Source organism: Calliopsis andreniformis, chromosome 9 (genome assembly GCF_051401765.1).
Source record: "Calliopsis andreniformis isolate RMS-2024a chromosome 9, iyCalAndr_principal, whole genome shotgun sequence".
NCBI classification, from domain to species: domain Eukaryota; kingdom Metazoa; phylum Arthropoda; class Insecta; order Hymenoptera; family Andrenidae; genus Calliopsis; species Calliopsis andreniformis.
This window is the reverse complement of record NC_135070.1, coordinates 17,581,432-17,701,669: the sequence shown is the minus strand read 5'-3', so window position 1 is coordinate 17,701,669 and position 120,238 is coordinate 17,581,432. Positions and strand designations below refer to the sequence as shown.

The 120,238-nt window shown below is 45.0% G+C and overlaps 2 protein-coding genes across 10 annotated transcripts; one reads left to right on the top strand and one right to left on the bottom strand.

Moving 5' to 3' along the window:
* The first annotated feature begins 13,816 nt into the window (after nucleotides 1-13,816).
* On the top strand, nucleotides 13,817-42,414 carry Rau (RA domain-containing protein rau). Its single transcript, XM_076385622.1, has 6 exons — nucleotides 13,817-14,237; nucleotides 15,766-15,983; nucleotides 39,156-39,412; nucleotides 40,242-40,305; nucleotides 40,550-40,798; nucleotides 41,106-42,414. The coding sequence occupies exons 2-6, from the start codon at nucleotides 15,780-15,782 to the stop codon at nucleotides 41,454-41,456; spliced, it is 1,125 nt and encodes a 374-aa protein (XP_076241737.1). The 5' UTR covers nucleotides 13,817-14,237; nucleotides 15,766-15,779; the 3' UTR covers nucleotides 41,457-42,414.
* Nucleotides 42,415-48,228: 5,814 nt separating this feature from the next.
* Ca-beta (Calcium channel protein beta subunit) lies at nucleotides 48,229-116,590 on the bottom strand. 9 transcript variants are annotated; one of them, XM_076385614.1, is made up of 12 exons: nucleotides 116,107-116,590; nucleotides 90,590-90,679; nucleotides 58,956-59,072; nucleotides 57,832-57,951; nucleotides 56,735-56,945; nucleotides 55,730-55,827; nucleotides 54,582-54,718; nucleotides 54,347-54,512; nucleotides 53,908-54,277; nucleotides 49,825-50,099; nucleotides 48,736-49,069; nucleotides 48,229-48,574 (listed from the first exon to the last, which is right to left on the bottom strand). In XM_076385614.1, the coding sequence occupies exons 1-10, from the start codon at nucleotides 116,473-116,475 to the stop codon at nucleotides 49,903-49,905; spliced, it is 1,875 nt and encodes a 624-aa protein (XP_076241729.1). In that variant the 5' UTR covers nucleotides 116,476-116,590; the 3' UTR covers nucleotides 48,229-48,574; nucleotides 48,736-49,069; nucleotides 49,825-49,902. The 9 variants fall into 9 exon arrangements, with proteins under 9 accessions (XP_076241729.1, XP_076241728.1, XP_076241730.1 ...); XM_076385613.1 differs by having other exon boundaries at nucleotides 48,229-49,069; XM_076385615.1 differs by having other exon boundaries at nucleotides 48,229-49,069; nucleotides 56,771-56,945.
* Between the last annotated feature and the right edge of the window lie 3,648 nt (nucleotides 116,591-120,238).

The window sequence follows — 120,238 nt, the reverse complement described above, 5'->3', positions numbered from 1 at the left end:
CCCACGATTTTGGGATACGCCCCACGATTACTGCGCCTCGATCACGCGTCTCCTCTTTTTCGATAACCGTCGAGTCAATCGGTGAATCACAGACTCTCTTTCCGCACCAAAAATCACCACCTGCGAAAATTCACACGATACGCACACACATGCACCCCGCACGCATCGTGGTTCGTCAAACCAGATACCTGCGAGACATTTTCCCCTGCTACGAGTCACACAACGAATTCGTTTGTGTTTTTGAACCTCGTCACAGTGTGGCGCTGCATTCGTAACTCCGAACTGCTACTCCTACTTCAGACAAGTAAGGTTCCTAGTTTCATATCCTATCCAACCTTATCGATTCAGCCTAGGATACGATGTGCTTCTCAAGCTACTGTTCGTAAATACAGGGGGCGTAAGAGAACCAATTACGCTTCGTGGAGACATTAAGCATACTATGTAACACAAGAAAAGAAGAGATGAAGAGATGAAGAGATGAAGAGATGAAGAGATGAAGAGATGAAGAGATGAAGAGATGAAGAGATGAAGATATGAAGATATGAAGAGATGAAGAGATGAAGATATGAAGAGATGAAGAGATGAAGAAAAGAAGAGACGAAGAAAAGAAGAGATGAAGAAAAGAAGAGACGAAGAAAAGAAGAGACGAAGAAAAGAAGAGACGAAGAAAAGAAGAGATGAAGAAAAGAAGAGACGAAGAAAAGAAGAGATGAAGAAAAGAAGAGACGAAGAAAAGAAGAAATATATATGGATTAAAAAATGAAGAAATGAATAATTAGAAATTACTTGAACCTCTGTAACTTGAAGGTAAAGAGTTTCACAAATGTAAAAAAATGTAATTTCCATTGTGGAAATATTTTTTAAGATCCTCTACGTGTTTAAGATCCATCAACTCCTTCTGGTTTTCCTGAAGTAAATCCATGGGGCGAATATACGTGCATCTAAATTAAGACATCGTCAAAAACAGGTGGCCACTTCGCTCAGAATCGTTCCCCTCTTTTATTAGTAGTACGTAGAGAGGAAAGTGCATTCGATTGTGCCCAAAACAGGTTTTTTCAGGACCTCCCTAGGAAGAGAATGAACGGGTCGACAGGTAGAGATGCAGGACCTTGTCCCGCGCGCCATCATGCAGCCACGAGCCCCGTGTTCGGCATAATAATGCAGTGTAAATTCAATGCATCGTTCGTAGTTTACACTTACACGGTTAACACGGAGAAATTATCTATCAGGAACATCACTGAAGTAGCTGGTTTTCAAGGAACGCATTTAGCGAGCAAAAGATTCTAAACGCATCTATCTGGAATGACTCCCCTGTTCTTCCTTGAAAATTAAAGCGATGACATTGCTTGTTAGCTGGTTGACTCCAGATTCGGTATAGAAGATGCCTTGTTTGCGATCGTATTACCAGTATCAGGGGATCGATGGATTCTCAGAATGAAAGGAGCAATTAAATTAATCAAGCGTACACAGTGTATCGCATTTCATCTCCGTCCTCCAATTAAGAATCAGTTCTTAACAATTTCAGATTGTTACTATGTAGATCCCCCCAATTAAGAGGATCCTTCGATTCGCTTAGCTCATCATGAATTTATCAACGGTTCTGCCTCATTCTATTAAAAGCAATTTTTCTCGTGATCCTCGGTTCGATCACGCACGTGTTGCCGTAATCATGTCTCGCGGTCGTCCTACGCGGGAAAGGAACCAACTTTTCCATCGACTGTGTCTCGCAGCTGTTCGCTCGTGATAACGTGGGCGACACGACCCCGCTCAACGAAAACTTTATATTTTCGAAAGGTGAGCAAAAATCCCTGAGTTTCTTGCCTTCGAGCCACCCACGAGGCGGTGGCACCCACGGCTTTCCAGGCACCTGCGCGCCATTCTGCCATAGTGTTGGTCAATACTGGTTAATCGAACGCTGGATACCAGCCTGTGACGTAACATTTGGCGCTTATCTTTTCATTACCTATCGTTTCTACCCCGGCGCTTGATATTCAATCCCGCGTTTATAAATATGTAAACTGTCTCGAGGTAAAGGCGTCAGCGTTGGTCAGATACTGCGTCTTATCTAAGTCTCTAATCAAGAATGGTCTGCAGTTAAAAAGGGCTGAGTTTGGGTATCATTCTAGTGCTCACAAAATGGTAATACATCTTGTCTGACCAAAACTTGCTATTTCCCCTTGATCAGAACTTTTTTAAAACATATTTTAAAAGAACCGTTTTCTTTCTTTAGATTGATTTCTCTACTATACTCAGACATGGTGCAAACTGCAATTTACCAAATAAAAAATACAGCCAATACATCTAGCTAAAATATTCCGCGAAGCAAAAGTTCAGGTAGCCGGACGCAACGCACCGCGAGCGGAAGTGCAGTGACCACCACAGTTGGCACAGTTCGTGCCTGTCGAAGTCGCGGTGCAATATGACATGGAGGTCTCATGTACTCGTCACGTTGGTACGACAATAAACATAAGGTTTACGGCCGCAAGATCGCACATGTGTTCCACGTACACACAGGCACTGTACGCAAAGAGTTGGCTGTCGTGAACACACAGGAAACGGAGGCCTGCGCTACCCGCATGGCTCGGAATGCACGAGAATAGAATCGCGTTAGGCTGTGTTGGTCTCCGTGACACAATAGAATGACATCCACACTTAAGTGACGTCTTATATACATGCACGAATAGAGCATACGTGTTTCGTTGTGTAGGGGTATGGACGAATGGACGCGCGTGCATTATCGTGCGCTTAACAACATCCTCCTAAGGTACGATTGAGTCGTGTGCGTATGGAAATTGTAATAGTGCACCTGTGTGCACACGGGCGTGGATGCACAATGCCTGTGCATACGATACGAGCGCAGGTTGCTTCCTCGACCCCCGTCGTCGGCTAGGAAAGACGATTTCTTCGCGGAAAAGATGCGCGACTGATATTCTGCCGTCAGGGATCGCCTAATTAGCCAGCTGTATAATTAGATGCCTCACGTCTATCGATTTATATTGCTCAAGATCTTATTGTTGATTCACCATTCAACGGGGGAGTCTCTCAGCTTTCTAAAGGGAAATTTAGGAATGACCGTGCGATAATGAAGAATCACCGTGTCATCCAATTAACAGCGCGGTTTTCGCCGGAAATTAAGAAAGTTCCCGAATAAGGTGAACCAAATTTAACTGACGTCAGCTTTTCCTTTTTCCCTTACTGAACTGTCCCCTGGTTTGTGCTGGCGTTGCATTCCTTTGACGCTACTTTTTGTGCCACCGAATCGAATTCCTATAGCTTCTGACCCCGAACGAGACGCCCCAAGCAACGGAAGTCTTGCCGGTTCTCCTGTCCTATTCTGTGTGTATAGGTGCGTATACTGCACGTGTTTCTCTCGTGCGTGTCCACCGTCGCATATGAGACTGTATGGTTGACAGTGCCGCTTCTTGGTCGTCACCTTGTCAGGAATTCAGACGGAAGCCCGGGCGATGTCCCCGCGACGCCCCTCGACTCGAATCCGCTACGATCTTATCGGACCTCTGCTGATGGTTATCGATTTTTGCACCCTAGGACTTCTTCAAATTAGAAAAGTTTGATTAGGTAGTAATGAGGTGTAATATTTCGGTCCTACACGTGTCATACTTTACGCACTTTTTAGTCTATAGCTAGCTAATCGAGGTCAGAAAGTGGGACAAGTCTTCATCAGCTTCATTTGCAATGTAAATGACCATTAGAATGAAGCTCACTCATCCTCCCTTATCATTCTGATCTAGAATTCGTTCACCTGTTCCAGTGGCTCACGAAAACTCATCAAAGACAAGTAGACGCGAGTGAATTAAGCAAATAGCCATTGATCGTCGTCTTACCCACGTTCCACTCGCGCTCCTAGGTAGAGATCTAAATCATGGAAGCGACTCCGTGTCAGGTGGTTCCTTTCTATCGCGCAAATGCATCTTCATTGTCGAACGCGGCGCGTTTGGCGAAGAAATAATCCCGGGACAACCAGCAGTCGCGGTTCCCATCCATCCCAGAGAAACAATGGCCCTTCTGACAAAGAGAGAAGGCCGCCGCTTTCCTTTCTCAAGAGCCCGGCTAAGGAACGACGACCGCTGGAGGCAGGCTTCCGAGAGTCGCGATTCTGAAAGCAAGAGGAAGGCGGGACGGAGCTCAGAGCTCTAGACTAATTAATAACGCTAATTATTTTGCAAATAATAGGCTTGGACGCAGTAGATCCTGTCATCAATCGTGTCTGATCAGGAAGGAAGTCGTTGAATGAGACTTTGAGGGAAATGAACAGTGAAAGTGAGTACTATTTTTTCTGGCTTTAGACTTAGACTTAGTTTATATTTAGAAATATGTTTCAACTTATGATGTGTAGTTGCTCACTTTTTATTTTATGAAAATACTTGAGGAAACGTCTGGACATTTTTTAAGCACAGCGGTAGCACTGAATATATAGGTGTTGAGTTTCTAGGTTGCGTGATCTCCAGAGTAAGAAGAGATAAATAAACAAGAAACTGGAAATGTAAAGATGAAGAAAACAAGGTAGATCCGTGCTCACGGTGCGATGGTACAAGCTCGCCACGGTGAATATGTGTAATGAAGAGTTAATTTGACTCTCTCACGCGATTCAGGAAGGCCGTTATACGCGAAGGACGCTTCCCACGTTATTCCGCGTCAGATGTGCGCCACTGGCCGTTCACTTCGTTCGGGGGAACGTTCCCCAAATATTTTTCAGACACCGTGAAAACGGGTAATCTAGACCCTCTCTTGATCGAGCCAGCAGTTTAACCTAATTTTTAAATAGAGATGCAGGGATATTCGTGGAATTTCTTTATTGTAAATTAGGTACTTGAAAGGGGCTAGAACACGATCTTATCAAAACTAGACTCTATAATGTGTTATACTGAAAAAGAAAGATTGCTTCCTCCCTTCTACTCTTTCTCTTACAGAGAAAAGAGGGGAGAGTGGGCAGAAAGATGAGTCAAGGATTAGAAAACAATCTTCATGTGGTGCAACGGGTCAGGAGAACTGAAAGGTCTCCTGCCCCTTATGTGAGTAAGCTAGAAGTAAATTAATAGTTTCTAGCATTGCTAATAGACAGTGGTCACAAAATTGGTTCACTACATATGGACCTGACATTAAAAGTATTCGGAACTGGTATTCGATGAGCTCGTTTCGGTTCAACGAGGTCACACGAGATGGTTACGCACTGCTAGCTCTTGGATATGAGTGTTGTAAGTCTCATGGTGTTTCAGAAGTTCGGGTTTCTTGATTCCCCGTCACATTGTAGATCGCTGACATCTTGGTTTCAGTTTATCAGTTTTGCAAGAGTGCTCCAAATCATATTTTTATACTCAATTTAATTATGTTTCTAATACAGATGAAAATTGTTACATCATCAAACTCATAATTTGTAAAGAACGAAACATTTCTAAATTTTTCGATGCTGTAATTTAGATCCAGAGATAATTCTATCGAATTCGCAGGAAAGAGTCAAGAATCAGTGCCGGAAGCGTGAAATTCTTGAGCAACAAGAGGATTGGGCGTTCACTACGGTCGCATACTGCGCGCCGGAAATGCGTAACGCGGTATGGTGAAAACTCGATCGCACCTTCATCATATCCTGAAATTAGTAAGTACGATTACGGTTCCCAGAACGGCGAGAACAGGTTTCACCGCGATTAGAATTCAGATGAAAGTGTGTTCATACTGTATATCACTCATTCCTTAAGTGAGAATTTTACGGATCGACAGATTCGGTTTTTCATATTTTCCCACGTTAACTACCTATCAGACACCTCTACATAACTTGACCATCGATCATTATATAAAACAAATTTCTTAATCTCTTGATAAAAAAGACGAATTAGTATCAAATACTGCACAGTAATCACACAATTTAAATAATTGTGTGAAAATTCTTCTATTAAATATCCTAAAAGCCTTTGCAATCAAAGAACCACTCGATTAACTGGTTAACGATCGTGTTCTAGCTAGCGGATCGAATTAAATTAAAAAGAATGGCGATGCTAAGACCCGTTGTCTCACGTGACTGCGAAAATGGTGATCGAGGTACACGCGATCTCCTTAATCGGAGCTCACCGGAAGAGTGTGCTTCTCTTTTGGTCTGTTTCTAAGACTGCGATCTCGGAAATGCTTGATTTTCACAGAAAAATTATTCAGTGAATCGTGTGACACAGTATATAGCCTTATCACTTGATCAAGTAATACCTTAATTTCATACAATCTTTTACGCGAATCTGGACCATGTACACCATGAAGGCTTAATAGTCAGTAGAAGGTGTTGCTACGGAGTAATATACAGACATAGAGAATGATTTACGTGGCAATTATTCCGATTTTACTGTTTTCAGAAGACTGGCTGTCAGACGACAAGCGTAGTAAATCGTCACTCGTTACGATTATGTTCCGTATTTATCGTCACTTATCGTTCACAGTTATCGTTGTTTGTAACGAGCCACGTTCCGATCAAAGACCAACAAATGAACTATGATTTATTTGCTGTTGCATTGCCTACTATTTCTGCGTATCGTCGAATGCTGTGGTGACAAACAGCTGTCAGAAACGTGACAAAACGCGCGACCCAGTATTCAGCTACGTGTGCAATGTCACACTGACAATTGTCGACATACCTTGCAATATCAAACACTGATAGTCCAGATACACAAATTGGTGTTATAAGACTGTCTGTACGAAATATTATCCACAGAAGACAATTGCGTGCACTCTAAAACAGGAGCAAGGTTTCCGCTGACGGAAAGACCATTTTGAGTAATTGACATTGCTCTCCGCGAGGATTCTTGGATTTTGTGTTCAAGAATAACGGAAGAAAATTGGTGTGGGTTATAGCGGTACACGAATCTAGCGTGTGATAGGAAATTGCTGAAAATGTAGTATTGTATGTCGTAAAAATGTGGGTGGTTCAACTCAGTACCATGAACAGTTAGGTACTAATTAAAACTACTACTTAACAAATTTGTAGCTAAAATAATTATTTTAGATACTATTTGAAATTTCTATTATCCATAATCTATTACATCCGCGCATGATCTGCAGAAACGGTAGATCTAAGTATGGCTGATGGGAACGATCCCTATGCATTCATTCTACGCAAAAACGTAACATAATAAACATAACGATGCATTCCCTAGGAAATGCAATTTTGGTTTCGTTTGTTACGGTTAGGCAGGTGGGGTTCCGGCGGAAGTGGAAGCGATTTAAGTATTGCATCGTCCTGCCGGAAACACAACAGGGAGACCCCGTGAAACAGATCGAACAGGCATTGTTCGTAGCGAAATCGCGCTTACGCGTACCCGGAAGTGGTGTTTACCGGAAGAAGGTGAAAATGTCTAGAAAGATCACGAATCTAACAAGCAGAAAGTGATGATACATTCGAGCATCGAAACCATGTTCTCTCGTAAGAAAGTACTTCACCTGTGAACTATTCAAATAATAATTCATTCTCCAATTGATCTTCCTCCATTTAGTCACAGTATGATTGATAACCGTATTGTGATCGAAATCGAAAGCGAGAGAGAAATGAGGAAACCTCTTTAACGCATTGTCGTTCATGTCGTTTCTCTTATTACAATCTGTCACGAAGATATATGAACTCTTCCACGAAACACGTCTATTACTCCCCTGCCGTCGCTTCCTTTCCGTCAAAATGCTTTTACTCGTAATCATGCTAAAGTGCTTTATTACATGAAACGCGAAATAATGTTTGCGTGCCGTGTTCGAAAGGGTAGAAGGTGCAACGATCGGCCGCGCCCTTAGAAGGGTGCGTCTTTTCAGGGTGTGGTGTTTGCTGCACGACACTGCCACGCGTAGGCTCCCTTCATCCCTATTTCGTAGACACGCGTTCACATCCTGTGTTAATTAGACAACAGGCGACTTTATAGATCAGAAATATTTTGAATTTCCCTTACGGAATAAAAAACACCTAGTTACCATTTTTCAAATTTTCTATTTTTTTGTATTCTTATCTCTTTCAAAGTCTTTTTTATTCCTCGCAATTTCTAGTCGATATATGATATCAAATCTATCCTATGTCTTTCTGTGTGAGTACCTTCAGTCTCACTCAGCATATCTCACTACTCATTCGTTGAATCAGAATATTGCCTACATTTATGTACTATCGCGTTCATATCCATCAATGAAAGTTGCAATGTTTGTAAAGCACGCCTCTAACAAACGATTATATTCTTTGGTTACGACGGATCCGACTGGGAAGAGGATTTATGCTGTGTAGCGTCTATTGTCAGGGAATGTTTGCCAGTGGGCGATCAGAATTGTTTACCCTATGACTTGCTCGTCGATGTCTTAGTCATAACTTATTCGTCACACGATATTCAGCTACGTGAACCGGCGCAAAAGCGTTCTCGAGATAAAAAGTGTTAACAATAGAACACAATGGGTGGCTGAGCCTCGAGTTATCAATGGTATTTGACCAAAACGAGAGGAGTTTCATATTTCCTCCGAAAAATTTCTTTGAGTGATGCAATGAACTTTCTGTTTTATAACCCAGTTACCGAGGAAACAGAAGAAGAAAATCATCTCGCTTTGAATATTTTTTATAAGTCAACAATGTTTTCCTGTCTGACTAGGGTCCTGTCTGCTCGTTACCCCTAGTTGCCCCTTGCTAACTGCCAAGAAATCGGGAAGCTCACGAAGCGTGTAATGCGAGGCAATGTGGAGTGCATGAGGTGACCCAAATGTGCACAGCCACTCCCGAATCGACGATCCTATACCCACGGGATCAATTAATTTATTGTGTAACTTGAGCACGAGAAGGAGTAATTACTCTCCTCTTTCATTAAGCGTGTGTGGCATAATATTTGAATTTTTTCTCTTGGGTGCAAATATTTGCTCGTGTTTCGGTTGAGCAACGTATTGACTCGTTTATGACAGCTTATTTTAATTTAAGTCGATTTCAAAATCGCAAAGTTAGGAATGACGGTACGTTGTATGGAGCCTGTAACTATTTTTCCCAGACGAGATGCATGAAGGCGCAGCCTCGAAGAAACGGAAATCGGTTATTAATTGCAATCTGCATTTCACATCGGCCCAGGGAGACTGGTTCTGCTTGCTCCAACGCTGAATTAGTCAAAGATTAAATATTGATGAAGTAATTAAGAATCCTTCATCGGTATTGAACGTGTCCAAAATACTACACTTAATGATAAGACTAAATCTTTCCAATCTCTTCCTCTTTTTCATTCTTCATTTAGAGAAGAGCAAAGCCCATTCATTGCTAGTGTTCTTCTCATCCACTTAGCAAACTCGGTCAGAAAACAGCGGCGACGTCGTCGCGGCCGCTGCGTTCCTGCAGCAATGAAAGCAACACTCATGGGAATGAAGAAGTAACTCATCGAGGAACTATCTCGTGGACTAGATGCCGTCAGCGAATCTTGTTACACCAAGTGCCGCGGGGTATGCAATCGAGATGCATCGCGTCGGAGATACTCTCGATCCACTTTAAACTTTTTGGGACTCGTTGCTATGGCTTTCTTGCGCTACTTGCTGCATCAAGGGCATCCTCCCATATAGAGCGAGTGTAGTTAGATTACTCATAGGAATCTAATATGCTCATAGGACTGAATTGAAAAGAAGCAAAAATACTATCATACATAGAAGATCAAAACCTAGGGAAATAACTTCATAAATAAAGAATGAACATTTAGAGAAATGATTTAGTGTGTAGGGTTACGCTTAGCTGACATGAGCAGCAGTATTTGGTTACGTTGTTTTCCTTCCCAATTACTTCGGAGAACATGTTAGACAAATCTCTTAACAAATATGGCGCGGCGTTATCGGATTAGTGTACTGTTACAGACGAAAACAACACCCATGGGAAACGAGTGGAACACGTCAATGACCATGGGGAAAGAGACCACTCGATGCTGGGGTCCCTTTGAATGCATGCAGCACGGAACGGTCCCGGAAATGGGTCCCGTCACGCAGGCCGGAAGCTGAGTCTCGCCACGGCCGAGAATTGACATTAAATCCCATCGATCGCCCTCTGTCGAATGTCCATTGATCTTCTGGGGGATACGATCACCTCTAGGATCACTTCCACCTGAACTTTTAATCAAAATAAAACAGGTCATTCTCGTGAAACCAATATTTTTTCCTAAGCAGGTACTAAATTGATCAGAAAAGAATATCACGTCTAAATCAGCAAGACTCATATTCCATGATCTACATTAAATAGAATCGAAGAATCCACGAGATACAACGAGAGAGATTCATATACATGAAAATATGAATTTCAGACTTTCTTCAGAAAAAGCAGATCCAACCCCACCTTCACACCCTATAATTCCATTTGCACCTCGCCTGACTCGGCTCAACTGCGCGGCAGATCGCATTGTAGAGCAGCTTCCGTCATCTCCGTAGCCTGACATTTAAAGATCCTCGGGGATAACATTATTTTCAGGTCGTAACACTCGGTTACGGCGATATTCAGTTTCGGTACCAGCGAACAGGTTCGCCTTGCAAGGTGAGATGCGTGCCTCTCCCTCTTTCTTTTCATTCTCCCTCTTCCCCGTCCGCCACCCCGTTTTCGTTCCGACGCCGCGCTGGCCTGCGTGTGCATGTGCAGGTGCACACGGTGGGCGTACAGCCCTGGAAAAGAATTGCACACGAAGGAAGAGGCTCGCCTGTGGGAAAGTAACGCAACACCATGAGACCCGTCCTCGGGCTGGACCGCCGCTGCCAAACTCCCATAGCGGCGTACGCATGCTATAGCCTTCGCTCGTGGTGCTCCACGCTGGTCGCTGCGTGCACGAGGATAAAGTGGCTGACCACCGTGCTTCCGATTTGCTCTCTGCCTTCGTTCTAGCCGAGTTCACTTGCCGACACATGCGATTCCTGACGCACAGTTCAGTGGAAACGCTCGGGAATGAATCCTTGATCAAAATTCTGGAAAGTCTGACCACTGGCTTCTCTGTATTGGACTTGGTAGGGTATACATGGTGAGGATAAACTTGGAGTAATGGTCTCACAGGTTTACTGAATCTTCTTTGTGAAATGGAATACTTGTATCAGATGGAATAGCTGCTTTTATCCCATACCAAGAACTCATAAACCACGTTGAAATTAATATTGGAGAAGAATGATATCAAATTTGGTCCAGATCCAAAAGAACCACAGTTCCAATATTGCCAATTTCAAATATCACCTGCATATGTTTTTAGCCTAGCTCTCCACAAAGAGGAAGATTGTCTTATAGAGCAACTAATATTTTCTCCCAGTCCTCTGCACTCCCGACAAGCTATAAATTGCCTTGTAGAATCCCTTCTGTATTGTCAGTTGTCTGGTGCACACTCTCAAGGCTTATCAGCCGATTGCAGCTGCAAAGCCAGCGATCTATTCGCCGCGGCTAATTGAATTTTCTCCTCGAGATCGCCGTGAACGAAACCAGACCGTGATCGAGAAACGGTCCACAGGAGGGTCGTTGTTCGTGAAAAGGCACGTGTGTTGCCCGAACGTATCGTGATATCACGCGTGGTTGAGACCCCACGCTTCCACATTGCGACTTATTTGCTTGAGATTGCTCTACTCAGAGGGTTGAGATGGCAACATGGTGCTTTGATCGCGCCGACTTTCAAAGGATCGCATTTTTCCTGAGCCTTGGGTCCTCGACCTCTTGCTAAGGAATGCTACTAAAGTAGGAAGAGAATGTTGCCAATTAATAGTAATTTATTTGGATTTTATTTAACAATGAAAAAGGAGTAGCACACTCGATTAAAAATCCAGGAACGAATGTAATTTGTGCAGCAGCGAAGTAGATATTTTTTTCTGATTACGAAGACTCGGCTCGTGAAAGGTATCACTTTCAAAGATCTTGCTCGATACATTTCTAATGGCGGCACCTGCTAGAGCCTCGAATTACTCGGCTACCCCATGGCGCATGGTGTCCCTCTCCTACGTGGATCTCATCCAGGTATAATGATACGCTTTCCATCCGTTTTACCCATCGACGCTGGCCACCTACCTGAGCATCCATCAGCAAGTGTTCATCCGTCCCGATCGTTTCGTTGTATCTTCCTGATCTTGACAATTCTACTTTTTGCTAGACATCGCTTGAACTAAATCTCGTCTAATATATACAGTTTCTTCACTCGATGAACGCTTCAGAGAAGAAATCAACAGTTAGGCAGGAAAGAATTCAGAGAGAAATCAGTAAAAAGATTATCACCGGTAAGAAGGAAATTACTCCTGGTGCTTCCGCGATGAAAGCAAACGCGTAACTTTCGTTTATCTTCTCCTCGCCGAATCGCATAGGTACGCGCGGCTGAGATTCAATCTAGATCGTATCTCGATCGCTGGAAAACGGAACATCTTCAACCATCCAATCGCTGAATCTCAGGGAAAGACATTTCCTTTTGCGCGCTTATGAATATTTCACGATATTTACCGACGCGTTAAATAAATTAGAGATAAGTCTCACTCCCACGTGGATCTCTGGCAGCGAGTTTCTTCCTTATGGAACCATCGACGCCCATGCGTCGCGAGCGATCACGTAGGACGGGGCCCCTTCGTCTCTGTTCCTTGTTTCGTCGACAGGTACAGGCGCATAAATAAAATATCGTCTCCATGAGGACGAAGACGAAACGTCTCTGGCCGAGATAACTGGCTTTCGTGGAAGCTTCGACGCGTGCGTCCCGATTATCGCGTAGGAGTTTATCGGTCGTCGAATGCTCGAATGTCCTTTACTCTTTTGATTAAATCATTGAATAAATAATTTTTGATAGATTAGATTGTACTTTGATAAGGGTTTTGTATTCATTTGGCCATTTGAGATCGTCGAGTTAGGTATTCATTATAAGAGTATGGTGCATTTTTTAAGAATCTTGAAAGTCACGCGTAACGGTCATCAGTAGGTGGAACTCGTTTGTTCGACACATTGTAATTTACTCGCTTAGGATGCTACTAGCTGCGTTTCCTGAATTTCAATTATTATTTAAAGCGTCCTGTCATGGCTGAATTATTTCTCTCCTTGAAGATCGTCTCGAGATTAAACCTAAAACATCATTCCATTTTTTTTATTAAGATGACTCATATTATTTATAGAGACTCTAATTTTAATCTGTGATATACAATATATTATAGAAATATTCGTAGAATTTATTTAATTCTACATCAACGTAATAAAATTAGCCATATTTACATATTTTATGACACAATACCGCACAAATATATTTCTTCTGTGTCCATATCCCGTCATACATTTCTCTACACCTCATTAACTTAGTTTCATAAAACCCACCAGCACTCGACCATGAACATTTAACACAAAAGCCCCTCACAACAGAGCAATTATAGAACCCACGAACACGTAACTAAAAATCATTCATACCCACAAAAAAAAAGTTAAATAAAACAAACACATAGCAATCTACTTCTCAAAATGATTCTATACAAAACCTCGAACAGAAAACAAGCCCATCAGACGTTCCATCCGCTGCACTCTTGCATAATCAAAATCCCAGAGCGTGCACTTTATAATGTATGCACCCCAGGGAAAAGGAAGGGTAGGCAGACGAAAATCGAAACGAAACGAAGCCATCCTTCGAGCCCACGCGTTGCTGAAAAGTGGCATACGAGGACCTTCCGTGGACATACGACCCGAGAGATCCAAGGATCGCACCGACGCCCCCGCACCCACACCAAGCTCGTTGAACGCTCGCCGAGCGATCGACGCGTCTCGTGCACTCCACAGGAAGGTCGTTTTCTTTCCTCCACGCCGCTGGCTTACTACGCCAACTTTACTCGACGGCTCACGCGTCTGCTTCAGTCGTAGCGCAGCGCTCGTAGCGTGTAGCACGAGGTGGAGTCGCGTGACGGGTGATTTTAACGCTGGTTGAGGCGCGCTGTTCGGTCGTACGGAATCTTCGTCCACATTTGGCTGAGATTCATTCAAAGACTTCGTCAAGAATTAACATTGAAAGGAAAATCAAAGTCCTAGTTTGTGAACGTCACGTGGATTGTGAAGAACTGGGTTAACGTTGATAGGTGCACAGTGATTCACCGTGCGCGAGGACTTAGTTGGAGGAATCGCAATCGGTGACTGTTTGACAGTGTCGTGTTCTAGGAATTTAATCGCCATTGTTGAACAGTGCAATTGGACGCGTACGATGCCGCTTGTTCACCAAGTGTAAACATGATTCCCGCGCATTGACGTCTGCACCGAACCGCGAGTGCGGCCTGCACTCAGCTGAGAATTTGTTGAAGTGAGTATGGACGCATCTAGGTGATAACGCTATCGGTGCATCCGTCTGGCTGCGTGCGATGGGACGATTCTAAGTCCCGTCAAATATCCTTCATAGGCATTTCTACTGTAGTTTTTCACTTGAAGAATGGTTCGTTCTTGTGATTCTTTCTCAAGATACATTTATGGAAGTTCATCTTTTCTTTTATTAATATGATTTCAATTTACTCTGAGCAAAATTTAATGCTCATATTTTATTATTGAACACTCTCTAAAAAGTTTCCAGAATTTTTTGTCTCTACCACACTGCACTACCGCGTGCTAGTGAGTTCTTTGGTTCATAAATTCTTAATATGCACTTACTACATCTATGTAAAATACAAAAGAAATTCGACATTTTCCAAACTATACGTACATACCAGCTAATTAAAAGAGAAAAAGAGGTAATAAGAATACAATCGATCTTATTAAATTCATAATGCTCCTTTCCTCGCGCCTGTAACGCCACCAACCACGAGGATCCTATAACAGCTAATTACTATTAATAAGAGGGGTACAGTTAACGCTGTGGGAATAGTTACCATTTTCCAACGCTTCTTTATTATGGAAATAATCAGCAATCAGGGCAGATAAGTCTCTTGGATGGCTCGTACCCCGACATCTTTGCCAATGTTCAAGCTTCTGGCATGCAACTGCGCTGCATTTAGGTGTTTACGCGTCACTCGAGGGCCCCACTCGCTTTCTCGCGTCGACATCGTCGCGTGGCCATTCTGGTTTCACCTCCGCACGAAATTACACCAGTGCACTCGATGCAACCCGTCTGGTTTTTCTACTACCGCTCGACTTTCCAAGTTTACTCATCGGGCAATCACGCCGCTCCCCGATAATTATCGAACGGCCTTCACTACTATTTCATTTTGTAACCTTGTGGAGAGAAAACGGAAGACGTCGCCTTAATCAGCCATGGTTTTGTTTTAAGGAAGACTTACGCTTCTCTTACCTCCGTCTAAGATTTACATTTCCTTAAAATTCAGTTAGATTAGTATGCAAGTGATAAAGGGAAATCGGAGCAATCTCACCCACGATCGGTTTTAACCTGCTTCAAGGTTTTTGCTAATTCTTAGTACGCTCGAAGTGGAGCAGATTCTTCTTTCACTGCTGGATCGAGTTGTCAAATACGATACGATATGCTGGACGTGCTTTCGAAGAAAATGTATGACACCTATTTCCGATTCAGAGGAGTATCCTATTTGAAGACTACTCTAGAAAAGAAATCTAAAACACCTAGTATTTGACCTAAGTTCCAGTTTTCCCCTCACTTTCTCCAAGTTTAGCCTCTAAAAACTTCACCATACTTCTTGAAATAAGGTAAAATCACTCTTGGAGTTCAAATACACATTTTCAAAAGTTGAAATTCAGAAAATTTTGGGAAAATAATACCTATTAAGGTTCTTGAGTGACCTTACCTTGGTATGCCAATGGTCAAAATTTTATTTCCAAATGTTTCTTCATGCATAAATCTGACGAAAACTGTGAAATCCTAATTTCAGATAAAAAAAGAGGGATGCTGAAGCACGTGTCAGTCTCGCCATGGAGAGGGCGAGCAGACAGCGTGAGCCTCGCGTCCAGCGGGGGTGCGAGTAGCTGCGGAAGCGGAAGTCCTACTCCTGGTCACACGCCCCCGCCATCGAGGGCGTCCTCCTGCGCTTCTCTCGCGCCCTTAACCGGCCTTTCGAGTTTCTCCCCCGCGGACACCAACTCGCAACAAGTAAGTCTCTAGAAATCATCTCTGCAACAGCAATTAACTTCGTTAAACCAGATTCAACCTCCTCCTAGAATAAAACTTGCTTATTAAAAAAAAACTCGCGGATCCAGTTCAGAGAAAACAAGAAAGGGGCATGTAAAAAGCAATGACGCGGCCAATAAAGCCAAACGCAAAGGAAACCGTGGAACTGTTTCGTGAAAACGAGAACAAAACGATTCCCTGCACTTATTAACAGCTGGACCACGTGTGTCCTTGCCCGAGCTAATGGGCTCCACCGACTGGACGTGTGTTTAATCCACGATTATTTCTGACGCGCTCTATCGCTCGATTACTCTTGCTCCGAAAATAGCCAGGCTTTCAGTTACGCAAACAAAAGGCGTGACAGAGGGAATAAAACGGCCGAACAATTATTCCAAATTAAGTCACCTTCCTCAATCATCTCGACATTGTCGGCATCCGAAGCCTTCTCATTTTTGTGGGAAGAAAGTCAGGTTTCGAAAGAGGGTGCGATTCTCACGGTCCGTCTGCTCGAGCCCGCTGCGGTTTCGCATCCCTTTTTGCGCACAGAGAAACATGACTCTGTCGAGGGCCTTCGTCCCAGCAAGATGTTTAGGGAGGCCTTTTCCCGACATCTGCGAGGAAACAGTAGGCCTGCTGACGTCGACCAACTTGGAGACGTCGAAATTCGTTGCGATATGGGGAATCCTCTCTCCACAGAATTTCAACGACTCCGCAAGTCTAATGAAAATTGAGGTCAATTAATCGCTGCGTGTCTGGCGATTGTCGATAGGAGCCGAGAAAAATGAAGGTTGTTGCATTTAAGAAGCTCGCGTCGCGTTGCTGTATCCCAGTTCCTGGGACTCTAGATATTAAATGCTCCTCTGCTGAATACATGCATCGATATGCTGCGATTTTCATTGTATTTGCAATCGCCTGGCCCATTTCACACGCTACCGAACAAAAGGTTGAGCGGCTGAGCTCTTCCGTTAGCTTCTGTTAAGGAATCGTTTGGGTTCATGACGTTTAGCGACGACTGTGGAATATGATTTGGACAGCTTCTTCGAAACTGTGAATGATATGCTTGGAGTCTTAAAAACACTGTCGCTGATAGTTTCTTGAGACTCTCGGTGTCTTTCGATAGCCGAGTTTATGCTCGCCCGTACGTCCCGCAGTTTTTGTCGGTGGAATCGAGGATTCTCTGTGAGAACCCCGCATGCCGAGGCGTCGCACATTGCGGCAGACTCGCAGCATGGGTGAAAAAGTACACGAAGACGCCGTGGATCCACTTAATCGAGCTTGGCGCTCGGTTTACTGAGCCTTCTTTTTTACATAGAAACCTAAAGCAAACGATTCTCTAACAAAAGTGAATTTTGGTTGAGCTGAGATAGCTTTTATACAGGGTGTCTTATTTATACAGGCTGGACGATTAATTTTGAGATACTCGATATAAAGATTTTTTCGAATAATGCATCCAAAATTCATTAGAATACACTGCAGGCGATAAGCTATTGGGTGTTCTTCTGATTATGGATGCAATGTGGCCACAGAAGCCTTATCACGTCTCGATAAGATAAAGAACCCGCGGAAGAGTCACAATCTTTCGTTTCCCTGCTCCTTGGGGACGCTGGGAACCGGTACACAATAAAATAATGTATTCTGGTCAGGTTTTTTCAATCGTACCAACCTCGTAAGAAGAGCGCGAAGACGCGTGTGCTGTTGCGGCTTCCACGTTACCGCACTGCTTTACGTAAGCGGTGGCTAGGCTGAAAAATCGTCGCTCGCGTCCATTGCTCTTGCTGACAGTGTCAGTATCTTCAAACAAGACGATTATGATCGATAAACATAGGATATATGTAGTACCTTTCAGTAGAGTTTTATTGCACTAGGTACAGAATGATGAGAACATGACAGCCTAAAGTTAAACTGTACTTCATATTTCGTAGATTTATTAACTCCATAAAATTTTCTCATTACTCTACCACTCGAATTTCCCTCAAATAATCAGTAAAACAAACTATTGAAGTATCTCTAATATATTAGGGTATTTCAAATTTAAAGCAGAAACCTTGCAAACTCAACTACATCTTCATTTCTTCTTTCTGCGGTTTATTTAAAGCTCCAAATTTAAATCCCACATAATATCCCTCTACACAGAATTCTTTCGCATTCTCTGCTCCAAGTTTACCCCACACAGTGCATTTCTCGCGTGTTCCACGTATAGTGGCAGAAAACCGCAAGATTCGCTTTAAAGAAATTCGATCCACCGTGGGGCGAAACAATTTCTACGACGATCTATGCCCCAGATCGATCGAACCCACCTTCAGGACACGTATGAAATCGCGTTCCATCGTTTCGTTCCGCTTCTGGACCTGTCTCGCGTTCTCGAGGTTCGCAACATCCGGCGCGGCGGTCCGTAGTTCCGGTTTTCTTCTGTACGCGGCCCTTTTATGCGAACCGGTCTTAATAAAACTCACCATCCCATTGAAATCTCTAACTTATCCATCGATCCACCTTCACCATCGTAACAGGTGATTCTGACTCATTCTCCTCGCCGTTTCGCGAAGCTTATCATATTTGCAGCGAAATGAAAAAATTGTAATTGAAAATCAACATTACGAAAAGTCGTTTCGAAAGGATTGCTTTGTCCCATTATTCACGTGGCATGGAAGATTTCCTTGTGTCTTCGGCTTGGGAAGGTCGGACTCAACGAGAGGGAAGATCCCTAGCAAGTGTTTCTTGGTTTGAATACAAGGCCGAGAGAATATGGTGATGATATCGCAGGTATCCTTAACCCCTCTTGTTATTTCGACGTTCCACTCTTGTACTCCGTGGTACCTGTTAGTAATCGTGCGATTTCTTGTAGATGAAGAGGAAAATTCAATTTATGAAGGTTTAAAAGAAAATTCCTCTACATCTTCCTGAATGGGCAATACTATCTAATATTAATATTAAACAAAATTCTTATCATACATTTTATTTTCCTCCTTCTACTTCCAATAACATCTCTTTATCTTGCATCTATTATTTTCAGATTTATCTACAGCACTTATTCTTTCCCTTATCACATTCCAGCGTTCATGTAGGCTTCCATCTAGATGTTTAATTCATAAATGCCTACGTGTGCGCGAAATACATGTAAGGAGGGCGTATTATCAAATAATCCAGGCGCAATTCAATTTCCTAGTTGTGTATAATTAAGGCAGTCCCCTGAACAAGTCAAGGAAAGTGTACGAATAGAGCAATGTCTTCCCTCTTCCTGCTCCAATTCCTTCATCGTCCGACCAGGAAGCGAGGGGGCGTAATAGATTGTGCGTCGCATTAATTATTACGTGCCGGCGCACCCGCATGACTGCAACATGGCAGAGACCTGGTAGAAAGGGAAGCTTGAGGCTGCCTGGTCGCATCTTCGTCAGGTTTTTTCACCGTAGTCTCGATCGAATCACAATGGCCTGTAATCAGGATACGAGTCATTCAGGTCCTTGCCCAGACACAAGGATGCCTCCCCTATGGAATCCTCCGTATAATCCTCCTTTGAAACCACCTTTTTTATGTATCCGCTTCAGGGGAATCGAGGGGAGGTTTATTCGACTTTACCGAATTGAAACTTCAAAATCGAAATTGCTTGGACGTTCCTCAGATTATTGTAACGGGACTGTGGAACGCCGGATGATGCAATGTTAAGTGGCGTTTTTCTAGGAGAAGAATCTGTTGAAGTTATACCACGGCAGGATGGAAGATTTAATGGAAGATTTTTTCTCAAAGTAAATATTTTCCGTCAGATTTAAAGCTTTTCTTACGCCATTGGAGCTCCACGTTGTCTAAACAGCGAGGCTGAGTCATATTGCTGAAAGAAAGTTTTGTAAATCTTTTTGCAGTGGTTTATTATTACTAGTTTTGCTGAAAGAAGAGATATAATTTTAAAGTTCTTCCCAGATATTTCAAGTTTATTCCAATGTAGCCTGGATAAACTCAAACCACAGTTTATAATCCACTTCTAACATTTATCAGGTGCGAAATTTTCAGCGAAAGAAAAATAGCTCCAAGTGTGTTGACTTTTATGAAGTGATTGATAGTTACCACTTCAGTAACTAAATCGAAGTACAACGAACAAAAACGGAACCTAGTATCAATCAACCCTTCACTTTAATCCCATCACCTCCCCTATTTAAAGAACCCGAAACAGGCTCCCCTTATTCACAGATAATTATAGGCTATTATCCGCTTCTGTCCTCTCCCAAGAAGCAGCTTACGAGATGAACTCCTTTAGAGCAGCGAATCGGAGACATGTGATTTTTAACCGAGTGCTCGACTGTTAAGTAAACATGGCTGAAACTTAGAAAAACAGCGTTGTCGTGACAGAAAAAGTATTGAGTCCTAAGGGTGCCCTTCCACCGTTTCACGAGCAGATTAGAAGTCGCTCTACTCTTCCCTTCAACCTCCTACGCGTCAGATATCAGCTCAACTGTTCGCTTATTTTCACAAGAGGTCAGCTCCAAACGAATGGATCAACACTTTCAGCAAAATCGACGATCGTGCGTTAAGTTGGGCAAACAAATCCATAGATAAGCGTGAATGGCGGGCGGAAGAAGCGATTGGCCCTAGAAGTGTTGAGTAACCAAGGCTTGCCCCTTCTTTTGCTGGACTTTTCCCGAGATAATGTCGAATTCATTCACAGTGGCTCAACACATTTCCGTCATCACCAATTAGTACCAAGAATCCGTGATTCGGCTTCCGTTCATGATAAAACGCCTATCGATCGTCTAGCGTAAATAAGACTGTCTTCTTTCCATGTATCTGCTCTCGACGGTGTACCCTTTTCTACACTTATCGGTGTCGTTCACCCGTTTTTCCTCGAACTGACTGCCTATCGGGGTGGAGAAAAAGTATCTTAAGATTGGCGCCAATTGGAAGAAGGATGCTGCGGGGCTGGGATAAGTGACTACTGGGAAATCTCTATTTTTCAGTACTTATTTTGATTTAGTAAAAGGAAAAAATGGGCTTGCAGTTTTTCAGTTAGTATCTTCATCTTGGAGCACGCTCTTTTCAGAGATACCTAAGATTATTAATATCTTACTTTATCTTTAAAGGCAAGTCCAAAAATTATCTTCACTGTTTGATATTTCTGCATTTCTATTGTATACCACTATCGTTTAGAGTGCAATCTATTGTAGAGGTCTATTGAAGATCTTAGACCCATTTTATTCTTATCAAGGGAATGGCCTGAAGCGATTCCTAGAATATTCTGAAAGTGTTTAAAATTAATGAGCCTACTATAAATACTAAGCACCACTAAAAAGGAGTACTCACATGAAGCTCTATCGCAACGATACAGAAACTCCAATAAACGAACTCCTCCCATCCCATCGTGGGCAGTGATCAAGAATTCAAATCGCAAGATCATCGCGCCATTAGCACAAGCCGAACCGGTAGTTACGCAGTTCCGCGAGATTAGCAACGTCTGCTCGATTCTTCGTCTCTGCTTCTTCCAATGCCACCGAGCGTGAATTCGAAATTGAAACGTGGCCCTTATTACGCTGCACGGAGCAGCGCAGCCACATCCGCGATTTAGCGCTCGAGAGCCGGAATTCGTTGCTTAACGTGAATAACAATCGTCGATTGCGCAACACGTGACGTATGTGCATACGTTCACCTTTCAAGTACGTTCTTGACGATCATTGCAAGGGATCCCACTTGGCCAGTTCCCCGATCACGATCCAGCGTGATCGTTACCAGGAAAAGAAACGCAACTATTAGCGAGCAGAGGTCGGCGGATCGGAGCGAGGTTTGGGCCTCATTCATGAAGATCGTCACGGGAATTCTTTCAGCGTGAATGTCGCTTGGGGATTGGCCACGAGCTATCGGTGAAAGCTCTCCGCAGCTGGCTATTCACACGTGGCCGAACGAGTACGCGAAACTACTCACGAGCAGTCGTCACGCTGTACCAAGAATCGTTGTACGACCTGTTCGTGACGCATAGCAGCCAATTGGAGTATCATTTTACATATTTATTGCATTGTGCCGACATTAATCAGTACATTATTCCGTCTGGGTAATGTATTCGCTTTGATCAAGTGGATTACTGCCTTCATTGCGATCATTTGCCTTCACGGGATGGAAATATGATCCCATTGAGTTGGCTGAAGAAGAAAATATTAGTCTGTCTTTTCGTTAAGTCCAGTTCTGCTTTTTTATTGAGTCAGATTTTCTGCTAATCTGTACCAGCAATATTAAAAAGAGTATTCATGTCCGTTAATATTCCTGAAAATGTTAAACAAATCGTTTCATAAAGGTTGCATCACATATTCTTAGACTCCTTGCATATTATGACTCCTTTATGCACAGAGACTGCATAACTCATTGCTCAGATGATTTCAATATGCCCCCCCTGCTACTGTACTCGCAAGATTGCATACAATTACACGGTGTTCACAGCATAAGCACGTGTTAACGCCTCTACCGGCACAGCATTACTTGTGGGCGCCGAAAGGTCTTGTGTCACTAGGAATTCGCAGTATCGGAGGCAATCGTGCCACCGTGTGGGCCGTGATATTGCATTCTGGGAATTCGGCTCACACGACAGCCTTGATTGGTGACGGAAAGTATCGAACCAGATAAGTGAATTGCTTATTGGCTGTCTTGAAACTCTTTCTACGAACATTATGCAAACGTCCTCGTTTTGGCTTCAATCAGGAATTTCCCGTTCGTGTCACCTTTCCTTGAGAGCGAATCGAAAGCTTCGACACCTTATGCAAGATCCATATTCTTAGTTTTATACGGGAGTATTTGGAAAAGTCAGAAATTCTGTTCTACAGAGGTTTCAATTTTTAATTAGGTCAATTCTTACCTTCTTGGCACCTTGATTAATTTTTTTCGATATCAATCTACAAATATTCTTAGCACATTTCCTGCTGCTTCAAATGAATGCTACACAGTACACAGTCCCTAATTATTCGACCCTTTCTTCACGTCTCTACGTCTCATATTCCCGGTCTCGAATTCGATCAAAAATTCTTTCTTTGTGCTGTCATCGATCCACATCTGTCCGAATAAGAAGCAACAATTGTGGTTCGAGCGTCCAATGCAGATGGTCGCAGTTCGCGTTCGCACAGCGCCGAACAATCGCAATTGCAACACTTAACATTCTTCCCGTACAGCTTTGCTATCCGCCACGTCCCTTTATACGGGGCTCGAATAATGATACCCTCGGCTCCCCGTGCAATTCTGAAAGAGAAGGAAGGAGGTGGGACCACGTAGAGCCCCATGTGGTCACGCACACACGTGTACCGAAACGACAGTGAGAGAAGGACTCGTTTGCGTGCTGGTTTTTCAGCCCCTTTTTGCCAGCCTGTCGCCGGGGATGTTTCAGGAAATGCGCTGCACTGTTAAATCGAAAGGCACAGTGGATTACTTTCTTCCAAGGCGCGAAGATACGAAACGATTCGATCAGCGGTGGAATTGATGAAAGCACTCGTTCATAAACATTGCCCTTTATATTGACACACAATTTGGCACTCACAGTGGACAATGACTGCTTTCAATAGGGCCAGGGTTTTCTGAGGGTCCTTTTTGAAAATTTGGTGAAGGATATTACAATTTTTTGGATACTTTCATCAGCTGATTCGAGAGATAAAGGTTTAGTACCATGAGGTGGGTTTTCTGTCTAATTAAAGTGGAGGTGTAACTTAGTAATTTTCAAAAATTTGGCTCTCCTAATAAAGAAGCTATTTATGCTCCATCCTACTGGAATCCAGAAAAAATTGCAAATGCCCCAATAATCTTCCTCCCTTTCCCTTCATTCGAAAATTCGTCCCCTCTCAGAAGAGGCAACCATTTCAATGGAATCACGCTTGAACATAATGATCGATCGCGCCCAATGGCCTGTTGAACAATAACTTCCGTATATGAATCCCAAGATCTTCACGCAAAAGAAGGGACGAGTGAAACCTGTTCGCGGGTTATTACGCTTTGGGAGCCGGTCAGGGGATAAAAAGCTGGATCCGTGGTTGGGCTCGCGAGCACTCTCGTGTTACTCGAGCTTGACCGCAAGAATTAATCGTCTCGTCTTCCCTTGCGACGAGCAATTCCCCTTTTCGTCGCTGCTACCTGGTACACACGCTCGTTATCCTCTTCCTGGTATCGCGACTGCACTCGAATCCTCGACGAAAGGTGGCCTGTGATGCATGCAACGGTAGAACCGCGTGAAAATTACCGCAGACACTTGTTTCCATGGATCTAGCTTCACCTGATGCATCGATACGTCAGGGTCACTATTCCAGTAGCTATTTGCAGAGAAGTTTTCCTGGATACTTCACAGGCTGAGTCACACAGCTGGGACAAGTGTTCCTTGTTTGGTTACAATTAGAAAAAATGGTAGAAGGGAGGGGGTAAGTTTTTTGAAGTTTTGTCATCTAGAAATTTTTTTATATTAAATTCATGGTCTAAACCATCGGAGTTATTTTATAAGTGAGAGTATTTAGAAGTTCTGCAAACTTTTTAAAGACACTTTAACTCCTCCGCGCAATTAGTTTTCTATTTATAACTCTAAATTCGTATTTTTCGATTACAGTGGAATATCGCAGCGAAAGGTTAAGGTGAAGAGTTATACAGTTTGAAAACAACTCGTAACTCCGTACTCTTATCAGACTTGAAATTCTGCAAGCATCGAAGCCCGCCCATTAAAAGCTTTCTATTTACAGAGACTGTGTCCATTCAAGCTCCCCTTCGACTATTCTTATTAATTGCCAATATCAACTCTTCTTCCCATTCCCGAGCAATAAATGATCGTTGATTATCAGAGGTCACGGCGTAGCCTTATCAATCGGCGGGATTCCGCGTAGTGCAGCCGCCGACACAGATCTTCCTCCGTCATTGGGAAATAGCGACGCGAACAGGGCCGAAGATCGCGACGGCTAGCCATCTGGCACACAGTGCTCCCATTCACTCTTTCTTTCGTTCAGCCCCGCCAGTTGTCGCGTAGTAGGTTCCTTCATCCTTCTTATCCCCTTTTACCGCCTTTGTGCTCTGTTCATCGCGGTCCCTGGATTTTATATCTTCCTGTGATATCAACCAACAGCTCTAACGTTTGTCAGATAATAGCGTTTGCTTAGCCTCGCTCTGAACCCTCAGCGAATCAAGACCTCACCGAGGGAAGAACAAAACTGATGCAAGAATTCTGAAGCAAGGACACTTCTTGGACTAGTCTTTTCCTGGAAGCATCAGTTATGAAAAAACTCTGTTGCTAATGGATGACTAGGCCAGACGACGTTTTCACTAATGACTCAGCTCTCGGTGCATATTGATCGCTTGGTTACGAAACTTGGTGGATGAGAGATACAGAAACGTGAGCAGAACGACGGGAACCGCATCAATGAATCAGATAGGATGCGAACCATTGGTCCGGGGAATACAGGCTGAAAAGCTGACCGGATGGGAATTGTGGAAGGGTTCCTGACAGCCGGAAGCATTCAACACCGTGATGCCACTCTCGCTGATCACAACCACCGAACGGAAGAGAAATTCCCTGCCTTTTGAAGAATCGAAAATTCGCCCACCCGGGAGACTGAGACGTGTAATTAGATCGGCGTCTGGACAGTCGCAACAACTGGCAACTAACAATTTCAACCTTCAACTTTCAAGCAACACTACATCATACGACAAATTATTTGGGAATCTTAATTTTGGGATCGCAGACATTTTTTCCACATAATAAAAAGTAATTGTAAGTATATTAACTCTCTCAGGTGTCAGCCTTAGGTTCTCATCAATCAGAGATCTCGGTAGAAGCATCCACAAAACACAATTAGAAGTCGTGACAAACGCGAGTATCTGCCACGCCGGGTCGTTAAGCTTGACGTTGATTGTAGTCGCGTAATTAACAGTTTTATCTAATTTTCCTCGGTTTACACTGCTCTTGGGGAACGTCGAGTCCACGGAGAGACAGAGGCGCCGACACACAGTGGCTACATTCATTCCTTTGACGATGAGAGAGACCGAGCCATCCACACATGGTACCACGACCACCGATCGCAGGATCGTCGATCCACTGTGCGCGCGCGTGCTCGTCGAAACGCGTAAACGGTTGTAATACACGCTGCAGTAGCGTACGTGTTACGATGTATTATGAGTTAAACAACGTAATGATAGGCACGGCGCCAGTACAGCGGCGTATCTCTTTAGAGCTATGCAACGGGTGTCTCGGGAGAAGATAAGTGTTCGTGTTAAGCCCAGTTGGAAATATCGCTGTGTCTGATTGCTCCTATATTTACAAACACCACGCGCTATTTTTCTGCGAGGCTTTTTGCGTCAAGGGTAGATGAATAGCGCGTGAAAGCTTTCCACTGACCTTTGAACCCAATTTATGGCGATTATTTAGAGTTATAGGATAGAGAGTGATAGTACTTTTGTGGAGATTCTGGAATTCTGAGTAGAGATGACAGTTAATTTCTTTTTCTTTATAGAATTCTAGCTTGAGGTTGCATAAAAAATATTGGCACGATTTTTTAAAATAACACAGCAGTTTTTATTAGAAAATTTCTTTCGTCAAGTGTTTGAGTTTCTCATGTCCAGGTGTTTTACGAGGTCATAAAAAATTCTAAAAGGACTACTACCAACAATATGTGGGTAGTGTTTCGTGTCAACGAATAAAGGCCTCCCGAGGCCACTATCAGTCACAGTTAACAATGATAGACGATAGCAGTCGTTCGAACGTGGCCGATTTCCCGCGTCAGACGGTGAGAGTTTCTTATCGTCGAGTTACCCTGATTTCAAGCTTCCCCACGGCTCTGACGAAAGAGTTAAAGCCACGAACACGAAACTTCCGGTGCAATGAACCCATGGAAGTAGCTCCCGTAGCTTATTACGACACACCGATATTAGTTTTACGAGGCTGCCTTTCTGGAAATAGATCAGTGAAAATGCACGTCGTCGAAGTCGTTCGATGCTGCCTATGTATAGATTGACAGAACGAGCCAATGATGGAGTGGATCATGTGGCAGGTGCACGGTGCACCTGCAACCCCTAGCGAAGATAAAATAGTTCTTCAGGGGATATGGTTCTGATTGTTCGCCATAAATACCCATTTCTTTCTTTGAATACAAAATTGAACTACATTGAACTAATTGTTCTTCGTCTAGACATTTCTGATGATCGCAGAGCTATCTTTGGTTCTATTAATTGTTATTGGATTCAGGCCAGAGACGTACTTGGTGCACAGGGAAACTCCACTGCGGTCGAAGGTTAGGCTTCTCAGCTGGTTTTCGGTCCTGACATAGCGTACGACTTATTGACACTTGGTCAAGTGAAGTCAAGAGGATGGGTTAAACGAAGCAGCGCGTCACCGCTTGCTACCCGTTTATTTTCGACCTATAAGCAATAATCTTGCTAATGAGCCTCGCGAAAGCGAAGATTCTTTAAGGAAAACGCAATCACCCTGTCTGGATTAACACTAGAACTGTCGAAGTAGTCAATGGGACTACTATAATTTATATTTTCACAGTAATGTAATTAATGAACGAGCTTCTTAGTTGGAAATTAGGTGCAAGATATTTCATTTGATAAATAATAGCACTAACGGGAGTGATATTAGGAAATCCTAAGCGTCTCTCTTGAAATCATCGTGCATACATTTCGCGGCGACTGCGTCGCTACAAGTTTTGCATTATTCATGAAAGGAACCACCTCCGTCCGAGATAACCCACCCTTGTCGACTTTATCGCCTGGGTTACGGCAATCGCAGTCAGGTGTGCATCGCGACGAGGTCTTTAGTGCACCGACCGAACAGAAGGGCGGCAATACGGACCAGCTTGTAGAAGTATAGGGTTGTAGAAAGTTATATGATCCCATGAAAAGATAATGCAACGGCCATGTTGCACTTGTACCCTTTCGTGACTCTCTACTTTGTATAAAAAACTAATATATTCAAGGTAGAGGGAGGAAATTATACGTCAAATGGAAATATCGCCAGGAAGTTGTATAATACTTATATATCTTTATACGATTCTTGAAAACCACAAAATAAAAAAAATATTCTCCACACTTTCCCACATAGATTTAGATGCAACACTTCGACTGTGTCTGACCTCTTAAGCGTTAACTACTCCCTATTCAATTATCTATCTCTACATTAAATTGAATATTATATTACGCCCTCGAGTGGTCAGTTTTGATGTACCCTAATCTGGTCTGATCTAATATGTCGTAGATTTAATAATTCCAATTTCCCCTCTGGAACGCTCAATATAAATTTATGATCGGTAAAAAAGAAAACAGAGCCATCTAATTTGGAAGCAACTTACGTGACTGAAAGTGAACGATGCTGCATGATCCTCTCTATGAGATTAGAATTGTACTCGTACCTCGAGTTAACGTGGAATCGTGTTGTCACCCTTCCTCGGCCCACGAACCGGATGTAAGCGTTCCGTGCATGGTGGCTGCGGCCGCTAATAATCGCGCGCGTGTTGGTGGTAACGGGGGACTTAAAGTTGGTCGAGTTGTTCTCGTTTAAAACAATCAGCAGCAGAGGAAGGACCAATTATACGGACCTGCGACCGTCTGTCACCGACCTCCTCTTCTCTTAATACCGTAGATCGGTGTGCAGTCGTAAATATAAACAGGAAACAGAGAAACGATACGACCAATCACTGACACTGTCACAGACTTTCTGAACTTTCATCTAAACGTGATACTTATCACTTCTTAATCCTAGGAATACTAGGGGTTGGGTTCTTACCTACAATTCTGAAAATGTTAGATTTCAGCTGCTCTTTTCTGTTAAAAAATTCTCAAAAAAGTGTTTGAAAAAAGTAATTCAATTTCCTTCACAAGAAGTATCAATATCTATACATAGTTTCCTCTCGAGTAACGAAGTATCTGCCAAAGATAGCAGCTAGTAGTTGATCAAAATCTATCATTAACGTGGAAGTAAAAGTTATTGCAAAACCTAAACACGTGTATAAGTAACCACCTTGAAGAGATAACCATAAGTTTCCAAGTTAGCTTGCACCCAGCTATTTTATGTCCAACTCGTTAAGTGTACACTCTTAAGAAAATTACCTCGGCTTTGATCAGAGGATCAAGTGAAACGCCATCATTGTGCAAAGATTCCTGCAATCTGGAAAACCGCACAGTAGCAGTAGAACTGTATCTAAACTGGATTCACGCTATAATTTATCCGGCCATTAAATCTGACCCACAAAGCTGTCGATGTCCGGCGAAGACGCGAGACTTAATCCAAGTTTAAGTGGAAACGGACGAGCATTAAAATGACAAGTGAAAACTTCCGTGGGTCAATTTTCACCTGGTGGATGCGCGAGAGTATCTGATACGACGAAGACGGTTTCATTTTTAATTGCGATCTCTCGGCGATCTTGCTTTTCTTTCCTTACGACGGTTTCGTTTCTCTCTGCTCTTTAATTGGAAGCCTCGAGTGGCTTATTTCCTGAAGAGAGCAGGCGTAGCTCCTTCGATCAAGGGGGCTTCGTCCGTCACGTAAAGTGGAAGCACGCGACTAGGTTGTTGTAAACAGGAGGCAAGTACTTTCGGCCCACTCGGAAGATTCAGAAAAAATGTACTACTGGGTGAGTCAGAGCCGCTGGTCCATCAGTAGAAAGCAGTAGTGTAGAGTAGACAGAGCTCCTTCAAATTTTAAGGGAGATATAATTCCAGTCTTGCTTGAGTTTTTAATTAGATGGCTTCAGAGGTGTAAGTTTTGGGTTTCTGTCAATGAGCAATTTGCTATAGACAGTTAGTAAATAGACTAGGTTCTGAGTTAGCCTGTAGAAAGGGAGAGATCAAACAGAGGCCTGGCACTTCTCCACTTTGAGAGTTTAAGGAACACTCTGTGTAAACAGCTGCAGCGATTTCCTGACCAGTGGCCATTAGAATATCGAACTCAATGGCTCTAGAGCAGCCTGCTACTGTCGAGAATCTTCTATCAGAATGTTTGAAATAATTTGATAGACTTTCTAATATACCTTTCCTTTGTTCAGTTAAACTAATGATTTACTGTAAAATGCATTTAATATGACAGAGAATTGTGCTCATAAACATGTCAATTTGTAATGTCTTTTCCCGGGACATTATCACATACTTATCTTAGTACTTAACTAATCAAACCACGTTTCCGCGCAATTTGTTACATAACGCATTTATTCGATTCAGCTAGTTCCAGCATGCGTCATTATCCTCGTGCGTGGCTACTGGACCAAAAAATTGCAACGACGGGACTGGAAGAAAACACCTCCATGTCGCAATGGATTCTTCCATCGTCCTTAATACCTAATTTGTACATAAGTTAACCTTCTGTGCTAAGATTTTTTCCTCATATCCACCTTTCCCTATATCCCGCATAATAAGCACATTACATAAACAATAATTAACTTAAGCAACCACACGTCTGAAATATCACAATCACCAACCATCAACTACAATCTCAAACAGCAATACTCAAACAACATAGATCAAATTACCGTATCGGTAATTAAGATCTAGAACCACTCAAAATGAAATACACCTAATCACGATATACCGTTGAATCAAATCCCAAAGCGAAACGGAAGCAAGCTAAATGCGATATTTATTCAGAACTCATGTGGAACAGTTTCGTCCATCAGTTCGCTGGCATTTGAAAAAGGAAAAGCAGCTGGATACATTAAGCCGTCCAGCGATCTAGACACGGCGTAGACATCTCTGGACGCCCATCAGCGAATCATTATCGTCGGACATGCACACGAGTGCGCTCGTCCATGCGCCGTTGCATCCCGTCCAGTTTTGCTTTCATCTCGTGCCAAGAAGCCCTCGCAGAAGACGGTGGCCGCCATATGGCAGCGAAGGATAGAGGACTGTCAGGAAGGAAGCTTTCCAGCATGACCGTATTATGTTCCATGGTACCGAGAACATATTGCGAGGAAGACGCTGGACGGGGGCGTTGCGTGCACGCACGAGAAAGCGGGCACGCGATGCGACCATGAGGGCACGTGCCCCATATTCTCTCGAGGAGCCTCCTCCGCGCCGCTCCTTTGTGGAAGGACCGGAAACGGGTGTCAATTGTCAGCCACTTGGACGTCGACATACCAGGCCGGACACGGTGTTCTCCAGGGAGCTCGAGATCGCCTCGCTTCTGTGTGGTCCTTTGCAAATAATAGACTAGTCTTCGTCTAGGGGTGAAACACCTTCTCGTGGTCCAGAGACTCTTGGGTTCTAGAGTCTTCGGTAGAGTTGATTAGATTCAAATGGTTTGGATAAGGGATCAAGGGAAGTGGAAAGCTTGAAGATTTTTTGGGAGTATGGTAGCACAGAGGATTGTATAGTCAATGACTCTCTGTTCTGTTTAATTATTCAAACATGTGGAAATTTCGGTGAGCAGGTCTGGGTTCGTTGAGGATCCTAGAGCTAGGAATTCTGCCTCATTTGTTGCGTTGAACATCTGCTGAACAGAACTGAGCTTTCTTCTTATGTCAATTCGTGGAGCAATTTCTAAGATATGGAGAAATCACTGATGCATTGCAGCGTTAATTATGAGTACAGACAGAGGTCTGTTTTTCTGATTGAGTCAAGACTATAACTTTCGTCTTTGGTCAAGGAATCTTGGATTTCATTTCACTTATAGACTTCGCTTTCCACTTTGATCTAAGTCTACATTATTAATTACTCTTTTAGTTTCGCCGCATATGGAGAAACTTCCTCATGACGAATCGCCTAATATTTCACAACAGATTGAGTTAAAATTCCAGTTTCGTCAGAACGATTCAAAGATCGCTGCAGCGATTTCACTCATCCCCTTCAATCTAACACCTCCCAATGAAACAGTCGCTGCGATGCCTGATAAGAACACTTAGCGTGCCACGGATGCCCAGCGAACGGCCCATCAGCATCTCGACCAGCCCACTTTCCACGGTTGCGTTTTTGCAAAACGAGCCTCGCTCACAATCAACTGGTTTAATGAAACCCACGATTACACCGTTATCCTTAATAGTCGTCCGTAACACGTCATTAATTATCGTCTTGAATCCTCGAGGATCAAGAGGCGCAATTAACGTGGTGGACAGGGATGTGTGCAGCAACCTGGAAAATACATAAGCCTCTGTGGTCTCGCAAGAAGAACGGAGCGTTGATCGACACGGGCCGATTACGATCACTCCTCTGGACGCTCTGCAAAGTTGATTTTTATTATTTACTCGACGCTCGTTTGCGTTCCTTCATAAGTGGATTCGTGTTTGCATTTTCTACAACTGCTTTATTGTTGTCTATTACAGACGACATTTGTATGTAAAATAATGTCACTGTCTCCTGTATGGCAAAATTACAGCCACAGAGAAGTCAGTCGCGTGACCAAGGGACGAGGTCAGGCGAAACTGCTCGTTCGTTAAAGGCGTCGGTGAAAAAGTCGCGAAACTCAGGGCGAGGCGTAATCGCGGTCAGGCAATTGTACGAAATGCTTGTCTCGGCCGATGCAAGTGACAGTGATTGACCCTCGCGTGGTATTCTTGACCCTAGCGACGCGAGTTCAGACGCTCACGGTTGACCCCGACACGCTTGATTGAAGGCTGAGGCTTTTCAGCAAGAACCCTCGTGAAAACTGGCGTTCTAGAGTATCGCCAGATAAAACGGCGCCGTTTGAACAAATATCTTTACCAGACGGAAAAAAAATAGTAGGATTCCTTATCTTGGTGTATTCATATTTTTCTTCGAGTTGCGACACTGGCGTCATGTAATGTTCCTTGATATGGCACGGATCATTTATTAGGACGATATCTCTTGCTTTATCTGCTGACTTTAGTTGAATGGGATTTTTTTTCTTTTAAAGTAGATGAAGGGATCTACCTTAATGCAGCAATTCTGTCTACTGCTCAAGGATTAAAGACAGCGTCGACAGGATTCCAGTGGCAATCGGAAACAGAGGGACCACAGAGTTACTCAATTCGCGACACTTATTCCTGTTACATATCGCCTGAAGTTATGTAAACCGGGTCGTGCGACACTTCGCTACTACCAGCACAAAGAGAGCGTCTCCCACTCGACGAGGCCCGCTGGCACGAGTTTCCATCGAGCGTGCGAAGTGTGCTTCACTCGACAACAATTAGGCTTCCCAGGCTTTCGTGCATTGTCTCGCTGCGGGAAAGTGGCGGCGCGAAAGTAAGAATCCGCAGGAAACTGGGAGCTGGCGATTTCTCATCGAAGCAAGCGACACGTCCGTGATCCAGAATGATCCCGAAAGGAGCAGTGCGTGAGACCTAGATACTCGGAGAGAGTGCTCGATTGTGCTCCTTGGAACGAGCACCGAGGTACTTCTGCGCCGATGTCACGTGCCTAGATTAGACCCAAGGATCATTCGATCTTCTGTTGAACACTTGGCATTATCGTACCTTACAGGCTTCACTTTGTCGACGATTGATACAATGATGAAGGAATACGATATCTAAGACACTCAGCACTAGCTGACGGTGCTTGCCAAGCAACCGATGACACTGGTAGAAAGGTGCCTGTCCTATGAGCGCATCGGTGCTCGTGTGACAGCTCCAATTATACCCACTCAGCGAACCTTTTGTGCAGTGCGCTCTGGGACATTCGAAACGCTGCGAAACTGGACTACTGTAGTTTTACACTTCTGGTATCTGTGGAGTAATAAGCGAAGCTTAAGTTCTATTGAATCTTAGGGGTAGAGGTAATAGAAAAAATCTCCATCTGCTCCAAATCACACCTTTATACCAAAACTCCCTCGTTCGACACCTGTCACGCGACCAGATTGGGAAAAGACAAAGCCTGGTAGGCTCGATTTACGCGCAGCTCAGAGCAGCGGTGCAGAACAATGGTTTCATAGGCTTCGAGGAACGAGGGAAGGAGAGGAACACGAATTCTTACTCGTTCGGAAGCCGAGGTTTTGTTCTAAGCGTCTCCAGGTCCTTTTTTCCCCAGCCGGAAATCAGAGAGGACACGTGCTCGAACGGCACCTGAAGAGACCCCAAGCGGGGGAAAATATGGCAGCTGAGTCGAAAAGCACGTGCCATTGGGGAAAGGGGCGATAGAGGACTGTCGTTCGGGATTCAATGGAGTTCTCTCTGGATACGAGGAATTTATTATACGTCCTACCTGGGACTGGCTGATATTGCCACCATTCAAACCGAGGTCGTGCACCGTCTACGTGGGCTCGCATGAAAATTAATGAAGAGTTCCACTGCCACCTCGAGTCTCATACAAATTTATCAGGAGGTGAACGTTATTTCCACAATGTTTTAATTCCATTTCAGAAATGGATAATACTTGCGTAATTCAGTGCTTCGGAAGCCTCGAAATCTTAGCAACAATCGATGTATTTGATTGTAACTTCGTAATAGTACAGGATTTTATACTTTCATACTTCCTAGAGGCATTTCATTAGCGTTACGTGAAGGAAAGTGCTTATTACGAGTTTGTAACACCTTGCAGTTTTATTTGAGGCTCGCTATCTTCAAGGGGTGAGAAAGTTCTCTGATCCACAGAAACATGCGAACGCGAAATTTATTACTAGCAATGGGGGCACAAGGCCGTGGTATTTAACAGCGCAACAAAAACATAGAACATACATATTATTATGCGTTGAGTGGCTACATTGGCGTGAGACAGCGCGCTAGAAGAAATTCTAGACGATCTTGAAATACGCCGCACGATTTTGTGCGCGCTCTAATTATAAAGTGCGCTGGTTCTCATAATCCCTTGCCGTTTCCGGATTCCGAAAGATCGGTCAACTCTTGTAGGTCTGAATGGAGCTGTTGCGAAACAGAGAATTTTCGTGTGAGAAAAACGTGATTGCGTATTTATAGCCAGTCCACTGTGTTTCAGTGAACCTTGCGCTGGTCAAAGTTACGCAGCTTAATTATACAAACATGCAAATCTGTGCGTTGATTGGAAAAACGTACAAGGTCGTTTGATAACGTTTCCGTTGAAAGGTGTCGCTTACTGGACCTCGAAATGGGTATATGAGATATATACCGGGTGTCGTTCGAGCGAGGCTGTGATTACTGTTCTACTCGAGCTACTGATAACGATAAGTTGCGATAGGATAGGCTATTCTTAGCCTGTCAATGAATCACCACAGTCAAATGCGTAGATTCGCCAGGAACTTCGTGGAACTTCAGCTACCGATGAGGTGCTTTATGAAAGATTAGTCCTGGTTACCAAGTTTTCTGAGGTTTTAGGGATTAACTAATGTAAACTGCAGATAAGTTTCAAATTTTCAAATATTCAAATATTCAAATATTCAAATATTCAAATATTTACATATTACCTTTTGACTGGCGCCAAATCAAAACTCGTCTATTCCCAACTACATGAACTTATGTGACTCTATTTTAGAGAAAAGACAATGAAAACCTTGACTGATTTAGGCAGTCGAAGGCCTAAAAGTGTCCTCAAACCCACATTCTTCGAAGCACCAAAGTTTTATGGGGCTTTATGAATTCCTGCTAAGAAGAGACCCTTCATTACAAGACAGTCCGCCAGCATATGGTGACTTCCACCCTGCAGCCTCGACTGCTTCCCCTTGATTTTTTACATTTTACACTCGATACGCCAGATTACCCACTGGATTTCTGTGCTCGTGCCCGAGGAGGGTAGACTTCCTTTTCCCTGAATTCCTGGCTATTAACTTCCCCATTAGGAAGTTCGTTTACTGACGAATTTCGGTGGCTTCTGATAGGGGAACTGTTAATCTTTCCTGCCTTATTATTTCCCTACGATCAGCTCGACTGTTCCTCAAATATCCTTAAAGAAATTCCATTGACGTGAGAAAAACATGTCACCTTCCAAACAGGAAGTATTAAATTGATCAATAATTTTAAAGCGATCAATTAGCATACCTAATGAAGCTATTTAAAACATCAATGTTGCCGTCACCTGTATGTTTGAGATAACTACGCGACAATTTAAATGAGAAGAAATTCCTGGTGAAGAAATATAGTCATAAAATTCCCTGATATAAATTGTTGTCAATCTTTATTACAACATATTGGACACGGTACAACGCAGAAACTTGACTGTCTACCAGTTTCCCTATTCTGATACTCAACTAAAAATTCTCACTAATTTAATTCCCAGTCACACAAATTAAAATCATTCACAGTTCCTCGTATATGGGTTAACGATGTTATTAAACACAAATAATATACAAGAGTTCACACGTCGCGGACCCAATTGCATAAACTCAATGGTTGAAACTACCTGAGTGTTCGACTTCTCAAAGCTTTTCAAGTACTCCTATTCAAACATCTTCGACCATAGCCACAGTGGCCCAAACGAAAGCGATACTTTTAACCCTAACGAACACCTTCGTTCAAACAGAAATATCTCCGAGGCGTATTTCAGCCGCCTAGCCGGCTGTAAGATATTGATGTCTCCTAACAGGGTGGCATCTTTCTATTATAGAAAAGCCCCTGACGAGCTACAGACCTCTCTTTGACACTCGTACGCTCTCGTCTACACACTTTTTCTACCTTCCTTATTATTTTCTCTTTCATTAGCCGCCGCCCCAGGGAAAACACGCTGTCGATTGACCGTAGCATCGAAGAAGCGGTTCTCTGGACGAGTCTAGAGTCGTTGGCCCATGTTCGCCAGGAATGCACGACTTTTTCTGGTACCGTTACACAAATCACAGGGACCTGTCCGACATTTTTCTGAGATTCGCGACAAGTTCTCACATTCATTAGGGGTGACCCAGACGTCAGAGGCATGTAATTACAAGATTCGAGGAGATCCTTATTGATAAGGATAATATAAATGTCCGCAGTTTTAAACTCCTTCCTTTATAAATTACAACACTCAGGACGACTGTGACATAACTTAAGCTCCAAATAATGGATCTTCAAAAGGTTAATGTTCCTATTTATCTTGTAATAATTACTTACCTACGAGTTAATTAATTTTTACGTTCCTTTGTGCTATTTAAATTAACTCCGTTACAATTGAAGAAAACCCGCAAGGAGAGGGATTATTAATTCGGGACAGAAAGTAAACAAATGAAGATTCGAAAGACTGCAATTTAATTTCAGCAACAGACGATGACGCTTGCACTTGCGTCCACAGTTTCAAGGAAAGAAGCCGAACAAAGATCAAGTCCTGCAGTGCTCGAGCACCTGAGAATTCCACGTAAACCGCACGTTAATGTCCGAGCGTAAGCGTATCGGAATTCCTTCGATGAATCAGAAATCGCGCAGCGCCTACGCGCCGATCTTTTCCTTGGAAAATGTACGAGCGAGGGCCACACGAAAAAACACGCCAGTCGAGGTGTATTTTAACGGCGCGTGTTTACGCCAACAGTGTGTATACGTTCCATTCCAGTGGGGCAGCGTTAGAAGGGAACAGTGGGCTTCTATCGATTCTCAGTCGTCGTAAAACGCCACCGAGAATTCCATCGCGGAGGCGTGTAAGAACCCCGCTGTTTGTTTAGTCGGAGAGCAAACACGAGGTTGGACCTGGCGTTCCTGCCGCCCAAATCAATCGAGGTGCTCCGATATCGAGAAGGAATTCAATTTTCGTGTGGCTCTATCAATATACAGGGAAAATGGGCAGGTGTATTGTGTGCAGGGAAACAAAAAATGTTTAAGGATTTAGGTGATATAGTAATTAGTAGAGGAAGATAAATATTTAGGATAGTTTATAGGGAACCAATTATCTACGTTTTTTTGTGTAGTATTTAATAGAAATTGAAGGTAAAACACAATAGGTCTCACAAAAGGTCGCCAATTAATTCCCTTTTTCAGGAAATAGGTATACCTCATAGCAAATACAAAAAAAAAGTGTATACACAGATACTTGCAATATCTTTAAATAGTTATCAATTACCTATTTCTGTCACACAACTCAAAAAAGAGTGTAACTTACTCACAAGGTCACAAATTGGCGCATTCATCAGGGTCTCTGTATCCTCTCTAATCCCCATTGAAAACATCAAATTTGCCCCACGACCTAGGTGTAATCACACAAAAGGTACATATTGACACTATAAATGGAACAGGAAGGATAATCCATATATTCTCGTAGGGGCGTGCTTGTCCAGCTTGGCTGGAGCTTAGCGAAAATCCAAACGAGCAACGTTCATGAACGCAGTACCATCGAAGAGTTTCACCCAACACTCTGACAATCACTGTTCAGACACGCAGGAAACTCGTAGCTAGTTCTACGATCCGAAGTTCGCCGCATTTGGCGCAGGTCATTACTGGAGGAAATAAAGCACGGTCATAAAGTCTACCTACACGTGTTTCCAAGAGACGAAGTGGTACTCGCGAACGTGTAGGCCTAGTTTAAATTCTCGACTCGCAACATCTGGTGTATCGACGGGTCGAAATGCTCACAATTAGTCGGCTATTTCAGTTTTACGATCGATCGAAAGATTTGGTACTTGATTTATGAGTCAACAATGGAATAGAAATAGTCTACGCACAGTTCCAGGTGCATGACTGCTGTAAATGGTCAAATATAGTTCCCTGAAGGGACTGTGCAGTGTATTTTAACTGCACCCTACCAAATGGGGGTTAAAATGAGTTTTTATGCGATATCCCTGTATTTAATTTTGTTAGCCTCTGCTCTGTAAACGTAGCTTCAATCTCCACACATGAATACACAGTCCTGAATACTCATATGCACGTCTGCGAACGGGGTGATCTGGTGTCTGGTTTATTTTCAGCGCGCATCCCCTCATAGTCGGCGTATCTGAAGGGTTGATAGCGTTTTATGCCGCGCGCGTGGCCAACGTCTGTCTCCGAGTTAATTATGGACCAATTGTCAGCCCTCTTGTCGCGACCCTTTACCATTTTTTCGTACTATGACAGGACGTCCTCTTCCTTCCTCTTTTTTTTATCGTATGAAGGCATTTTGAATCCTTTCTTAGAACCCATTACCGTCTTGGAATTGAATGAGTGTGTCTCTAGGACAAGGAACCACCAAAAGTGTTTTCTTAAATACACAAGCTTTATTTTATAGACTTCAATTGAAGAACAAACTGAAATTTCCTAGAGATATGATTCTATTTTAGTCTTATAGTCACAGATATATAAAAAATACTGTACCTTGGAAGTCACTCCACGCAGACAAACGATTTAGGCTACAAGATCTCGTAGACAATCCCCAGAGTTGATGACTCAATCCGATCATCCAGCTTGATAGTTTCAGTGAACGTATCCTCCCTAATGACAGCCTTCCTTGTTGCAGACAACCATCAAGGTGTACGCGAACTGCCTTCGGCCAGACATCGAGTACAAGACGCTGAGCATCACCTACGAGACGACATGTCGCGAGGTGGTTCAGAACCTATTGAACAAGTATCGCATGAGGCACCGCGACCCCAGACTCTTCTATCTCACCATGGAGGTCACTGTAAGGAGACCCAATGTGAGGACCATTCTGCCACTCGACGAGGACGCGAGGCCTGCCGTCCTGCAATCGTGTCATCCTCGGGGCGATTCCAGGTAAGATACTCGACTCCTCCCGCGCAATATCCTTCACGTTCCCTTTCGGTTTCGGTTGGTTTCGTGACGTAATTTCAGGGCTCGCGACCGACCGTAAAGGCGACTTCTTGTGGGTCGGTGAGCACGAGCCAACGACGAGCAACGTCCTCTCGACAGAGGATTCCCTTTGTTCTTGGGTCTGAGTCGTCGTCGACCACGCGAGACAGGCCATTATTTATGCTAATATTCGATGGGGTACTCATAACCCCCCATATCCCTTCAAGTCTCTTTTTTTCTTAAAAGGGAGCATTTTTTTAAAAGAGATATCTCTTTTCTTGAGAAATATCTTCATTCCCCGCCACTGGTTTAAAACGGTTATCGTGGTCTAGGAATTACGAATTTATAGGTAATTAGCAGAGGTCCCTAGGAGCAATCTCTCGATGAGATTTCCTAGAATAGTGATAGAGCTTGATACATCGGAGCTACTGCTGCTCTATGAAATTCATCGAAGACTTGATATTGCTCCTTGGAACTTCTCCTCGTTAATCAAAGAGAAATATTGATCTTCCTAAGGAAAATATTCCAGTTGAAATGGTAGAATATGTACGATCGAAATGTTTGGTTTCGAAGTGTCGAGCATCCTCTGTCGCGCGACACGCGAAAGGCCTGGAAGTTGTCGATGTTTTCTTGGCAGCTCGAAACTTCCGGTGAAGGTATACGTTACGTGAACAGCCTCTGTTTTACTAGAAGCTCGAGTCTGTGTTTTTACGTGGAAGTGTTCACCCGATCCCTTTTGAACTCACCGACTCCTATGGTGTATCCAGGATTCACGGATGTTTTCTTGTTGCAGATTCTCGCTGCAGACACGCCGTGGTGGACTTGTCAAAATATACGACAGCGCACTCATGTCCGGAGTAAGTCGCACGCTAAGTTCCTTTCAAACTGTTTCTTCCGTCTCTTCGCGAATCGCTTTGCCAATTTACTTTTAGTTACTGTGATCTACATCAACTTCTTCTGTTTATTGTATTGCATTTCCGTTCTTGCATTTTAGTGCAGTATACTCCACTCTTAATTAAAGATAATATATTTTCTTGTTCAATACTCGCCACTGCTTAAAAGATCAAGACGAGATTATAATTATCATCTTATGATCCACAGTCGAAGTACAAGAGCCTCTTGGTCTCGGAGCAGACCACCGTAGACGAGTTGATCCAGATGCTGCTCAGTTGCTATAGCTCGAAAGAGCGCGTCGAGCAGTTCTCTCTCTACGAGGTCTGCGAAGGCGAGGAGTACCAGAGGAAATTGCATCCTGACGACTCACCCCTGAAGGTCACGCAACGATGGGCAAGCGCCGACCGCCATCTTCGCATAAGGCGCAATCCTGACTACAATCCTCACAGAAGAAAAGTAAGTCCTGCTAGAAGTTGAGAAAACTTAGAATTCTATTTTCAAATCCTATTCTGGCTATTCGTAAAAATAGCTCGATCCAGGCGTAAACAAATTATCAATACAAACATTGATAGTTAAACGAGTTAAACGATTCTTGAACACGTTCTCACGCCTCGGACAAAGGCATTCTTCGGCTTGGATGCGCTCCAAGATGGTCGAGCGTAATTACGTGGCGCATCTCGTGGCAGTGCGTCAACCACCATCAGCATTATTCATAAGAATATAATAGAAAGTCAAATTCGTTACACAATCCTCATGTTTGCAGAGCATGTGGGCGTCAGACTCGAGCATCAGCATGGCGATGGCAAGACTGAACCTCCACAGCAGCCATCAGATCCACTACAGCCCCACGATCGACAATAATAATCATCTGGCTTTGTACAAGGACTCCGCCTCGATCAACAACAACAATATTCACAAGGTTGATCAGCACCACCTATCTTTGGGCTCTTTGACTCAGCAGCCGAGGATCGTGGTGCCTCATACAACGCAACTGCCGCAATTACAAGTTCCACGAGTGCAACAGCTGCCTCAGAGCGTACCGTCGACGCCTATCACGTCGAAACACGTCACTTCATCCTCCTATGCGGACTATGAGAACTACTTGTTCATCTAAAGGTCGAGCAGACGTCGCTGCTTTGGGGAAACATGAGTGAAGCGAGTAGAAGTTGAGGAAACAGTCTATGGGGTGAAGATAAGGTAGTGTTATGCCTTGCTTTGAACAGGTTGAATAATATTTGGTGGTCGAATGGTAACGACTTCAATGCTAAGTCGTTTATCGAAGGATCTTGCGAAGTTCGAGGTCTTCAATTAAGGTTTTGGATTATTTATTGTAATAGTGATTGGAACCTGAAGGACACTAAGAAAGTTGGTCATGTAATACATAACACTGTGCTTTTTAAAGATGCGCAGAGAAGAAACCTTTGCTGTGTTCTGCGCAGTTGTGGGAACGCGGCTTAAGAGCACCGAAAAATGGGTTCGTATCCTAGCTAACCCGCGTCGATAAGACAGAACAAAGAGAATTTACGAACATAGTCAATAGCGAGAAAAATTGTACCAAAGGTAGACGTACGAAATTTTAGCTATAGAGTGTATTGAACCTTATAAATGTATAAATGTTCTGCATTAGAGAGATATTTTAAGAGTCGAGGCATAGTCAGAGGTCGATTTATTTTAATAATGTTAGTTCTAGGAGACTTGCTTGAACACCATTGCAGGAATATTTATATGAATTTTATATGCAATGAAGATACGTGTCGATAAATTGGCAATACTTTTTTTTAAGACTTTTATATATTTATAGTACACTGTAAGTGTGATTCAAAGTAATCTTCTAGAATTAGCAATGTGTATTTATACGCAGCAAGTTGCATTTACTCGAAATGTCGCGGCACGCGGCCTCTATTATTTATTTATAACAATTGTAAAGCGTTTAAGAGAGAGCCTAGAAGCTTAAGTTATTACCGAGATCTTGTATGTAAATTTCGTCGTGCAATCCGATTAAAGCGGGATTCGTGTGTATTGCTGTAAATACGATCCAACGAGTGACGTGTATTCGAGTAACTTTGGCAATTACCGAGTAGTCAATTGCGAATTTTAATCGCGAATGACTCTGTACTTTACGTATATTCACATGGTTCCTTTGAAGCACTCAAAATTGTCGATTTTTCCTATTTTTTGTTGACATTTGAAGTATACTGTATTTTTATACACTTCTCTGTAAATAGACACTCGGATGTACTTTACGTCGCCTCTTCAAATTTTGCTACGGATGAAAGTTGGATCCATTGCCAAAGAGACGGTACGATACATATGAAAGCTCTAGATTTAATGAATTCAGCAGCCAGGAGCGTGTTTATACCAATTATTTTCAACTTGTATACTGCAGTGCAAGCTTAATCATCATGTGTCGCTTCGCAACCGTACAAGAACACTGTCACTGTCAGTGACTTATCCAGCAACTGTAACGAGTACAATGAACATTGTTCTAATACAACACAGCCACGGTAGAGTGTAAATATTCTTTTGTATCGTCGTTTATAATTCACGAAAGAAAATATCGTTTCACGTGTCTGAATTTAGTGTAACTTCTTTCATTCCTCAGTTTTCACTTCTTCAAGTGGCAAATAGTCTCTTCCAAGCTCCTTCTATTATCCACTCGTTAATTAGTAATATAAAAATATGGGGACTCAAGAGAAAGATTTGTCTTCTTGTTTTTATATAAAGGGTGGTAAATACTAAAAGATGTAGAAGAAAAGTTACTCACCCGATACTGAATGAAAGCAACAACGCGGATGTCGTGTGATGATAAAAATTTTATTTACAAATGCGACAAATGTAGGAATTTCGGGTACCAGTGACGTATCGGAGAGAAACGAGCGTTACGATTGGTCGATTATCGTTCTGCTTTCTCCGTGCCCATCAACAACCACGTGTCCCTTCTTCCGTTCCAGCCTGAAGATCTCGACGACACGTCGTTCTCTCTCCGTGAGATCACTGATAGAGGAGAGAATCACTGAGATGTAACAATAATAAACTTTACATTAAATACGATTAGAATCTAGCTATTTTTGTAAGGGCTATGCGGAGTGTTACAGTAATAGAAATATTCATTTTCCAAGGAGAAAGGGTTCGTCTTGCGGGATACTTTTCTGGGAATGGGGATGGGTGGTGTCGAGGGAAATGGGAAAAGGGGATAGGGAGATATACTTTTTCTCATTTTAAGTTTCAAGGGATAACATCACAGCATTGACATATCAACATCGAAACGATCATAGCATCGCGCCCTTCGAGAGTCGTCGAACGACCAAACAAAACTGATCCAATAAAATCCTTGTGCCTCCTCGATACATCTCTGGATCTATAATCGATCGTCAAAAGACCGACAATGTCGTCGGGGAACTCTCAGGGGGCGCGCTGCCACGGTCGTAGCACTTTTCATTTTTGCTATAGAACAATTTACAACATCTCGTTAATTAATCGCCTCAATTCCATCTCCGAATAACCGCAGCTCGCACACACTGAACCGCAAATTCGCATTAAATCGCATCCTCTTGCTCTCCTTTACTTCCTTTCCTCTCTCACTCTCTCGTTCTCACAGTTTCGTTCATTCACACTGGTTTCTTCTTCCCCTCTCACCCGTTGCACTCGTTACAATTAGATAAATCGTTAATTCGAGTAATAGCGATGCGATACAGCTTTTCCCTTGTTCTCTTCACTGGTACTCTCTTCATCTTTCTCTCGCTCGTTCATTCGATTCGCACAGACTCTGTTTGTCCTCCTCAGTGCAACAACAATGAAATAAAATTCGCTTGAGAAAAACGAATAGATCGTTCACCCCTCGATCGCGGCTGAGCCTCGATCCTCGACGTGTCTCGTCTTCTAGCCTCCCCAATTTCTATCCATCTGTCTTCGTCGAAGGAGGCCAATCGCGCGAGGGAATACTATAGGCAATGTACACAGGGAAAAACCTTTGATCCAACGAACCAGCCGCAAAAGAAAATCGCCGAGAACGCGGCGCGTGCTCGCGTTTTCCAAACTTCCACGCGGGTTAAAACACGCGTGACACTCGAAGCACGTAAATCGAACACGATTACTTCTTCTGGCAGGTGATGGAACTCGATTTGAATCGACGATCGTATCTTTGGGACGGCGTGTCGCACGACTTGCTAATCGCTACAGCTAAAGGAAATTTTCCCTATTTTTCTCTAGAATTATTTTAGCCATAGTATTCTGAATATTCATACGTAGCTTCTTGACAGAAAATTTAGGGACTGATTAATCTTATAATTAGTTACATATTCGCTACTACTGTGCATATTAAAATTCACTTGACACTATTTAAACTACACTGTGAATTGCTCTTACCGTTAATTAGATGCAAAAGAAGAAATAAAAAGATTTTGTCATCAGATTTTTAAATCAATGCACTCTGTACCCAGTGCAGAGATACCATGCAATTAGAAAACGCGAGAAACCAATGTGATCTGTCGATTATCGAAGAGGAACACTCACGATCGTCGAGTCAAATCGAAAGTGGCGCCCCATCGTCGCTTCTCGTCCTCGCTATACACAGATATACTTTCGAAACCACATTATACCGCGGCCAACAATATTATTGCGAAAGTCTTAAGGCTCGATACAAGGACAGGCATTTCGCGATATTTCTAAGCATACCGAGATCGTCTGCATCGACGAGGGACATTCTTCGAGCGACCAATGGACTTTTGGAACAGTCCCCTTCGGGTAAACGATCCTCCCTCCTCGATGCCCCGTTCTCGTTTTGGACCTTCCAACCATAATTAGGGTTGCGCACAAAGGGGGTGTGAGGAGCGCCAATCGATCGCACGAAATCGTTTGCCGCGACGCCTTAAGCAGCTAATCAACAACGTTCCACGTGCACACGGTGCATGCCAACGGATCAACCTTTCCCACATAATTAATTAAGAACCAACTCGCGCCCTATACAACTGATAAACCTTCAAAGGTTCGCTTCTCGTTTCCCTCTCGCCTCCCTTCCTCTTCTGCTTCTTCTTCTTCTTCTAGCTTAACGTCAGTACACGTAGTATTCGCGTTTTAGTCTTCAGAAAATTCGTTTGTGTTCCCGATTGGACTTTCAGCGTTACACCTCGCCCTTAGCGAACGCATTCCCGTGTCATTGCGTATCCACTGACACCATGTTCAATTCTTATTTTTTTTTTTTGTCGTTTTAATTATTTTCGACTCTTCGATTCTCGAGTGATTTAAAATTCTATAAGTTTTATTTTTTTCTTTTTAGCTTTACGAAGACACTACGGAGATTTACGTAATCCGAATCGATATCGATTTAAGCTACGACTTTCTCTGTCTCTCTTTTTTATTTTAAGAATGTTATTTTTTTTAAACTGAGCGCGCTATTGGACGTTTACAGATTCGAAACAGCTATTCGATAATACCGAAAGAAAGAACGGACCGGAAGCCGCTAAGGTCTAAAATCAAAGTGTCGTGCATGCCGACGTAGTTCCATTTATCAGATTCGAGTAGCTACGAGATCGTTCTCTACGTTATATCGAAGTTGCGCAAATTCGTGTGGGAATTCGTGTGTTCTGTATCTGTGTCGGTGTAACACACCCTCTGTATACTCCTGTTCCAGGTCTGCGTGACGTAGGTGTCTCTATCGTTTACAAAATATCGTAAAAAATTTCCCCGTACCTTCCACAACTAAGATCTCCTCTATCGATCGTTTTAGTTACGTCAGATCTGTCTAGAAAAAGTGTAACAGCTATAAGATTAAAACCGTTTGGCTTAAGCCTTCTCACAGCATTCCTCGAGAAGAAACCTTAAAATAATCGTGCAACTTCCTTTTCATATCGTTTCCTTTACAGGAATATCTTCATTCCGACAAGAAGAATCAAAGTTCGAAAGAAATCGGACCGGTCCAAACGCATTCGTTTTCAATCAGACTCGAGAATACCCGTGAGCGCGATAAATGAACGCGAAACTTTCATTGTCCGATAATCTGGTAGAAGATTAAACTTGTTTCATGAATCCACGGACGTGATAATTTACTGTACAATAAGTAATGGTAAATAATTTTATTTAGATATCAATTTTTTGATCATTTCTATGCCATATTGGGGAAGCAATATTTTTGTTCATAAATTCTTTTTAATAGGAGTCTCTCGATGAACAAAAATTATACGCAAATTGATATAACTTTCCCCATAATTTATTGTACCATAAATATCTTCGTCTGTGTCCATTTTATACAGAAGTGGAAGCGTGAGTATCTCCAAGACTTAGACTTCGTGTTTGAGAATATATTTCACCTAGTATTTACAAACGTTGGCTGCGAAAGGATTTTACAGTCAGCTGTCTCCGAGCACTCCTGTGCCCAGAAACAATCACTTCTCGCGAAACTCGATCGTCTGAAAAATCACGATCGAAGATCGTGTTACGATCGCTCCTCCATCTACATCTTTACCCCTTTATACAAAAGTCTCCTAAAGATACAAGTGCGACGTTCGACAAGCGAAATAAGAGGTGGCACGCCGCGCCAATAAAAATTCATTTAAAACAGAATCGTGCCAAGTGTCGAGGTGCATCCAGGGCCCATCGTCGCACGAACGCCTAGCTAATCTTCAAAGCGTCAAATAATTTCATTCTAAAACGTTTTATAGAGATTTAAGACACTTTAATTGGCTGACTAAACTTTGAAGCGCTAATAGAATTGATTTAAGAGCGTTTGCACGAAGAGTCAAAACGAGTCTACCTAATTAGCAACTGGCAAACAAATAACACGAGTTTAAAGTGAATCCAATCACCCTCAAATGTGGATCACTGGCTAGAACGCGCTCCCTTCTAAGAATCGCGAAAACATAAATAATAAATGGGACAGCGTTAAAGGGAGGAAGCGATAAAAGTAATCTAGTAGGATCCACGCCAGAAATTCGAGGAAAAATTGAAAATTCTCGTACTAAAATCAATCGACAAATATCGTCGACGATACGAGGATAAACGACTTCGAAAGTGCTAAGAAATTTCGTCTAATATTTTATAGCAACATCACTGTTCGATAAGAAAGCATATCGCTGGAACGTAATCGCGAAAAAAGAAAAGTTTCAGTCGTATTATTATACATATATATCTAACCACGCATAAACCCCTAAATCTTCACCAAGATCCACTTTCTACGCCTTCTTCCTTTCATCATTAACCAATGCTGCTTTGTGCAGTAAGATACAATTGGAAGCAGACGAGTTTTCAATTTTTCTACAATACAATAATTAATTTCTCTGCTCGAAACTAGTTAATGGATTACCCAAAAAATGATACCATTCCTTAGATTACGTATTCTGACCTGAAAAAGTAGGTCCAAACTCAACTGCTCCCAATGGTAATCCATTTGGTGAAGAACGGCGTGCCGGAGGATAATTCATTGATTCGTTCTACTTAAGAAACAACCTCGATGCGTGCGTTCCTAAAAATCAATGTACACGAGCGATCAAAATTCAACAATTCTCTGTGTATTGTGTGTACTATCTGCTTGTGTATATGTGTGTATATATCTGATTATTTGTTCGACAAATATTTGTTTCATTAGTCACAGCAGACTGGTGGCGCAACGCGGTGCATCCACGTTAATCCACGCAATGTGTCGAATAAAGTAAAAGGATGTCTGTCAAAGATTTAGTCGAATCAAAGTGTGATCCTCGGCGCAGCTGAGCTGCATCCACGACAATCGAAACGGAAAGTAGTCGTTTCAAAGACTTCTTACAATATTTACACGGTACTTATTGATTCATCGTCTATGGTAGTATCTTTTTTGTTCGTTTTTCCATTTTGTCGTCGTTACCTTGTTCTGGAATTATTTCTGTCGAGTGATAGAGGTGGAAGTGTCACTGCGTACGTACGTATACAATATATATTATATTATATTATATCATATCATGTATGTATACTATATACACAAAGTGTTTTAGATGTGTCTCTCTCTGTGTGTTTGCGTGTTCATGTGTCCGTATAAGTGTATCAGTTTCCTCAAATAGACTCTAATAAAATGTATAAACATATCAGCCTAGCGCGGCGATCGACAACGCGCTTCGATAATAATCGATAAAGTTTCAAGTGTTTGTCTGATCCCAACCCATTGCCACGCACGTTTTCTTCTTTTCTTTTTTTTACGATCGTTTAGAGTGAATAAAAGTCATGATGCTTCTCCCTTTTGGAGTGCCGTGACTTCTCTACGAAATTTCCCTAGAAAATCATGCGATCGGTTACTAAAGTATCGACTAGAGTGACTCTAGATCGAAGCAAACTAATCGCTGGTTCTCTCGGCCGAATTGAAACAATTCTACGCGAGTTTTAGTCGAAGTAATTTTTAAACTCTCTCGATTCTTCATTTGATGATCGTCTACCTAATAAATCCGAGAAAAAATCTTGGCTCTCGTAGACAGATGCCGATTCTCTCGTTGTACGCATCTCGTGGGGGTGGGTATTGGGGCCCGGGAGGATTCAGCGCAAAAATTAAGGCCCCAGGGCTCTTTTTCTTTCTCAATCTCTCTCTCTTTCTCTCACTTTCTCTCTTTCTCCATATCTCTCACGAAAGTGTGTTTCTTTTGTTTCGTTCACGTGATCTACTCGTGTTCTACTCGTCTCGTTCAGCTGGTTCCGCGAATGGGGGTTTATCCTGTGCGTACCGCATTCACATAGGACATTCAACGATCAACCCTCCAATCATATGCGGAATTCCTGTTGGAGAAAAATTCTCATGAATTTGGTGAGCGTCCACTCCGTTCGATTACAACAAACTCCACACAACTATACTCTGTAAATGAATCGTACGGAAAAGCCATATGTACAGAACAACAAGACGATGACACTACATGACTATCGTGTACTCAAAACTGATCGAAACCATACGAAATAAAATGGAATCTACGAATCTCTCTGTACGACAGATCTCATTACGTTGGAAAAAATGACGCTAGTCGTGAAATGAAACAACTATCTAGCTAGTCTTACTCGTTCCCCAAGCTCGTATACGTAAACGAAATACATCCATGAAAAAACATTTCAATTGTATCGCAGATAGCGTGCACGCCAACAAATATAAAAAACAAGCTACCGATTTGCCAATCCAGCAGCGACAAGACTCTGTTCCCCTTTCCCACAGACATCTCAAGTTCCCAAACTGTTCCCAAAAATATCCTAAAAATCCCAAAAGATAGCGTGCACGCTTCGACGACGAAAAATCGCTGGCTGAAAATGCAGCACGGTCCGTTGGAACGGTTGTCCAACGGTGAAAGAAATAAAATAGCGTGAAACTGTTTGGTAGCATACACGCTAGCACGGTGTCTAGCGTGACAACTCGCTGAGGGGGGTAGCGTGATCTGCAATTGAACCATCTTACGCGGCTAGCGACAGGAAAGAAACCCCACTAACAGACCAGAGCGACAACTCGCTAAAGGTAGCGTAAGCACGTTCTCGTACGTTCAGTAGCGTACCAGGAGGCGACCCCACTAAAGAGCAGTGGTGCGAAGGTGGGGACAGCGCTGTAGCGACAGGCCCCGGGGCCCCAGCTCCTAAATGGCGTCCAATGCGCGCGGGTCTTGCTGCTGGCGACGCCTCGATGCGCTGCCGTAATCGACGCCACCAACGTACGATTCCTTCTCGGTGCCGTAGTCGTGTTCACCCCGATCGCCCCGGTCACGATCCATCCTCTCCAGCGTCGATCTTCTCGTTCCTTCGCTCACGTGTCCGCCGCTATACGAGCCCGTTCCTGGATATTAGCAATACGTGCTTAGGGTACCAAAAAACAGAGCTGAGATTCATCAGCCTGAACTTCTGTAACGCTGCCATGAGTAGGTACTCTTAGTGGCATGGCTTGGGTTACGGAAATTAGGCTTGGACTGAGTTTTGTAAAATTCGAAAAGATAGATGGATACTTTGGAGATGGTTTTAGAGATGTTAAAAGGGGATAGATAGTGATGTCCCTTAGATATAGTTATCTTAGGAGAAAAAAATCTCTTCTAAACTTAGATTATAGTCTCTTAACACCAATCTCTTAGTTACCAATTGTGGGAAATAAAAGTAAAATGGAACAGAATTGAATATTAACTTCAACTTTATATTTGAGTTCTAGAACCTCCTTTCGAATTTTACTCTCTCAAGCTCGACGAGAGGTCTTCCAATCCACTCTTCTTGTATCTCACATAGTACTCACAAGCTCAAAATAAAATTCCGCTTCGTCGAGCTTGCGACTCATGACATATTTAACGGCATCACTCACAGAAAAAGTGTATTACAAGAGAGACTGTTACTCAGATTACAGTTAATTGTCACTGGCTAGACAGTAAAGGATCAAATTAACCCACCTACGGTGTCACATCTAGGAAACACTGGAAAGCACCTCACACTAGTCACAGTGCATGCAAGCTAGCTACGCAAAAAGAAAAAAAGAAAAGAAAGAGAAAAGTTCGCAGAGACTCCAACATTGGAGAGCCACCCTTGCTCAGGGGCGTAAAAATCGAGAAGTAGAAGAGTTCAGACTCGACGCGAGCCCTCCTCCGTGGAATTCTTCACGAAGCCGAAAAAAATGTCGCGGAGTGAGGTAATGGGGCACAAAAGCAGACCATGATTCCCCATAAAAAGGAAGATCCATAAAGAAGATCCTGTTCAAACGATAGGATCCATAGAACTCGATCCAAAACTTCTGTCCTCTCGACTCACGCGGCCACGATTCGTTAATCTCTAACACGTTAAAGCTACTCTATCAACCTATTCTATGTGAGAGGGCTGGTGAAGGGCTAGCGAGACAGTGAAGAAAAAAAAGTAGGTGAACCGAAGAGATTAGGGCTAATGAGAAATGAGATTTGACAAACAGAAAATCCTTGGATGATTGATGTCGAATGAAGAAATAAAAAAATCGTAAAGAAAGGTGAGGAGGTTTTAGGTGTCGATGGGCGAGAAAGGGGTAGTCAGAAACATAAATCCCTCTGGCTGGGCAAGAGAAACAGGTAGGTCCCGTTCACCGGGCCCATGCACCAAACCCGTCTGTACTTACTACGCGGCCCCTTTAAGTAGGTTTCCCTATTTACAGTCTCTAATTCTCTGAAATCGTATCCCCGTGAACGATAGGTTCCGGGGAGGACGAGCCCACAATTCGTCTACCGCCGGTCTACGCCGTAAAATCTCTCATCCAGGATGAGGAGGAAGTGGAGGAAGGGGTCGGTCGCTGTTAGGGCCGACGCGCCATCGTCGTGCGCGAGTATTGCTTAACTCGACTCTTTGGGCATGCCCTCGTCACCCCGGCCAAAGGTGAATTGGCCTTGTTTTCGGATCACTCCCGTGGCAGCCACCGCCTCCACGGCTTTTGAACACGTGAACAAAGAGAACATCGGAGTCAGAGCTGATTACCAATCGTACTTGGACCTGGCAGGTGTCAGTTTGTTTCCCCGGTTCGTCCCATTCCGTGGGACTCTTCGATACTCGCGTGGATGGGCAGGATACGAGCGAGAAGAGAGACAGAAAAGAGGAATAGGTTCTCAAAAGGGAATCTCAATGCATTCCATGGATGGGTGTCTTGTGTCTTTCACGTGCGCAGTAGCTGTGGAGTTAGTCTGGCGTAGCACGGGTACACGGGTGGATTTTGCGAGCTTCATTCTCAACTGGTGGCTTCTCCAGATTTTTCTATTTTCGGTTCGATCAAAATTCTACAAAAAAATACTTCACCCATCCAGTTGAGAATTAAAGCATTTAGAATGAACGATCCTCTTTCACACATTATTAGATTCCACCAAGAAACTGCCCTCTACAATGGTGATGAAAGATCGAATGCATGCTCTGTGTATTGACTCTCAGTGAATAAATCCTGTCAGTGGTCAGACAAATCCACTCGTGTAGCAGACAGCGTACGTGCACGAGGTAAGTTGCAGATGATACGTAACAGACGATCATAGAGAGATAGGGTGAACATGGGGCGAAAGTGTGTAGAGACAGAGAGGTAGTTTCTTTCTGGAGAGAAAAAAAATGAACAAAGAAAACAAGATGAAAGATGATTGAAACTAACGAGAAGGAGCGCGCCATTGTCTCGCTGTGGTTGATACACGTTTCCCGATCCGTACATCGTTGCTGAAAAGAAAGTCAATGTAAAGCTGTCGTGCTTTTTTGCCAATTTTCGTCAAGTACTTGGCCTTTATGATTTTTTTCTCGATGATGCGTCGAAGACTGCTAGTTTCGATTAGCTCAAGCAAAGACTTAAGAAATGGAAAATCAGAAGGATTGGTCATTGAACGAAGACAAAATTTCATTTTATATAACTTACATGTGGATATTCGTGTTTTTCCTGGTCACCATTGTCATCGACTAATTTTCCATTAATAATAGTGTTAGTAATCCAAAAATAAAGATTCCTATTCATAGATTAGACAATTTATGTGGACAGAAATGAATCATGAGATGTTAAATAGTTACAGTAATCAAAACAACCTAAAAAGCTTCTTGGCATCACAGTGAGACATCTGTTGAAATGTTAAAGCAAGTGTGTTGGACAACTTGCAACTTAATTAAATTAACACTTCCTCAGTTAATTCAGGAAATCATGTCTTCGTTCATCCAATTACCCTCGTACATTCTCCAGATACTTCAAAGTCACAGTAATGTGAAAAAACGTGTAAAATCGTGTCCCAATAATTGACAGGCTAATTGCACAGTCACTAGCAGTCTTTCAGACAAGAGTACTTCTACCGTCTACCACGAATCCATGCAACGACTACGTGCAACTAATGATACAAGGTATTACAGACGTGTTTCATTACTAGCTTCGAATGTCGCCAGTGTAAGCTCGGTAAATGTCTGAATGGTAGCTCAGCGTGTATGTGTTTCGTTCGAAAGGCTATCTTTCGCGCGGTTTGGCTTTCTTTCGCGTGCTTCATCGAGCGAGTAACGGAAACACAGGCTGCGCGACTGGTGAGCTCAGAAAGGAGGCGTGTGTTGTAGAATGTTTCGCTCGAGGAAAAAGGTTGGGTTACCTCTTGGCTCGTGGCCGTAGTAACTCTCGTGATGGGCACCTGAGGGGGCAAGAAGAAAGTGTCGAGTGTTAGTTGACGGAATTGGGGCTCGTTAGAATTTCAAGTGGGCTAGAAACCTCGACCTCAGCCGACTGGAAGAGGATAATATCAGGTCTTCGAGGAAGGACTGATAATTATGGATAGGAATAATATCGCGTCGCGGTATGCGCGTCGGTGATTACCAAAGTTTAAGCACTGCCGAATGTCGTGTTGGTTCCCTGTCGTCTGACTCATCAGTATCTAATGTCTACTCTACGTGTCCAATTACTAACCAGTTATGCTTAATCTCGGACTCTACAGTCTTTCCAAATACAAATACTCTACCACCCATGAAAAGGAAAATTTCAGAACCTGACCACGGTGGGAGTTTGGTGAACAGTGTACTTGTTCCATCAGCGACTCCATTCTCCACGTTAATGAAAGCCACGTAGAATATTTGTACTTCGAAACATTCAGCTACGAAAAAATGTATTGATCGGTACGAAAATGTCCATGACCATGTCAAAGTTGATGGAATACCTGATGTGACGCGCGGCGTCAGCGCGTCCACGGGCGCATCAGACGCAGGAAGTGGTCGAGGCACGGACGGGATCACTGGAGGATGCGTGGCCTTCCAGTAAGCTTCCAGGTACTCGGCTACGTGCTCGCAAGCCTCCTCCAGCTGGTTCTCGTCCAGGATCACGTCGAACATCTCGGACGGACACTGCGCCAGCTTCTCCGCGGCCACCATTTGTACGTTCAGGTGTCTGATCTGAGACTTCCCCCGCGACTTGATCAACCTTTGGAGCACTTTCGGTGACGAGATCTTTAGGTAGACGATCGTAGGCGCTAGGCTGGTCTTCGCCAGTTGCGATGGATGATTTATGGTGTCACAGTCCAGGACCACCAACTGAGAAAATTTATATGAACTGATGTGTGTGCTTGTTAGTGTTTTAGGTATTGGTGGTTAGCTGGGTACCTGAAGGGTCCTGGCAAGCTCAAAAATCCTCTCGATCTCCGCCTGAACCTCCGCCAAACAAGTGCTCCTGCTAGTCGATCGTTCCATGATAGCCCTTTTCGTTGGATTGTTCAACAATGATCTTTTCGCTAGTGAAATGTCTGCTGTTACCCTTGTGATAATTATTCTGAAAGCCCAGAGAATTGATCAAAATTGCTGCCTGTATAAAAAACCTTCAGAGTTAAGTTGCACTAACCTGCCCGCGAAACGATGCTTTAAGAAATTGAACAACGCCTTCTGCATCATATCCGTGACCTGGTAACCCTTCAGCGATGGACCCACTAGGACGACAGGCCTCATGGAAGGTACAACGTCATACGGCGTGGTTGTTTCCTGAAAACAAGAGAGGAATCAGTGCGACTAATCAAGAGGATGCTTGCATGCCAGGATCAGCCCCAGGATAGTCTCACTTACGTAGGACTTCGTGAGCACGGAATGCAACATTGAAAACATTGAAAACAGTTAATGGCCACGTTGACTCGAGACATGCGACCTACCCTCCTGCACGGCCAAAGGACCTTCGCGAACGTATATTCTCTCTTCGGCATCCAAAGAGGCACTTTGGCCAAGCAGTGTGTTCGTTAACTACGATCGACCTATGCTATCAACGACCTCCTACGGACTAATCTGTTCGGCTAGAAGCTATGCTCTACGATTGGTGAACTATCTTCGCGACCACATCCCCGGAAGACATACTCGTTCGCGAGTATCGTATCGCGAGAGCCACGAGAATGGTCCACCAGAAAACACACAGTCTCCGTCTAGTTATCGATCGATGCTAGAATTCGCTACTCACATCGACACATCGATACAGAGCGGAGAAAAATGTTGTTTAGTTTGCAGGTTCATTGAGCAGTCGGTTCACTCCGGTAGAAGAGGCAGTCCTCTCCTCGCCTCGACAATCGTTGAAACATCCATGAAATTATTACGTAAACTCTCCGCGGAGAGTTACAAGGTCCGAGTGCCCGATGTACTTTTTCAACAAATACACGATGCACAGAGGTGTTACAGTTGGTCACACATACAGCCACATACTCACAGAAATAAATCTGCTAGTCCTCGCGTGGCCCACCGATATTTTCTAGCACCGACGGATAAATTTAGACTATGAAGCCTCGTCCACGTCACAGACTTTATCGTGCTCGCGGAATCTTTGCCAGAACCGTGAAAAATGTACAATCTCCTCTCAGAATCGTAGGAAGATCTCACGTGGTCCAAACGACCCGAGGAACGCGGACGAGGCTTCGTACTTTCCAGCGCTACGATAGATCCAAGTGGAGCCAGGCACGTCAGACACAGACGGGCGAATAGTCACAGACACTGCGATTCGTCGAGATCGTTTACCGGCTTCTTGAAGAAGTTCTTCCGTTTCTCCTTGGCTGGCGGTGTGGTCAGTGTCGCCTTGCCGCCGCGCACGTTCCCGACGCTGTCGCTGTCGTCACCTGTCGAGGAAACCCATTTTCCAATTATTTAGAGGCTCTGTTTTGGCTGGCCATCGACGGGTGTCCCTCTTTCTCTCAAGGAAACTAGTGAGAAGCTTGAAACGCTTGATGCAAGTTATAAGAACCTAGGGCACTAGTTCGATGATGCAAATGGTCCCGAGATCACAGAAGCAACTACCAATCGTTCATTCACAGCGGTACTAAGTGTCGCGTACATGTGTACATGTGTGTGTGGGTGTCGACTAGCGTGGTAACTAGCGATGGGTGTGATCGATCGGTCGCAAATCGAGTCTGGATCCAAACTGTAAGCGAACGGGAATTGCCACTAATGTGAAGCGGGTTGTACTCGCGGCGTGGGTCATTAGGGCACTCTTGACACTAATTTCTGAATGGAAGGCTAGCGTTAGAAACGAGGCTCGACGTTTGACAGATAAGTTTTGCTGGTTACGACAGAATCACGTTTACCTGATGCCATCCAACATACCGTTTGTTTACGCGAAACAGATGACATAATAGCCTTGCTATTTGGCACCTCCAATGACTCACGCAGCGACAATCAGAGACTCCCTGTACACTAACCCACTATGCCGACCATCGCTAGCGACTTACCTAGCGAACTAAAACAGTGGGGGGCGAAGGAGGTGATGGGAAAGAAGAAGCTCGCGTGTGAAAGAAACGGAAGCTAGTGTTTTAACAGTCGGAATACTTAGGGCCAGAAGCGCGAGTGTCGCGTTTCGTTTTCTCCCGCTCTTTTCTTTTATATTTTTGCGCCGTAGAAATAATCCCCTCCAAGTCTGTCTTTCTCTGTCGGACATCGATCGGTCAAGATGAGAGTATTCCCGAACAGGTGGATATAACACCGTCGGTTTTCGGGGAGGCGGAAAGAAAGAAGGACGTGCTAGGATACCTGGTGTAGGTGGTGTGGAACCACGTGAGGGCATACCACTCTCGCCAAGGTTCCCTGAAGACCCTCCACGCGCCGAATAGAGACCCTTTGTGCCACGCGCAGCGCTCGTCTGCTGCCTCAGGGCCTCCAACTTCACCGGGGATGGGATGAAGCCAACGTCCGCGTTCTCTTTCACGAGCCTACCTATCCACCAGTTGTTGTCGTACTTCTCCTAAGGGGCCCATGTAATGATTACTTCAGATTTCCTCGGACCTCTTAGCTTGGGAGTTCTACTTGCGCGCTAGAAGCTTCGAGCTTTTGCAGAGGCTTTACCACCAGACACTGGGACAAGTTCTAACCCTTTGTAGTTGTGTATTGTGGTACTAGGTAATTTTGTGAAGGTTGGGATAAAGGTCCTAATGACTACTTTTATTGGGAATTAATTGTATTTCCTAGAGGGGATGTAGCAGGGTTGTTAAATTGATGGGGGTGCTAGAATGAACATGGTACTAATGATAAGGTACACTGTGATTGAGAAAAATAGTTCGTAATTTAAGAGCTAATTAGAAGTGATATGTTGACTACAATGAGCTATTAACTAATGTCACTTTTGTACGAAATTCTATACTAAATGCTGTATGAAGCCCTGAGACTCCCTTTGTCAATCGGTCCTAGTATTCAATGGCTTAAAGTACGATCACCCTATGTCCCTTCTAGGAAATATACACGTGACTACAAAGGGATAACCCCGTGTCATCGACATCCGCCTGAGGTACACAGCAATTAGATCCTCCCACTTATACAGAGCGATTCAGAATTCTAGGTCAATCGACCACAAAGTGGCAACACTTAATATTCTTAAAATCTCATAAGTGACAAATAAAAGGGAACGAAAAATGTCTAATAAATAACGAAATTCTTGTCCACCCCCTAACGTCTCCTATCTGATTGACCTATAATCCTGAATCGTGATTCATAAACCACAAGTAATTACCATAAATACTGCATAGTTTTATGTTCAATTAAATAATCTAATTATGTGAAGCAGTATAAGTGGTTGCCACTGCATCTAAAGTAATTAACATGGCCTAAAACGTGTCAATGTCTCGTCGATTTACCTTGATGTGCAGAAAGTCGCGGACCTCGAAGCTGACTGCCGAGCCATGAACCGGCGAATCGTCGTCGACGGAGCCGTCATAGCTCACATTGGTCCGCACTGCAAACGCTACCGGTTTCGTCTGGATAATTTGCAAAAGCACTCCATTAGCATCGTATGCACGGTAAAAAGATCGTTTATCGACTTTTCCCTATTGGGTCATCGAGTAATCCCTTAAAACGCAATCTGCGCAGCTATATCTTAGGCGTAAGGGGAGAACCGATGAGATTACGGATGATCGGTGCATCGTGAACGATGTCCGCGTGACAGGTTGCCGCGTCGATAAAGAATAAAAGCGTGGTGCATCGATAAAATGCTCCTCCTATTTATTACGATGCCCCACGCCCCGAAGGTCGCTCGTTAATCAATATTCATTTATTGTTCAGCGTATACTGCCTTCGATGCCGATTTTTCATTATTCAGACGCAATCTTGTGGTATCGTTTAATGGCACATACGTGTAAACGCAAACCTTTCCTCTTTTATCGTCGAACGATTTTTCTAATAAAATTTGTTTGTTGAAATAAAGTTATAGTAGCGTGGCTGGAAGCAACTACTAATAATTTATGAACAGTAGTATTTAAGGTGCCCCAATTTTCAAAATTTATGTGTATCGATCTTAAGTAAACCCGCCCTTCAAACCAGAATACCTCTAAAAGAAAAGCCCTGGCGAATACGCAGTAATGGAAGCGAATAGAAAGATGGCAGCGTCGAAATCGTTCGTCGACAATTACGCGTTGAATGACTCGAACGTATTATAGCGACGTTAGGGCGCTGGTATAATCAAGGGCAATAATATCACGCTCGTGAGGCGTACAATACGTCCCCGTCTATCGTTGAAACAAAGCGTGGCGAGATGTCTAATTGGTTTCGCCAGTCTCCTTGTGTGCGCGAAATCTCATTAGTCTAGCGCGCGTATTCATTGACATGCTTTTCATCGGTGGCTCGCAAAGACTCGCGCTTGTAATGACGCTGTTCAGAAGTTTTCGGATCGATAGGAACGATTTACGAAAGACTGGCGGAAAAACAGCGCACGACGGCAGTGGAGGAGAGGAAAAGTGGAACATGCGAAAGATCAATGACTTACCCTGGCTTTTTCAAGTTGATCGAGGGCCTGCCTCTCCTTCTCACGACGCAAGCTCTCTTTCTCCTCGTCCAGCGAGAAATCCGAGCTTGGCTGCGAGAAGTTCGAGTCCGCCGAGCCCTGGAACATAAAACAATGAAGCTTGAATCGCACCCTGGTAGACGTTTTTTTTAGTGTTCGACGATGTGGATGTCTTCATTAACCAGTATTCAGAGAATTCAAGGAAGATAAAATACGCTGCGAATTTCATTGTATACTCCGATATGAAAGATTTTATTATCATTTTTACTGTTTATATAACTCACCCTTCAGATTTAGGCAAAGAATATGTAAAATTCAGAATAAAACATACAGTCTTAAACAATAAATTGCTTAGGTACATTTTAAGAGAAAAAGAAATAGGTCATTCAGAAATCATTTTTTATCTTGATCTACTACTTCAGATAAGACAGACGACAATTCTAAGGTCAAAATTTATGTTCTGACCTTATGAAATACCATCTTACAAGACGTACATCAATATCTGAGAAGGACAAGTTGAATGTCTCCCTCGAGAGTCATAATCAGTAGAATGAGACCGTTCCTGGTCAGACATACTCTATTCTATCATTACTTGCTTTCAACGCCTAGGAATAAACGGAAGCGATCTCTCCCAGGTGGCATAATTAATCTGACATTAGCACAATTTTTCAACACCTCCTAATATTGCAACACCAATTAAGTGGTTGAAGTATAACGAGTAATATAATAGGTCACTAACTAACATTAATCTCTTCTAGAATAGTATGCTTAAAATAACATGTATATGCCACACAATTTCTTTCTCTATAATTCCAAGAGAAATAATCGAACGATTGAACAAACTGTATTGTCAATTGGACACTGCTTGTGTCGAGAATTATCCGCGACAATGTGAAGATTCTATATGTACAGTTGTACGACGCAGTTTACTGCGTCACACTAAGATGTTTGGCCAAATATTTCAGAAACCCCCTATGTCGGATCATATTGGCAACAATGTAACTACGAAACCGTTCCTGGCTCTCAATTAATTCTCCCTTCGAATTAATCAAGTCTACCATGACCATCGAAGACACCTTATCGACGCTGGGCGTAAACAAGAAACGAACGGAGGGTAAAACGTAATTCGTAGACAGTCCCATCGATCCTGCCCGACGACATCGACGTATTGATCCATCCTTCGACGCTCCTGCCTCACGGTAATTAGATACTTAATTAAATTCGAGGGATGGACGGCGCGTATAGAGCCACTTAGGCGGTCGGTCGATTTGCATTCTGGCGTGCACAGCGTCTGACACGGTGTTCCACGATTTTGAATCTCAATTGGAGAGCCTGAAGGGTCAACAAGTCGCGCTGTGCTGCGAAAAGATTCTCCGCTGTCTCGGCACACACCCCCTCGTACAAAGGGATTTTTCCCCCTGGGAGAATGAATTCATTCAGTTGGAGGTCGTAGCCATGCCAACGGCCTTTGCTTAATCGTCTCTTTCTGCCCGTTTCTCGTGCGTGATCGTGTAAATTTGTCTATGCGTGTTGTCGCGACCTTGCCCGCCTCTCTCAAGACCCTAAGGGCGGGGACGGACTCTGAACACTCAAATGCAATTTTTTTTTAATTTTCTAATACACGCAGAAGGTTACGTATGCTTTATAAATTCTCGCAATATTTTGCAAAATACAAAGTATCTGTATTGTCAATTTTTGTGAACGCAATTTAAAAATCTGAATGTGTAGTTGTTCCAAGCAAGGGGTGACTGTAATACATAGAAAAAAAATGTCACATGGCAGACATAGCAAGCTAGGGGAATAATACAAACGCAGTATAATAAAGGCTTGATATATATAAAAAAAAATCTGCAACGAGGACGATAATAGCGGGTGCAGGCTCAATGGAGCGTATCCGGAACGCTCGATTTCACGCTCAAAACGTAAACTAGATCGATTTAGATTGCAACGCAAAGGGTTCGCGTTTCTGCAGCGATCGTACGCCTCGGTGCTTTTGTTTTACGCCAGGCTGATTATTCCTGAAACTTCTATGACGCGTTGCAACTCCGTGGGAACCCTTTTATAAATCAGAGAAAAGAAGAAGACGCCTCGTAGGCGAACTTCCCTCGCTCCTAATTCACGTGATTGCCCTTTGGAAAAAATAACCATCCTACGAGCGTCATTCCCTAGGGACGCAATCTTCAGAGACGTTACGTTTAAAAAAAAACATGTAAAGTGATGAAACGATTTCTCTTAAAGCCTTGTACAATCAGAGGTTCTAGGAATCTATTGAATGCCAACTTACTCGTTTTTTACTAGATTCAATTACAAACAGTTTATCTAGAATATACTACAATAATATTTACTTAGGGTTCCGGATTTGTAGGAAAAAACCACTATTCCCTGTGGTTGGGGAAGACAGAAACTTGAATTGCGAATTGACCCAGTTAACCGAGTAGGTTGACTAAACTAGAGATCGGCTGACCCTTCTCATTTTTTGTGCTTATGTACACTGAAGCATTCCCCGTTGATGGAACTATGTTTCCACGCCTCTATCGTTACCTTGAATCGGCCTATGGGTCGTCTTTCGTCAGTATTGACCGAAAAACTAACAAAGGGGAGCGAAAGGGTTGTGAATGTGGTTAAATTGATGTGTGACCCCTATACCGTCATATATAAATATAGCTGGTTAATTATTACATAAAAATAACAAACATAACCCGCAGAGGATAAATCTTCCCCTCATGTACCTATTAACATACGCTCTCATTCTAATAAAAGAAGGTGCAATTTCTCATGTCCATAAGTAGATACCATATGATAGCCAATAGTTTCATCAATTTTCAAATTTTCAAATTTTCAAATATTCAAATTTTCAAATATTCAAAGTTTCAAATATTCAAATATTCAAAGTTTCAAATTTTCAAGACTTCAAATTTCACTCTAAATAGTTCTCTTTGTTAGACTAGATCGGGACATGGAAAAGTGGAACCTCTGCCAATACGTGAAAGAGGACTCCGCGAAGATCGTCAGCGTGTACCTGAGTGAATAGCTTGTTGTAGCCAGAATTGTGTTGATTATATCCGATCATCGCCGGAAGCCACCAGCAGGGCCGTCCTCCGAGTGGCTTTTACCCACTTTCACGGGGCCCTGGCTCCGTATGGCCCAGTTTCGATCGTTCGAACCGGCTCGACGTTGATCCTGCTAAGCGCTCGCTTAGCACACGCTACCGCATTGCGTCTCCCAAGCTTTTCTCCCTTCCTGCCGCTTTCGAGTCGTGTTTCTTCGCTCGAGCTCTCCTCCTTTCTCGTCGAAACACAATTTCGTGCGCCGCTACGCCATGTTGGCTGGCGCGAGGCCGTAGGGCACCCACCGCTTCCCCTCAGGCGCTCTCCTTACACTTTTTGCGCTTCCGTTTGCAAGCCATCCAAAACACCGGTCTGGATCTACTCCCGGCTTTCGAGCATCGTCGCGTCTAGGCGGCCTGGTGCTTCGACTTTCGCGACCATCGTTGGCTCCTTCGCGAGAAGAGTGCGCTTTTGATCGACGTCCTCTCTTTGCTGACCCTCGAGGACGCTGCGAGGCAAAGTCGACGCTCAGAATCTTGGGGCAGGGCTTAATGAGTCGATGAACGCAGGCTGGATTTAAAGTAACCAGAATTTTGGAAGAAGCGTAAAGTGTTTTGGAGATAGAGGATGGAGGACTCAGTTTTTTGAGGACACTATCCTTGGTCTAACTTAGAGAAGTTCTTAGGATCTTGAGAAGTTCACTAGCAACAGTCTTGATGTGGAAATCTGAAGAATGTAAGGGAAAGTTTGATGAATTTTAGGACAGAAGAAAGGACTCCAAATGGAAGATGAAGTACTCTTAAAGAATACTCTAACCACAACTTCCCTGTTCACATACTTGCTTCTGTTGAAACTCAAACTAGTACAGTCTTTACGATAGACCTGCAGAGCGCTATCATCAATAATGCCATTACTGTCAAGACCAAAGGGAAGGTATGGAAAATTCCAAACTCCTCCTACTCTTCAATTCTACCACGATAAAAGCCCCTCTCTATAAACCCGAAGGGAGAGTATAGATATTCGTAATCAATCCAACCCTCTCATGTCGATCTCTTCGCAAGGAATCGACCCGTGCAGCTTGGCAGTCTTCTATCGGTGCCAAAACCGGCGCCCATTCCACCCTTCCGCGAAATATGTTGATATAATTGCTTTTCGAGCTGAGATCTTAACGAGGAGGTCCAGTTGACGCCACTGCATCCGTTTCGTCCGCCTAACGACTGCTCGAGCGTTAATTACACCGTAGCAATTAAAGCGACGACGGTCCCATTGTCCCTGGAGCTACAAAGCTTTAGCATCTCGCAGGTGCTGATCGGTCGTAAAATCTGGTCACGTAACGTTGAAGGCAACACGAATGTTATGGTGCCTAGATTCACCTTGTCAAATCAGACTCGAAGAAAACTTTATACGCTGTTTTCTTAAGGTTCCCTAGGTCGAATAATACCTAGAAATGCCTTAGACAATATTGCTTATGTAAATCCACGTTGTGCATCCCTTGATTTCATGCCTCGTTACGCATTTAACAACCTAGAAACGGAAAATCGATGCAGAGTTTCGATTACGCGTCGGTGAAAACAGGCATTATCGAGAGATTTTAATCCACGTTGTTCCTCTCCGCTGGATCGCGCGTGGAAATCCAATTTTCACGGTGCTGAAAGCTCGAGCAGCAAATGGAACGTGAGGAATAAGAATTAGATTACGTTAGCGAAAGAGCTGGCCAGCGTCACGCGATTCCCCGATCGTTTCACAGAGCTGAACAATTAATTAGCCGACCGGCTAATTAATCTACCGGGTGAGACACTCGCGGAAGTTCGAGAAACCGAAAGCTGGCTGATAATCAGCCTCACCGAGGGAGGCGCAATCGATTCCGTTGACCTCTTTGTAACGCTGAACCTTCGAACCGGCTATTCTTTTGTAAACAGACGGGGAATAATCCAATCGCCAGAGACAGCTATCGATTCCACCTAAAAATTCAAGGCACGTCAGACCAATGAAACACAGAGAGAAAAGGCAACCCTGATATCGTTTAAAGAATATCCTCTTCGTGACCAAAGAAGCTTCCTTTTCCAGTCCTCGAACGCGACGTAATCAACTCGCGAAGCGCCTTTGAAAAGTACACAAGGGGTGGAGAGGAGAGGCAGATTCATTAGGTCGATGCAAATGCCACTCGTCGCGAGGAGGAATCCTCTGGAACGGGTTCACGGAAAGCTCGACGGGGCCACGAGAGCCGAGGACGATGGTAAGCGGGTCAACGACATCGCGGAGTCCACGTTCGCTGCTGTCGATCGACTCAGCCCGCTGCGAGGCGTTATCAAACACTTATCAAATGCCTGCCTGCGTCCATCCACTCCGGGATCGTGTGTGTACCTGCGTTCGATCTTCTCGCACGGAAGCAGATAAGGAAAACAAATATCAACAGCTTGGAACGTCGAGGCTGGCCACTGTCGCGTGTTGGCTGCCCGACTGACCCGCGGCACGCGTGTTTCCGCCACTTCACTGCCACGGATTGACAATTCCTCGGGTCGTGTTGCGGTCACGGGGCAACTTGGACGACACGCACCGAACTGTGATGGAACGACGTTTCTCCGCGTACTGACACTACGCTGCTGGTGTTCACGTTCCTGGCCGGGTTAGTTGATACATCGGCCTAAGGGTTTTCCGACTCACCCGCTCTGTGGCGCCACCGAGGAAGCCGGACGACACCCCCGTAACTATATCGATCCACCGACCACCCCCTCCCGTCCCGATCTTCGCCACCCGCTGCGACCCACACGACAACGCCAGGCCACTGCACCCTGAAGGCAACGTGTCCTATCGAGACCCACGCGCGCACGTTCCCCCGAGGCATTCTGTGTGTGGCCTATTCGTGTGGCTTCTTGGAAACGTGTGTGCGAGACGATCGTCGATCCACGGGACCACGAGGCGTCTTCTCCGCGGTCGCTGCGGTCAAAGGTTCCTCCGACAGAACTGTGTCATTCGGGTGAATCGAATGTTTGGCACGACGTGTCGCGGAGCACTGAGGGCATTCTTGGGTTCAGGGGACCCCACGGTGAATTTGGGGGTTCGTGAGTGGGGAGCAGGTAGCATACGTGTTTTCTTTTGCGGTTTAATTGAGAGGGTATCGGGAGAGTGAAGCTGGCTTTTAGTGGATTTGGGGTAAATTGAGTAGCAAGTTGATTCGAAAATTTGATTCGAAAATCATAATTTAACTTCTTGCTCATTCTACCAGTCATCCAAGAGACCACTAAGCCAGTTCATTTTAATTAAATAGGTGACACAAGAGGCAATCACGAATAAAGTTCTCGCATTGTAATCATATTGCTTGTCGGTGAAGCTCGACGTTAATGATTGATTACGGGCTCGCTCTGCCATGTAACATATTGGATATGATAAGGCTTTTCAAGTAGACTCCATGTATATTAATTCTACGAACTCTCCGAGAATGCCAGGAATCCAATTTAGCCACGAAGAATGCTCATCTCCAGCAGATTCTTCCATTAAATATAGGTCAGTTCAAGCAGCGAAACTCTAAGTACACTTTTATTTATATATGCCCTCTTTCCCTCAAATGTTTACCCTCGTTCTGTGTCTTTATTAAAAACAAATAGATGTCTTTATGCGAAATATTACACACAGGGTATCCCACGAATATAGATCACTATTCTGAATACCTATTCTTGACTTTCTTTTAGTATCCATTAAGCCAAATATATAAATGTCCCTTTTAGGCTGACCCCTTGCACTGTTGACCTTTCTCCAAGAACCAGCTTGTATAACCCGAAAGAAATAAATATTTGATCCTATGGAACAGCGATCTCGGCTTCTTTGCCACAATCAGACGAGTGCAACTCGAAGGTAAGTTTGGAGTGCATCATAGTATTGCAGTGAGACGCGCATGTGCGCTCGTATAGTGAATCGTAGCCGCAAACCGATCGAATCAAACATCCTTTCGCACACTTGTCCACTCACGTGTAAGCATCGATACATAATGTATATAAATACCTATAAAGTTTCACATTACCAACGAAGAAAACTATGTACAGTTTACAAAGTACGAGTCACAGGTTGATTTGGCAAAAGTTGGCGGCCAAGAGGACTCTCGAGCATTGAAGGACGTCTCAGCTATTTCAGTATAAATGCGATATTAGAACATCCTGTCATTTAGAGTCAATTACAAAAATAGATTGGCTGCAGCAAGCATCCGTATGAAATTGTCATTATGTTTCAATCGATTGTTTGATGATTTTGTGATAAATGAGAAACGTGGAATTAAATATATCAACTAATAGATTCTTAAAAGAATTGCTTTGTGGGGACAGAAACTGCAAATGAGAAATAATGTCCCTTATGGTCAATTTCCACAAGTTTCGAGAACATTGTAGCGCTCGCCCTGTTTCGCTATGAAATTAAATTGAATTTCCTGTTAATTACTTTTGAGTATAAGTGCCTACGTTACAAAGTTAAACTGCCAGGCATCGCATGCTATTTGTTTAAATTTATGATTTTGAATTTAGAATCTACACACGAAGAATAGTTAGTAAAAGCAATTTTTAATAAGGTCTATTGAAATGGAAAAAGTGTTATTTCACTTTCAAACAATTGACCACAAAATAAAATTAGTAAATCGACAATCGTCAACCATCCTTATGAATCACTACCAAAGACTACGTTTTCACTATATTCTCTTCCATCTCGATGGAAATTGAACTTCAACCCCGTCACCCTCATTTACCTTCCTCCTGCCAAAAGCCTTGTAGTGCGTTCGACTGATGGGCCGTCGAATGTGCGCCATTTTCTAGACACGTGTTCACAATCAGCCTCACGAAACCAACAAAACTCCGTGTCAGCCTTTCGCGAGTCAACCAACCCTTCAGGGTCCAACAATCGGTCAAATGCTCTCCGTTTGCTCAGCGTTCGTCAGCTTCGCGAGTCCATCGACTTCCGGCACGAAGCGCGTCGAGTCCTGCCTCTAAACCGCATTTATCACAGGCCAACTGTCAATTTGTCCTCACTTCGCGCACCTTGGCTTCGTTTTCGATCGCGGGGGATGCATCGAAAAAGCTGGCTCCTCCTCGGGGAAGTCTTGGTTTAAACGAACGACTGCGGGAAAGAAAAGCGACGGTTCTCAGGTGTTCGCGAGGCCAGTGATTAATGCGCTTCTTTGCGCGACGATCCTTGGATCCATGCCGAAGAGCAGCGCGATATCTTGAGCCGCTTTCGGGGATTATATCGAACGCGCAAATCTTCAGCCTTAACCTTGACTCTTGAGTCGAGCTTTATGGCTCAAAAATGGAGCAGAATTTAGACCCTTCTGGAGTTGTGGACTGGCGCCACATTGTGGGAGCAGGCTTGACAAGAGAACCGTCGCTCATGAAAGAACTGACTCAACACAGTATACTCTAAACTCATCTACAAGATTTAAAAAATGTTAATCCTCGCATCTACGACTCAGGAACATCATCAGCTCTTTCCATGCATCCCATACTCGACTCTCCAAATCACCAACCGATCGCCCTACCATATAACAATTCCAAACCCGATCCACAAACTAATTTCCCCTCAACTCGAGTCCCATCCACTTCCCATCACAGTGTGCCACGTACAGCAAGCGTGTCACATGCACGAGGCTCCGAAGAGGCTCGAACTTATTCGAAACCTGCTTCGGTCAGCGATCCGCCTCGATCGGCGATCGTTTCGAGTATCTGGCGACCGCCAGCCGCGCTCGATCCGCGTCTACGCGAACAGATCGTTGGAAACTGGTGCGAGACGAGGCTGGTACGCTCGTACGTGTGGTACTGGTGCGACGAGGAGCTTTTGGAACGCATCACGACCTCCTCCGCTATAAATAAAACGGTGGCCGCCACACCGAAAACTCTGCCAGCCAGCCGAGAGCGTCGACGGGCCTCGGATCCGTTGTAATTTTCCTCGTTCGGCGGAGAAACGAGGGAGGAAGAATGCGAGCGGACAGAGGCCGATCCGCGTGGCCCGCGGATCTGAATCATCGCCGTGGACTCGTGTCGCGATTGTCCCGAGAGGCTCGCGCGAAGGAAATGACGGAGGCGTCGGCGTCGAAGCGCAGAGATAAATCACCTTTTGTACTGTGTCGCTTGGGAGACTCATTTGACGCTCGAGTGAAATATGGTCGAGGAGGCTAGCGGCGAATCGTGAAGGTAATCGTGTCATTGTCTCGAGGTTGGGGATTAAAAACTGTCACGATCGTGGCTTTGCTGTCTCCGCACCTTTTTAGGGAATAGGGAAGAGCTGATCGAAGGGGCTGGTCATGGGTGTTGTGATCGATAAGTAGGTCTGGGTTGTGTCTAGATTGCGATTAGACTGGCGCGCTTCTAAAATTTGTCAAAGCTGAACAGGTACGCCAGATGAAGCAGCCTTCGCGGCGGTGGCGTGATTCGGGGATCAGAATTGGACTGTGTGAGAAATACGTCGATGATTTTGTGAGGTTTGTTGCCGTAAGATCTTTGGAACGTGCTTCGGAAGTGCACTTTTAGCTTGATCGATGAAAAGAGAGAGGAATTCGGAATTTTCGTTCTGAGAATCTGGTGACTTATTTTTGTTCAGTAATTTCTGCTTTGTTCTACTTGCTAATTCTCTTCATTTCTATGTTTGCTTTCAATCTGAAGCTGAACCGAGTCAGAAGAAAAAACATTGAAGACTTCCTTTTTTTAGTCTTTCGATAGCAAAATGTATGTACACATTAATCATTGGTACACGTGTCCAATAAAGCTATAATAAACGACTTTATCAACCCAGGGACCCAAAATCGATGCTCTTTGTCAGCTGCTCATGTGTATAGAACCCCTTGGGTAGCGTTCACCTGATCAAAAATAGCTCCTCCCCGTTGTATTACCCCAAAAGGCAGAGAAAGACAGTTATTTGACTTTCGGTTCGAAGGTTCAGTCAACTTTGACGCTGGCTTCTATGGAAGCTTCGATTTCGCGACCGAACAGGATAAACCCAAAGAACATCGGCATTGTGAGGCGAGTCTGAGTAGAAGTTGTTCCCGAAAGCCGACGTTCGCTTCGCTGGTGAAGAAAGAATGAACGCGGTCAATAGACGACAACGGCATTGTGCTTGCAAAGGATACATGTAGAGACTGCGCAATCTGATCCTCAAACCCCTAAATATCCTTTCCTTTTATCGTCGATTTTCCTAATAAACGTTTTCGAAGCTCTTGAAAGGCTTGCCTCAGCCTCCTATTGTACACACTCGAAGCTGTTAGTTGAAAGGCTGTTTTAAACGAGTGCATCTGAAATACAATTGAAATGAGAACAGTGTTCGGAACTGCTTTCATTGTGCGGAAACTGTGAGCCTGTTGAAGTTTAACTCCTTTTTGCTGGGAAGCTTGATTTAAGAGAATGCCATCTCATCTTTTTTAAAGGGTTTAGAGCTTTTCAGACTGTTTAGTGGATTCAAATTTTCCAGGCAAATGAAATCCTCGGTGCAAAGCACTGTGCTTAAGTACTTGAGCTTTAACCGGTTGCAACAAATGCGGATTCAACGACAGCCCGTCGACATGCTTCCCCGACGGGTTTTCAGGAATTTAACTAGGTCAGCTTCCTATTTTGTCGCTCTGGGGCAAGACACAGTGTTAGCAATTCCCTTAATCGACGATTATTTTTCATTCATTCGGGGTTCCTGTAGCGGCGTGTTATTCTGATAAACGTTCCACTGCTGCTCTAAATTGTGATATTCTCGGAAAAAGAATTGCGTGTAGGTAAGAGGAAAAAAAATGAAAAATTAGTGGATGTTAGTTCTATGGTAGAAAATCATTCAATACTTAACAGTTCTTGGTATGTCGCAATATACAAACACAAGTGCAAACAATACGGGGTCTGCATTGTTGACCTATAGAAATTCCACGTAGAAAGCCACGTAGTATAGATTGTCCTGATCCAAGAGAAAGGGCTAGGATGGTCGTCCTGAACCAGTCAAAGGGGGGAGTCCAAAGGAGGAGGCCATGGGGAGAGTCCATGGGGAGAGTCCATGGGGAGAGTCCATGGGGAGAGTCCATGGGGAGAGTCCATGGGGAGAGTCCATGGGGAGAGTCCATGGGGAGAGTCCATGGGGAGAGTCCATGGGGAGAGTCCATGGGGAGAGTCCATGGGGGGAGTCCATGGGGGGAGTCCATAAGGGAGTCCATGGAGGAAGTCCCTCCTCAGGATCTGGACCCGCCGGAGGCCCCGGCGCGAGTGAGACACTCGAGCTCTTCCAAGGATACTTATACTCTCTGACCAGAAGTGGGACAACCAATGAAATGAGTTCTTTGGTGGTGGAAGTTACGAGATTATTCCAACGAAGAATAATTTGTGAAAAATTGACATTTCCCGTAAAATAACCATCGAAGTCCTTGAATTAGCCCTTGATCTAGCCCTCGATCTAAACCTTGGTCTGGCCCTTGGTCTAGCTCGACTTTTTAATCGTAAGATTTTTTTATTATTTCTAGTTTGTAAATTTCTGTTTTACCCTCTTGTTTTGGGGGAGGATCCCACAATTACTGATGTTGTTCAATCGATCCTCTCTCATTTCTCGCTCATTGTACGAAGACAGCGCATCCGCCGAGAAATTTCATCTTTAATGTTATTTTAGACTGAATCGATAACGTCGGATGTGACAGGAAAATGGTAAGGGAGTTCGCCCAACCTCCCTCCTGAACGCGTGACAAAAGAATACATTATGTGATAGGTCGTTCCTATACTTCATCAGTATTAAATTCTCGGAAAATTCTTATTTCCCGCCGAAGGATACCGACAAGACAGAATCCGTTTTTACCGACGAATGATAGAACAGATATTACACGTAACTTGGTTGTAAGTAACCTCAACGCCGTCAGATGACTCTAAATGACCGAATAAGATGAGAGCTCCAATTTCAAATGATTCATTTATAGAATTTTTCAAGTAAAAGGAGTAAATTTGTTCATTTTCAAAGCTCTGTACAGAAAGGATCTGAAAAGTAAAGAGGTCTGAGTAACCGATCTCAGTAACAAACAACGAGTATCTCAAAATTAGATAAATTAATGATAGATATTATTCGAACGTCGCTCCTTCACCGGAAGGATTCATCGCATTCTTTAGCAATCGTTACATAAATATTTCCTGCTTTAATTATTCACTGCCATGGCATTTCTGCTGTTTTTCTTGCCTGCTGCTACTACCAATTCCTTCTTTGTACGATTCTTTACCGCTATCTCTCCACATAATCTCAATCAATTTCTTCTCATAATCAGTATACATCAATAGAGTCTAAATAAGTAAATTACTAATAGCATTTCTACTCTTTCTCATAAGTATTGTAATTTACTGACAACTGATGTTGAATTACATTAAAGGAATATATTAATTGACGAATTGGCACGAGTCCAAAACTCTGTAACACAAATTTATTGCGACAATTACATTAAACACTTAGTGTCATCTATTACTTCACAAAGTTCCCACTTATTGTTAGTCTCCTTATAATTTTGAGGTACAAACTGAAATTACCCTATTGCACATGATACATTTCATCATCCATTCTCCACCTAACGTACAGACTCGTCAACCAGCCAACTGAAACGATCCCATGGCTCACGAAAACCGAGACAGTAGCACATTCATCAACCCCTTCCCCCAAAGAACTATCAGTATCCCCTCTCCCTTGCCCATATCCCTTCCCAGCGTCCAGTTCTCAGCCCATTGTCAATCAGCCGAAATTTCGGAGCTGATCTGCCGTGCTTCCGCACCTGTTTCGCTTCAGCCGCGGTTGCATCACCGTAGCCGTTGCCTCCGGAAATGTAGGCCGCCTCTAGCTGACGAGCAAAGCAGATTTAGCATCTTCGTGACCCTCCCGTCGCTCCGCCGCGTTTACACTGACGAGCTTCGAGCTTTTCCAGTGGCACGCGAGAAACGGCCGTATTCCGTGACACGGAGAAGAGGAGCACGATCGCCAGCTGCACCAGCGGCCGATACTCGACGAAGGTCGAGCCGTAAATTGTTCTCGATTGCGGCGAATTGCCGGACCGATCGCTATCGTGCCCCTCGAAAATTATTTTCTCGACTGCCGCCTGTGCACGAGCGCGGTAACGAACCAGTGGTAATTGCCGCGTCGCCTAATGCCCCCTCATTTCCTTTGCTTCGCGTTAACTCTCGCACCCGCGTCGCTTATCGCGCAATTAAGAAATTAAAGTTCGCCGTTCGGCGATAAAGACTCGTCCTGATGCAAATACTCTGCTCGCGAGGCCTGTGAGGGAACTCGTGTCCCGAGCTTCTTGCTCGCTCCAAGGGTTTTCTGCGAGCCCCCCGTATACACTTACAGACCGTTTCGTGCGGGATGGTTCCGTTCGGGGAGTTGGTTCGTGCTTTTTCTAGGCTTAGGGGGAGAATAGTTTGTAGTCGGAATGTTTTGGGTGATACGTAGGTCCGTGTCCTTTCCAGAATTTATGGGAGCTGACTGTGGTGGGTTGATAAAAGATCGCAAGAATTTTTGGACTTAAATACGAGTAGTTAAATTAAGTTACTACTCGTTACGAGTAGGTAACGAGTAAATAGATTTTAGGGGGTTCCAGATTTAGAAAGTCCTGCGCGAGGTACAGGATAAAATAGAGTGTAATTATTAGTATCATAATGTCTATTATGGAACTAGATTTTAGTAAAATACAGTCAATGCAGAAAATTCTATGTAAGGCAAATTATACGAATTTCCATATATAGGGGGATCAGTAAAAGTATGGAATATTGTATGTAGATTGAGATAAGTCTGCAGTCTGCATAGAGAACCGCAGCAGATTACCCTCAGTATTTTAAGTAGATATGCATGTATGTATGTACAAGGTCTGTTCCAAAAGTTACGAGAGTTCTTATTTTATAGTCCCCTTAATTCTTAACCCTGAATAAAAGAAGAGTGAACTGCCTCATGAACTTGAAGCCTTGTTAAACTAATCAGTTTATATACATCTCAATCAATTTCATTAAATAAGTGACCATGTGATTAAAGGATACACCACAGCGATGCTTAAACACAAAACGAAATTGCAGTATTTTGCAAACTCCTTACATTTTAAATTTTAGTCTCTGTGTTCTGTTCGATTCAAACATTAAAAATCGCCTGGAGGGTCATTATTTTCAAATGGCTAAAAATATTCAGAAGGCCGTGACCGACCGAATGAGCACCCCAAGAGAGGAAGACATTCAACACTGATTTCAGAAGCAACGGGAAACGTCTTCATTAGAGAGTTGCTTCACAAAGGAAGCACTTTAAAGATCACATTGATTAACCAAAATATAAAATAGAACAGCCTTCGCAAATGCAAATATAGCAGTGACCAAAAGTAACTGGAACATTTCAAAAACTCTATATTCATCAGTTTATCTTTCACAGAATGGGGAAATTCCTTAAAAATGGTCAATACCTATACCATGACTAATCGAATTCAGAATCACAGTTATTTCTATATATACAACACATGATCAGCATAAAATATTCTTCTCAACGTTACTATACCTTCTTTCTACTCCACATAAGGTGGTCTATGGTACACTCTCCAGACAACAAAGCTTCTAATGCCCAAATCTCTGGCGCAAAGCGCAAAGTGTCCTAATTGCTCAGCGAAACACCCGGAAATTCGAATTGTACTCGGCCGTGTCAATTTACTCCGACTCGATCCTCTCGAGTTACAATGTTCGAAGAACAACGGCAAACTCCGTCGTTTTCGGGCAGCAGTAAACAGGGTCCCCGCGGTGGGTTTGGTTCCCTGAAGGGCCCAGCCAACAGGCGGCAGATGGCAAGCACCTGACCGCGTTCCCTTTCGGAGAGGTCCTGGGTCCCTTCACGATAACATCGAGTATCTTCGAATTTTATGTATCGTTCGTTTTGCACGAATCGCGGCCTCGTTGCGCTTAGAACGAAGGGCGTCCGTCTTCGCGTACCGAGAACGAAACGCCAGGGAATTGTGTACGCAGCTCGATACGGTGCCCTTGAACCGACAACGCAGACGACGACACGGAGAATCATGAAGGCGAATTAGATCCAATCGAATGATTAAGGACGACAGGCGACCGCTCGAGGTGGACTCGATTACCTCGAGATAGCGTAACTCGAACGAGAATACACATCGACACTGTACAGTCGACCGATCCGAGACTGATAGAACCGTGTTCTCGTGCTCCCCTTGTTCCGTCCCCATCGATGAACAATAGTCTCGCTCGAAAGGGAAGGAATACAGGAACATACATATTCTCTCGTCATAAGATCACTAGCTTGTTGCAACTTCAAATTATTTAATTCCATAGAATATTAACATCAGCTCTGATCAGGCCAGAATGGACCATCATGAGTATGAGATGTCTGCAGAAACATATACACCTCAATGTGAGTCTACATCGAGGAAACACTGTACTATTCGAAAACAGACTCAAGGATTACGACAAATATCGTCTCATCAAGACAATACAAATTGCACGCATAATCGCCAATTATTCCCCCGTCCCTCGATGATCGGATAGTCGAGCGTAATTGCACCAGCCTATCGAACGCTGCTCATTATCTCTGTCGTCTTCAGGCGAATCGGCCGCGACAGCAATTACACCGGCCGCCGAGGGCCCACGTTTTGTGGGTCACCGCTATACCAGCCTCCACGAGTAGTAGACGTTCTTGCTCACCAAGTGGCGACGCCGTGAACAACGTAACACGGGATCAAGAAAAGTGGGAGACGGGCCAATAATTACGTCGGTCGTTGCTCTAGGCGCACGACATGCCTGGGCTATTAAGCAACGAGCTACGTGTACCGAACGGAGTTGGAATAATCGGGGCTCACGTTTTACGCTCGTACTTTAGGGATTACATAGACTCGAGGGGCAAAGAAACAGCGTAAACTGTGAAGTTTCTACTGGGACGTCATACACTTTTTTTGGGCTAACTTAGTTTTGGTCCCTCGAGTCTGTAAAATTGGACTAAAATAAACTTCAGGCATTTGTAATAATGGATTTGAGAGTTTAGAAGACAAATGTGTAGAATCTGGACATCTGGATTTACCATTTCTGAGGTTGGTGTTGCAATCTATTATAATAGTATTGGGAAAACTAATATTTGAATTTTTCAAATTGTCTTAGAAGAAAAAGAGTACTAAATATTGTTTTAGGTAATGAAAAATAATTTGAGACTCAAACGAGTCAAAAAACAAATTGCAGGTACCTCAAGAATTCGTAGCCTCTGGAGTTGGATCGTTAAAGTTTCCCTGAATTAGACATTTTCTCCAAGCCCGTCATTTAGGTACCCTCAGTAGAAAAAAGGTACACACTTTAATCGCTTATAATTCTAGCGTTACCGCACAACCCAGCGCAAATAAGTTCGCTAGGTCTCGGACAACGAAGAACTTCCTGGCAATCTTGGCTGCCCCCTTTGCTAGGACTCTCCAAAACGCAGCCACTTTCGACGGTCGCTTAAAGGCACCTCTATTTAGTGGAGTTTTATGCAAATTCGGGGATCGGTAAGACCCTTTTCTGTTCCTAGCGCGGGTGATATGTGAGCGGTATGAAGCGTTCGTTAAACCGAAGGCCCTTCTTTTCGAAGAGCAGTTGGTGGAAGGATTCCCAGGAAGGCTGGGGCATCTTTTATTGCGCCGACTTTGTACGAATTTCGTGGTCCGGTAGAATTTTACGATCCGAAGCGTGTTTCGTCGAAGCTAACGCGGTCGATACGCGCGACGGGCCGACGAATTACATAAAATTCTCGGGACGGACGAAAGAGCGAGTTCCCTCGAGTTTTTATCGCAATTTCATAAAAGCGTATCCACCGAAAATTTTATTGTACCGTTTATTTTCTCGGCTGGAACACGGGGCCGTTAAGAAACGGTCTTAGGATAATCCTGTCGTACGTTTTACAGCCGCACTTACACGGCCCTGTTGCACACCCACTAGGGCCCCGTGTACACACGCGTGCACTCACACAGAGGGACGTGCGGGTATACAGCCCGCGCGTATGCCTCTATACCGTCCAGCTTTCTCTTTTTATAGCCTTCTAAGCATTGAGCCCGCCTCCAGAGTCCGAGGCTAGCACACAAAGCCAGAAACGTGAAGTGCCGGTTGCACGGACACATGTTGCACGCGTGGGTGTAACGTGACTACGTGTGCTGGACGCGGAGGATGGAGCTCCCATCGGGGTACCATTTTTGTACGAACCAGGTCCCCCCAGCGGGCCACGGAAATAATATCTCTTGTTGTGCTCGTTTTGACGAATCAGCGGCTGACGATGTTTAGCCGAGAAATCTTTCAGACTACAGAATCTTAAGGGGCTTTCAGATGTTGGAGTCTTAAGGTGTGTTGGGTAGCTTTTCATGTGGGTCGTTGAGTAAAATGGAGTAATAATTAAGTAGAAGGTATGGAAATTAAATTTTCAAATAAAGCTGGAAGTTGCAGTATTCCTTCGTAAAAAATAATGGAGACAGTAATAAACTTACAGCGAGGGATACTAATAAGTACTAACTTACAGGGACAATTGGAACATTGCGATAAACAAGGACATTCTGCATAAGCTACTTCATTTACATACGGGAACGTAAAGAGCGTAAAGGCTGACAAGCGTTAATTAAGGGAAGTTTGTCTGACTTTTTAAACGATATCAACGAAATAGTTACAATAAAATATTACCTGCAGTAAAAATGGTAAAACTTGAACAAGCTCCTTAACTAACCCCTTGGCATGTCGACAAGCACAACTAATCTTCTCATATGCAAATGAAGAAGTACACTCCCCCAGAGTTTCACCGTATATCGTAAAGTTCTGTCCCCGCCGAAAGCCCCTCCCAAAGCCCTGAAGTCCAGGGTAAGAGACGATGTCGCCAAGAGGGCGAAACTTGACGCACATTCGCGATAGGTTTCTCGCACTTAGCACCCCTAATCACTCGCGTGGAGCGTCGCGAACCGTGGTTGCTCCGTTTCTCATGCAAATGGTGCGACAGATAACAAGCAAGTGGTCGAAAGTACCGGTAGGGGTATAACGAGGCAATATTTTTCCCCGTGGCTTGAATTCCCGCGCGATCGACCCTCATAATCGCGGCCAGTTTCAGTTTTTATTCCCGTATTTAAGCCGATTTATCGCGGCCATTACACGCAAGACACGGTTTACCGATAAACGCTCGATCCCCCACTTTGTTTTTACACAGGCCCGCTAAAATGCTTCTCGAATAATAATTAAACGATTCTGGTGGCGTCGTCGTGCGTCATTGTCGCCACCTGGCCACCTCGATTTTTCGCCAGTGGCTCGGTTATCGAGGGCGCAATTAAGCCGCCACCAAGGCTCCGCTGATAAAGTTATTAGAGGGCACTCAGCCACTCTTGGCGAAAATCCATACGAGCGCGGTGCCGCGAGAAATCGTTTCGGTGGCTCTCGAATAACAGGAATCCGTTCGATACTCGTTGCTATAAGTGGCACGAGTACTCAGACACGCGCGAGCCCCGCAAATTACTACGGCTCGGCTGTTTACAGTCATTGGCACGTAACCGCGGCACACGCGCTCGATCGCGTTTCCACGCGCCTCTCCACGATCCCTGGTGTATTGATGGCGGTGATGGTGGTGGTGGCAGTGGTCACGCGAACGAGAAAATCGTCATTGACTCACGATTACGCAACGGGATCGCGATGATTCTATAAATCGAACGATGCGATGAGCGGTAGCTGCCTAGCGTTTGTTTTCTTTACGAAATCTATGGCTCTTTGAGACCCCTGCTTTCGTCGGTTCTGGAGTTTTAAACAACTTTCGATGAACTGCGGTTGTTACTGCATCCTTGAGACGGTCTGGAGATGGGCTAGTTTGTTTTTAACTTGCTTGAAAGAAGAATGGAGTGGGTATTAATGCGAAACAGAGATTTTTTAGTGTTTCCATTATTAATGTTTCGGATCTCTGTTTCTTCTGTTATCTACGCTTCTACGGTTCCTCTTCCGGGTCTCTACCTTTTCTCCCCCTTTTCCTGCTACGTTTCCACCACCCCTCATTTGTGTTCCCCTTCTCTTTCTTCAGTCTACACTTCGCCTCTCCCCTAATTCTTATACTCCTACACTATTTAACCCTCCTCTTCTTTTCTTCCCCTTTCCCTTTCTTCTCGTCTAATTATTATTAAATTGCTCAACAAAATTCAAAGAAAAAATAAAACTTCGATTACTTCTGTGTTTCCCAACAACTACTCACGATACTCAGCAAATCTAATTGCATCCACTGAATTGTTTACAATTACATTGGCATCCAATGCACGACAGCTCTATCAACATCGTTCCATAGCTCTTCCGCAAGTCACTGATACTTCATCCTTGCAGGAAGTAACTTCTGAAACCTGCAAACTTCACTATAAGTACGCAATTCTTCTCTAAAAATAGCACCTGAGGTTTGCTTCAACCGGTACCTACTTTTAGAGAACCTCGAACCTTCCTCGATCACGATATCCCTTCAACACCGCAATCTCCTATGAATCCAACTACCTACAGCGGTTTCAAAACTCTTCCATAAAGTCCCCCCTTCATCAAATGACGCAACAGTCTACAGAAGTTACAGAATTTTGTTCAGCGAATAAACCATAAAATGAGTAACATAGTAGAAAGTAATACGAGCATTAACGACGATGGTCGTTCGTTAACGTGCAAATGTAATCGTCGAAAAAAGACGACTGAACGAGTACCCCACAGGGCCCTTCAGCTTTTCCTCGCAATTCCTCGAAGCAGCAATTAAGATCGAAGCAATTCCTTTTGCGAGCAGGTTTCGCCGGCAGGTATTTTTCTTTTGCGCTATTAACGAGCCTCCGTGAGAATAATAATTTAATCGCCCCACGCCGTGCTGTTTGTCTCTTTGCACGGATTCACACAGACACAGGGGCCAGCTATGTAACATGTTTGTCCGGTTATTATTATGCGCAACCTAATTACCGGCCAATGGTTTCATGGAACGCCATCCGAAATCCAATTGACGAGATGTCCATGCGATTGCCGCCGATTCACCGACGAATTAAACGGCCGGTGCTGCTCGCTGTCGGTCGTCGAAACATTTACATATTTAATGCCAAGGACTTGTCGTGAGTTATACCCAAGATGTGGGCGTTGCCCACACGCCTGGATTTCATGATTTCCTTGCAAAATCTCTGTTTTTCGACAGTGCTCGGCCGAGCAAACATGCCACTGATCGTCGAGCTCCGTTAATTAAACGTAATATCGCGGTGGTATAAAAAACGCTACTAGTGTGCCTCTTCCGTAGAATGATTTGCGGTAACGCTTTAATTAGAGTTCAGATAATATACATATGATATGTTTGTTTTAAAGTATGGTGACGGAGAGATGATTATCGCGCAGGTGAAGTAATTGTCTGAATTTCATTGAAGGTTGTTACTTTGTTGCCTTGTTATTTTTCTCTTCAGAACGTGTTTTTTAAAAACAGAATTATTGGCTTCAAATTTTTTAACGAATCTGTCCACGCGATGAAAAATTACATCGGTCCATTCTTCAGTTGAAAATATCGCTTATCTCATTTTATCAACGTCTGAATCAAGTCGAAGAGCAATGCGAATACGTTGACCGAAAGCGGCTCGAAACAATTGGAGGCCCTCGAATCAGAAGGATAAACAGTTCTCGGAGAATAAATCAAATATCGCGAATGAAAGAAATAAGTATAGCCCGAATTTAATACGGCAGTGTTTTCGTCGGTATGAGTGGCTCTCGAAATAGCGCTTATCTCAGAGGAGTACGTGATCCTCTAATTATTTCGAGCAGCGTATTGCGTGATACGTATGTGAGCACTGCCGTAAGTTGAATGACGAGGCGCGTTTAAATGACTCCGAATGTTCGCGTGTATGGAGCGTCGCGGATACTCGCACACGCGACGCCACTAGTAATGACGACGACGGAGTCATCCTATTGTCAAGAATGACTGGCCGTTTTATCGATTCTATTTACGGATTGATGGACACTTCTACTCTATCGTTTGTCAACAGAGTTGTCTCGCTACCAGCGGCTCGATAGCTTCATTCATTCGGTGTCGACAGAAAACTTGTGTCGCGAATGGGGGGCGTTCTATATTCCAGCTTTCACGTCGTATTTACAGAACGATTACACGTTGAAAATAGAAAAAACGATGTAATATATTGAACACATGAATCATTTTTCCATTACGTTTGTTACACGGCACAAGCCTTTAATTTTCTCTTTCATATATTCAAATTATATTGGATATGAATTATTCATATAATAAATTGAACTAAAACTAATTAAGAAACTAACAGCATTAGAAATTATTACTCCAAACCATACATGAAATTGTTGTTAATGATATGCGTAACTTTTCATGAAATAACTTTCTACGACTCAATTTAGCAATCTCAGTCGGCCGTCAATCTCATTTACGTACTCTCATGCGTCGTACTTGCAAAGTTGCAAGTAGACCCTAGAGGACAAGGAACTGCTCAGTTCGCCTCTGTGACATCATCTCCGAGAACAACTAACAAGTATGAACTTCAGCCCCAAGGGACTTGTCCCCACAGGACTCTCCTTTTCCCTAGTCTCTAGTTCCTAGCACCCTCTCTTCAATCCCATCTGCTTAATTCCTAGTCCCACAAGAAACAGTATTTTCGTTACCAAAAAATTTCTTTCATATGACGATACGAGTGTTTTCACCTAGAACAAACTTTAGACCATAAATACACTTCTAACCCTCTATAAAAAGAATCTCGATTTTCCTCTCTCCACAATTCTCAGCATCTTCCTTTCATCCACTCATCTTATCTCTTCAGACATCCTCGACTCAACAGCTTGGAAAAATCGCACAAGAGTATTCACCGTCAATAAACCACCCCCCTACCACTTTCGGTCAGCGGATGTCGTTACACGGTGAGCTCGATTCACGTTACATACGTGTATTCGTGGCAGTCGAGCGCGCGATAATAAACCCATAGCCGCGATAAAGATAAAGAGGTATCGCGGGACAGAAGCGTAAAGTTATACGAGGCAAATATATCAACGAACAGTACGGTTTTTAAGGCGGTCATTATTTTCCAACTAGTTAACAACTTCTGCTGAAAGCCGAGCATATCGATTATCGTCTGCCATAAATATCCTAACGATTTCACGAGCCCTAGATGCCGTTCAACGATCGTGCCCGAGCGAAACAGGTCCTGCTTTGACGCCGCGTGTTCCTGCGCCGCGCGTGGGTGTACGGCACCTCCGTTCCGCGCGAATCGACTTTCACGAAACGAATCGCGAGCCAAAGCATCTGTGTGCACGCTAGTAATCGCGACACCGCGCGAGGGAACCCGTTCACCCGAGACCACTGCATTTCCTACGTGCACAAATCACTCGGCTCCCTTAAGTAACGCAATTAAAACGTTCGGGGCACAGAAGCCGCGGAATCACTTACCTCGACCCGCTTTTATCCTCGACGGAAGAAGAACTCGCTGGAACTGGTTCCATTACCGACGCCAAATTAACTTTAATGCGCGAGGACATTGGAGCCTCGAGGCAACGGTTCTTCCATGGGGTGTAATAATTAGCGACGAATGTCCGCGCGACATGGAAGAATATCTCTCACAAAATTTTTAATGGGGAACTTTTCATTCCCAGGGATCTGAGATTCGAGTAATATAGGGGGAGTATTTCTTGTAATGGTTCTGATAACAGTTCTTGGAACTGGTCCTGGGATTATCATTATGGAAGATTGGGGAGAATTGAAGAATAAGAAAATTTCAGTACTTTATCGTCTTCTCTCAGAGCCTGTTTCTACTATTTCAGTTGAAATGCCCATACGAATATTTCTTAACACTCTCTCTGCAATCCGAATTTCAACAAAACTAGAGACCTTCACCTCAGCGACCTCCACACCGATCTCCCCCATTCCCCAGAGTGTACACTCCCGAAGAACGTTTCCTTAAGATCACGTTTTATTTCTCTCGTCGCAGTATTTAGACGTCAAGGCGAAACAGGAGAAGCACCAAGAGCTCCTTGTACGCGACCATGCGCGGCAGTCGAGACACAGCGATAAATTCACCGAAACGCTCCGTAAAATGGCGCGGGTGTGCGATGAATCTCGTTCGCTCGCTTCAGCGCAACGTTGGCTTAATGGTTGCGCGAGAGAAAGCAAGTAGAATTGCCGCGGCAGCTAGCGAGGCATTTCGCTCGATCGGAATTGCCGTGGTTTATCCGTGTTATAGGCACTTAGGTTTCGCGACGAGTGGCAGGCGGCTCGACCTCGCGACGAACCGTAAGAACCGAGCAGGCTTTCTTGCTCGTTTGCGGCGACCAGGATTTATAGCGCGACGAGCTTCCCGCCGTCCGCCTGATAAAATATCGCGTGGACCCTGCGCAAACGACGATAATTACAAGAAAAGCCCATGTTTCATGCATCGCGCGTCCGAACGACGGAAACGGGGACGATGACGGTTCAGCGCTGTTGTAATGGACGCGGCAGGCGATTTTTGCGTCCACCTTTTTCACGGTGTACGCCCGCCGATTCCAGGATCGCGTGACAAACTTTCTAACTGGCGGCACGCCGCCATAATTCACCCGAGCAGCCACCGCTTTCGATCGGGAACCTCGACGGAACGCGCGCTGCTCGAAGAGGCGAGGAGAGCAGCGAGGAGAGCAGCGAGGACCCCGACGAGTAACGAAGAAAAGGTACGTCGCTTAAAGAGTCCAGTCATCTCCACGCAGCTGACCTTGATCTTGAGAGGAGGAGAGAGAGAGGGAGCGGTAAGGTGCACCAAGAGGGCCAGAAATAAAGGCGGCAGTTAAGGCGCGTTTCACCACCTTCTTGTTTTTGACACTCGCACACGGATTCGGGGAACTGCCGCCGAGATGAAATTCGACTTGCTTTGTTGAACGTTGCTTCGCGATAGCGCGGATGCAAATGAAGACGGTGCAGGTAGTTGCCTCGCGTTATATGCTACTTTGTGGGATTCTTGAATTTCTGTGTGGTAGATGTTAATTACTTTCTTGGAGATTCTGGGATGAGTGCATGAGAGATGCTAATTGTTTTATAAGTACTTGAACTTCATTGCACACGTACTATCACGTGCAGTATTCCATATAATACTGGTAACTAATTTCATAGCACTCTAAATGCAAGCCAGCTTCATATTTTTCTATTGAACATTTTTAATCATTTTTTACTTTCTTAGAAGGCATTCCACTCTTGGTGAACTGTGGACGTGTTAATGGCCCCTGCGTTTATCCGCCGTCTGAAGCATTTCAGCAAATTTTCGCGATGAGAAAAGAGCATGCAACCTGTCCATCAGCAGAAACGAGAATCCCTGCTGGACGACGATTCCCTCCCTCTCTATCGTCCAATTCACCAGGGAAGCCATGCTCAGGAGCGTCTATAAGAGATCGATCGTCAGAAATTCGGGGCCCAAGAGTCTCGAGCCCGGCCTAAAGTTGGCGTAGTCGTAGAAAGACAGGGAGATGCCCGCGGGGTTTTTTCATGGTGTTGCGGGGGCCTGAACGGCGGCGGTGGTTGTGGTGGTTCCATGGTGCAGCGTCGCCCTGCACACGGGCCCGTAGCCACTCTCGGCAGACGTAGCGTTTTCGCTCTCCTCTCTCGCGGTGCTCGCCGCGGTATAATGGCAACGTGTTTTCGTCTAATGTACTTTTTGTGATGTCCTTGATGGAGGAGTCTGCGAATGCAGAACTACGAGGCAGGCCCGGTGGGGCCTGGCAGCGCGCGGCGAGACGGGAGGGGCCTGTTGTATGAACGAGAGAGAGAGTGTGAGAGAGAGAGGGGTGGAGAAGGTGGACAGGAGGGCCCGGCAGCACCTCAACCCACCTCAACTTCGGGCCTAGTCAAGGTCAGTGCGGCAGGCCCCACCCTCCTTGCCCCCCTTCTGTCTTCTTCCTCCTTCTTGTTGCTTCTTCGGCTGCTTCTTCTTCTTCTTCTTCTTCTTCTTTTGCCTCCTCCCTGACCCCCTTCTTCCGCTGAACCGTGGCCCCGTATCGCATTATCGCGTCATACCATGTTGGGACCCACGCCCTCCTCCGTTTTGCTTCACGTTTTTTCTCTGCTAGCTGTCCCTCTCCCACTGTCCAGGATCCCGCGAAATCCCAATTAGTGGAGATACCCGACCGATACTGACCCTTATCGACCGAATTATCGTCGAGTACACGCGATAGAGAAGAGATAGGGAGGACCTAGGGCAGACGATGCCTGTATAGAAACTCTCGAAATTCACTCTTTCACTAGGTGGACTCGACGAGAGGCGATTTGGGACAGAGGGTTGGTGGGCCAGCTAATGGCCGGATATCAGAATGATCCATATTGATAAAAGGAAGAAAGAATTAGGAGTGATCCCTCTGACGATCTTTTCAATCATAATGCCGACCCTCCAGGACCGTCATGCTCACACTTTCGCATGATGCACCTACACCAGCAGCGTGTTAGGTTTCAAAGAAATGAAAGAAACAGAAGCGGGCGACGTTGATGAATGAAGCTGATGAATCAGACATCCTTCCTGAGTATCCTCGAAAGACCTTTCTTTACGATCGCGGGTGTCATGATAAATAGACCGTTTTTTTTATTCCCCGATGATATCCCAGCTAGTCTGCGAAGCGTACACAGCCGAATCCTCATATCCAACGCCTTTGAGAAGAGGGATGCTTCCCTCTAAAAGAGGATCTGAGCGTAGGACTCTTCAGCACAAGGTATATGCTCTCTGCGAGCAAAGACAATCGTTTTCGAAGCTTCCCACCGAGTCGAGAGGCCACTCGATGGATCTGCGAGGACCGTGGCACTGTAATACTGCGTTTGCGCTGCAGATACATCTCGGAATGCTCGGCGATAATGATCTACGAGGTGAGGGCCGTGGTTTCGGGGGAATCGTCGATGAAGAGGAGGCGAGACGGTGGAGGACCAGTGGAGCCAGTAATCCGAGGCTCGAAGGTGAGTGAGCGAAGGCATGCTAGTACCAAATGAGATTGGATCCCAGCCGTGTAGGACGACTTTCGGGCCCTGCTAGCCTGCCAGAGTCCTTTAGATTCGGCGAACCCGTGTTTCCCCCCTCCGTCCGATCCCACCTTGGTGTCGAAGTTGCATTTACCGTCGACGCCATTCGGATCCGTTTCGCTCGTGGCTTCTCAGCCGTTCCCCTTCGGGCCCTGACGATTTACATTTATTCGTCTATGGCTGAATTTTTATGTCCCCGGCCACGGGACACGTGTAGAAAACACCGGCTACCGTTATTATGAACGAGGCGACCGTAAAAATTCGACGGTTTAAATCGGCGATTTATACGGCACTAAAGTAGCCGCGCAATCACCGTCCAGGGACACGTTTAATTGCTCGGGATACGTGTTCTCGGAGGATTTCTAGCTTCTGAGCGGCGAGCAGCCTCGCCTGGCTAACGAGTCGACTTTCGGACTTTTCGTACGGAAGGCTCCTCGGCGTGTGTACACACGCGGACAGGCAACACAAAGGAGCCGTTCCCCACTTTGCCATGTGGTTTACAGCGTCGGTGCCGAAGTTGCACCGCTGGCATCGGGTTACCCTCCTTCCGTCCCTTCTCAAAAACTCCACCGTAATACGGCAAACGCATTCTTTAACCAACCGAGAGGCACGGGGGCCACGTATTTTTGGCTGCAGGAAAAGTCTTTCGATTTTTGTGCCATTATCTTCCTCGAAAACATTGTAAATTCTTCGCTGACCAAACACAAGTGTTGATTTTAAAGATCCTTGTTTGCCTCCGTTTCGAAGCGAGACGATTCGACGGCCGAATCCTAGGTTCCTGCGTTAGAAGAGGGCGAAGGGGGGGTAATTCAAAGGGGAGATCAGATCGAAGGGGGACGGGACGAAAAGTTTAGCCATGGCTATTTTTCGGAAGCAATCTAATTACCCACGATTCCCTTTTTCCGCGTAGCGTGCGTGAGGCCGCATTAATTGGCCGGGACGACGCGCATCTGCGCGTATGGCGCGCGTGGATATGGGCCGGCGCGAGTGTTGCAGCTGCAGGTACCGAAAAGCCACTGCAACGGTTTCAATTGTCCGCAATATGGCCGCCGTCTCAGCTAGGCCTCATAGTCGTTATCCTTGAGGAGGCCCGTGCAGGCGTTTCGTTTTGTTTTAGCGCGCAGGATGCGCGCGCGACCGCGACAGAGACGAGAAGAGAGGAGGAAAGCATGGTATTAGGGAGAGGAAGAGAGAGAGAGAGGGAGAGGGAGCAGAATGATGGGAACAGAGAGAGGACGAGAGGAACCACGCCACTACGAGGGGCCCGAATGTTGCAAAACCGCCTATATCCGTGACTATGCCAGCACCGCCAGTTCGTACAAGAAATGATAATTACCGGCGCCCCCTCTCTTCCCTCTTCCTATAATTTCTTCCTCGTCCTCTGCGCCGCGTCGTTTCCTTCTTTCTTTGTCCAATTACTCCTTCGTCCTCTGTGAATTCGACTTCGATGCCTTGGTTAGATACCTTGCTGTCACTGATGTATCGAGCAGACATTTGGTGTTTTTAGTCTGAGCAGGTGTCTATCAAGACAGAAGTTGGAAATTTAAATTCTGTTCATATGAACTGAAAATGTGAATTATATCTCCGAGACTCTGAGTGACTCTATCTTCGTAAGCTGAGGGTAAAGTGTCTTCTGTTTGCTTCGGGTGATTCCTGGCAATTAAGGTATTCAATGGATTCCTGGACTTTAGTATTCAGGTGGTGTGGTGTCAGCGTTATAGGAGAAGTGACTTTGTAAAGTTCTTCCTAAATGGAGTTATAATGAAGCCACCATCTCAGCTAAGAGTTAAGTTCTAATGTCTAGTATCCGTGAGTTGATGAATTTATATTTGATAGGATGCAGAAGATATGCAGCTAGACAGGGCACAGACTAGCACACCACAGAAGTACTCGTTATCCCAGACAGCGGAGGATATGGCTTTTTACCAAGGGGGTTCCCATGAAAAATCACTCCAGCTCCTACAATACTGCCCTCTGTGCACGCCAGTCATCTCGATTCAACGGTCAGAAGCCATATGTTCCTGGCCGAATGTGCTAAGAAGTCATTGAAGGAACCATAGTAATGAGAGACCACCCAAAGAGTGCCTTGCCGCGACCACCGACCGGAAACTCGAATCGAAACGGATTCATTATGCGAGTCGGTTGCCTCGATCTTCGCACGTAGCCGCTTTTTTCGAGTCACCTTGGCAATTGCCCTTCAACGACCTTCAGCGTAGATTGTTGGAGCGCGATCAACGGCACTTCATTTCGATACTCACTCGTGCACGACCAATATCCCATGAAAGGTAGAAGAATGTAATCGAGTTTTCAGATTTTAAATTCTTGGAAAGATTCTTGGTCCATAACTCTGAGATAATCCTTGTCCAACATCTCATGTAACCTTCTTTATAATTTCATGATATTATTTTATTACAGAACTATCAACTTCCAGAATATACTAGATCTCAGTAATTAAAATACTATTTAGTAGCACGTAATAATTAATCACCGAACAAAGCTCCACTAACTAAAGCTCCATTAAATCTCAATATTCTCTCACTATAACTCTAATTACAAAATCACGTAACACCCAAACGTTCCCGTCATCAGCATCCTGCGCGCGTTGGATTACAGCGCGTTGTAATATTGTAGCGAATAATCAAGCCGCCTTTTCTGGAGGGCTTCCTCTACCTGCCGTCCAAGAAAGAAGGTATTATGGCGGCCGTAAAGCACTAAAACACCCCGATAGTTGTGTAGGGCCCGCGGGGGAACGGTGCTCGGTAAGTGGACATTAGCGGTGGCATTGTGAATCGGACCGCATCGTCTGGCCGAAACTAGCTGGGCCCCGAGCTGCACAAAGAAAGAGTCGATTCAGTTTGCGCCTTCTCCGCCGTGTAGATGAATGCATACACTTGCCTCTTTGCCTGTGGACGCGTACATACAGAGGTCCAGGCGTGTATAAAGAAGGAAGCCGTGTTTTACGCTTCGTGGATATTTTGGGGCCTTCTGGCTCACTAGCCGATGCCTGGAGGGGGGACTTCGGAGCGACCGACAACGCTATTGGTTACCGAGATTGCGTTACTGCGTCTCCCGATGAAGGTGAAGGCACGAGAGGAATTCATTGCGGGTACACCGAAAAAACGGTGATCCAGGAGGAAGGTTAGATCCTCGAGGCGATTGGTCACCGTGTTCACGTGCTAAAATGCACCGTGGCTTTCGTACTCAGGCTTCGAGCAGGACACGTTATTGATTTTTAGCCACGGATGCCAGAGCCATCGGTGTTTCTCACGCTATGGCTTACAGCTCAGACCACTTGGCCCATGAAACGAACCGAAGACTGCGGGTTCATAGATCGGACAAGTGTGGACCGCGAGAGGAGGATTGTTCCTCGGACAATCGTGGATGGCATAACTTGTCATCCCTCGTCAAAGGACGTCGAAGAGAGGGTGGGCTCGCTGTTATCTCGAATCGAAGATGCAAAATCTCTCCCCCTGACAGCGATCCACACTTCCGACTCACGTGGACAGGTACGACCGCGTTATTTCGAGAGATTTCAAGATCCACAACAATAGAGAGAGCGCCCGACCCTTTAGCAACGAGGACTTAACTCCGGAGAGACTTAGGAAAAATCGCCAGGTCGATTTTCGTTCAAGGACAATGCCCAAACGCATTTGCATCCGTGGAAGATCGCTCTTCTTTCAAAAGAATCAGCGGCGTTCGGTACACTTGCCGACGTGGTGGTGCTGACTCTAGCCAGGCTTTCCAAGTCATTTGCGTGCGCCTGTGGAGACGGTCAAGAGTTAGGTCAGGTTAGGGCCGTTTTCGGAAATGAATGCCCCTTCGAGAGGCGACCGACTGGATCTTGAAAAGAGTTTCACCTGACCCTCTTCATCTGCACAGAGGATGCGTACACCTCACGCCCTCCATAGTTTTAACTTTTGTTCCGAGTGAAAGGATCAAGGTCCCCCAACAGGCATACCTCTACATCCAGATCAACGTTCTTAGGTATCTGTCTCTCTACTGGGGACGTATTTTGCCAAAAGTATGGGAGAGAGAAAGGTGACCTAGAAACGATCGATGGCACGCGGGGTCTAGGTACGTTTGAAACTCAATAGGCGTGTATGTCGAATGGGAAAAAACTGGTTCCCCAAGAATCTGACGAAAAGTAAGTGACTATTAACGGTAGAACGGCTGCGTATGAAACTTATCATCCCCAGGGCTTAATAGCCTAGGACGGTGGGCATCTCTTGGTCGACTTGCTGCCGATAATAAAATACCAATGAGCCGTGTGGGAGACCTGTTTCCACGTCGGCTCTGCAGCACCCTGACTTTAGACACTAATCCGTGGAGCGTACGTAGGTGGGCGCACGCACCACGCAGCCGTGGTACCTGTCAAAAACTGGCGCTGCAACAATGCCCGTGGTCCGGGGGCCCCTTGGCAGAAGTTAACCACAGCACAGCAGGGCTGCAAGGGCCAGTTCGCCAGTTCGGGCCTTTTGCGTATCGCGAGAGAAATAAGTCACCCAGTGGCGTAGGAACTTCGAAATCTCTTCTCTAATTAATCTAAGTGAGTTGAACAGAGACTCGCATCTCTGCACTAAATCTTCATCCCCTTAATAAATTTAATGCTATCTTCTAGAATCTTCGAGCTTCACGGATATGAGAGTAGATATCTGAATATGAAAATTAGTAAGGATTTTAGAAGAGCTATTTTTAGAGTAACTATTACGTAAGTATAAGTTGACTAATTTTATCCTTCTTCTGTATTTTCTATAGTATATGCGATGTATTGAGAATCTTCCAAAATCGGTGCAAAATTGTGTGAGTATTAAAGGAAGTGCATGAGAACCGAGATATTAACGTCTACGCCAGTGGGGCAGCAGGTCAATGCTGCCGTAAGGATCTCGGGTGAGGACAAAGAGATCCTTTCCCTTCCCTGATCCTTTCCTCCCTCTTCAAGCGCTTCCCCTGTCCACCCCGCCCGCCGCAGCCGTCATTGCAGTAATGCAAGCGCGGCTGCAACGCGCAATGTTGCTGCAACCGCAAACATGCAGCTGCCAAACGCAGCCCCTGTATCGGAGACATTTCGCATCCATGAACTTGGTTCATTCTCGAACGACCGGCGCGGCGGAGTAATTGCTGGCGCGAAATTCGAATCGCCTACGGGGAATCCTGGCTGTCATCGTCATTAACAGGATGTATGCAGCGCGGTTGGCCGAAGGACGCCGAAAGAGAAAATGGATGTACCTGCTGGGCGTTTTGTCGGTGAAATCGAGAGCGGTTAGCGGTGCGTCGAATTTACACTTGAAAGGTCGGAATTAACGCTTTCTTTTTCGGCCGCTTCGGGGCCCGCCTCGTTAGTACCATTGTCGCGACTCGCGTCCCGCAGCCGATTCTCTTCCCCGAAAGGAATTAAGGCGGTGCCATTATTCTTTTGCGTGCAGACCGGCATTATTTTGCAGGCCGAAGACGCCTCGGTGCCAATCCCTGTGCGCCCAAGTGCATCGGAAGCGAACGAGTGCGACAGAGAGCTTGCGCAAGCTTTCAGTGCTTGGTGCGTGGTTCACCCTCTGGCATTGTCAGTTCTTTTCCCCCTGTTAGTATGAAAGCTTCGAGCCACGCCAATTTGAATTTACTTACGACGATCGTCGATCTCGGAGGCACGCACAAATTGACTAATTGCAGATCATCGCGGCCCTCGTGCAGCGTCGCCCTTCCGTTCGGTCTTTCCTGAAAGTCCATCAAATTCTTAATACCGAAATAGCTGTCGACGCTGGTCGGTACGTCGGTGCTTTAATCTTCGTGATAGGATTAAGGGAAAATGGTAAAGTGGGAGATGAGAGATAAGATAACTTCAAAATTCTTCATTTTTCTTAAATAATCCCGGGGCTGGCTTCCTCGAAGGGCCACTAAAATGAATTCTCGTTGAACGTAAGATGACCCGAAGGCGGTCGTTAATTGGAGGCCCAACAACCGTTCCTTGGGAACAATTTACTGTCTGCGGCATACTTTCAGTAACCAGTAGAACAAATAGAATTTTAGTGCAACCCAGCTTTTCGAATCCATTTCATAATAGAGGGAACATTTTATTCTCAAGACGATGGAATCTATATTACCCTATAAACCTAACACTGTTTCAAATTTCGCGACAAAAGGATCGGAAGCGTTCCCAGTAGAAAAAGGAAAAAAAGACATTTCTGTAGAGTGAACCCCAGGTTTTTCTTTCTTTACAATTCTAGGCCCCGAGTGTCGGGGTGGGAATGCGGAGAGAGAAAAAATTTAGGGTCAGGAGAGAAGGTACTTGCGGATTCTCCAACAGTTGGTACTAATGATCCAACCTGGCGAGGTACATCAACGGTATCCGGTATCGTGTAACTCGCTAAGTGAAAATGCGCGTAGATCCTTCTAAGATACAAGATCACCGTCCCGCCCTCGCCTCCCCTGCCCGCCAGCCTGTCTATACTCCTGCGAGAAACAATAAAAGCAGTAACTGCCACGGACATAATCCTGCAGGACCCGCAGCCTCTTTCGTGCACACAGACACGCACCCACATAGACGTGGAAGGCGTTCGTACGATTTTTCGGCCGCGTAGCGTGTCTAATCCTAATGCCAGAACTTGGAAGCAGTGCACGATGCGCATGGTTCTTCGACAAAGGAGCTGTGACGCTCGACCAGGATCTACCAGCCACAATTTATTTACCCAGGCTCGTCCTGGCGGTCTTGCGCGCCCATTTGTTTATTTACGATCGCATTGGGCCCTGGGGATGCTGAAATACGCGCGAAGATTTCACCCCTACAACCCTTTAGTAAGATGATTCGTTGTTTTGAGAAGGATGGGCGTGGTGACAATTTTATTTCGATATGTTAGATTCAATTTTTTTGTCTAGAGGTGTTCTTTGAGTTTGTCCTTGTGTTAGTTGTGTAGGAAGGATTGTAGATCGTAGAATGAAACCTCCACATAGGAGTGCCAGAACTGTATTAACTGTACAATAATTTACTCGATTCTCGGGCAGCATTTCAGCACCTCCAGTTCCAGTCGTTCCATTCGACCAATTCAGAAACACGCGTGCAGAATCGCCAACAACAGTATCGTTGCAGCGGGGATGCTTCGCGTAATTTACTTCGCTGAATCCCAGCACGGAGGGCGTAAGGATTTCGCATGTCATTCTTTCCGCATCAGCGTGCTCCGGGAGTCCGTCCATCCATGAAAGGACATCGTCCCTCCCCCTCTTCCCTTGGACTTTACGACTCCGTCAGATCTCGACGTGAGCCCAGGAAAATTTATCTCTTTCTTCTTTTTTTCGACTCTCCTCGAAGAGGCAACTATTGCTAGAGTTTCCCATGCGGAGAGCTCATACCGTCGACACTTTGGAAGCGGCTCGTAGGCGAGCGACAGGGAGAGATGAACTTGAGGGAAGGAGAGGGGAGAGAGATCGGAGGGAAGGAGACAAAGAGAGGAGCAGAGCAAGTGAGAATATATACCTGCTGGTGGATATTAAAGCGAACATCATACCCTCGTCACTTTTACTGGCCCTCTCTCCGTCTCTCTCGCTCGCCTCCCTCTCGTCCTTGTTACTTCCAGACACTCGTCCCCTCTCCCTTTTCCAACCCTGTGGCTCTCTCTCCCTCTCGCACCGACCGTTCTTACCATCCTGCAAGTTAAACACGTCCAAAAGAGGATGCTGCGTGCGGCACAACTGCAAAGTCAAATCCAACGTTCCCTCTCTGGCTCGTACTAACCCAACCTAAGCCGGGAGACCTCCCCCCGCGCCCCTCGTGCACTTATGCTGCATTCCAGGCTTAGACGCTGGTTTCTACTCTCCATTTTCATCGTTCTCGCTTTACGGGCGCGTCGTTAGCCCCTCTCTCCGAAAACGACCCATACCCAGTCGCTGCCTCTCTACTTGACGTCGTTGTCGGTTTTAGGGGGCTCACCTGCTCGATGGATCTCGATCAAGGCTTAATCCCCGCGATACTCGACGCTACGGGCCACGGTGAGTCGTGCTCCGACGATTTAGTGGACAACAGGACATTTAGCGGAGGCATTGAAGGCCACTCGCAGAGTCGGGGCCTCTGATCAAACTTCGCTAATCGCTTCGCAGATTTTGCGTTGACATCTCAGGGCTGGGATTGGCGGATATTTTTGGGGTTGTTTGGACCCTCCTTACGGTGATTTACACACATGGTATAAGTATAGGAGATCATGGATATAGTTTTATGAGAGAAGAGAATTTCAGCCCTTGCTAAAAATATAAAATACGTGTTTCGAAGCTCATCGCGATCATCGAGATTAAACTGGGGTCCCTAGTAAATAAATTAACCTCAGAAGCATCCCTGCCTGCAAATTCGTTAGTAAGCCGTGATCACCTTCATCGAGGGAGACTTTTAGAAGAGAATTCTTAAACTAATTACAAAACAACTGTTACCTAATTCTCCAAAATTCTTTTCATTTCCCCTGCAGTTCGGCACATGAATGCCAGGTTGTACAGTCCGACAAAGGGGAACGAGATAAATAAATCAGCGAAGGATCCCCAAGGGTCCCCGTGACTGAAAATCGAAGGCAACAAAGGACTCTGGAAAGTCGCAACATGTGGTTACCGAAGCGGAAACACGCTGCAACCCCCGCCACCTCTGCTGGGCCTCTTTATCCCTGGATGCGTGTTAGATTCGTAACCGCGTGCTCGTGCCTGAATAATCGAATCCAATGAATGCATCCTTTTCAGGTTTCTACGAGGTGCACGTTGCAAGGAAGATTCGACGGTGAATTTAAGGGAAGGTAAAGAGGGAGGGGATCGAAGTCACGCAACGAGCATGGCAAGGCAGTCTTTACTAACGTACGTGACGTACCACCCCTGTCGGCAGATTATCGCGAAGATCGCATGCTGCTTCCTCCAAGAAAAATGGGACCACTGTGCAAATGGCATTTTTCGACAGAGAATCGTTATGTAACTGCCTGACAGTTCGTAATACGTGGACGTGACTGTGCAACCTTGAATTACGTCGCGTTCAAACTGACATTTTATACGCGATTACTGGCGGAGAACATTATCATGTTCCTGTTTTGTTCCTCGCTTGGTTCGTAATTTTGTATGGTTTACAAAGAAGAAAAAATTGGCAACTATATTCGTGACTGCCTTTATGACTTCCCTTTTTGAAGAATAGATTCATTTGTCGATTACTTTTTTTTTTATATATATACGTAGTCCTTGAGAGCTTTAATTTTTGTGGCTATTTTGGTGTACAAAGTGTGAGTTATTCAATTTTATAAAAATGTGAAGGTTACGAATTTAGTTGCCAAATACTTCATGAGAATTGTAGTGTTGTAAGTTCGCTCGTATCTACATTCTAGATAGAAAATTTCAATGACAATAATAGGATAAGAAAAATATTGTTCCAAAGTTTAGAGAAATAAACTCTGCAAATCGGAGTTCCTTGTATAAAGTCTACTGAAAATATTCGACCACTCAATACCTCTGACAGAAATGAACAGATCCCAACTTGCTTCATTAATGAATGCGTGGAACCAGAAATGCTCAGAAAAAGTTGCTCGAAAGGTATTGCAATCGAAGAAACGAATCCCGCATCGAGGCGGAGAATATCGACAGGCGGACCGAAATTTATAAACCTGGATTGACTTAAACGGTAAATACCGTCGACGATCAGAGGAAAAGTTGTCAAATGGCATTCGTTAAAAAACTAGTTCAGACAGTACCGCTAGGAGCAACAATTTTCTTGCAACATAGTATTTCCTCATAACGCAACCAAGTCGACGTTACTCTCATTTTAACACGTGTGCATTCAATAATCCCGTCTGTAATTGCGGAACCGACCGAAACTCCTACGCTATCTGCAGAGCACCTAGCATTACGATTCTTTGAAGTTCCCTTCATCCCCGTGAAGGAGAACCGGAAATCGACCAGTCCCGATGGAACTAGTTTCGAGAATTAATAACATCGAGAATAATATATGAATCGATTTCCCCCCTTAGGCTCGTTATTCACCGATAACTCCGATCAGGCCGCGTCAGAATTGTGATTCCAGGTATCGTGTGCAGCGTGGTGTAACCTGCAATTACAAGATCGCCGCGATAACGTCACCGATTCGAGCCTCCTACAGGCCGATTTTTCCAGTCAATAGGCTCGTGATTAACCGCTGTTCTCCGCCTATCGCGTGAAAATTCCGTCTTCCGTTAAGTCTTTAAGCTGCAGATCGCCAACCCTATCGAGGGGCGGCACGAAAACGAGCAAGAGGAGAGTCGCGAGAACGCGAGAGCAGTTAGTCGGTTTAGCGCCACAATGAAAGCGCAGCTCGCGCCTGTGCAGCCGCAATCGGAGTCGATCGGTGCACGCTCGAATGCGCCCGCGTCCACCTCCTGCCCGATCTTAATTACAATCGCAAATGAGACGGCGAGTGGATAATTACAGTGGATGTCGCAAGTCGCTACAATGTCGTCCGTCGAGTGTCCCCCTGTTCGTGAGCGAATCACGACCGCACGCTCACTGGTGAGCCTCGCTCGCGCAACCCAGAAGTGCATTCTAGAAGTGCATTCGAGCTTGCTGCGTTTGGCATGGAACTTTTACAAGAAAATTACTGTACTGAAAAGCCGAGTCTGCCTTCTGTGCGATTCGGTGACCTACGTCTGTTTCAACTGTCTCGCCTATCTTGATTATTCATTAAGTCGTTTATTAGTTAATTGATTAATTGTGCGGTTTGCGAAGAAAAGCTGGATACACTGTATTTTAAAGCGTTATTGGAGCGTTGAGTATTATCGACGGGATATAGATTACTTTTCTACTCTACGGAGAACTGACGGGATTAATGATTTACAGAGTTGTACGAATATCGAAAAGTGAAATATTCTAGGCTTACATTTTTTATCCTTTTCATTACTTCACGGAAAGCTAACAGCAAGTGAAAAAGGTTTTTAAAAATCGTCCTCCAATTCAATCACTTCCTTTCTGATTGTATTTTCAGTTTTCTCGTGTCTCGTATAATTAAACCATACACCAACGCTGTTAGAAACACTGTTTTACTCAACGTAGAGATCTTGCGCCATTTAACGTTGCTTTCCATACCGTTCAATCCTGAAATTATGTCGCAGCGAGTCCTGGATTCACACAAGCGACTTGCAAAAATTGGATAAACGTCGCGCCTCGGATAATTATTGGATTATCCGTGCTTTAGCAAGCAACTTTCCGCCAGTACACGTATATTCCTTTATTAAGTGCGCTGCCGCCGCCTGGTTGTGCATTCTAGCGACTGCAGTCGATCGATAGTTCGGCAATGCGTTTCCGTTGACACCCTTCTACGGAATACAGTTACTCTAGCGCATAAGTAATGTTTATATTTAGACGGCTCCCATCGAACGGTACACCTCTATCCACGCTTTCATGGGAACATTAATCGTCCACCTTCCATCCGCTGATCCTTGCAAGCATTAACACCTCGCGGTCTGCTGGCTTCATTTTTTCAAATTCGTGCGTAATCGATAGATATCGTTGACACCGTTTCGTGAAAGTGTTGTTCTTCAGTGTGACTAACCGCGCACTTCAGGCTTTCCCCACTTTGCAGAAGATTTCACTTATTAGATCGCTCCAGCGTTTGATCTTTCCATTATCGAAACAGCAATATTAAGAGTCTACATTCGTTAATTAAATTGTTAAACATGAAAATCGTTTAGCTTTCATTTTTCTACGCTTAATCTTTGTCTTTTTGTGTATCGCTTTGAAGCAGAGATTCCGCTAAATGTTCCTCTTCAAAGAGTAAAAAAGATCCCTCGGTAGTCATTTTCACTGATAGACGCTCGCACTATCCAATCGCGGTTATCTTCGCGAGTCTTTTTTCAGGGGGATAGTTTAATTGCTCTCCATTTGCTCGATAATCTCGAGTCACAATTATTGACGTTTCAGTACGGCGTTTGCTGCGCAGAGATACCGACTCATTATTCCACCCAGACTTTATCTTATCTACCTTGTAAAGCCGCTAAAACGATATAAATGGAAAAAGCGGTCTCCTTTCTCCTCTGCGCCGTGAACAAAAATGATGTACAGCAATATACAGCAAACTGGATCGTTTCAAGTCTTAATAAGCGACAAGTACCTAAGTCACCTTTGAGCAAACTGGACTAGGATAGCGGCAATGTCTGTTATCAATATGCGTCGAGAAGTCGCGTTTAGGTTACTGAGTTGCGATTAGATAGAAAAAATTGGGAAAGCCAGGTGCACATATTAAGTTATTACATACGGAATATGCTAATTACGATCAGAGTGGTTTCTCATTATTTCCCATGAAAAGACACCGACTTCTACATGACTAGTAATTAGTGTTTGCTATGTAGATACTGATAGAAAGTCAGATTTCTACAACTATAAGTGTGGAGCTCACAAGAAAAATGGCCACTATACAATTTCGTAAGAGTTGTTCTTACTATGATCCCCTCAATTCCTCGGATTAAGTAAGCAAGGTAAAAGGTAAGAATTCTACCTATTCCCCCTTTTCCCATTTCATTATTCAAATTTGCTCAATTTCACATGCACTAATTGAATATTTCGCCGTGGAACGATATTATAGTCGGGCCCGAGCGGAATGCCGTTTTCATGAAATGATACACGCGTACGGTCTATCAAAACGATTCGTGGGGCCACGATTTCCGGGAATAATGGAACACGAAAGGTCCACGCTGGCTCGAAATGGGAGAAAGAATACCTCGTGGCCGGGTAATGAGTATAATCAAAACGATTTAGTAGGAAAGCAGCCGCGAGCGATACACGGAGTACCGTATACGCAGACCGTGCGCAGTTCAATTTGAATTTCGACTCGGACTTTGCTCGGAACCATAATATTCGGCGGTCACGAACGACGCCATCTGATGGACGACCAAATTGCTGGTCTGAGGATCTACGATCAGCCCCTTTTTCTATTCGTATCTCTAGCAGCTCGCCGCTATTGTCTCGCCTGATCTAGCTTCCTCGATGGGTTTTTGTTGCACCGAATACACCACCGCCACCAGCCAGAAATCCGCAAACGTTTCATTTCCGCAGATGCTCCTCGGCGTCTAGCGATTTTTTTCATACCGACTCTTCCGCAAACCGCCAGACGCCGTGTGCCCGTTGCTAACTAGCTCGGGGTTGTTCGCTCGAACGGAAGATAATAGAAGATCGAGCGAAACTTCGAGTCAGACTCCACGATTCCTCGTTCCATTTTTTGGCCCAGATTTCTTTGAGAGCGGAAAAGCGCACACGAACCTCCAGCTGGGGGATGGAATATTTATCATGTGCTGTGTGAAACGAGGACGATGGTTACTATTTTATGAAATTTCTGTTCATTGGTCGTTTCGGTGGACGAAGTACTCTAATTGTAAGAGGCAAAATTTGGAATCATTTTCTAGATTATGATGGCTCAGTTTCTGAACTGTATTACACTTTTATTCAATCACGACACGAATTTTATTTTCTTATTTTCTATCACTGTTAAAGTACCATAATCTTCTTGCGAACAAGTGATTCTACATTTTGTACCAATAGAACTGGAACAGTCTCTACTTCAGGAGATGGTTTATATTCACGACGCAGAGGAATCGGCTAATATAAGCAACGAAAATAGTTCAATAGCAAAGCTATCTGACAGAGCACAGAATCGAATATGCACCACTCTCAGCTGCAAAATTACCAACCAGAGTATCTTTGTTCCCCTGACTGGTCCCGCTTACGGCACCCTCTTCCCCCGAACAGTGGCCGCGGTCGACCGAAGCGGTCGCAATTAAAATTCTTCCGCGGTTTCATCCGTGAACGTTTATGATAATAGTACCAACGGCGTTGCGTAATGAACTGGTTCGCTCTTTCCAGCCCGCTTTCGATCGACGTGCTTTAAATAGCGGCGTGCATCGGGACGATAGGAAAATGACGGTAAGGCGTTATGTCACGTAACTGTAACGCCGTCCAAGGGTTCAGCAGCCTCGCAACGTAACAAACAGCCGTGTTGGAGGCAACAGGGGAAAACCGTCTCTCGCCGAAGGGGGTCGAGATTATCGTTCGTGGGCTGGAAACCCGTGGATAAACCGATGAAGGGTTGCTCTTCCGAGCCAGTGGCGCGTGTCTGCTGTTGATCACCCCTTCCACGCTTTATTGTAGCGCGACGCGACCCCCCCTTTGAATCACGGCCCAATGGCCCTTCAGCTGCCGCAGAATCCGGCACAGTGTATCGAGTCCGCCGCTGGATCCGAATCTTTCGCCAGCGATTCCCCTGATTTCCATCTTCGCTTTCCCAGTGCACTCGGTTGAGCGTTCAAGCGGCCAGAAGGCCCGCAAAAAGTCCGCTAAAAACAATAATTGTCTGCCGGTTACCTGCCCCTCTAAATATAGAGAAGGGGAAAGCGGCGGAATGTTACATAATAGCGGCGCCGAGGCTTCCACGACGCGTTTATTCCTGGAACGTCCGATGATAGTCTAAGGATGTCTCCGACAGGAGGATGATTATACTCCTCCGGGGTTAATTAACCCGAGCAATCAAAGACACGATGATAGTGCCGATTGCGCAGCAAACTCTTACCAGAACGTCTGCGTCGAATTTGCACCCCGGGGGATGTCTTTCTGGTCCACCGATAACGAGACTTGTTTTCCTCCAGAACTCGAGGGGGAAGTTCGCGCGAGCGATAAGGTCTCTCGCGGCCAAGTTGGCTCGTTCCAGGATTCTGTTCTTCCGCGAAACGACACCCCCTCGGCACGTGTTCCACGAAAGTTCGCGCAATGCGACGACACCTGGCCGCGCGACGGCGGTCGACTTAACGGCGAACCACACTGTAATCCTTGTATTTCCGCCTATTAATTTGGGTAAGGCGATTGTCTGCTTCTTTCCAGGCTCTTTTTTCACGTGCACGCGGTCGGGAGGCATGGCAACAGAAGGTAATTCGAGCACGGTTAACCGAGGGCCCCCGGGGGAGCAAGAAGTCCCTTATGCTCTCTAAGTACTTAATAAGGTCCGACAAGGGCGTCCCTAAAGCCACTTTAACCGTGTGTTCCCCTGTAGGATTAAGATTCTCGACATGCCGGAAGAAACGGTGGAAAGAAGTACCGATAATCATTTCCTAAACGTCTCGCCCCCTTTTTCCCGCTTTCGCGGCTTAATGCTCGCTCGAGCGATCGTGGCGAGCTTATGGTGCTGCCTCATGAAGCTTGTTGGCAGTTGTAAGTAATCGCACCAGGGCGGGTCGTTCCGAGAGTAGCTGTTATTGGGGTTTATTTCTGGGGAGACCTTGTTGACTCGTTTTCAGATTTTCATGATCGTACAGAAAGAACAATTAGTTTTGCGTATCCACTGAAATTCATATAAATCTCTGTTCTTCTAGATTTCAGAGTATAGATGTATAGAAGTGTCTTTAAAGGATATACATCCATCAACATTTTCCAAGGATCAGCTGTAGGATCTTCTTGCGAGACTGCCATGAGATCTTCCCAGTGTCTTCATATAGGTTGATAAATGGTTCACTTCCAATAACCAACGTTCTACTCTGCCATTTCTCATATTCCCCTATCCGTTTGACCTATTTCTTGAATGCATTGGAAGTGGAAAAAGCGACTGCAGAACACCACGATATGAAAATCTTCGTTCGGAATATGGAGGTCACGATGTTAGCGTTTGATGACAAGGAGGATCGAGAAGATTACGAAACTCGAGGAAGGAGATGCCTTGACGAGCAACATCGAGAGGGCAATTTCAGTGATTCTTTAACTGCTCTTTGGTTCCATACTTGTACGAACCTTCAATTTACAAAGGATGTATTCACATCGGATGCAACTATTTCAGATATAAAAAGAACTTTTCAAGGAATCAGCAAACAGAATTGCTTCTGGACCACGTAGAACCATTGTAGAAATAAGAGATTTTTTCAACAGGAAATATCACTGAATTGTCTCAAATTTATATTGCAGGGAGTCGTCAAGAACGATGAATTCTTGTCTGTGAAAGGAACAGGTATAGAATACCCCCACCTTATTTCAGAAAGTACATAGTCAAAAAGTTCAGCAAAATTGACGAAAAAATAGAAACACATAAATTACAATCATCCAAGTAGAATCATGTCACCTTGCTCCTCTCTCATACTACACCACAGAAGGGTAAAATCCACCTCCTTCCACAGATTCTGATTCAGTTTAACCTTCGGCTGAAGATCACTAAAAAGGTTTCTACACAAGTAGTATCGAGGATCGACGAAAAATGTTCGTTCCCGACAGCGAGCAACGCTTTAATCGCATCCTCCACACCGGGTACACCTAGGACTATCGTGGGGTCCCATCCGGACTGACCGCATTCTCACCCGCGTGACGTCAGCATCGAAAGAGATCCTCTTTACCGCGGCCACGCAGAGGAAGCTCATGAATTTGCGCCTGGCTACATGTCGGCTGGACGGCCTTAAAAATTCCTGGTGTTCGTTTATGGCCGGCTAATTAGATTTTTATCTTCATTAACGGCCCGCCCGGCGAATCCAGTCCCGTGAATCGCCTCTCCGTTGTCCGCGGTTCACGCATTACTCCTCGCGGCCGCCTGTACCGGGTGTCCCGCAATTAATTCGCATCGATTACGACAGGCGCAGATAGTGATTTTAATTTATCTGTGAAGACGGCAGACGATGTTGGAATATCTTCCAACGCGACCAACGTCCTTTTTCTTGCTTTAGAGAATTCCCCGCCTCCGTCCTTCTTCATCTGCTTGCCTGTGATTAACCATCGTGAGAGACTTCAGATAAAATTAAATTGGAAATGTGGGTGTTTGAGGCAGTGGAAAATTTTCAAAGATACATGGAGCAGAAGTGGAGCAAGGGAAGTGTTGCTAAAATTCTTCTTAATAAGTGATAGCGTTCTTCGAGTTTTGAGTCTTGGATCTACTTTTCTTAGGAATAGTCTCGTCTAGGTGGTGACCCTTCTTCGAACTTGGAAAGAGTTCAGCCAGCTTCGGGTCTTTGCATCCCACTGAATTTTTCCTCCGGTAGAAATGCGTAATTCAGGACCATCGACCTGGTAACGTTGCGACTATTCCAAGGAGGCTCGGTTCCAAGGAGAAACATGGTGTTACACGACTCGGGAAGCTGTCCTAGGGATCCGCAACGACTCCCACGTCCCGTAAATCTTTTAGCAACGTCCATAAAACGGCTCTGGCTTCTTCCGTGTGGAACAAATCCATGTGTGCAGTGAGAATACAAAATGATCGAATTATTCGACTCGAAGCTACCTAAGTTTACGAGTCTCTCAGCTTTTTGCCTCTTCCATTGCTTGAACATTAACCTACTCGCTGTTTCGCTCGCTCGCGAGTAATGCGACGTCCACGGTGCGATTGGATAATGGGGAGGTGTCAGTATTTCCGTTCCATCCGCTATCTTACGAGCTCGAAATAAATTCCGATGGCGGTTAAGGAGGTACGGTGGACGAAGGAGGTACGAGGAAAGGCACGAGAGAAGGGGGCAGGTGCGTCGAGTCGAACGGCCTTAAGTTATTCATGAATTCGTTTAATCGGTTTCTGCGCCTATCTTGTTTTCTAGGTTTTTACGTCGGCCCGGTAATCAACGTTAATTCGTAGAAAACCGTACTAGTAACGAGGACTATAAATTCTTTATTAGTGCGGGGACTCTCTCTCTTTTCCCCCGGCGGCTTTAGACAACGAACAGGAGTTATTCGAAAATTGCACCTTCTGCTTAGAGCTCTCAGGTGTAGAGTTCTCTTTAATAGCTTAATTAATCAGTGTAGAGTATGATTGGTAATTGGCAGTAAACCTTCGCAAGTTAACAAGCTTATATTTTGAAGTAACAGAAATTAATTTACATTTTTAGTGTCAAGGAAACGCAGTAGTTTTATTAGACGTCGTGTAGATAACTATCGCAAAATCTCAACCTCTGACGAAGCTACGCTGATAAAAATAATGAAGCAATATTCTACAATCTTCCCAAAGCAACAGTATTCTACAAATAAGGAAGTACAAGTAGCCATTAGAAGTCCAAAGTAGCAACCCATGGAATTCGTTAGCAGATCTCAGACTTCAGCTCGTCATTGAAACCAGGATTAGACGAAACGTCGGGGGCAAACTAACCTTTCGAATCGCGAAATGTCTCGCCACAGGAGCCTGTGTTCGATCCACGACTTCCTGATGTACCTAGGTTAGTCTGGATCTCTCGCGATCTACGTGAACTCCCTGCCGCGTCGATCGTACAAATCGTGACTACCCGAAGAGAAATCGCTCGGGATCGAAACTTCACGGCGATAAAGATACACCCGGGAATTTATAGAATCATTCTGGTTCGTGTTTCGCCGAACGACTCGCATGCGCCAGGAAACCGAACAGAAATTACATAATCCCGCGAGAAACGCGTACAGTAAATTATCCCTTTATCACTGGCGGTGCCGTGATGAAATCATATCCAGCCATAGTCCAGAGACACTCAACGATTCCCCTGTTCTCTTGGACGAAGCCAGTGAATCCAAAGATGTGGAAAAGAGAATACCGCGGCGATCTCCCTTCGTCACGAATAAAAGGGTACTAAAAGGAAATGGAGGTCGAGGCGAGCCACGATTTGGAAGATAATCGATACCAAGGCTTCTTCTGCACGGTAGAATTCAAATGTTCCGAGTTTGGCCGAGTTCCATCGGTCCTGGAGCGACTGGTTACCGGTTTCCAGAACACGCTGGACCGGGATCAAGCTCGTGATCGCAATCTACAGGGCGAAAGGGCCCAAAGGTAGAGGCTACACCCTTCTCGGCCCGACCTACATCAATACGCCACGTTGGAATACCGATTTACCTTCGATCCTCGCCCAATCCCTACATATTTAGCGCCAGCTTCAGCGATTTAAGATCATGGAGGTGGTACCTTGAGAATTTTTATGACCCTTTCCAAGATTCTTTTGATTGATAACTGGTAACCGATAGATAGAGCCCTACTGGTGAGATTAATTAACAGAATAAGACTGAAGTGTGTTTTTAGAAAAGGAAGTGCTCTACTTGAAATTAATAGTTCTCTCGATATAAACTCACGGCTCTGACAAGGATATAGTTCAAGATAGCCCACTTTGGTGTTATCCAAAATGTGAGTTTAAATAACTTAACCCAGAGCTTCTTAAGAAAATCAGCGTTGCAGTATAGAAATTTTCTCCATACCAAATCAGAATCTGAGCCCTTGCAAGTTGCATTGCCTCTCCCATCACCTCAGATACCAGACATACCGATCGCTAGAAGACCGATCGACCTGATCAGAAGTCGTCTCAGGGTGAAACGCTTCTGAAAGGAAGACGCTTCTTACGGAGGACTCGGCTTCCGTGCTCCGTAACTGCAGAATCTTCCGCGGGTTCCTCGAAGTTCCTAGAAAGTCACGCAGCCGATTTCAGCGAACTTAACGACCCTCTGGAATTCTTATTGCCGCAATGAAAGCCGCTTAGCCCCCGATCCCGAACCTAGGCGATCGAAATGCCGCGACGAGGGCCGCACCGGCTCCCTTTTTGCCGCGGGTTTCGTCCCGAAGTCGCGGTTTCTGGGAAGCGGGTGGCGCAGGGACCGAGGAATGCGGAGGAAAGGACAGCGCGCTGCTCCATATTTATCGTACCGACCGTCAAAGGCCTCCAGAAACGCAAAACCCCTCGGCATAGAGGCCGAACGCCCTGGCAAGAAACAAATCAGTCTTATTAATTAATTTAACTCGCTCGAATGACCCAAAGAACGGCCACTCGGCCTCGACGCGGTTCGCTTTGGACGCGTGTGAACGGCGAATACGAATTTCTTCGGGCGAAACTCGAGGACGCATTCTTTGCGCTGTACCTTGGCGTAGAGCTCCTTAACGCGAGCCTTTTACCATACTCCGTTGCCATATTTAAATAGCGAGAAAGATTAATTGAGCAGGAGGCTAAAAGGGCACACGTGAATAGAGTGTTTCCTCGTTATAATTTTCTGCTTATATTGTCTACCATTTGCAATTTACTTGCATGCACTCGCTACTCTAATAGAGCTACCAAGGCGAGCTATCATAAGTTACAGTATACAGGGAATATAAAAATACTCCCTCAGCGAAAATTCAGATGTATCGACGTTCGAGTGTATCGAGATGAAAATTTGGACACAGTCTCCAGGACAGGGAGAGGCTTAGCCTCGAAGCTCCAAGACGTTTTACGTAGTTTCGTTCGTAATCGAGGTAGCCCGACAACCGGGACCATACGCTGCTCAACGGCGCACTAATGGTGCGTCTAAGGCACCCAAGGGGAACAAAATGAATTTTGAAGGCAGAAAAGAGGGAAGAGGACGCATGGGCAGAAAGGCAGGGAAGAGTAGTCCTGGGGCTGGGCATGGCTTACGACCGCTTCTTGCTAGAAACGCATGAATAATGCAACAATTGGCCGGAGAGCGAGGACGATCCTTTGTTTTCGCAGGCCCTTCGTTACCAGCCGCCAAATTGCTCGCGAGCTATCCGCCTCGTCTGCTAGTCACCGACCAATTTCGTGCACAGACAGTGCGCTAGCCTGGTGTCTAAAGCTTCTTCTGCTTCTTTCGGCAACGATTAATAATTACGGGCCGCGGCATCCTCGTCAAACCGAGTCTGCAGCTGCGTTTCACTTGGACAGAGTGTTGTCCATGCACGAACGAACGGATAATCTGTTCCGCGAAATGAATTAGATTAGCGAAAGCCTGCTCGAGGATAATGCTCGTCACGTGGTGAAACTGTCAGTGGACTCGAGGGATTCCAGTTTTTCTAAATATTAGTCCTCTGCGCAGGTGGATCGAGTTTTTGGAAGCATAACTTATATCGTCCTAAGTAGTCTAGAATGTAGAAGTAGTCTTATATTAGTGATGCATCAGATAACTTGCAATTGGTCTTGGTATCTACATTGGTTGCTCATTAAGATGGAATCACTTTCAGTTTTTCTGAAATTTGTTAGAAATTTAGAAATTCTGGGAGCTTCATATCCATCTCTCTGTTGCTGTAAAATTTGATAGTATTCAACTTTTTTTCATCTGTAAGAAGAGCCTTGGGTCCAGTCCACAGTTGAGTAATAAAGACGAGCTTCAGTCAAGGGTTTCTAATATATTCCTTTGGCTTCACAATCCATGTCTATTAAAGTACCCTTCTATTGTCATTTCGACTCGAGTGCCAAGAAAAGGGCCAGAGAAGACGAAACCCTGAATCCGTCAGAATTATCTTAATGAAGTGTCACTAATGTCCAGCGATGTCTAGAGTCCTGCGTTTCTCTGTTTTCTTAGGCGATCCTTTCCGAGATCCTTCATCCCTGAACACGTCAGGTAGGCGGGTCCTGTGTTCTCGACCGCGAAAGCAAAGAGGGCGACCAAGATTTTCTATGATAAAGTGCCCGTGGAATCCCGCAATGAAGTACACGGAGCAAGTCTTTTCTTCTTGTCCAGAAGCTTCGAAAGTCGAACGCACCGAGTTCGACGGGAACCATGGCTGACAGGTGAAGTAATTTGAACCCCCATCATCCATAAATAAACCGGAATTTCGGGATCCATGACTCTGTCACGAACGTGGACATTACGTTCATCCTCTGGTGACGAATACTGTCCTTGCTCCTAACCAGAATGATACATTCCGATAGCAGCAGAATTCTATCATTAACGATCATAAAATCCTCCAATTAGAAAGAATAATGACAGATTCGAGTCTCGACGTCTCGACTTTCACAGCCGTTCTCTGTAGAAGCAGTAGACATGATTTACCTACACCGGGTTAGCTTATAATTATTTCAAAATCGGCTGGTCAGGGGAATTCAATTCCTGTCATCGATAGAGGGTCGAAAAGGGATCCCACCGAGGAGCATGGAAGCTAATGAACGCATGGACATCATCCTTCGTGAGAAAACGTTCGCGCAGGTAAGAGGGACACTGGTCTCTCTCTCGTGGTACACATATATTTTTAGCACAGGTAGGTACGCGCGTCTATGAGCGGTAAACACACGCTAAAAATCGACGCTCGAAGCGGGTGGAACCGAAAAACGCCCCCTCATCCATCCTGGACCCTCTCCTGCTCCCCTGTCCGTGCATCGACAGGATCTCTACGGCCTCGACTTGCTATTGGTAAAAACGTCGGCCGATGGTGGTACCTGTTTCGATTTACCTGAGAAAGGACTGTGCTCGGAGGCCCTAGGAGAGGGAATGAGACTCCTGGACGGACACTTGGGCCGATGATCGGCGGATAGAAAGGGACGGAAGGTCATCCCTCCGATCCCCTGTCATTTGCCGCGAGCTTCAAGTCCATCCTGAAGAGCCCGAGGCTGGTCCAGCAACACGGTGCGCGCAGCCAAGCTTCTCCACCCACTCATACACGCGTAAATCTCACCAGTGTGGTACCGCACTCGCATACCTGACCGACAGACTTGCTTGCCATACCTTCCCCCCGAGCCCCTCTCGTCCTGCATCACCTTTATACCTTTATACCTGCCATGGACGAGCTTCGCGCACCGACGCGGAGATACACGCGTCATTAAATAATCCCGGCCCCGACGCTCATCAGGATCTTTACGAGGCGAAATAATATTCGGCCGACCGTCCCGCGGATAGCCCCGCGATATTTTACGTAAGGATCCAATCTACCCTCCTCTTTGCTCCTTTATGCTGGATAGAACAGTCTTCTTGCTTTCTCATCCCGCTGCCTGTTCTCCTGTGTTCCTCTCTCTTCTCGCCAGATAGGACTTTTCGCTTTTTGATTTGTTATTGCACGGACCCCATCGGCGTATCACGCGAAAGGGTGCTCTCGAGAAAGTGGATCTTTGTTTAAGAGCTGAATGACTAAGGTGATGCAGTGGCGTGGAGTGGTACGAGATTAGAAGAAAGTGGATTTGTTAATATAGAGAATAAAGTGGAAATTATGCTTTCTTTTATGAACAAAAATTATTTTATAAATCTGGAGAAATAGTCTGGTGTCTAGAGACTTTAAAATAGGCAATTCTCTACGATATAGTACCTGTCACACGTCGGTTCAATAAATTTCTCTCGATAGATAACTTACATTATTAAAATAAATGGCTGCAAAGTAAAAATGTCGCGGCTTTTGTTCCCCGACCGCAGTATTATAATTAAACGATGTCTCGAGCGTATTTCTGGCGAGAATAGTCGCGGTTCGGTCTAGATACCAGGGAGAATTATAGCCATTGAAGCGTGGATAGAGGAATACTCGCCGGAGCCAATTAATCGTCGAGGCTCGCTTCGCTGTTTCACGACTATTGTTTTTAAATCCCACGCGCGGCTGGGATACTTTCAGATATTCAGTCAGCGATACCGCGGCCAAGTAAATACGTTTAATTGCGCGTACGCTGTTGTAGCTTTTGCTTCTTGTAAAAACTGGGAAGGAGAAATTAGACGAAAAAAAAAGAAAAAACGTTGTGCAACTAATCCAACCAACAACCTAAACCAGGACGTGGCTAATGATTTATGATGCGGAGCAAACGGAAGTTCAGTGAATCGTGACGGTGGATTTATCGTGCGAATTATATCTTCGAACGATATGGAGGAGGACTTTATCGTGACGAATTATAAAGTAAATAGATTTTAGTTTGTTTAAGAAATATAGTCCTTGTAAAAGCTTCGTGACAAGTACTTAACTTATCAACCGAGCCATTCCGCAAGTGGTAATTGCTCCGCTACATGTAACATTATATATTTAAAAATAATTAAGAAGGAATGAGCTCAATTTACCCGCAATAAATTACGTGAAACTTAATAGTATGTCTGCTCATCTGTACTTATAATTATTAATGCTAATATGGCATGTTTCATATTTAAGTTTCGCAATTTCTACAGATATAATAAAAAACTAGACATAATTGTCCCATTTAATTTGAAATTACCTAGCATAAGTCCCGCTGCAATTTACGGTGGCTCCATTTCAAAGATAAATACTCTGCAGACCTATAGAGACTGTATTCTCTCTCTTAACACAGAATACTAAATTTTCTGAAGCTTGTAAAATTCATTAGGCTATCCATTTAAGCTTACCCTCTATAATCACGGTTCAAGCATCGCGTCTGAAGTGTCATCTTAAGCGACCACCGTTTAATTAACGACGCGCAGGAAATTCAGACGTCAAACGTCAGACCATTGATCGATACACTGTCAATGAGCGAGGACAAAGTAATAAAACAGATTCACCTATATCATTGACATAACACATATAAATTGTTATTTATGTTCCTCAAACTATTTCGTAAAGATTGTCACTAGACTGAAACGAGAAGCTAGACAGTAACTATTTGACAGGTGTACCAACATAAAAGCTCAGAATAACAGAGACGTAGTAGTACGTCTACCACAGCAGAGATTGGCCTCTAAGAGCATATTATCTCTATACTTCAGTTATTCCTACCGCGAAGCCTCGAACGTTGAAATTGCATTCGCAAGCGACGCGGGCGCAGGTATTATTCCTCGTTCAGCCGGATGGCATTCCAGACGGACCGGAAACTCCAATTTCTCGTGTCGCGCCACCTGCCCTCCCGATAATTATTCCAGGAGCGCGGCGTTATCGAGTACACCGATGGCTGGCGTTAACTTCTATTACGCTCCCGAACTACGATCGAGTTTCTCCCGTTCCACCATAGAAATCCTCGGTTCGCGTGTTTCACGCGACTCTTGTTCGCAAACAATGCTCGATCTTCGTGGATCTTTCCAATTAAGCGGGAGAGGGCAGCAGGCAGGTTCGATCAGGTGCAAAGGAAGAGAGGGTGCTGGACGCACCAGTCGCACCTCTTCCTTTTTCATGGCCGAAGGGCACCGTTCAAAGGGAAGAGGACCTGCGTCCTTTTCCCTCCTCTCTAATACGGGCAGGCGACACTCGACTGAGCATTCCGAGAAGAGTCATAATTCTGCAATTTCGGTGGCCCGCGGCTGAGCCCTAGTCCCGAGTCCTGCCTTTTTCGTCCTTTTCCGCGGCTAATTCTGCAGGTGTACGCGACGCGGCCGACAACGATTCGCGATCCGTATCCCTGCCCGAGCGTCTGTGCATTAAGCAGCTACATTCTAACCACTGTCTGCTCGCGTGCACGGGCGGAGGAGCAAGGGCAGAGGAGCGAAGGACGGGAGCCCGGTGGCTTAGAACGTGTTTAAGGACCGCCGATGGAGGGAGGAAAGAAAGAGCGTAACAACTATGGCGTGTTGTAACAAAACACAGTCTAGAAGTGGACCGAAAGCCTGCCAGCCTAGGACAACAAAGGCCCCTGGGTCTTGTCTCGCGAGATCTCACGTCCGTCCTCCTCGCATGCTTCTTCTTTGCCTCCTTCTTTTTATCCCTCGCCCGTCCGTTTCTTTCCCTCCCACGTTCACGCGCTCCTCTCTCCCTCCCTCTTTTTCGTCGTTTCGAGGGGGCGGTCTGAAGGCAAGAAACGAGAATTTGTCGCTGTATTCTTTATCGCCGCGATCTTCTGCCTCTTGTTGCATTGTGAGATGCTGGCTGACTCGTCTGCTGACTCCAGCTCGCGGAGATCCTTGATATAAGAGCTCATGTCTTTGGCACGGTTGGGTTTAAAGAAAGAGGTGGGTGGAGTTTGTAGAATGGAAATGCTTCGGGTGGCGCGATGGACATCCGTCTAACCTGTAGTGCTTCAATCGGAAGCCTGTGCAGTGTGCATTCACATAACGCTTTTCTTCATTTCGTAATCTGTCTGAAGTTCAAGTGTACGCGTGACATAATGTCCTGAGATACCTAGCGCCTAGATGCTTCTGACATGTTTCTGTGTTCTCTGGTGGGACAGGAAAAGAGTTGCTCTTTTCGAAAATTTAAGAAAGCTTCTAACTGAATTTGCAAACACCCAGCTTCGATGTTGGTCTAGGTCCCAGGACTCAAAGTTCCTATCACAAGTATGCATAAATCACATCCAGTAGATATCTAACTTCCAGAGAGTTTTTAAATTCCCTGGTGGAGTATCCTACTCTGAACGTTGAAAAATCACTCCTTCCAGAAATTCGAGAAGACCACAATTGTGGTCCCAGACACTCATTGAGCTCAGCTCGTGTTAGTCCAGGTCCAGGACTCCAATCTTCCACCACAAACACTGTCCCCTCGACTCACTCCTCTCCAAAGGTCCTCGAGATGGGACAGCGTGTATCGAGCACAAGACAATGAAACATTTAATTGCAGAACTCGAAAACGCATTACACGGATTCCTCGATCTCGAAAGAGCGACCGGTCGAGCGAGTGTCAGTATACACGATACGCACCGCGAGCGGTCCATTAAGAATAATTTCGACAGTGAATCGGGCAGGGCAGCGGAGAAGAGACACGTCCGGAGGAATCCTTTCTCAGCAAGAAGGAAACGGGAGAAAAAAGGAGGAAGGGAAGCGGTGCGCAAACCCGTTTGGCCGTTAGTAGTCTGGTGGCCGCGCGCACAGCCGAGAGCTCGCTACAGGACGATCTCGTGCTCACGGCTAAAAGTCTGAGCTGCTCTTTTGCTCCTGCCGCCTTGTACACTGACCTATATTCGATGGAACCGGGTCTGGAGACCGTGGTTGCCATCGGGAGACCCACTACCCCGAAGAACTCGGCGAACCGAACGCCCGCCACGGCCCTTCGGCTCTCCATCGATCGAGCCACGCGCTACGTGCTCCTCGATGCGCCGTTTTTTCGGGGAAATTTATTACACCTTGTCTCCTGCCCCCCGTGAACACAACGGCTACCTACGTGTCCGCCTCGTTGCATCGAATGATGCAGTTAGATCGATGCAGCCCCCGCGCAGCCTGGTCGACACAGGCTATTTTCGTGGTCCTGAATCTTTCAGCGCGTGACGCACTTTCTGGGGCTATCTAGTGCACGATAATCGATCCGCGAGCACGGATGAGATCTGCTGATCGACGGTCTTCTCGAGAACCGCGTGGGCGGCAAGACTTCTCGAGCTGATATTTCTCCACGGCCTGGAGAGCCGCTGTTACGAGTTTCCTTGATCTATTTGCGATGTTGGCCCGGTAGCAAGTGGTATCCATCCTTCGCCAAGGTGGGAGATCGATTGTACGGCGTCTTATTGGGCCGCGTTTAATGAAACATCGTGAGTTATTGCCACGCCATATGTAGGTACGAACTTTTTAGACCGTTGTAAAAGGATATCGGAGGACGTACGTATAAAAGTTGTTTACGGGGACAAGCATTTCTGCTGGAGGAGGTTTACGAGGAAGGAGTATTGTTGGAAATGAGTTACGTCCTGGTTCAACGAAGCCACTGCACAGTGAGATGTTTGTTTGGAATTCTCTAATTTGGTTTGCTTGGAATTTAAACACTTTGAACTGTGTACAACGTATTTACGGTAGAAGATACTTAAAAATTTCATATTTGTGTGGAGGTATAAATATAATGCATTTGAATGCATTTAAGAAGACAGTGGATGCATCCAATAAAGTTTCACATTTTCTCATGTCAGTATCCCAGGTTGTATCGTAACTCTATGTCTAATTCTACGTATGTTTCTATAGCAAATGACTCAAATAATTTCCAACTCCTGTTTAACCAACATATATCTATACCCTGCATTTACATACCGAAAAAACAAATTTGATATTTCCCCAACCGCGGATGAAAAACACAGTCGAAAATACGTCGATTTATTATTATGGACGATCGGCATAAAATTCCTTTCTATCGGCGAGCCTCTGGAACTGACACGTTAATTGAGTCGAAAACGAAGGATCGGTGGCTTTGCGCGCGGGAACGAACGCGTTCCATAAATATGTAAAATTTCATTTGCATTAGCTGCGCGTAAGCTGCACACACGATACGGGATCACGAGGCGAATCGATTACCCGATTACAATCCGAGTTGTTCCAATTTTCCACCACAGCGTCATACATATTACTCCATTCTCCTCGCACCCATCCAACCTCTAACAACAGAGACCGATTTTCACTTTCCACGGAACGTCCATCGATCTGTCCAGTGGAGTGATAATTAATCGTTTACTTTTCCTGGGTAAACGCCGATACATTTTTGACATTGAGAAACGATCGATAATTGGCTGTGTACGAGCGCACACGAACAGGAAGGTCTCGATTAAGTTGCCGCGATTGTCGCTGTCGGTAGTTACATAGTTGCTCTTAAACGCATGCCCCGTTATTTGCATGATTACAGGTGTACGATTATGAAGCGTGTAGAACGCGCGATCGAGATAAGTAGAGGAACCACCTCCTTGGAGGTGGACGATGATAAATACGCTCGTGATTGATACTGGTACGCGCGAATAAGGATGTCGATTAAAGAAGTGATCTTGTCGCCCTCGGTCCGCGGCGCGAAAAAAGCTGTTACGTCCGAGAGACACTTCTTGCCAGTTAACATTTTAATGTGGCCACAGGAGAGCTGCTGACCTCCGAATGCAAATTTTCGACAACCGGATATTTGGTAAATGTCAGTAATTCGCGGTGTTTGCGTTAAAAACGAATCCACATTCAAGCCGTTCGCACGACACGCGTAACGAGCACGCTGTAAACTGATTTCCATATCGAATAGAAAGTAAACGAATAAATCAGCGCTGGGTGTCCAGATAAGTTTTTCTTGCGACATCGATCCCACTGAGGGGGAATTTAGGAGCTGCATGGTTTTTGTTAGAAATACTTTTTTAAGAAGACACTCCACTTAACTGTTTGCTCTGAAGTGTTGTTCTGACTTTGTTGGTTTGTAGGCAACAGAAATCGTCCTACTCGTCACCGCTATTTGTGTTATTTTTGCCGTTAATCTGTGCATTTTTATTGAAAATTAGCATATGCTTAACAGTGAAAGGGACAGAAGACGAAAATTAATTTACAGCGCAACTGGTGAAGATCACTCATGAAACCGTAATGTTCAAAGTTCATCCTCTACTTTTTAGGGCAAATGCTCGATGATCTTTGATAAATAATATGTAATATAATATTCGCGACAACAAAGAATACAAAAAATCATGTTTGCAAAAAAATAAAGTAATCCTGATAATCCATGGTCGTCTGAGAGAGATAACGCGGTTGATAAATTAACTTAATCAAAATAACTTTATTGTTCTTAATCGTGACAAATAAAAATAATTATAACTGATTACAAATTCAGGATAAGAATACTTTCAATTCTCGTCTCCCAAAAAACATTGATAACTTGAAAAATGGAACTGATAAATGTCACCACATCTTGCAATCTTCCACTAATGTATGTCACATTACTATTCCACAAAAAAGAGAAGTCGCAGAAAAGTTGCATGAAAAAACTGTTTCATAAAACCATTGAATAAAACGAGTTCAGCGAACATAATAATATCCAAGCGAATAGAAACTCCCGAAATTGAAAGAGTCCCCCTAAAAAACGAAAGCTCGAGTCACCTCGCAACTGCACTCAAGCCAGCAATTAAAAACTCCCGCACCCATTGTCCCAAACGCGAACGTGGTTGGTCCGGCAAGCAGCGGAGCGCGTAACGCTATTAAAATCTCTCAGGATCGACCTTGGGGGACGAAGCGTGGCCCAGTTTCCGGTGTCGCGCGCGCGTCATGCCCGTTACCATCGGCAGCCGAGCTAAAAAGGAAGCTCTCGCAAGAGGCTCGATTCCATTTTCCACCCTATCATCTCGTGTCTGTCTCATTAGCACTTCTCTGACCCTCGAGAACGCTCGGCCCAGGGGAGGGGTCGCGCGACCGCGTCGACAAGAAAGGATGCCGAGAGAGGCTGAATGCAGCTGCAAATGAGAGGCACCAACGTGGCTGCAGCTTCCACGGAACTAGCCCCTATGAAAGATGCAGAGGCGCTAAATGAAGACCGCGATCGCTGGATACCGTGGATATCAGGGGTGACGAGCAACTAGGGCAAAAGTGGCTGCTTTGATCCGTCCATCTTTCATTTTCTTGCGTTCACCACGCCGTTCCTTTGCCTGCATTCAATTCCGTCACGGTGAACCTAGATTAGGCGACTTTCCCTTCGCGAACTAGTTTTCCTCGAATCCTTCTGGTCGCATTAGAGCTACGTTTCCCTATCTGGCCGATGATAAATTAACATTCTCCTGCTGAGGGATTAATATTTGTACTCGATATTATTGCTAGACGTTGCGCAAACGATACTTTCTAGTCGTGTTATAAATTAGAACGAAATTGGCGATCCAGGGTGCTGGCTGATACGAGAAATAGAATTTGTCTCTATAGACGATCGTGGTTGATAGGAAGCGCGACTACAGACGCGAGAAAGTCGGCTGAGCGAGCAGCATAATATTGCGCAACGTTAAATCGACAGAATATCGAAGTGGAAATACTTGAGACGTGGATCTATGTTTCGTACAGTTGCACTTCTATGACTGATGCTTTACGTAAAGCACGTTACATAGACGCGTGGATATTGCTTGCAGAGGTACTCTTATTTAACGACGCTTTGAACGAGACATTCGGTAGCGTCTTCCGTCTGTATCAAATTTCGTAAAGATACGTAGAAACGCCAATGAAAGATTCAATAAACGGAAATATCCACGAGACGACAAAGTTTCGATCCAGTTCTTCCTGACTGTTTGACTGAGGGAGATAAGACCGCGTTGCCGCGGCAGAAACTACTTCGATCCTCCAAACTTGTAATTGCCTCCAACCCTAACTTTTCGAAATTCTTCAAGACTTCAATATTGGTCGAGGAGATAACGTGGAATATATACCCCTATATGATGAGTTAATTTATGGCTTTTCTCGCCTATGGAAGTGGAACCCTAGAAACTAGGACAAACTTGAGAATACCTACGCATACGCTTATAGTACTTAGAACGAGACACTATAGTTTACTAATAATTTTTGATATCTCTCCAACTATTCTCACTTACTAGTGACACCCAGTAGCTTCCCATCAGTTGCTGCAATAATTTCAGTAGCGAACGGTACCGCCGGGAAGGCAGATCGATCCTATCACCAAACTTCAAAGCCTTCCTTTACCAAAAAGCTGAATATTTAAGCACCGATTAACCCGTGGGCCTATGTTGACTAAGTCCCTCTCGCTCCCTTTCATAACTCCAATTTCGTTTGCGTCTACAGTACCAAAACACTCTTATGGCGAACCTTGACCTACATCCAACCTCAAAGCGTCGAGTCCCTTTCACGATCCCCAGCAGCCCCAAAGCTAACAGCGGATAATATCCAGCCGCTTATCACCCACCCCGTCGATCTTCTCCATTGAACGTCTTAAGCACATTCGCAAAAAAGAAGAGAAAAAACAGACTCACCGGATTGTTGGTAAGTGCCGAGGTGGACGCAGCGGTGGGATGGTGATCGTAATCCAGGTACCTGCCGGGACCGTGCCTCTCCCTTTCGTCCCTGATATCCCGGACGTCTCTAACCTCCCTGACGTCGCGAAGGTCCCTGTCGTCCCTGATATCCCTGACGTCTCTGACGTGTCGAAGATCCCTGTCGTCCCTGAAGTCGTGGTCGTCGCGGAGGTCCCTGTCGTCCCTGATGTCCCGGACGTCCCGATAGTCCCTGAGATCCCTGAGGTCCCTGACGTCGCGCAGGTCCCGAAGGTTGCGGAGGTCGCGCTGTTCTCGGAGGTCGCAACGGCTCACGTGGTCCCGTTCACCGCGATGCTGCCTCGACATCGCCGTCCGCTCCTCCTCCTCCGAGTCGAGCAGCAGGTGCTCGACTCCGCCGCCGCCTCCGCCACCTCCAGCACCACCTCCGCGTCGGGCGGGATAACGCCGGAGGTCACACCATCCTACCTCCTCCTCCGCCCCTCCGGCGACCTCGCCGCGGGGCAGCAGAGCCGTGCCTGGGGCCCTCACGACCGATCTGCCTCGAACCTCCTGCCCCCGCGGCCCCCCGGGGGGCTCCACCACATCACACCCAAACGCTACGCTTCGCGGACCCCTCACGACCCAGCTCTTCTGCTCGAGCTACCCTCTCGAGGCCTTGGGCTCTGCGCGGAAGAAGCTTCTTCCCTGCTTCCTCTCCTGATTGGGACTTTTGTGCGTGCGGCGGAGACGGCGCGGTGAACGGAAACGACGAGAGGCTCACAGGTGGAGAACTACGGACGGAGGCCCGAGAGTCTGTAAACAAAAAGCGGCGAGGGATTAGGGGGAGCGATGGAAATCTGATTGGTGGCTTGAGGTCTATGTTTTGGATTTTCGGGAGGGGGTAGGAATTGTTTTTAGAGAGGTGAAGTTGTGATTGGTGGGGTTTATTCTTTGAGTTGCTTTTGGATTGTTTTTGTCTGAGGTCTGTGCAGTGTATAATGGCCATATGTGTTTTCTTTACTCTCGGGATTTATTGCTTAATAACAAGTGAAATATTTTACGATCTTCTATGTAGATTATGTACATTACTGTGCCTTACAATCACAGACAGTATTTTCCACAATTTTCTACGATCGTCAGTATCTCTGATTTTTTCAAAAATTTCACAATAATTTTCTAACAATTTATCAAGATTTTCTAGTCAACTTAAACGTATCTTCAGACCCCTAAATAAATTTTTTTATGTCGAGCGTCTAAAAAAAAATTAAATAATCTACGTAAGGAAACATTATAGAAATATGTACATCTAGTCTACGTTTTATATGCAAGTCGATTGCTAGGTTTGTATAGACGACAGTCTAGTCAGATTCCATACAGATAAACAATCGAAACACCTTGTCGTTCACAAGCGTCGCGAAAGTATTCTAGTCACACGACGACACGGTTAAACCGTTTGGCGAACGGTGCAGGAAAACGAGTCTATAGCTTCCGGCAGCCTTTGGCATACGATGCAACACTACCGCAACCACGTAAGATGTAAATTCAATTTTCAAGCCCATACACCGCGGCGGATAATTCGATTTAATTTTAGTGAGCCAAGCAATTTTGACGCGGTGACACGTGCACATTTATTGTCCCACCTTGTATACCATTTAACATTCATCGACGTTCTTGGAGGATTACGTTTGCAGTACCCCTCGAGGTCACGCAGTTCTATTTACTTAACGATTAGATTACGCTTAGAAACACCTAGAAATTAAACGTTATACAAGGTAAAATAATGTAAACACTGTTAGAGGATAAGCCAAACATGAATATCGTCCACAGAATTTCAGCTAACTTTCAGAAACTTCAAAGAAATTTTAAAGTGAATAATTATCACTAAATGAAACTAAATTAGGACACTGTTACAAGAAAATAATGAAGTAAAATATATGGAAAAGTTTCTCAAATTGATTTAACATCCCCTAGTCCAATTCGTTTCAAACCAAATAGGTTCGGCGAAACCCTCAGCGACGAAGCTTCCAGCGACCAATTTTTGCAAGTATCGATACAAACATCTGATTACGTCGTCATCGCGACGATCGTTAAAACGATAGCGAGGTCGGTCGCGATCCGTCAAATCGATTACCATTAATTAACGCCACCGGAAGACGTCGTTGGTTGATAGTGATATACGCGAACTTCTCTCTGCCAAGGTCAGACCCGACCGTTCGAAAGTTATGGCAGCTCTGCACCGTTACCTTGAGCGGCCACCACGGAAAGCGTCACGTTGCTAGCGTTAACCTGGCGAAGATGGAAGTTGCGAGCGTGGTCGAGCGCGCGAACGTCCGCAGCGAAAGAATCGACGCGTTAACTGGCGTGAAATCAAAACGATAAACCGGGTGCGTAAAGTCCTCCCTGCTGTCCCGATCTCCCTGAGGGGTGGGGAGAGGGTGGCGATGAAGCTCGCCTAAGGTGGGGTAAGTTGAGGTTAGGTCACGCCGCAGACCGCGAATGTAGGGTTGTGGGTCGCGCCCGGTCGAGCTCAGCTGCGCTGCGACCTAAAGGGGTTGCGGCTCGTCTCTGGTCAGACGCGATTCAGATACATAAATTGCCTCTATTCTCTCACAGGAGATGCTCCCATCTATCCTTCCACTAATTCTATTCCAATTATCCCTCTAATCGTCAGGACCCTATCGCTAAAAGTGGACGCATGAAGAAGTAGAAAATACCATCACTGGTCAGACATGCCTATCCCATCGCCCGCGAGATCCATGGGTAGTTTAAACGCTCTCATTCCCTTGTTTTTTAAGATAATTGAATTCTATAAAGTAGAGGACCCACTGGAAGGATCACTCTAACCTATCACGCTAGAGACAATTGAAAATTGACAAGCACGAGAGAGGGATCGAGGTCGAATGTTACACTACCCAAGGGGCAAGATCCTCATTCCTGACTTACTCGAATTTCCGTTGGACTCGGTGTCCTCGTACAGCGACCTTTCCAGTCAAGAGACGAAACACAGCACTCGGTTGCACTTTCGCGCGCGGCTCGCGAGCACCGAGGCCCGTGCTCGATGCGTTACGCAGCAGTCGGCGATGGTTGCCCGCGACGGGAACTGATTTCCGCGTGGAGACGATCGGCGGTAAGAAAGTCTGCACGACGTCGAAACGACGGTGACGGTTGGGCCGTGCTCGCGTCGACGGCTGCTGCTACCGCGGCTCGCGCTACCTCGGCCGGTCTCGGTCGGCGTCGTCCTCTATCGGTCCCTCTCGGCTCTTGTATCGTGACGTCGCGCGGGGACGCGAAAACCCCGGCGGTGTTTGGTATCGATCGCATGCGCCAGCGCACGCGAGCACCGCTGCGGCGCGTCGACACGCGCCTTTCGCCACTGGCGTGAGGGTTGTCCGACACGTGGCTGCGTTTCCGCTCGGCAATTGTTTCCCTCTTAATCGCTCGTTAGCCTTGCGCCAGGACTGGCCCGCTTCTTGGCTGCCAGGGATGATGGCGTGGGCCCTAAGCGCGAGGTCGTCCCTTGGGGAACAGGAAGTGGTACCACCCTGGGACTAGGGTTTCTGAGTGTCAAGGGATGACCTTGCCTCGACTGCATCCATTGCAACAGTGATACTTAATAGACCAGGGGTTGAGCACTGGGATATAGGAGGATCACTAGGATGAGATTATGCATAACAACGTGTAGTAACTTTGATGTTATAGGAGACGAGAGTGAGCAGAGAGCCTATAACGAGTACTGTATTTTTAAGGAAACATAGACAACACGACTATCTGCATCTTTAGGGTTGATTATCAAGAAGTCCTACATATATATTTTTACATATCTATTACAAAATTAGGCAAAGCTCATGAATATGACGTTATTCCGATGAGAACACATCGCAGAATAATTCAAACAAATTGAATGATGGGAAATCGTCTCGTTTATCGCCTAGCGCGTGCCTCTTATCACGGAATTCATTGCACGTAACCAATTTCGAAATGATGATAGGCGCACGTCGTTAAGCTGTTTACCGCGGCAGTCATTAAAACCAGCGATTTCGTTTAATTACACGACATTAGTTTACGCTAACAGGCGCGGACCGAGCTAACAGAGACTGGTCTCATTATCCAGCGGTGTAATTACTTAAAC

Coding starts and splice junctions, on each gene's coding strand:
- Rau (XM_076385622.1), top strand. CDS start 15,780: ATGCTGAAGCACGTGTCAGTCTCGCCATGGAGAGGGCGAGCAGACAGC. Junction 15,984..39,155: donor CGGACACCAACTCGCAACAA/GTAAGTCTCTAG, acceptor TCCTTGTTGCAG/ACAACCATCAAGGTGTACGC. Junction 40,306..40,549: donor ACAGCGCACTCATGTCCGGA/GTAAGTCGCACG, acceptor TATGATCCACAG/TCGAAGTACAAGAGCCTCTT.
- Ca-beta (XM_076385613.1), bottom strand. CDS start 116,475: ATGTCGAGGCAGCATCGCGGTGAACGGGACCACGTGAGCCGTTGCGAC. Junction 56,946..57,831: donor GCGACTTTCTGCACATCAAG/GTAAATCGACGA, acceptor TGGGCCCCTTAG/GAGAAGTACGACAACAACTG. Junction 54,513..54,581: donor AAGCATCGTTTCGCGGGCAG/GTTAGTGCAACT, acceptor CTGGGCTTTCAG/AATAATTATCACAAGGGTAA.